This window comes from Pogona vitticeps, chromosome 6 (assembly GCF_051106095.1).
Source record: "Pogona vitticeps strain Pit_001003342236 chromosome 6, PviZW2.1, whole genome shotgun sequence".
NCBI lineage: Eukaryota > Metazoa > Chordata > Lepidosauria > Squamata > Agamidae > Pogona > Pogona vitticeps.
The window spans coordinates 82,364,453-82,481,934 of record NC_135788.1 but is presented as its reverse complement, the minus strand read 5'-3'; the positions used below and the strand labels follow the sequence as shown (position 1 = coordinate 82,481,934).

General features: G+C 40.3%; 2 protein-coding genes, 3 long non-coding RNA genes and 1 pseudogene across 16 annotated transcripts; 3 read left to right on the top strand and 3 right to left on the bottom strand.

Annotated features, from left to right (window-relative positions):
• The first annotated feature begins 1,471 nt into the window (after positions 1–1,471).
• On the top strand, positions 1,472–38,064 carry G3BP2 (G3BP stress granule assembly factor 2). 3 transcript variants are annotated; one of them, XM_020807181.3, is made up of 12 exons: positions 1,472–1,599; positions 6,249–6,366; positions 12,357–12,438; positions 15,742–15,915; positions 18,133–18,223; positions 23,466–23,568; positions 24,301–24,481; positions 27,120–27,218; positions 31,194–31,296; positions 33,030–33,158; positions 33,330–33,448; positions 35,256–38,064. In XM_020807181.3, exons 2-12 carry the CDS (start codon positions 6,272–6,274, stop codon positions 35,526–35,528), a joined length of 1,449 nt encoding a protein of 482 aa, XP_020662840.3. In that variant the 5' UTR covers positions 1,472–1,599; positions 6,249–6,271; the 3' UTR covers positions 35,529–38,064. The 3 variants fall into 3 exon arrangements, with proteins under 3 accessions (XP_020662840.3, XP_020662842.3, XP_020662841.3); XM_020807183.3 differs by lacking the exon at positions 15,742–15,915; XM_020807182.3 differs by lacking the exon at positions 27,120–27,218.
• A 1,565-nt stretch (positions 38,065–39,629) lies between these two features.
• LOC144583590 (uncharacterized) lies at positions 39,630–41,824 on the bottom strand. The gene is made up of 2 exons (XR_013537478.1): positions 41,163–41,824; positions 39,630–39,808 (listed from the first exon to the last, which is right to left on the bottom strand). It is a non-coding gene; the product is annotated as an uncharacterized LOC144583590 (long non-coding RNA).
• A 5,858-nt stretch (positions 41,825–47,682) lies between these two features.
• On the top strand, positions 47,683–76,492 carry CDKL2 (cyclin dependent kinase like 2). 10 transcript variants are annotated; one of them, XM_078377686.1, is made up of 14 exons: positions 47,683–47,823; positions 50,789–50,934; positions 54,690–54,884; positions 57,601–57,795; positions 59,236–59,414; positions 61,218–61,330; positions 63,143–63,282; positions 66,383–66,471; positions 67,132–67,255; positions 68,226–68,518; positions 71,385–71,478; positions 71,860–71,977; positions 73,339–73,445; positions 74,106–76,492. In XM_078377686.1, the coding sequence occupies exons 3-14, from the start codon at positions 54,717–54,719 to the stop codon at positions 74,163–74,165; spliced, it is 1,680 nt and encodes a 559-aa protein (XP_078233812.1). In that variant the 5' UTR covers positions 47,683–47,823; positions 50,789–50,934; positions 54,690–54,716; the 3' UTR covers positions 74,166–76,492. The 10 variants fall into 10 exon arrangements, with proteins under 10 accessions (XP_078233812.1, XP_078233808.1, XP_078233811.1 ...); XM_078377682.1 differs by having other exon boundaries at positions 71,860–72,019; XM_078377685.1 differs by having other exon boundaries at positions 71,857–71,977.
• Positions 76,493–82,488: 5,996 nt separating this feature from the next.
• On the top strand, positions 82,489–82,667 carry LOC140701548 (U2 spliceosomal RNA; annotated as a pseudogene).
• Positions 82,668–84,340: 1,673 nt separating this feature from the next.
• Positions 84,341–90,262, bottom strand: LOC140708390 (uncharacterized). Its single transcript, XR_012088548.2, has 2 exons — positions 90,144–90,262; positions 84,341–85,252 (listed from the first exon to the last, which is right to left on the bottom strand). It is a non-coding gene; the product is annotated as an uncharacterized LOC140708390 (long non-coding RNA).
• A 24,531-nt stretch (positions 90,263–114,793) lies between these two features.
• Positions 114,794–116,112, bottom strand: LOC140708389 (uncharacterized). The gene is made up of 2 exons (XR_012088547.2): positions 115,731–116,112; positions 114,794–115,685 (listed from the first exon to the last, which is right to left on the bottom strand). It is a non-coding gene; the product is annotated as an uncharacterized LOC140708389 (long non-coding RNA).
• Between the last annotated feature and the right edge of the window lie 1,370 nt (positions 116,113–117,482).

Sequence of the window (117,482 nt, the reverse complement as noted above, 5' to 3'; positions counted from 1 at the left end):
TTAAAATAAAAACAATCATAACACCACTGTTTCATTTTTAAGTAAAGTTGGTTCGGCTGCCGAACACAGTTCATATTTTTCATGTGCCCCCCCATAGAAATTAATTGCCCACCCCTGCATTATGTAATGTCAGGCAATAAACATTTTCTGTAAAACATTTGTTATGCTGCTATGTAGTGGAATATAAATGCTGTGAAGTTTTGTGGATTATATCATAATTCCAAACTTGTCTCTATGTGATTTCTAAATTTGGATAATTTAGTTTTGGAAGTTGATATTCTAGCCTATTTTTCTGTGATATCCTTTGCTGGGTTGGACCCTGACATATTCATGCTTAGGAGAAAATTTGTTGACATTGTAATTAGGAAGCTTTCAGTCCTGACTGGTTTTCCACATTTATCATTTATTGGTCATAAGTACTGCAATGTGAATAATTTTAAGACTTTGTTGGTAATTGCCTCATTCCCTTGCAGTCTTTTTGTGGTATGTGACTATGACTGCATGTGTTTGCTATATTCATTCTCAGATTTTTTTTTCTTGTTAAAATCTGCATTACCTTGAGCTGGCTTATTGTTAGGAAGGCATGGAATCAGTTTTCAAGTCATTCGTATACATATTTAGAACAACATTTTAAATGCAATATTTTGATCTATTTCATTCCAAAATGGCTTGTGAATGGCTTAATTAAAAGTATAATACTGTAAAGGTTCCAGTCCAAAAAGATGATTAAGTGACTTTTAAGAAATTCCTTTTCATATACTGGTGTTTCTTATAAAGGGCTTCTTTCAGCGCCTTTGTATTCAGTTTATCAGTTAACACTATTAGTTGCCTCTCATTTTCAGATTTTTTCACTAACTAAAGGGAACTGGAAGAGGGTCGTGACGAAGAAATGTTATGATGCAATCGTTTAATTATCATAACTCTGAAATGTTAATACTTAAAATTCCGGAGTTCGGTGCCCTTTCGCTTTTGTGGAATCTGTGGGAGCCTATGGAATAGGCTGTTAACGTTGGATTGACATTATATTTAAACGTTTACATTTATCCTGGTATGGAAATACTATCCTTGGAACTGGAAAGGAGGCCTGTACGGAACCGTCTCTCTACAGAAATGTCTCTCGGGGGGAAGACAATCGGAGAAGACGTTCGCAAAGGACGTCACAGTTCGAAGCCGCTCGTGATAGCCTGAGGCTGTGCTGCCGGGGGTTCTTGCCCGTGAAGCCCAAGGGGAGATTAAAAAAAGAGGGCGAGATCCCCAACCCGAATTTCCGGCAAAAAACCGAAAACTGCCATTGGTCCACAAACTTAAAAAAAGAAAAAAGCCTTCCCATTGCTCCTGCCATTCCCGTGGCCCGGGCGGTGATTCTGACTCCGCCCCCCCTGTCCCCCCGGCGGGTCTCCTATTGAGCCTGCGCGCGTCTGCGCGCGCTCTTTACTCTCCCTCTTCACCGAGCAAGAGGGAGGGAGCGCGCGCGCGCGCGGTGGAGATATCCGGTTCCGCCCCGCATCGGTCGGAGGGAGGGACGCGCCGCACCAGTCGCTCCTCCCCGTGCCTTCGGCCGGGAGCGAACCGGATCCAGAGAACGAGGAGAGCGTCTAGGTGGGTAACGGGACGGATTAGGATGGAGGGGCCGACGCGGGAGGTTGTGGGGGGGCCCCGCTCACCTGCCTACCATACTTTCCTGGTGTCCCGGAGGGGGGAGGAGGAGAGGGGAGAGGTCTCCTCCGAGTTCTCTGGAGGTTTTCTGCCGAGGCGCTTTTCCTCAGAGAAAGGGCTGTGAGGGGTGGTTGCTGTCAACAGCACCATAGGCCGACTCCATGAGCTATGCGTTTTAGAGAGGGGTCCTCCCTTCCTCTTTTATGGAAAGGGCAAGAAACAATACTCTTACTCAAAGGTGCCCCTGTAGGTTGCAGCCCACCTACAGCTTACCTGTGCGTGTGTGAGAAAGCAATAAGGGGTATTTTCACTAAAGTGCGTGCTCTCGTCCTAATACTAAATGATGTCTAACATTCCTACCCTACTTTGACTGCTGAAAGGGATTTCTCTATATTGTAATCCCTAAAACTACCCTGAGAGGGAGACCAGAATTAGATAGGGCTGAGAAAGAGTAGGCTACCGACGACGTTGAGGTTCAAAGCAGACCTTTCCTGTTTCAAAACTCTTAGCCTCTCTTCTATATTAGCTCTCATTTTACAGATGAAAATGGAGCAGTTGCTATTTATTTCTGTTCTGCTGACCACATCCCCTCTCATAAATAAGTATATACAGTATTGTTTTAAATTATCTTTCCATAAGTTAGCTACTGTATGCATTTAGTGAGCAACTGAACTTTAAGAAAACAGGTAGATCTGATTGGAAACATAATTGAGAAATTACAAGTTCTCTATTATATTTTTAAAGGGTTTAAAATGATACATTTCTTTTGTTCATCAAGGTGCATTCATGTGAGTGCACACTAGCTTTACAGGTGATATGTTTGCCTCCCATACTTTCAGTGTGTGTTGTAACAATTTTAATGTAACAGATGCAAAAGATCCTCTGTTAACCAGAATAAAGCTCCATCTCTTTCATTATCTTGTTCCAGATAGTGAGCAGCCAAATTTTTCTGGAAACTCCACAGCCAGAGTCCAATGTGCTGTGTGTTAACATTTATTCGGGCATAGAGGTTCAAGGCCTAAGGACTGTGCTGCAAGCCCTTTAATAAGGATACGTTACAAACAAAGCCACACTATTGCATTTGGTGAACCACCTATTAGCTCCTGAAATAGTTCAGTGACATGGAAACTAAATGCAGGAGGTGTAAACCCTACAAAGGGAATGGGCCAAACTTAGCTTTTGCATATCTTACAACTAGCAGTCATTTCTTAACATAAGAAGTGTGCAAGACTAGGCATTATTCTTCACAGAGGAGATATAGCTGTTCAGCAGCATTTGGTAGGAGTAGTATTTGTCACCTTCTAGGTACTAGGTCTCAGATCCACCTGGAACAAAAACAAGAGTTGCTTGAAGAGATTGTGTGACAACACAGGTTTGAACTGCAAGTGTCGTCTTGCACTAGAAAAGGCTGGAAGGAATCAAGAAAACCTCTCCAAAAGAAGCAGTACATTGGCCAGTTGCCCAGCTCCCATACAACACAGGTTGCCTTTTGAATCACTGAGTGAATGCCATGTAGTTTAGGCCTTTCTCATGACAGTTTTTTTAGTGCCTATGCTTGCCAAATGTTGCCCCAACAATCTACCCTTGTAACAGGTCATTCTTCAGTATGGCCACTAGTTTATTGTGTCAGTAATCAGGAGGCTTGCATCCTATTAGGGGCCTAATCATGCTGGTGGCAAAATGGCCTGCAGGTGATGAATGAATTGTAGGCAATGAAATGTACTGTGATCTCAAGAAACCACTGAATCCCTCCCAGTTCAGAAACTCATTCTGAGAACTGCTGTAATTTGTAAGAACCAGAAGGCAGAAAGGAGTTGTTAGCTGCCAAAAATGTCAACACAAAAGCAGCAGCAATAACTCACATCAGAGTAAGTTATTCTACAAACAGAACATCCTGTCAGTCATTTTGTCCAAGCAGGGGTCCTGTGCTTTGCTGTATGATAAATGTAGAAACAGGTACAGTATATTGTTTCTTAGCACTCCCTGTCCATGCTGCTGGGGCTTCACTAAAATATAAATCCAGACATGTTACAAATGTACAGGAGCTCAGGGAAATAATGTGAAGATTATCAGCCCCACATGGGGACAGCTAGAATAGCTCTGGTTACTGCCGCTCAACAAGCTCTAGGCTTCTTTTCTGGAGATACGGACCATTCTTAAGCTTGCATCTGTTAGCATGTTGCCTGTGGAGAGGCTAAAGAACCAGGAATAGTAATGAGCATTGATCAAGAGCTGCAAGAAGCATGGTCTGAATTTACTTAATTAATACTGTATGGAGTTTTAAACAAGAGAGAAATATTATTTAGGTGTTCTTCTAGTGCAGGGGTCTCCAAACTTTCCACACAGAGAGCCACATAACATATTTTCAAGGGCCGAAGGAACACGTATGTAGGCATGCACTGCCGCCCGCCTGCACTCCTGCCCACCCACCCTGTGGAGAGTTGCATTGGAAGGCTGTGTGTTGCCTCTTTTTTTGCAAGGCAAAGGAAATACAGGTTTGGGGCAGCTGTAAGCAGTGGCTGGAGTGGAGAAAAATCTGACATTTACCGACAGAGAGCTTACCTGCATTGCCTTCAGTGATGTAAGAGAAATTAATAGTAAATATTTAAGAAGTGGCATGGGCTAGCCAGTTGGGCTTAGCTGAGGTACATTTTTCTACCTTAAAAGAAGGATATGGAAGACCTCTGTGGTAATAAGGCTTTACCATACCATAGGCATCCTTCAGTCTCGAGAGACAGGTAATGTGCTCTGAATCGAGGAGTGTCCTCTCCAGAGCATGAAGCCTGGGTAAAGTAATATGGAGGATAGGCAATTACCCAAGCAGCAGATCCCCCCTCCACATTGCTGAAATGGTCCAATGGAAAGGCAAGAGCCAATACAACTGGTTCCACCAACATCGCAGGAGTTGGCAGAATGACACAAACTGCCTTCGGGATTCCAGCTCCAGATTTTGCCTCTAGGTTAACTCCTGAAGCCTTTTCCAGCAGTGGATATAGCCACAAGGCAGTGGAGGTTTGAAATCGGAGTTTTCCTTCTCCTAGATGGGCTGCCTTCCATGGCTGACAAGCCCCACCTACCCAGTCTGCTCTTTAATAGTGCGGAAGTATGATCCGACCCTTAAAACTTTCCTGCCTCCCAGGTGTATGCAAATCTAATTGGCTTTCCTATTTACCATATTAGGGCCAGAGATAGAATCAGAGAATTTCTATCCTGGGACACCCTCATTTAAAGCAGAAAGCCCCACCTCCTAGGCCATGCGGTGGGGAAGACAAAAAGAAAGCCCAGAAAAAAAAACTCAGCAAAATGTCCATGCAAACATACCTGGCCTTTAGCCTCAGCCCAGCTTCCTAGGGAAAAGCCTCAATAAGGCTTTAAAGGCACAATTTCTTCCCTCCTGCCTCATTTTGTTAACTATATAGGGTATTTAGTCTTTATGTCCTCTATTGAGTAGCCATTCCTTTTGGATATTTTGGCTGGAATTCTTGTAAAGGCACTGAATAGGCAAATATTATGAAGATGTTCTTCTCTAATTGTACTGAGCCTTGACATTTTTCTACAGCCAGTGGGATCTAGTCAGGAAACATTACAAATGTGAGGTTTCTCTGTGGTGGCTCCCATCATAATCTGCCTTGTGCTCATGACATGAGGCCCAGTCATATAGTTGTCCAGGAAAAAAAATTATTGGAAAATTCCCATTATAAATTAGTCAGGATGTTGTTTACCATCCTTTTTTGACAAATGTAATTTAAAAAACTGTTCTAAATTTACAGGGGATAATGTTTTTCAAATACAGTAGTACCTCGGTTTATGAATTTAATTCTACTGGATGTTACGTGATGTGAAAAATTACTAAACTGAAACGTGGATTGCCATAGGAATGTGGGTGGTGCTATAAACTTCCAGGCACAATGCATCCTGGGGAAACTTCCTTCATACTGCAGGAAAAAAAACATAAACTGAGGCATTATTTTCAATGGATTTCCATTCGTAAACTAAAAATTGCGTTAACCAAGGTGTTCGTAAACCGAGGTACTATTGTAATAAGAAGTACATGAATATAAGTTAATCATCCCACCTCAAGTGAACCGAGGCTGCAGTACTGTACCACTTATCTGGAAGTAAGCTGTATTCAAATCAGTGGAATATTCTTCTGTGTAGACATATACAGAATTTTAACTTCATACGCAATTTAAGAAAGGTTTTGTTTTAATTAACAATTCAGTTCTAAGCATGTTAACACTTTAAAGGGAATTCCATATGTTTAGTAGAACATACTCCCAATAAAGTCTTCATAACCCTTGGCGTTGCAAGGGTCTTCACAAACCTTGGAGTAAATTTCATGGGACTTGATAGAACTTAGTCTGGAGTATGTATTAATTCATTTGTCTTTTTAAGCGACTAGCCCATCTGCCTGCACCAAAAAGTAATGATCAACAGCCTGAAATTAAGTAATGAGGTCCAATATTCTGTCCATTTTTAAAAGGCAAACGGGGATGAAACTTCTTTTCACTTTTATAAAGTTCTGCTCCACTTAAAGCTTGACATTCTGAAGTGTTCCTTTCTTATGTTGCATTTGTTTTCTTATATTATAGCCTTGACTTTGCATACCAAAGAAATGGTGATGGAGAAGCCAAGTCCGCTGCTTGTAGGGCGGGAGTTCGTGAGGCAGTATTATACCCTGCTAAATAAAGCACCAGATTTCTTACACAGGTAATTTCTAAAGGCATTCATACCTTCTATGGTCTTATTCAAAGCAGTAGATTGAATAGATACTCCCATGTAATCTGGGCTCTCATTTTCCTTCTAACCTATTAAATTTGACCATATAGACTAATGTTGCATTGTTGATTGTGCTAGACTGCATCTGTGTGTGCTGTTCCAATGATTTACTGAAAGATGGCATAAAAGTCTTTTAAATATGTGTGTACTTTATATAATAAAGACTCTGTTACTGCTTCCTAATCTCTCAATAGTATCAGATAGCTTTAATTACAATGTCTTATATTTACTCTGTAAGTTCATCACATGGTTTCATGATTATTGTTTTCTGAGTCTAACCCACAGGGTGTCTTCAAGCCCAAGAAGTCATGCTTCTTGGTTGTGCATTATCCCGAGGAGTTGAACTGTGGAGTTTTACAAGGCACTGTTATATTTGCAGCATTTGTGAGTCTAACGGGAAAAGTCCATTGTGGACAGTTATTAGGAGATGGGGTAAAGTGTTATTAGTTTATTAATCCCAGGTTTGTTTCTTGAAACATGAATTTGAATCTGGAGAGGCAGGGCAAGCTTTCAAGTGGGATCTACAGCTATGGTCTAAACAGAGATGTTGTGGGTGGATGGTTCCTAGGTTTGGAATGTCAGTGATTTTCCTGTTCTTCATGGTGCTGGACTCCCTCTGAAAGAGCTAGTCTGGGATCATTTGGTCCTGGATCTATTCTTGTCATTGAAGTCCAGCTGAACTCAATGATTCTGGAACACCCATTAGCAACTTCAGTAGAGCCAGCTACAACTCCTCCCAGAAAGGGATAGCCTGGCTTCTGTGATTCAGTCACTGTTCATCTCACAACTAAATTGCTACTCTTCATGTTGTACAGTGGTGCCTCGCTTAACGATTGCCTTGCTTGACAAGGAAATTGCTTCATGATTAGGTTTTTGCGATTGCAAAAGCAATCGCAAAATGATGGTTTAAATGGGAAAAATCCGCTTCACGATGATCGGTTCCCTGCCTCGGGAACCGATTTTCGCATTATGACAATCTAAAAACAGCTGATCGTTGGGTTTCAAAATGGCCGCCAGGCGTACAAAATGGCCCCCCACTGTTTTCTAGGACGGATTCCTCACTTTACAGGCAGCGAAAATGGCCGCCCCTATGGAGGATCTTCGCTGGACAGTGAGTTTTCAGCCCATTGGAACACATTGAAGGGTTTTCATTGGGTTTCAATGGGCTTTTTTATTTCATTTAACGAGGATTTCGTTCTATAGCAATTTCGCTGGAATGGATTATCCTCGTTAGGTGAGGCACCACTGTACCTGGCTTGAAATTTCAGCTACTTCAAAACATTTGAGACTCAGGCTGTTGACGTAAACAGGGCAAATTGTTGTCCCCCATATCTGCCTGAGAGGCTCTTTGGGATATTAATTGTTGTGCAACCAACAGAATACAGTTATGTAACATCAGAGGTTAGGGCTTCTCAGAGGCGGCATGCACCATCTGGAATAAGCCTCAAAAGAGGCAGAAACAATATTAAGCTTTAAAAATCATTTAAACATGTTACTTATAATCATAGACTTTCCTTGGCTGGTAATAACTGGGAAAGTTTTGCTTTTGTATTGTTTTTAGGATGGTTTAATTATTTTTAAATTGGTTGCATATTTCTTAACATTATAGTACAGTGGTGCCTCGCATAGCGATCGCTCAATTTTACGGTGAAATCACTTAGCGACGCTGTTTTTGCGATCGCAAAAGCGACCGCTTTTTGATGGTCCCTATGGGTGAATTTCGCTTTGCAATGATCGCAGGGAAGTGATCATCGCAAAGCCCCCATTTTCAGCCAGCTGATTGGCGGTTTCAAAATGGCCACCAGGTAAACGAAATGGCTGCCTGGTGTTTTCAGGCATGGATTCCTCTCTTTAGAGGCACCGAAAATGGCAGCGCTATGGAGGACCTTCGCTTAAAGGTGAGTTTTAAGCCCATAGGAACGCATTAATTACATTTTAATGTGTTGTTATGGGCTTTTTATTTTCGCTTAGCGATGTTACCGCTTAGCAGCGAATTTTTTCGGAACAATTAATATCGCTAAGTGAGGCACCACTGTATGTGCGTATTTGAACTTAAACCTCGTGCACCTTATTATATCCACTGGCATGCAGGTATCATTCTGTTACTGACAGTGACCAGTTACTGATCCAAGAAGCCTCTTCTGTTGCAGAGATAGGCTAGCTGTTTGCCTCCAGATTGGACTACAACCCTGATCATAATTCATTGCTAGCTGTGCTTGCAAAGAGGGGTAATGGAGTTGTAGTCCTACAGCATGGGAAGAACCACAGTTTGTCCATCTCTTTCTGTGTCTTTCTTCACTTGTTTCTGTATTAACTTGTCACAATTATACCTCCCTTTCTTCCAGTGAGTACAGAGTAGCATATGTGCTGCTTTCCTCCCATACGCTTTTTAGGTAAAAGTGGCTTGCTCATGGCCAGCTAGTGAATTTCATGGCTCAGTGGAATTTGATTCTGGACCTCCTACATCTCTAGTCCAACATTCTAATCATGACACCACATGGATTTTACAATTCCTTCATTTTCCCAGACTTGATACAAGTGTTCCCCACTTTCTACTCTACATCACTCCATCCTTCTTTCTAATTTGTAGAAATGGAAGTGGAGAAAGAATGGTAATTGATGCACAAACCTGTAACTGAAATTGGCAGGTCAGTTTTTGGTTGCTTAAAAGGCCTGCTGTGTCTAGCCAATTTTTTGTGGCCAATTTTTTGTCTAGCCAATTGATTGTGCTTCCACTTCTGTGACAGTTATGAGAAGAATTAAGCTCCAGTCTAAAGACTTCTACTTTGCTCACCTGAGAGGAGTCATCAGAGCTATCACAAAAGTCAGGAGGAGAGTGAGAACCCAACAGAGTAGGTACAGATTGCTCAGCAGTGGCTGAGGTACTAAACAATGATGTCATAATCATGTTAGCCAATTGGAGGTGTCTGTTATGTTTCTCCAAGGTTTCCATTTTCAACTAACTTTAAAGCACACTAATGAAAACTCTAATAGAGCAATTCCTCTTCTTTCTATAGCTGTTAACTGAGAACCCACTGAACTATTTGAGAACTTCACAGTATACTTTATTCAGATGTAAACCAAATGCTGTTTGTGTGTTGTAAAAACAAAATGAGTGTAGCTTGCAAATACTTTGTAGCCTGATTTTTGTTTTCATGACCGCAAAAACTGTGTGCCTTTTTAAAAAGATTTACTTGTGGTTAAAGTATACAGTAGCCCAGTGTCTTTAGAAGAGGCGGCTAGAAATTAAAGATAAATTACAAGTTGGGCAGCATCTTAGAAGTGCTCTGGAGTAGGGTGAAGTATGTTGGAACTCCTGAGAATTTCCTTTAAAAAAGAGAAAGTGACCATGGGTGAGGAGTATACTTGCAACTCAACTGACATGAGAAATTAAGTGAGTAAAATTGTTACGCTGGAAGAAGAAGAAAGGACTTTCTGTGAGATTCAAAGATGTTTCTGCTACGGCTGGACAAGTATCATCCTGGAGCCCAGACCACTTCATCTGGACTTTTAGCATTTTTTTAAATCCCAAGCATCTAGCTGCATGGTGCACCTTAACTATTTAATAAAGTACTACAGTACTTTCTCTCCCACAAACTAATACACAAAGAGAGGGAAGCTCCAGTGCTTCTTCCACAATTGCCCACACAGTTCTGATGGAGGCTGTCATGCAAACATGAGAGATAGGCAAGTGGAAGTGAATATACTGTACAGTATAAGGGGAGGACTTGGACAGAGCCTTTTGGACTTCGCTCTTGTCTGTATTTTATCTCACATAGAAATGAGTTGGTGAGCCAGCATTGGTTGAATATTGCTCTTGTTTAAAAATTTGTTTTAAGGATGGACACAGGGTATAGTGTTGAGGTGATAATAGCATGTGTCAGTGTTTGCCCTTATTATTTTGAAAGTGTCAGATATAAGTCATGGGTCATTTAAAAATGAATTTCTGTTGGAGGGTCACAGTGGGAGATCACCAAGTCATATGAAGGAATTGCCAGCCAGCAGTGACAGTATTGGATCAGATGTACCAAGGTTCTCACTCCATGTGTGGTGGAGTAAGGAGGAAGAAACTGCTATAGAGAATCCAGTGTCTTCCAAGGAAACAAAACTCAGCATTCCTTAAGGAGGAAGCAAAACTCAACATTCCTTAGAGATAAGCTGCTCTGCGCATGGGTAACTGCTTTGCTGAGATGCGAGAAATTGTAACCAATGCATATATTCCTCAAGGACCAACCAGCTGCTACATACTTTTGTTCTTTTCTTTTTAACTGTATAAAATCTTGAAACCTGTTGATCTTGGGGTCCCCACCCTGCTGGGCACCCAAGTGCGCACTTGTTTTACCTGAATAAATCTGTTGCCTTTTCCTCCAAGAAACTGTCCGGTTATCATTATTGTTTGAGACTTGGCTTCATAGAATTAGCCAAGACATTGAGCTCCGGGAGTAGCAGTAGCTTCCTCTGTTCTTGTCTGTTTTGAGTCTGTAGTTAATTTCATTGGATGATCGTGACTTTCATATGAGAATTGTCCTCTTTCTCCATATTGAGAAAAATGTCCACTATAGTTCCTTTGTTCTTCATCAGGTTTCCCAGTGGCAAGTTCTGTTTTACTACTGTATTTAGGTCCTTGGTAAAAGTGAAGCATTGAGTCATATTATGACAAATAACAACATTTGATGTCTGATACTAAACCGAAAAGGAGCAGCCGAGGTCTAGAAATCTACAGCTATGGATTTTTTTTTAAAAGGTTTGGAGATTGCTATGATAAAGCAATCAGTCTCTTTTTATTGAGGTTGGTGACTAGTAGTTAAACAAGTAAACCAAACATAAAATATATTGTCATAAGAAAAAATAAGAGGCAGCAAGAAATTTGCATTAATGTAAACACACTTGTAGCAATTTGTTGTGGTATATGTAATTGAGCTTATTAATATTTTATGATCCTTTACACATCGTGTTCTTCCTTCATCTAAGAGAACAGAAATGCTAAGGTGCTTATAATCCTAGTGTTGACTAGGTTTGTTGCTTGACTAAATACTGATGTTATGTTGGTTGCATCTGTTCATTAAGTTAGCCTGATATAGGCTATGTTCACATATAAACTAGAATTCTAGAGAATCTTGGCATATTGCTGACAAGCAGTGCAATGATGCATGCTGTATCATTGCTGCTATTTGGTTTCTCCTGCTAGTGGGAAACATCTGGTTACCTAAGGTAACCAAGAAACCAGAAGTGCACCTGGGACAAAAAGTTTAGTGTTGTGTCCAAAGTAAGACTCCTGGTTTATCACTCCCTTCAGCAGGCAACAATCTGAAGCCAGGGTTTTAAGGTCATTTCTGGATTATTTTGGACACATCAGCTAGGATGTAAAGCCAAGTTTTTACCTCTTAATTAATTTCTGATTTCCTTTGCCTTCTATGCTAGATAGAACAGCTAGATGAGAAAAGTTGGTCAATATATAGCTACTTGGGAACATTAAGCTGTGATTCTTCAAAATACTGACTGTTACAGAGAGCATGCAATCATGGTCATAGTGTTGAAGGAAAGATGTTTGTCAGATGGGGGTTTTGTTGTCATTGTTTAGTTTTGGTCCACACAATAAATTGTATTTTATAATCACGCTTTTCTTACAGGGGTTGAAAAATGTTATTGTTTTGGCATAAACTTGCCAACTGTAGAAACTAATCAATAATTGTTTTCTTGGGTTTCTTTTTTCCTATATTAAAATCTGTTGAATTTATTTTGCTTTGATAATATTATAGGACATTTCAGGTCTTGAAAACTCTTAAGAGGAGACTGAAACTTCTTGGATAAGTTGTTTCTGAAAGCTTGACAGTTTATTAGAAATCATTTTTAGAAAGGAAGTGTGCTTTAGAATGTTCTCTTATATAACTGTCATAAATCCACACTTCAATGTCTTTCAGGTTTTATGGCAGAAATTCTTCTTATGTCCATGGTGGGCTGGATGCCAGTGGCAAACCCCAGGAAGCAGTGTACGGCCAAGCTGTAGGTACCATAAATCAGCTATATATATATATATTTTAAAAATCATTCACTGTTTTTAAAAAAATGATTTTGTAGCAATCAATACCTACATGGGTCAATAAAAGTCTAATTTGTTTTTCTTCCAGTTCAGTCTAAGTGTGTCTTTATTAGTTGGCAACAGCAAAATGTTGAGAACAGACTCAAATCATCCTCTATACATTTAAGAGCCATGAAAGTCTGTCCTGTCAGGTTATATAATCAACAATCCTCTTCATTTCCTACAAACTCAGGGATGTGGCTTCCTTTATTGAGTCAGTCAATCTGTTATTTGATCTTTAAAATTTCCCATTGCCTTCAACTTTTCCCAGCTAAACTATGAAGGTATAGGATATGGCTATTATGTCCCAGCTCCTGCCAACCTAGCAGTTCGAAAGCGTGTAAAAATGCAAGTAGATAGATAGGTACCACCATGGTGGGAAGGTAATGGCGTTCTGTGTCTAGTCATGCTGGCCACGTGACCACGGAAACTCTCTATGGACAAACACTGGCTCTATGGCTTGGAAATGGGGATGAGCACCACCCCTAGAGTCGGACATGACTAGACAAATTGTCAAGGGGAACCTTTACCTTTTTATTATGCTGTCTAAAATCAGTTTTCAAGAAATAACTTTCCACTTCTGATAACTTGGGACTTTAGAAAAGAACCATAGAATTCCAGTTAATGCTATTTAATTTTATTGTTTGTTTTGTTCCTTTGAAGGGGGAGCACTATGGTTTTTGTTTGTTTGTTAAATTTATTTCTTAAGGTTAAGTTAGCTATGTCATGTATTGTTTTAGTTATATATTTTGTTGTGACATTTTTCTTTTTGTGTTAAATGTTTATTAAAAGTAATTAAAAATAATATTTGGGTTGCTGAATATTTTTCAATGTAGTGGAAATATATCTTGCAATGTTAAACAGAGTAAACAATTTGTTTTCAGTGATTTTAATTAAAAATGTTATAAAAACAAAATGACTTGGTTTGTATGAAAAGGTTTTTCATCCAGCTGACATGCTTTTACTGGGGTATCCTGTGTACTTAACTTTTTGTTGTTTACATTGGCACCTGATACGCTTCTCTTGCTTTCTTCCTGAGTTAGTAATTTTCTCTCTATCTGCAGGATAGCAGTGACTTTTTAAAAATAAATGATCTTAGAACTGCAGAATTGGAAGGGACCTTATGGATTGTTAAACCTAAGTGAGGAATCGAGGAACTTGTAAACTCTGGATCTGCAGTCAGATACCTAAACCATTGTTCTCTCTAGCAGTTCTCGGAAGAGATTCAGAAGTGTGCTGCTGTTTTAAAAGTATATAGAATTATCAAGGTGACTTTAAGCAAGACTGTTGTTTTCACGTAAGTTCATGTAGCTGAAGTATAGCCTAGCGAAAGTTGCTGTAATTGTAATATGAGATTCCAAGACTCTGCCTGGAAAAGGGAAAAGAGAAAGGAAGGTTCTCTGTAAAATACTGTCTTCTTGAGCATCCTGAAGCTGTAAGCAAGTCTTTATTCTCTGTATGATTCAGCTATATGTACTTGTTCTAGGACAAACAAATCTTCATCTTGCTTTTGAGACATACTCTGTATAATGTCTGTTTCCTGTAGCAAAGCTGGTATAGTGCTTTCGTGGTGACTCCTATTGCCTCAAAAATCTAATCAAATATTGCTTTAGTCATATATATGAATATATCACACAGGCTGTATGTGTACCCTAGGTTTTGGGGTGGCAGGTTTGTGATCTCTTGATACCCCTGCAGTGAGTTGAGTTCAGTAGTGAATGAACCACATTTTTGAGCTAAGGAAGATGGACTGAAAGCTTCCAGAAAAGCATATTGTCCTCTAGAAGAAGCCACATAGGTATCTGATCAGAAATATAGTTTCTCGATAAACTTACATTAGAAAGAACACTTCTGACTCTTTTCATGCTGCCAGAATGGAGATGGGTTACAATCAGTGTCTTGTTGCTACAAGTCAAGGGAATATGGCAGAAATTGAATCCACTGTGTTGTATTCCACCAGCAATGTAGCAGAAAGGCTGAAAAAGATGGTTTTGCTCACTATGTGCTTATTATGTTCCCAAGGGTTACAAGCTACTTGCATTAACAGAAACGGGTCAACTGGCTTGTATAGATAGGAGCAAGGAATACTGCATTTTTCCGTGTATAAGACTAAACTTTTGTCTAAAATTTTTAGATTAAAAATTGAGGGTTGTTGTGGCAATCTCTGAAGCCCCTATTCCCCAGGCCTTCACGAGGTTCTCGCTGTTCTTCTTTCTACACTGCTACCAAGTATTACTACTTTAATACAGTTTAATCATGGAGACATGTGTGCTTTTTAAACTTACGTCATTAATATTCAATAGGTAAATCACACTAGTATTTGAATCACTAGTATTTGAATCAAAACTGCTATAACTTTAAACCTCTTTTAACTCTCTATTCCATTCATTGTTCTCACAGATCTCTAACTCACTCTTAGTTCACTTTTAAGTTTCACACTGTCTCTCACTACCAGAATCTCCCTCATACTCCCTCCACCAATCTTTATATCCAACCCCCTCCCCCCTTAGCTCCGCCTTACGTCCACTCATAGACTCCTTCTTCACTGTTCAGCTGTGACGGACAGGTGAGGGTGGGGCTGATAGCTGCAGTCATCTTATATATGGAAGTAAGCTGAGGAGAGTACAAAAACAAGTGGAGGGAAAAGCAGGGATAGAATTGTTCCTGCAGGGCTTTAATCCCTGCTTTCCCCTCCACTTGCTAATCCTTAGCAAAAGGAAAGCAGGGATCAAAATGCTGCAGGATCGCTTTGATCCCTGCTTTCCCCTCTGCTTGCTAAGTCCCATGGGGCTTAACAAAAGGAGGGGGGAAGAATCAAAGCAATCCCATGGCTGTATAAGAGGGAAAGGGATCAAAATGATCGTGCAGTTGTGGGATTGCTTTGATCCCTTTCCCCCTACACTTGCTAAGCTCCATTTAGATTTCTTAATTGGGTTAGAAGAGTGGGGGTGTCTTATACATGGGGGCATCTTATACATGGAAAAATATGGTAGATTCCCTGTGCCCTCCCATATTGATCTTATAGCTAACAACTGGAGGCCTCACAAAGCTGGTATCTCAAGTTGGCTAATATATCTGTTTCTCTGAAATCAAAAGGTCTTGAGAAGAGAGAACTCACCACAATTCTGAGAGTTCTGTTTTCAATATTTTGTTATTTTTCTACATAAATGTGTATGTAAAACCACATTTCTGTAAAATGCATGTTTGTTCAATATTTTTGTGCTTAGGACATACACAAGAAGGTAATGTCACTGCAGTTCAGTGAATGCCGCACTAAGATTCGCCATGTGGATGCCCATGCAACTCTGAACGATGGAGTGGTTGTGCAAGTCATGGGGGAGTTGACAAATAATGGGCAGCCAATGAGGAAGTTCATGCAAACCTTTGTGCTGGCTCCAGAAGTAAGCAATCACCTTTCATAGCTGATTTCAAGCAGCAGAACTACATGGGCCCTTAAACATGAGTTAACCGCAGATTATTGCCTTTACTTTGATAGTTTTCTTAGAATGAACATTTCTGACGGTCTGCGATTGAGATATTCATTCCTAAGTTAAGCACAATGCATACTTCTGTAAGACTTTCAACAGCAAAACTATAGTAGGTATAAATGGTCTGATGCTTGACAGAGGTATTGTGTAAAAGCTGATGCTACTTATCTTAATCAGTGCTTGTAGTTATTGAAGATTACAACACATAGGTGCAACATAGTAGAAGGAGGTATAGCCCAAGGGTAGGGAATGTTCCTTGTTTGAAGAAGGTTTCAGGTTCTATTTTTGACATCTTCAGGTAACAGAGACTAGACTTGTAGAACACTGCTTTTCATCGGAGATGACATGCTTTTGGACTAGATGGCCTTACAAAACTATCTGTATAGTGAATCTGGCCATATCACCCCCACTTAAAATATACAGTTAAAATTGTCAAGTGCCTAGCATAGCAGATGAGTGGGAAAAGCAAGGGTAATTGTAGCAGTTAAAGAAAATAAAATGAATTAAATGATGTAATATACTGTAACTCTTATAATTAAAGAGTTGGCGTATTTTTCAGAGGTTTGGGAGAACCATCTTATGTTACATCTGTGGAAAAATATTGTCTCTTCATGATCAGAACATGGCAAACTGAGCTAAGGACAAGGAAGGCAAGGCTGGAAAAAGCCACTTCCCATAAAGCAGGAGCTGCTCAATGTAAAGCATTGTCTGCCTGCCTGAGGTGGAGGTTTTATTCTTCACTGTTCCAGCTGGAAAAAAAAAGAGGGATAAGTAGTAAATTAAATAAGCTGCAACTAGTTCTTGCATGAGTCAGGCATGTGAAACTGCGCCATAAACATGAATGACCATAGCCTAGGTTCCTGTCACTCCTGCATTCCTTTGCTGCATTTTTCCCTACACTATTCATTGTGAAATAGATCTTGGAGAGCTGTGCCTTTGAGTTAACCATGATATAGAAAAGTTTTCTGGTAACTATAAAAGAAATGTACTTTTATATACAGTGGTGCCTCGCATAACGATGTTAATTGGTTCCATTAAAAACATCGTTATGTGAAAACATTGTTAAGCGAAACACCATTTCCCATAGGAATGCATTGAAAACTGGTTAATCCGTTCCAATAGGAGCCTATTCAATACATTTCAATGGTGACAAATTCAGGCTACTTCTCGAAGCTTTGGTACTTAGTCAGCTTCCGGTTTTATCATATGGTCTTATCTCCACACTGGGTGAGATTCAGAGACAGAAGAAAGAAAGTTGGAAAAAAGTCTCCGTCTTGTGGACTCACCTGGACTTTGAGTGTGTCTGGGTTCTTTTTCCTAATGCCACAGGAAAGGCTCTGAAGGCTCAGATAGGAAGCTCAAAGAGTATTCTAAACCCACTCTTGTTTTTGACTATTCAGATCCATTTTCTAGCAGAACCTCCTGGATTCCTGCTTTTTTAAAAAATGTAAAAGTCAACAGCAGTGTACCTACATTTTGTAGGCTAAAACCAGTCATTAGCCCTAACTAGAGAAGATCTCTTTAGTGATGTTACATCAACATTTATGAAGTCTCATTGACTCAATGAATTGTAATTTGAACTTACAATTCGATTTAGGACTGTTTATATTAGTGTTATACATAGTAGGCATTTCTTTTTTAGTCCCTACAGTATCTTAGAAGAGTTACAACAGAGTCAAACAGGGTCATCCATTCTCCCTTCTTACATAATAATATGGGGTCTCAAATTAGTGAGTGCTTCTGGTTATTTTGTGTTGCGTCTGCATTTGCACATCACAGTACATATTCTTTAACATTGAGGACAAAAGAGAGGCTTTGATCATCTTAGACCTGAAGAAAGTAAATTATTTCCTCATCCCCTTGGAGTTAGATGCTCCAGTCTGCCTTATAATTTCTCTAGGAGTTGTTCTTTTTTTCCTGTAGAAACTTGATTGCCATTTATCCTGCCTGTTTGGTGTGGTGAATATTATACATGCTTCCTTTTGACTTTTGTATATCAACGGATAATCTTTTGTTGATGACTGCAACAGGGAAGGGATAGCTGAATTTTGGGGATAACAAGCAGCATTACAAAGGGAGCAAGCTGGTTTGCTGAGCCACCTTCTACCTATGGTGTGTTTGTATTTACAGGGATCTGTTCCAAATAAGTTCTATGTCCACAATGACATATTCCGTTATGAAGATGAAGTATTTGGTGAATCTGAAGCTGAACTAGATGAAGGTGAGGACAATTAGATACAGTTGAAAATATAATTTCATGTTTGCAGAAATTCATGAGAAAAGCCTGACCTCAACTGAATTTAGAAATTGTATGAAAGCAACCTAAGTTGGGCATGGACTGTTGGTTTGTGTCAGTGTGTCCTTTGGATAAACAAGCGTTTGGCGGTTCCCAATTTGGCCTCCTCTGATGGGCTCCTGCTGGAGGAGGCAGGGTTGGGAAGTGCCAAACACTTGTTCATCTGAAGAAACTGGCAGTTTGTGCCCTTCTCTAAACCTAAGCCTAGCAAAAAAAAAACTCTTCCTTGAATTTGTTGGGTTGTTCATTGAAGTATTAAGCTAATACAGTGGTGCCTCGCAAGACGATTGCCTTGCGGGACGATTAATCCGCAAGATGATTGTTTTTTGCGATCACTGTGGTGCTTCGCAAGACAATGTTTTCTATGGACTATTTTCGCAAGACGACGATTTTCCCCATTGGAACACATTAAATAGATTTCAATGCATTCCAATGGGGAACCGTATTTCGCAAGATGATGTTTTCTATGGATGATTTTCGCAAGACGATTTTTTCCCATTGGAATGCATTGATTAGATTTCAATGCATTCCAATGGGGAACCTCGTTTCTCAAGATGATGTTTTCACAAGACGCCATTTTTTGTGGAACGAATTAACATTGTCTTGCGAGGCACCACTGTATCTTATTCTGTGTGTAAAAGCATGCTTATTACCAGGCTTAGTTTGAGAATTGCTCAAATTGGTGTCTACACATAGAGTGATCTGAAACCACAATAAAGACTCCATGGGCGCTTCAATTTTTCATTTGGTGGAAACCTGACAATTTACGCAAGATCATAATTACATAGGTAGTTCTCTGCCATATGTTTGCAAAACTGAGTATTGGTTTCTCACATATTTTATAGCTTAATTTTTAAAAAAAACAGAAAAAGAGAAATTAATTATGGTTAAAATTCTTTATGAAGTGTACAGTACAGCTTAGCAAGAGCTTTGTCTAAGAAGCATGCCCCACTGTTTTGGGGTAGCTGGTGATCCTATGGAATCTTGGTATCATTTGTCTGTGTTACACCTTCTGTTTTTTTATTGGAGGTTCATTTGAAATTTTAAAAGCACTTGATATGTATGTTCTTTCTTTGACTTAGAATGTGATAAATTTTGCAGCAGTGATCACGTTTGTGTGAATAATGGTTAGTGCTCTTAGCCTTTGACATAAGGAGTGTTGTAGCCAAAATGGACACAGTTTGTAGAGTACAAAATGTGACAGTCCTGGTTTGCTTGAGTACAGTTGATGCCTAAGGAGTTTGACTAGAAGATATGATACTTTGAAGAAAAAATAAAGGCAGAGACTTAAATTTTCAGAGCTATCGGAAAGTATTTTGTTTCAGATTGTTGAGTTTAATAGTATCTTAGCTTTTGTACAGCTCAGTTAAGTGACCATTCTCTTCGGACAGTTTTATAAATCTCAGCATGGCAGGCATTGTTTATTCCCACAGGACAAAGCAAGATACTGTATATGATTCTCATAAAGATATTATTGGACGAAGAGGTCTGTCAGATTGTAAAATACCTTGTATATCAACCTACTGTTGTGTGCAGTCAGGGAAAAGTTTCAACTGCATGTTTTTAGGGATGTTGCTATGTGAGAGGAATGCCCGTGTGGCCTCAGTTACTAAGAGTGCCTTTTATCAGCTTTGACTGATATGCCAGCTTTTTATGTATCTGAAAGAGGCAGGCCTTGGCATAACCTTTCATACTCAATTAGAGTCCTATTCATCTGCTACTAAGTACCCTATCCAAGTGTTTGGCCTGAAAGTGATTAGGGCTCGAAGGGTGATAGAAATGAGGAGGTGGACACGCACATAAATGTCCACCACCTGGAAGCCTTGCAGATCTTCCTAGTCTTATGGCACCTATGCAGGCCTCTGTGATGCACACTCAGAGGTCTTCAAGGCTTCCAATTGGGGATGTAGGTGGGGCTTACTTGTACCCCATGTCATCATCCTTGGGTTATCACATGCTTTCAGACTGAATACCTGAATAGAATTGTTATATTGTAATCTTAATATTGCAGCGCTTATTCTAAGAATGCTTATTTAAAGAGCTTTCTGGGATAAGCTAAGATGATTTGAAGCTGAAGCTGTTATTGCCTGCTGAGATGGTCAGGATAGTTAAATCTTGAGGGTCACATTAGTCCCCTCCACAGAAGAGTATGGGTGCCCCTCTCCTTCTGCCGGCAGACAAATACCTTTCTCTTTAGTCAAATGTTTGGTCACTGAACAGGTTGCAGAGGGACTTTGCAGAGAGACTTTTCCAATAGAGAACACTCAGCTTCTCTTGCCTTTGGACTCTTTTTGGTGTCCATGTTTTTGTGGTTAAACTCCTGAATTGTGGCCACATTATTGCTCTATGACCAGATTATTTGAAAGACTACCTAAACCTAGTAAAAATGCTAAAAATTTATATATTATATGCATACAATTATGCTTTTATTTTTTTAATCGTATTGAGACAGTTTTCATCTTTTCAGCATAATTTTTTTATCATTTCATTGGAAGAGTGAGCAAATATTCCCAGGAAGGAGTGGATTTTTATATTCTCAAGAAGGATGAGTTAGAGAAGGAAGGAGTGGAGCCAAAGGGGCCAGCTTGTCTGGTTAACCCCAGTTATACTGATTTGACCATTTTTTAGATTGTTTCATAATTTTCTGTTCACATGACAAACAGCCAACATTGATTCATTTGCCCTGGCAAGTGGTTTGTTTTCCCCTCGCCAGGAGGGTTGTTTTAACTTGTACAAATTATTAATTGCTTCATTCCTTGTTGTTTTAGCATGTGTGAATGTTACGGTCAATTTATTTCCTTTTGCAAAGGGGTCTGGTTTCTGGGCACTGTGGCCACTTCATGACCACTGAGCTTGTACCCTTAAAAAAATTAAAAAAGATCTATCAGTAAACCGCTTGTTTTCACTAGTAGCACCTGCTACTAGCAAAAACATGAATACATTGCTCAGAAGGAAACAGCTAAAAGGAGACATCCTCCCCCTCCCTTTTAGGTGAAAAGGGCTAGAAAGAGAGATATTTCCTGCTTTGAATTTTAAAGGGGTGTGGCGTTAAAGTCTACTCTCTCTTTTTTAACCCTGCTCTTCACGGTATGCTTCCTCTTTCCAACGTTGTGCAAAAACGAAAAGAAAAATGAAAGCCAAGAACTGAGAGGGAGAGATAAGCAGGGAAATAAAGGAATGGGGAATAGTGAGTAAAGGAGGGAAGAGAAATGGAGAGGAGAAAAGCACATACTGCTCTATTAAACAGCAATGTAGCCTGTTACAATGGTTCAAAAAGAAAGAAATGAATCAATACAGTTAAAAACAATGTGGAGGTTCCTGCCAATATATACACCATGTGACTGCTGAAAAAATGTACAGTGGTGCCTTGACTTATGAAATTAATCCGACTGGAACGGTGGCCATAAGTCAAAATATTTGTAAGTCAAAGCACCATTTCCAATAGGAATGCATTGAAAATTGATTAATTCGTTTTGGCTGTTTTTTGTCCTTATGTCAAGGCATGGTTCGTACGTCAAAGCATTAGTTCCCATAGGAACTAATACAAAGCCAGTTAATCTCTACTCTACCACTAGGGGGAGATTTTTTTTCTTCTTTGACCTAAGATGAACTTAGGTAAAAAAAAGGGCAGGGACATGTGTTTTTTTCATTCCTAAGTCAATGTATATTGTAGCTGTGTTGATTCTGTTTATTCTTATGCGGTTGTTCTGTGTTATTCACATCTGATCTGTTGATTGTATAAATAATTATTATTAACTGTTCATTATATTAATATCAGAGAGAGGAATTCCAGTAAAATCAAAACCCTTCCCTGGCCACTGTAAGATCCTTTGTAACTCAAAGCAATATTTAGCGTCCTGAGCTGTTCGTAAGTCAAATTGTTCGTAGGCCAGAGCATTCATAAGTCAAGGCACCACTGTATTGGTACAACAGAGGTATGAAAAGAGTTGGTGGAACTAGGGTTCTTTTCTTATATGTGATTGAGTCCTGAGGCATAGAAAATAACATGGTGTCAGCCATTTTTAAATGGGAAGGATTTTTACAGTAGAATGCACTGGCTGCATTCCACTTTTAAGCAATAATCTGTCCCAAAAAGTCATCATATCACTTAGTAGCATTCATGTACACACAGTCTGCTTGCTTCCATTTCAGCTGTACATTGTGAGATAACCTGACCAAGAAAGGGAGCTTTTTATGACCTTTGTTGGTTCACAAACCCCGGCTTATTTGGAACTACAAACCAGGATCCCAAGTCAGATGCCATGCAAAGGTTTTCCTTTCCTGGTTAATGGGGTGATTACAGATTACCTGGAAGATCAGCACATATCTTACTCACATTTTGATTTATTAAGCTATAGTTTATTAATTAAAACAGCACATGAATGCATCCATAGTGTGCTACAAAGGATCTTACAGTGGCCAGGGAAGGGTTTTGATTTTACTGGAATTCCTCTCTCTGATATTAATATAATGAACAGTTAATAATAATAATTTATTTATACAATCAACAGATCAGATGTGAATAACACAGAACAACCGCATAAGAATAAACAGAATCAACACAGCTACAATATACATTATGTGTGACAGACTCCCAGGGAAACAAATTCCATAATGAACAGTTTGTTTTGAACTGTAAACCTATCTTCTGCTTTCTGTATATCATCATTGATACTGTTTTCCTTTATCTGAAGCAAATGATGGAACCTGATTTTTCACTGGTGGCCTTAGTACCTGTAACATAAACCCATCATGAACCATGATGCATACACATTCACAAACCATAGCAAAAACCTGTGGTCACAGATCTGAGATTAGGTGAAGGCTTGTTCCTAGCATCTTGCTGTGCTTTAGAAGTGTTCTACACACAATACCCAAGGTTAGGGATTATCTATTTTCACACCAGGAGGTAGTAGGGAATCATCCCAGTTATGCTGACTTGGAGAGCTCCTGAAGTCTGTAAGGAAAATTATGACTGCAAAGCCAACATTTTGTCCTTTTCTGCTTCATTAATTTGGGAAATTTTTCAGTTGGTCATAGGATTTGTAATCTGTTAATCTAATCACTAAACATTGTATTTGTAGTTCAGTCTACAGCATTTTAAGCTAAAGTGTTATTTAATACTTAACAAGTAACATTTAGAAGTACTTTTCTTCCAATGTCTTAGAGTCAGAAGATGAAGTAGAAGAAGAACATGAAGAAAGGCAACCATCTCCTGAGCCTGCTCAAGAGAACACAAGCAGTACTTATTATGATAATCACGCTGTAACGTAAGACATACATGCTTATGATTTACTCAGCCTGCATTAAGTAATATTTTAAAAGATGGAAATCTACTATGATAACTCAGAGAAATTACATAACATATTTATTCTTAGCTTGCAGTTAAATACAATATGGCAGACTTCTAATCAAAAGAAAATGAAAATTCAGATTCTTCTTGTCTGGACTTGCTCACATGTGGGCAGCTGTATAATTGAACAAAGTGAACTGCCACTAGAAGAGTTTTGTGAGGCTTAATTGCCTTTTTTCAGTGATCTTTTTGGCAAAATTTTGGCATCAATATGAGACATGTATCTTCATTTTGTTGTTCATTTCTATGTAACTAGACATTGTTACTGGCTTGTCTATAAAATCAGCAAGTGCCATGGATGTAAGTGGATGAGGTCATTGAGAAAGGAAGCATATAGTTGGTTGGAATTCTCAGGCAGCCAGCTTAGAAGAAAATTGGTCTGTTCAGATGCGTTTATTGGCAGATACACCAACTACATAATGGACAGTGCAGTTAAGTTTTATAGCAGGATAGAAGTAATGGATTTGTCCATTCCTTGGCAGCCAAAGAGGCAGTTGAAGGAAATCAGCACAGACTTAGCTTGTATGATTGACAAAATAACTAGATGGTAACAAATATAGACTTGGTATCTATATTAGCATATCTGCTTCTACTACATTTTGACATTAATAAAAAGCATGACACTTGATGATCCAACCAATTCTTCTAGCAATGGAATAGAAGAAACCTTGGAAGAATCTTCTCATGAACCCGAAACAGAGTTGGAATCTGAATCAAAAACTGAAGAACTGAAGCCTGAAGCAGAAGAAAAGAATATTGAGGAGCTAGAAGAGAAGTCTCCATCCCCACCACCAGTAGAAACAGTTGCTCTACCACAGGAACCACCAAAGGTTCGTTTAGTCAAGATACTTTCTGTGATTAAACTGAAACCGGTTAGTATAATCTGGCTATGAAGATATTTCAAATAGAACTGTTGGGGATATTGTTTCCATTGAATGTTCAGTATCCTGAGTCAGTGAGGTATAGTGGATGGAGTGTTGCATCAGGACACCAGAAGACCTGAGTTCAAATCCTTGTTTGGCCATAAAAACTCAGCAATGGTCTTGGCAATGGTAAACTGCTCCTTGAACATTTCACATCCATAAAAAGTCCTATTAGGGTCACCAAGCTGGAAGCTATAGTCCTAAGCAAAAGATAAATATTCTTAATTGGTACTGAGGCTATTAAATGCATGTAATAACATTTAACTAAAGTACTAGTGTTGGTTTGGAAAGGTAGTCTTTACATAATTGATCCATATTCTACTCACTATTCCGAGTTTGGTATAGAAGATAAAGTGATGGATTAGGACTCTGGAGAACAGGGTTCGAATACCCGCTTAGCCATGGAAACTCACTGGGGGAGTGGAACTGGTAAAACCACTCTTTAAATATCTCACTTACCTTGAAAGCCCTATTAGGGTTTCAATGTCAGTTCCGCCTTGGCAACGCAGATTGCACACAAACAATTCAACTTGAAAAATATATCCAGTCTTGAGATTAGTTCTTAGTATAAGCTACCTGGATAACCTCTGTGAGTTGTGCGTCGGGCAGTGGAGCCAGAGGTTGGGAGTTAAGTTTCCTACTCTGCATCCCAGAAGAGCCGGCCTCTATGGCTTTGAACAAGCTGCATAGTTCCTGGATGACCCCAGAAGTGAATGATAAAATAATTCTGTTTACATAGAGAACCCTGAAAAGAGTCACCACTAGTCAGAATTGACTTGATGGCACAAAGTTATATGAGAAGCAGTATCACTAGCTTTGTGTACTATTCTCTAAAAAATTAAAAGGCTGCTTAATTTGGGCACTGTGGAGGGAAGAGCAAAACAACAACACACCTTTTCCACAGCTTTAAGCTACACACTACTGGAATCTGCTTTTTCTATTTAGCTGTTATTAATTTTATCTTTACTACCTTTTTAATTATCTAGGGGCTGGGACAGACAATATTCTTGACTTCTTAGAGCTAAGAGATCAGATTGGACTGTGGGATCACATATGCTCTTCTCTTTCCGGACAACTTTAGTTGCGAATTTAACTGGCATTGATGTTAACTGGATCTGACATTAAAAACAAATCATGTTAACCCATGCCCCCCCAAATTGAATTTCAGATCAGGACTTGAAGCTAGCTAACAGTCCTAGTTTTTTGTTTGATTTATTTTGAAATACCTTAATCTCACTTTACAATTTAAGAAAAAAAATCAAAGTAGCACAATGTATTGGCTGAAGTCCTGTTGCTTAGTGTAGTGAGTCACACTAGAACAGACCTATTGAATCGGTTCAGATGGGTTTACTCCAGTGTGACTTAGTAAACTGCAACTAGAATAGGCCCATTTGAATCACTTATCAAATTCCTACAGAGCCAACAGGTCTCTAGTGCAACTTATTATGCTAAGCAATAGGATATTAGCCACTGATTTAAAAGAAATAAACAATCTAAACCCTTGAACAATAATGAATAACCATATTTTATTATCCCTGTAAGAGGAGAACAAAAATAAGCACCTGTGACTGAATGCCCCACTGTCAGGGGCTTTTAAAAGTGATACATTTTAAAGGTCTTTGCCTGGTACTTAAATATTACCACATTTGGTTCTTCCAGACAAGCCCCTCTGGTGTTAGCATGTTACAAATAAAGACAAAAGCCAAAGTCCCATTTTTTTGAGAAAGGCTTGGATGATTGTTATCCGGCTGAAATGAAACAGCTGGTTTTTCAGATATTTTTGTTTAATGTAGTGTTAAAACTTAAAACTGGCACTTTGACTTGTGCTTGGAAACCTACAAGGTATCAGCATAGTTGTTTCAAAAGTGGCAAGATATATTCAATGTAACTGGTCTCAGTCTGTATTGTAGATACTGTATTTTCAGTCAACCAATGTTCTTAGGTAGTTTTCAAAGATAACACACATGTAACACATTACAGAAGTCTACCTGGATCCCAGGTGGACTGGGATGGGTAGAAATCACTCTTGGCTTATCAGCCCCATCTGGAAAACATTACCTGACACAGATGTCACTTTAGTGTTGAAAGGCAGAGCTGAACCTAATAGTACTTCCAAAGTGTAAATTTGGCCCATTGTGGGAGTGATTCTAGTTAGACATGATGTTAAATACAGCCACAGCCAGAAGGTCTGAGTGGAGTTAAATCCCGAAAGGGTAAGGCAGATGTCCTCCCCTGCGGCCTCTTTCCTAACTAAGGAAATGCCTGTAGTATTTTCTCCAAAGAGTTTCTTGTCTAATTGCTGTCTTCTGAAAAGTACAGCTTGTTTGTTGTCACACAAATGAACAATGCCTTGGCTCCCGAAATGAATAGACGACTGGAACTCAAACATTCATAATCTGTTGTGCTAGTACTGTGTTATGGTCATATGAATCTTGATACTATTTTGGAGTAAAACAGGAATGTTTTTATTGATGTAGTACTCCCTCAAGTAATGTCAGCAATGGTTGCCATGATCAGTAGACGAGGTTTGTTGCATTTCCTGCAGGCTTTCTCCTGGGCTTCAGTGACCAGTAAAAACCTGCCTCCTAGTGGTACTGTTTCTTCCTCTGGAATTCCAACCCATGTTAAAGCACCCGTCTCACAGGTAACCAGTCTGTGAACACCTTAGATTGTCTCCTCATGTACATCTACAAGCTGCTTCATTTAACAAAACAAGTAATTAATTTGCATCAGTTTGCTGCTTGATGTGTAACCCAGTACCCTGTACCAAGTGACAATTGTTTGTGGGCTGATGATTTGTATCTTTCTGGTAGAGTGGTAACCCCTATTTCAAGAATATTTGTGGTAGAATGATACAAGATCCTGAAAAATTGGGACAAGTAGTATTCACCTAGTTAAGCTGTTTCAGGAGCAATTTTCTTATGAGAATTTCTCCTTTCTTTATATTTATATGAATTCCCATTTTGTTTAGAGTACAGTGCACATGGTTGCCAGCAGGTTACTTGTCATGGCTTCTTAAAAACAAAGAAACCTGAACATACCCCAGTGTTTGCCTAAATGTTTATTTGCAGAAGATTTTTCTTAGAATTTGAAGGACATGTGCCCTCAGGAAGAGGTGGGGTGGGGAACGCGCACTGCCCATGAAACACCTGTGGACCCAAAGCACCAAGCCACAGTTAATGCCTATTTCTATTTGTGATCAGTGATGAGGAAAAAAACCTCAGAATTGTTTTCTATTCTTAGGTAATGCAAGTTCACTTGTTAGCATCTCGTTTACAGCATACAACTTCCATAGCTCTTAAAAGCTGCAGCCTATACGGGGTTAATAAGCCTCAGCTTGACAGAACTGCTAAACTTCATAAGAATTGTTAGGCCACCTATGAAGCTATATACGTAGTGTCTTTTCTCAGCATACATATTCACAAACGTATGTGATACTATAAAAGTATCAAAGCATAGAATGGAGAAGCAATATCATCTCTTTAGAAAAACTGTCTCTTTAGTTTATTGACTTCTAATTCTCAGTTAACCCACATTAAGCTGCTTTTAATGTTTGCTTCCTTCTGAAGTTCAAACATGGCATCTCAGAACTGGCAGTTCTAAATTTTGGTTCTTTTACACTCAGAGAGAAATACCTTGTTTTTTATAACTCATAGTCAAAGCTTTTGAGGCTGGTAATCTAAAGAAATGAAATGTTTCTAGTGCAATGCTGTGTACTTGGGAAAGTAAGTACGACTACATTTTGTGGTATATTCCCAAGTACATAGGGACAAGATTTAGTCTGAGTTGCTGCTGTCTAATATAAAGTGTGAAACCATTGTTGTGCTGTATTAAAAAGAAAAACACAACCACAAATTATTTGCATGTTAGACAGTTTGGAAGTAAATCCAGTCTGTTTTCAAGTAGAACTCCAAAGTTTTGCTTAATTCCTGTTTTTGTGTGTTTTGTGTCAGCTTGTCCTAGTCTTCCCGAACTACCAGATTTTGGAGTAGACTTTGGGTTTCTGAGTAGTGGATCTGACCCTTGAGGCACAATCCATAGTTGTAGACTTCTTTGTAATAGATAGAAGTCCCATTTGTTGGTGTGAGGTGTCCATAGGATATCTGGGCAGTAGATTGCACCCAGCTGGGTGAGAAATGACTTGGTTTTCCACCTTGGATATCCTTATTTTGGCAATTCATCCCTGAGAATAAGAATCAGAAGTTTTGTGGTCCTTGTTTGGAGAGAAGAGATTATCAGTTAGAATGTGGGGAGGGGCTGCCATTGGTCTGTGTAGTTTTTCATAGAATTTCCTGATCCCACTGTACAGAGTTGATAGGTATTTCAACCATTAATTGTCAGGCTGCTACTGATACTGCCTCTCCTGTCAGTGACTCAAAATTATCATTACATATTCTAGGTAACAGATAGATGTTTATCATCATCCCTTCCTCTAATAATGTACTTATACAATAAGTGCCAATAGGTTTCTTGTGAAAACCAGGCCATGGAAAAGCATGATGGAGCATTCAGTATGCTCAGAGGAACCCTGAGATCTGTAGAAGTCCAATTTTAAAAAATTTAAAGTGAAGGTGTAACCTTGCCCGCCCACCCCACCCCTGAGAACAGTACAGTGAAAGTTGTTGGCCACAGAAGGTCAGATCATTTGGAAAATGAAAATGAGGGTGGGTTAACTTTTTTATTTCATTGGCCAACACATTCACCAAAGGACAATTTTGTCCTCAAACTTGATCATTAGCACCAAAGCCAAGGCGTAATTGCACAAACAGAAAGCCAGTTAGCTTGTTTCTAAAAATGCAACCAACAGCATGGTCCTCTCTCTTCCAAGAGACTTGAAGTTATTGAATTCCTTACAGTTTAGCTCTTAAAAGGTTTAAACAGTTTAGCGTTTGTAGAGGAAAGTCTGGCTGGCAGGCATGAACCTTGAGCAGGGCCATTCTTTCTAAGAGATGAGGATACATTGCAACACTGTGCTTCACGTTCCACCGAGGGCATCTCTGAAATAAGAGTTCTTCAGGGGACTCCTGAAGTATGTACAAAATATATCTTAGCAAATTAAAATAAAAGTGTTTTAATCTCCAGATGGCCCAATAAGATTCCAGGGCTGCAAGCATAAGGATGGCAATTCCCTGTATAGAGAAGGACCCAAATAACCAGAAATTGGGCAGAATGTGCAGGTTGTCAGTTAAAGATGGAACTAGTGACACTGAATGGAGATTAGTTTGAAATTAATTTGTTCATACCCCTAACAGCTTAATGTAGTTGTCTTTGAAAAGGAATGAAAATTAGAATAAGGAAGAATATGTGCCATGAAGCTAAAAAATATAAGTGCTACATAGGTACAGAAAAGAAAAGAAAAGGGAATCCTTACCCCTTTTCTGCTTTGCATAGCTGTGTAGCTGTAACATTCTTAGGGTTGGGGAGAGGAGTGTCCCAGTTCTATGAAACTACCACTGCCCCACAATGTCTGAAGACAATGCCTACAAGACTGCTGTTCCAAGCTGGCTAAATTGGTGAACAGGTGAAGTGCAGTTAAGAGGATGTGAGGATACATCATAATATATTACTGCATCTAGAATTGAATATAGTGTATATATCTAGTTTAGTATATACTCATCTGGTACATTTTCTCATAGCCAGTACAGCTGCACATAATGGCTAATTGTGGTTTTATGGAATACTTGATTTGCTAATTGCTTTGTATATCTCTCTTTTTAAAAGGAACTGAGTTTTGATCATTTGCTAGGCCTAATATTGCTAGTGAGAAAGCTAGTCTATTATTTAGATTTTAAATGTTGTCATCCACATTTGTCCACAATCAATCAAAATTATCAAAAGAATCAATATTGTCTTTCTCCTTTGTGACAGCATAGCTATCTCAGAATAATTTTGGGGGAGAAGGACCACAAGCCCATGTGTGTATACCTTTAACTTGATGCAAAATCAAATTGCCTAGCTCAGGGTTAGGAACCTGTGCCCTTCAACTGTTCCTGAACTTCAGTGCTCAGCATCTCAGACCATTGGCTCTTCTGGCCAGGAGTTTTGGGAGTTGGGAGTTCACCAACATCTGAAGGGCCACTGATTGTACATTCCTGGTTTAGCAAGTTCTGCTTTTCTGTTTTTTGTTGTTTTTAAAAAATCAGCTGTATTTCCACCTGATCTGTATCTGTGAATGAGCAGATAGTATGCATGTGAGTATGTCTGTGAGAAAGGGAGATAGTGTCTTCTGGTAGCAGCCCCTCATAGCTTGCTGTTCAGGAGTGCCCCAACCTTGGGAGCCTTTTTTGCATATTCCAAGACGTTTACAGTAGAAGAAAAAATCATCATATGAAATTATTTCAGTGCCAGCCAATATAAGTATGATGTAGTTCAAAAATGGGTTTGTTTTTGTTTGTTCTCTCTTTCTCTCTCTCTCTCTCTCTCTCTCTCTCTCTCTCCCTCTCCTGTTTGCGAGCCATACTGTCCTGGATTGGTACAGAGGAATTTAAAAGTGAATATATATATTTTTGCTTTATGTATATCCTGCTTTTGTGAATTGTACTACATTGGCTTTTAAACTGTTTGGTTTAAACTGTTTGGCTTCTGGAACATTTGGTAACAGTCTACTCCGTTGTTCCAGCAAAGAGTAGAAACAAAACCTGAAACCCAGTCCCAGCCTCCTCGTGTCCGCGAACAGCGCCCAAGGGAACGGCCAGGCTTTCCATCAAGAGGACCAAGACCAGGTAAACTTTTTTTTCAAGCATCGTCACTGCTGTTTTGGTTTGCAGTGGGGGATTTTTGGCATTTAAAAAAAAGGCTGGGTTATTCATCGTGGTTTGATCTACTGCAGCCATCCAGATTTAAAACATGAGTGTAAAAGAAACTCATGGTCTGAAGGCACATTACCCAGGCAGTTGGTTGAGGTGAAGCAGATATTAGAATCTGTTCAGTTCTTGTACGGAGGACTACTTGGGAATCCTGTGTGTGAAGATGTGATATAAATACGCACATTCCAGCTAAATAAAATATAGTTCAAACTGGAACTGCCTCCTTAATGTCCTGTTCTACCACTTAACTGTGCTGTGGAAGTGACCCTAGCTTCCCAAAATCTGGGTCAGCAGGGAACAAGCTCCAGCAGATTCTAGCAAGATGGCAAGATTGAATGAACAAATGTGCATAGGTATGAAGAGGTCCATCATCAGGCCAGCCGCAAGCCAAGGAATTGGCTACAACTACTATGAATAAAATGACAAGGCAGAATAATTGCAGTCTTCATTGATGGAAGGACTACCCATGAAATCGTGGATTAGTAAAGTCATTGTATGCTAGCATCAAAGTCATTAATTTTTGCAGTGTGGCCTTCCATGCACCATGTTCTTTCTCTGAATAAACATAACCCCTACCTATGCAAAAGTTCTCTATATAAAATTATATACTAGAACATGCTCCTGGTTTTGAGGTTTTCCTGCCTTATTTTAGGTTAAATAATTGATATTGCCTCTCAGGCTTTTTTTTCATGTAACACTTGGCAAGCAAGTATGATGCAGTATTAATGTCTGGTTTTACTGTTCCTTTCTGGTTTTGTTTATTGCTTTTCATACAACCTAGATCTTCCTGTTGCCTGCCTTAATAAATTGGTGAGAATCACATTGTTCTGCAGAGACTCATTTTTAGAGGCAAAAGTCTTTTCATGTGTTTCTGAATGTATAGCATTGTGTTGTCAATAGGGAAAAATCAGTAAGGGCATAAATGTTGCCATATTGTAAGAGAATTGTCTTCCTACGTTATAGCTTCAGTAGGTCAGACCTTGATGAATAACCCAGCCTTGTTTAAAAGAACTCCATAAATTCTAGTGATTCAAATGGACTTATGTATTCTGATTTTGACTTACTTTAGATAGTAAATCTCAGTTAAAGTAGGACCATTTGAATCTTCACATAGTTGTCAGATTATCTACAAATCTAATGTAACTATAATACAGTGGTGAAAAGAGCAGACTCATGTTGGAAGATAAAATCACAATTTTATATGCCTAACATAAATGTAGAAGATCTTGTACTGTTTCTGAAAGCTTATCCTAATTATATACATGGGTGAAATTGCTTCTGATTTTTTTTTTTGTGCAGGATTCTTAAAACAAAGACTATGTCACAACTTCATGGTAATTAAATTTGAAAAGATATCCTTGGATAATATCAGAAAACTGGTGTATATTTTGTAAAGTTTGAAAACCAAATATCATGTAATTTAGATATAGAAGCCTACTGTTTTTACTTACTAAATAAAGCATACACTGTCAACTCTGTGGGTCCTGATGGCAATTTTTAGAGTATATATTTTAATTGTATTTTAATTGTTTTATCTTTTTTATTGTATTTTAATTGTTGTAAGCTGCCCAGAGATCTTTGGATAGTGTGGGTGGCATATGTTAAACAAACAAACAAACAAACAAACTTGCTGTTCTTTATAATTGCAGGCCGAGGCGACATGGATCAGAATGAATCAGACAATCGCCGTATAATTCGCTATCCAGATAGTCACCAGCTATTTGTTGGGAACTTACCACATGACATTGATGAGAATGAACTGAAAGAATTCTTCATGAGTAAGTCCACTTTTGGGAGTGGGAAAAGAACCCTGGATGTTTAAATGCTATAACTCTGTGTATTAAGCTATCTCCCCCAAAACATGGTAAAAATCTGCCTTCTATATCTTTTAATTTGTTTTTTAATAAATTCGGTATAATTATTTCCACTTGTGCTGTGTGCTTTCACAGGCTTTGGAAATGTTGTGGAACTTCGCATCAATACGAAAGGAGTTGGAGGAAAGCTCCCAAATTTTGGCTTTGTTGTGTTTGATGATTCTGAGCCAGTTCAGAAAATTTTATTGGCAAAAGTAAGTAATATGACTATAGTCGGTGTGTATCAAAGACAAAAGGTTCCATTAGCATTTCGGCTTATAAATGTTCTGAATTTCTGTCTTCTGAGAGTTTGACATACACTCCTTCATATTTATAGATCAGTGAATTTCTGTAGGCCAGTATTACTGTGAAACCTCTGTTCTTAAAACCATTTCCCTTGAGAGGATAGGGTTTGGGGGAGATGATGTATTATGGAGAAAGCATTCAAAAGCAATATTGCCTAGGTGCATCCCCAAGTAGGTAGGTGTATACTCCGCTCTGTCTCATTCTGCTATATAAGCAGATGTTACCTACTTCAGTTAGGTCTTCTAATTTGCTTTCTCATTTATACCATCCTAGTTGTACACGAAATATGCTTTCTTATTGAAGTGGTACCGCACATTAAGTCAAAGACTAGATATTTGCACTTATTTTCCTCACCCACCTGTCCTCATTACACAGGTACATTTCAGTAGCTGGACTAGGAGAGGCATGCGAAGGGGTGTGTGAGATCTCTCTGACTGACCACAATTAAGACCTTTAGAAAAGGGTTCAGTAATATCACGGTTGGGTGGCTACTTTCTCTGAGAAGAAACAGCACAAAGGTGCAAACTGCCTGCTAATAGATGACACAAGTAGCCAACCATCAAACAAAGCTCTGTAAACTCAAAACTCCTGTAGCAAGCACAAGCAGGATATATGGACATGCTGTGTGTTCATGACAGGCCAGATTTTGCTTAGTTCTTGGCTTGTCATGTATCAGTTATGTCCAATAAACTCAGATTGTTTATTGGCACTTGTACAGTACAGTACCAAAGTCACTTTGAATATGGCTTCAGTATGCCAGTTATGACTTGGGGTGGGGGGAATGCCAGCTAGCATTTTGAGACTGTTTTTTTGAGAAATGACATATTCAGCCATGGTCTAATTAGGTTGCTGTGCATAGCACATGTAAAGATATCATATAATGGTATTCCCAGTATGAAGTAACAGAGGTACACATGAAAGAGTGCATGAGTTCTTATAAAATAGCTCCTAGGGCTGAATATTAGGAGCTTCTGTTTCAGAAGTTCTGAATGTTGAAGCATTTAATGTATACACTCTGCACCATGCAATGAATGTCAGTATGTATGCATATTCATTGGACTCTGAAATTTATATAGAGTATGTATAATTATTTTCGAAAGTTCATCCGTTCTGAAATATATGCTACCGGTTAGTAGAATGGTCTAGTAGTAACTCATGCTGTGTATTGCTTGAAGCAAAGCATGAAATTAGGCACTGCCTGGATGGGAGATTACTGAGGGTAAGCTTTTGAAGCTAAAAAGACACAATGCAGAAAAGAAGAAGAAAGCCAGCAAATGCATGCACCAGTTATTAAAGTTTCATAGCTTTTACAGTAACCAGCAGAAAATGAGCCTTACTGTCCCATCTCTCCCAATGCTCCAGCAAGATGGAGTTGCTGAAAATTGATTTTTTGGGGGAAGTGGGGATGCCAGCTGGTGTTCCTAAATGGTTTGTAAACATGTAGTTGCAAACCTGTCTTATATTAGTGGGATGCTTTGCTCAGTGGTCCATCTGGTTTAGTATCATCATCTCTAATTAGTGGTTATTCAGAGTCTGAAGCTGAGGGATATAGACTTGTGCTGCCCTGCAGTCTGAGAACCTTTACATAAAAATTGCTGTGGGATGTTCTGCATGCAAAGCATGAGTTCTGCTCCTAATGTGTGCCCTTTGGGGGGGGTGGGTTTGCTGAACTCACTAAGTTCTTGATTTCAATACTTTTTCCTCACTCCCCCCCAGCCCATTATGTTCCGTGGTGAGGTGCGTTTGAATGTAGAAGAGAAAAAGACCAGAGCTGCACGTGAAAGGGAGACCCGAGGTGGTGGTGATGACCGCAGGGATATTCGCCGCAACGACAGAGGTCCTGGGGGGCCACGTGGCATAGTGGGTGGTGGAATGATGCGAGATCGTGATGGAAGAGGGCCCCCTCTAAGGGGTGGCATGGCCCAGAAACTTGGCTCTGGAAGAGGAACTGGGCAAATGGAGGGCCGGTTCACAGGTCAACGTCGCTGAAGACACCAGTGTTGGCAGGCAATCTTGGCAGTGATACATTATTCGTCGTGTTTGCATTCTTGTTAATTTTCTGGCTTTGGAATGTAACACAGCCTTTTTGATCATTTCTTTGATGTGAGAAACATCTTTTGGTTACCAGTTAAATTGAGGTGGACGTTCTTTCTCTAGTTTTACAAAGAAGTCCCACTGTTAACTTATAAATTAGACCTGGAGATTAAGGACTAAGAAATGACCATCTAAACTTTCTGCAGCAACAACAACGAAAAGGACAAAGGGCGTGCCTAATTGAGTTAATGTCCTTCCAGTGTAAAATAATAATAATGATGATAATAATCCTTTGCTGCACACTTTGTGTAGGTGTTACTGTTTATGCCTATTGCTGTTGGAAATGCAAATAGTCCAATCTTTGCAATTGGAGAAGCTTGCCATTTTTTTTCCTTTTTAGAACACTTGGCTCCAAACAACTCGTGTTTTTATGAACTTAAACGTGCTAATGGGTACTTGACTCATTTTACGTTGACATCTGCTGAAAGCAGCAAGAAAAAAATAGCTTGTGAAACGATGCGGGCATCTGCTCTGCTTGCTGTGACCAATATACGTACACACATAGACCTTAACAAGACTACAAGTATGTTCCAGAAAAAAAATTAACTATATTAAACAGAAGTGTAAAAGTTCAAAAAAAAATCATAGTTCAAAAAAACAAAACAAGGGTTTTTTTAGGAGAAAAAAAAGAATCTTACGAGCTTCCTGCCTCTCCGAAACAGGGATGGCTGACTGCTCAACACACTCCTCCTCCCTTTTCCCCTTTCTGTAAGCAGTGTACAGTGAAAAATTGTCTTTACTGTATTGAGGTCTCTGGTAATGTAATAAGCATGATGGTGCCTTCTATTAAATACATCATTCCAGTCTTGCTGGTGATTTTGTACAGTATAGTGTATGAATGGCTGTGCTGCAAAACTTTAACAGCTGTAAAAAATGTTTATAAAATCATTGTATAAAAATTGCAATATCTTTAAATCAGTAAAGGTTACTGGAATATTATTTGCCTAGTTCTACAGCTAACAAGCTGCTGAAGCCTTTGAGGAAGGGAGGTATGAAGTAGGAGCTGCATTTTTAACAAGTGGAGTTATGGAAGTGAGTGTGCATTCTTGCATAAAGTCTAAAGTTAATCAAGTGTGTACCTTCATTTTAAGTATACTCCAGACAACATATTTAGCATAAAACGTGTTACACTCAAGGATACTGCAATTTTCACAGGGCAGGATAATAGCTGAATTTGCTATTTCCAATTTTTGAACTTTCACCCATTTTGCACAAACCTTGAAAAAACTTTGCCAATGTGGCTCAGATTTTGTACATGGAGGGAAAACCTCCCCTTGTGTATTTGGACTTTGTAGAGCTTCTTGCATTTTAGTGAGAGGTTTGCTGTTTCCAGGTTCCTGTTTGCATAGAGAGCACATTCCAGAAAATGACAGATGTAGCAAACAATACTCCCCGGCTTCACACTGGACAGCTCAGCAAACCTCAAGCTTACTCTTGAGGACGAGGGGAGGCTAAAAAGTATGTGACCACTCAGAGCTGCTCTAAGCATGGAAGACCTCATGAGTTCCAATGTAACAAAAATGCCTAATGCAAAGAGCACTTGGTTAAAAATATAACCATTTGCTATTTCTTAAGAATGTGTAAAAACTTGCTTATGTTAAGAGGGGGTGAGTTTGTGTCATTCTTTTCTATACATGCCCCCAAACTGAGGTCTTCCATGTTTGATGGTAAGTCTTGCACTATTTTCATACACTTTCTGGGACACATTTCTTTTTCCCCATGTTTATGTTTGGGTGTATTTTGTGTTGAACTGTTTCATTTTCAGATGATACCTGAAAATGTAGTACTTGAATGCCTCACCAGAAACCACAAACTTGACTTAAGTTGGAAGCCTTTGTTTTAACTGCTGTTTTCAGCAAGCAGTTTCCTTACCAGTGTTTTGTGTTCCTTGACTTTTTTAGTACTATGGTATTGCCCTGCCATCTTTATAAAAACTGTTAAGGCAAATGGCACTGCAAGAATAATCCGAAAAAAAAACATAACTAATAATTAGAGGAGCTACTGAGCCATTCAGCTTTCCGGCTTGCTTCTTTAAATGCGATAAAATAACAATATTGGAAGCATACTCAGAAGTTTACATGGTGACTGTTCACCTACCGTACTGTGGACTCATAGTGTACTTGTCCCTCTTCAGTAAATGTACCTCTAGAAGAAAACGTGACAGATCTTTGACCTGTTGAACTGCTGATTTGTTGATACGGGCAGTTTGCGACCATCACAGTCCCAATTCAACAAACTTGCTTTAACCATCTTTTCGCTTTAGTAGGTATGCAAGACAGTGGACTACCATCTTTATTGCTGTAATGTGTTAAGCATTATACGCTAGTAGAATCTAGTTTAATTGTTGCAGGTGGAAAGTATTTACTTTTAAGTTTCCATTTTTGAATGTGTTTTGACTAAACATACCAATAAACTACTGATGTCTGCAGCATTCATCAATGGTCATGAATTCTCTCTCAGTGGGATTAGTGTTCCAGAGTGGCAGTTTTCTACAATTAAAGGTAATCCTGCTGGAGGGGGATTGATCCCATCATTGCTCTTCATTATTACACTATCCATAAGCTTTCGTGGTCTGGATTCTCTTCACTGCAACAACTGCATTATTGTCAATCCACATGTCAATGTTTCTTGACCATTTAAGGCACCCTACAATTGCTGTAGGCTTGTTTGTCAAAAATATTGAAATGTTGTTTTAAAAACTTAATAACCTTTTCAGCCAACATACAAGTAGAATCTTCATTGTAGAAGTAAAGCAGAGGTCACTTGTGCTTCCATGTCTAATTCCCTGTCCACCACCTGTGCTATTGACCCCATGGACCCCATCTGTCCTTGCTTAACAGTGCCCACTTCCTAACTATTGTTTCATCAGTGAACTGGCTTGTGAGCTTTTCCTGTATAGATAGTATCAGTTCTATTGCTATGCATTTGTAGATCTCCAGTGTAAAGTCTGGTTCACACAAACAATGGAAGAGATGGTAAGACTGTTCTGTTTTGTTTTTCCCTTAAGTTACAGTGATTTCAGTGGGGTTATGATGCACATTTGGAGAACTCTAAAGTTTTGACTTTCATATGCTGTTCAAAATGGCACAAAATATTGTTTCTCCCACAACACGTCTGCCTTAGAAATGGATGAAATGTTGCACTTGATTGCCAAAGTAGTCAATAATACACAGGGCTATAATGCAGTTGCACATGCTTATTGCAGATTTTAAAAAGTTGATTCATTTGCATTTTTCACCTGCAGGACAAGCCAAGACTGTGTGTCCTTCAAATCTGCTTGGAATTTTTGTTTCTGAAAACTATTATACAGTATAATGTTTCTTCAGTAGGGCATTTGTGGTGAGTTCTGAGTAAAAATAAAATGTCAAGGTAAATAATGCAAAGCTCTAATAGCAAGTAGAAAGCTTCGTATAAAAAGGCTGTGTAATAGTCCCAAGGCATACATGCTACCAGCAGAGGATAATCTTCCTTCCAATATCTGAGATGCATGCATGGGTGTTACATGAATGGTTACAGATTGTACATTCTTGACTTGTACAAATACCCTGAATCACCAGTTGGTATAAATACATCTTTAGCCAACATACCTTTATAGATAGAGCCATATGTTGGATTCAGGAATTCTATTGTGGATGATGATTTGGAAGGACTATCGTATGCCCTAATGCAAGCAAAGATATTCAGTTTGCAGTGAATGGACTATACACTGTCCAATTAAAGCATAGCCCGATTTTCAATCTATCCCTTTGGCCACTGACAGTGGAATCTGAGGTAACAAAATGCTTGGTAGTCAGATCACATATAATAGGCTTTGTTGATTTGTGGTACAGTATATATAGCAATGAATTGTACAGTATGTGTTTTACTACCATGTTTGAACAGTCTCGTGGATCTTCCTGTCTCAGGATCTACCTACAGCTATCCTATCTATAGCACACAAATCAGCTGGCCAAACCACACAAGAATCTCTTCCACTTCACGGGCCCTAATCAAGAATTTTCTCATAAGGAGAGCAAGTGTCTTCAGAGCTGATGTGTGAGAAACAACATTACATATGAAAATTAATCTGAACAGGCCTCAACTACCAATCTGGGATAGGCTAAAAGTTGTTACCTGAAGACATAAGTCGTGTCAGCAGCTTTCTTGTTTCCTCTTTTCCAAGCCCACACTGAATTCTGCAATCAAATATCAAATAGCATATGCTTAAATAAACACATTCAAAAGAAACATAATCTTAGTAAGGTGATACAAAAGGCAAGGCATTGGTATGGAAACTGGAAATACATACAAGTGATGAGAGAAGAGCTAGTTTTTGAAACTGTCTAATATTCTACCAAGATGAATATTCACTACATTTGCGGCAAATTGCAAGAATCCATACATGTCACAGCAAACACTTCAAGGTTTTTCCAAGATCAGGTCAGTGTAGAGCACAAACTACCTTTGGAAAATTCTTTGGGAGACAAATTGGTTTCTGCTGGTAAGGGAAAGCTGTATAGTGGTAAGTTGCCATAATTTATATTGCTAATATGCAACACATTGCATCTGTGTACATTAAAATAAGTTTAGGGTTGGGATCCACTATCCCAGAAAAAGTAGATTGGCTCCTTAAAAGCCTAACAGACAGTTTATCTTTTGAATGTTATATAGCCTTCAAATGTAACTTCTCAAATAACTCAAAAAGATTAATTCAACACTGTAGTAAGGTACAGTTCCTGAGGAATAAACTGTTACAAACGTGACAGTACAAAGGTTATTACATGTAAACTTAAAACCAGGCACTAATGCAGCCCATGTTTTTACCTTCTGGGAGCAGCTGCCCCAACAAGAAGGGTCGTGTATACTGAAAGATAATCCCTGTTCTTTTTGTGCCTAGGAGAATGATCTAAGCAAGACTTGACAAGGGTGACTGGCAATCTGTCTGCCATCTTGTCAGTTAAACTGAACACAAGAAACCCAATACAGTATAAGGGTCCTTTGTCGAGGCATCATGCCTGCAAAGCTTTATTTGCTACATTTGGAATAAGGTCAATTTTTAAAATAAGAGATGTTGATAAACACCCAGCTTATCCCCCACAGTCTATATAGCAGTGGTTCCTGACCTTGACTACCCAGATGTTCTTGGACTACAACTCCCAGAAATCCTGGCCAGCACAGCTAGTGGTGAGGGCTTCTGGGAATTTTAATCCAAGAACATGGGGGGACCCAAGTTTGGGAACTACTGTTCAAAAGGTACTGAGGCCTGACGTAAAAAATATCAGTAGTCCTTCACTTCATAGGTGATCTCCTTAAAGCCATTGTACTTCACCTCTCTGAGCAAATCTTGAGCAGTCATATGCAAAGGTGAAACTATGGAGGTGAAACTATGGAAGCCTCCAAACTGCAATAAACTAGGGTCATGCATAATTATTAATTAACATCAGGTATAGAATCTTGCCCAAGAAAGATTTAAACGTCAGTATTTATCAGTGTATAATGCTGAGCCAAACTTCTCCACATATCCTAATTTATTTCTTTTTGCTCACTGACCTATTCTCATAAATCCATCTAAATCCATGTGAAATATATTTCCTGAAGAATTCAATCAGATTTTTGTCTTTCATTAGTGGTGGAAGACCGGGGGGGGGGGAGCTGTCAGCTGAGCAATTCCTTTATTAGGAGCAACACAAAGGTCAGAAAAGTGTGCAAGTTGTTGAATTTTCAGAACCTAGGTGACAGTGGTGGTGGAAAATAGGGATGGGGAGGAAAGAGAAAAATACAAAAATTAGGGCAGATGTTGTGATTGGCTTCATAACATTCTAAAGGTAGCCAGTTTTCTAACCCATAATTCATAATAGTTTAGTTTACATTAATTTAGTGATAAATGTTGTAACAGAAGTATAGTTGTGGTTCTCAGGCCTCCATCTAGTGAGTATTGAAATGTGGCTTCATATATTTTTGCCTTTTTTTAAAAAAATTGGTTATGAAGGTCATGAAACATGAATGTTAATTTTTCAACAGGTGGTCTGGAATAGATAGTGAATAGTGACTGGGACATCTAATTAAAATCCAAAATGAAAAAAGAGATAATGCTGGAAGATTAAACTTCCAGGTCAGAAAGCACTGAATCAGCTACGAGGAAGAGCAAAGGAAAAGTACAAATATTTATGTTGCTAATGACGCAAATAGATTAAAGCTGAAAAGATGTCTTGAGGCTCATGTGTAGAGCAGCAAAATTAAAGTTTGATACTGCACAACACATAGTATTGGAACATGAGAAGTATGAATCTAGGTAAACTGGTAACTATAAAGCAAGAAATGAAATGTATAAATATTGCAGTGCTTGGTGTCATTGAACTAAAGTGGACTGAAATTTTCAGTCAGACACCTACAAAGAGTTTTAGTCTGGAAATGACAAATCCAGAAGAAATGGAGCAGCTGTAATACTAAGCCACTCCAATATTGCAGTTAGAGGCTATAATGCAAGGTCTGACCAAATAATATCAATCACACTCTGGAAAACCTAGCAATATAATCATCATTCAGGTCTATGCTCCAACTACCAATGCTGAAAAAGGAGAAATTGAAACAAGACCAGGAGAGGATTGTGGTACTGATCATGAATGGTTAATATCCAACATTAGAGTGAATGTTGAAAAAAAAATTGAAAACTGTAGTGCTAATGAATTTAAAGTCTAAGGAACAGACTTGTGTTACCAAACTCAATTGACCAGGAACCAAAAGAACTAGTATGGATTGAGACTAGATATTTTTCTAAAGGAGAATGCAAAAAGACAATACATGTAGTAAAAAAGAAAAGACAAACCTAGATTGATTATGAAAGCCACATTTAAAATTGTAAATGACATATGAGAAGCAAAAGTAAAAGGGGATAGAAATAGGGTCAGAAGTTGAACCCTGAATGCAATTTTTCGGTGACTGTGACATAGCGACAAAGAGAACTATGACAATAACCAGTTCAAAGAAATAGAGAACAACTAAAGGGGAAAGAACAAGAGATCTCTTCCAGAAGATCCAAGAAATCAAAGGGAAATTTAAGCCTAGATTAAGAATGCTGAATAACCAACAGGGCAGCACACTATCTGGCCAGAAGAAAATAAAGAAAAGGTGGGAACAATATACTAATGGCTTATACAGAAGAAATAAAAGAATGACAAACTAATTTGAAGAGGAATTGTATGATGAAGAACCTGCAGTTCTAGAAAGTGAAGTGAAAGCTGCTCTGAAAGCACTAGGAAAAAATAAAGCACCGTGTGTAGATGGAATATCAATAGAACTATTTCAAGCCACAGAGATTGAATTTGTCAAAAGCCTAACAAGTATATGCCAACGAATATAGAATAGAAAACAATGGCCCACCGATTGGCAATGCTCAATATACATTTCAGTCCCCAGGAAAGGAGATGCCATGGAGTACAGTAACTATAGGATGATTGCTTTAATTTCCCATGCAAGAAAAGTAATCCTCAAGGTTCCACAACAAAAGCTTTTTTTACCTTATATGGAGCAAGAATTGCCTCATGTTCAAGCTGGATTTCGAAAAGGAAGAGGCATTTGAGCTCATACTGCAAATACCGGAGTGCATCAAAGAATTTCAGAAGATCCATCTGTGCTTTGTAGATTACAACAAAGCCTTTAACTGTGTAGATTAAAAGAAACTATGGGCTGTTCTGAAAGTGGGTGTGCCTCAGCACTTGATCATCCTAATGTGTAAATTGTATTTTGGACAAGAAGCTACCAATAGGGCGGAAAATGGAGAAACAGAATGATTCCTATAGGCAAAGTTGTCAGACAAGGTTACATTTCATCCCCTTATCTGTTCAATCTGCACACAGAACATATCATACAGAAAGTCAGATTCAGATGAAGGCCAAACATCAATAATTTAAGATATGCAGATGGTACCATTTTACTGGCAGAAATCAGCAATGACTTGAAACAACTTTTAGTGAAAGAAGAAAGTACCGAAGCAGGACTATAACGGAACATTGGAAAGACAAAAATTGTGACTATGGAATAACTACACAACTTTAATGTTCACAATGAAGAAATTGAAATAGAGATTTTGTATACTTGATTCAACCATCAATTAAAATGGAGAGTGCAGACAAGAAATCAGAAGACTGAGTCTTGGAAGAGCAGTGATGAAGGAATTAGAAAAGATCATCAGTTGTATGGATGTTTCAGTGGGGAGACCAAGACCAAGACCATCCACAGTCTTCTATTCCTGAGTACTGTGTGTGTGTAAAAGCTGCACTAAATAAATTTGACAGGAACAAAATTGATTCATTTGAAATGTGGTACTGGAGTAGAGCTTTGCAGATATCCTGAACTGCCATAAAGACAAACAGGTGACTCCTAGAGTAAATTAAGCCAGGGCTGTTTCTGGGGCCAAAAATGATGAAAGTGGGGGTTTCCTACTTTGGGTACATCATGAGAAGGCAAGATTCTCAGGAAAAGACAATAATGTTGGGAAAGTTGGAAGACAACAAGAAAAGAAGATGACTAAATGTGAGATGGATTGCCTCTCTAAAGGAAGCCACAAGGTTCTGTTTACAAGACTCGAACAGGGTTTTAGAGGACCAGGACATTTTGGAGATCTCTCATTCATAGAGATGCCATAAGCTGGAAACAACTTGATGGCAAGTAACAACAACAAACTGCTGTATCATCAGCAAGTAGATTGGTGATGCACTGATTGCCATTAATTGTAGTACCGTTTTGCCTGGGATCATTCCTAGCTGCCATAACCAAAGGCTCAGTGCTGCAGGTGAATAAAATCAGGGAAATTAGTATCCTTACTTACTTCTCCTATAAATCTAGAAGGAGGTTGTGATCATATTGTTTGCTCAATACTACTGCCTTATGGTTGCTGTAAAAGGCATCTAATACAGCTAGTCTAATGGGGAAAATTAATGAACTGGAACTTCCACATAAATCAGCTTCGAATACAACCACACTATATTCTTTATGATGAGACAGGTGGAGTTTATGGCTATTGAAATTACCAGTATTGGAGAGGATATGCAGTATACTAATAAAAATGCTATGAATGTATAAACTTTGAGAAAATTATATGAAGGGAAAAAGAAAAGCCAAATTAATTTACCTGGAGATGAAAAAGAAGGCAAGCATGATTTAAGATTTAAAATTAGTGAACTAAAAATAAATAAAGACATTTTAAATTCTTACTAGAGATGGGCATGAATTTAAAAAATGAATTACCAAATTCATTCAAAGTCACTAATTTGTCAATTTGTACAAATCGATGCCCCTGACAAATACGAATCAACAAATTTTAGTCATTTTTATTTCTTTTCATGGGGCTATAAAACAGCCTCCCAGGCACCTAGAGACACCAAAATTGCAGTGACATTTCTTCAGACTCTCTTCTACAACCCCTCCATGTTTGGTGAAGGATTTCAGATGTCTGAGTTATCCACCCACAAAGATCCCCCAAAAAAGGTTCCCCCCAAGCACCTAGATACACCAAAATTACAGAGAACCTTCTACCGACTGTCCTCTATAATCCCAAGTTTGGTGAAGATTGGGTTCCCCCAAGCCAACTGCTAAAGGACACATTCCTGGGGGGACCTATTTTGTGGGTGTATAACTCAGATGTTGGAAACTCAATCTTCACCAACTTGGAGGGATTGTAAAGGAGAGTCAGTAGAAGCCTTTTTGTGAATTCAGTGTCTCTAAAATCCCTGGGGGGGACTTTCCTGGGAGTGCCTACTTGTGGGTGTATAACGTAGACATCCCAAACCCAAACTTCACCAAAGGGTTTGTAGAGGAGAGTTGGGGATGTTTCCTTGAGAATGAAACATTATTTCCTTCTAGGTGGTAGTGGTGGCATTTTATAGAGTTTAAAGTAAAAATGAATTGACAAAATGATTCAATTGTGAGAAAATATTCTTAAATTTGTAATTTGTGATTCATCACCCATGATGAACCACAAATCAAAATTACCATTTTTCTGATTTGTGCCCATCTTTACTTCTTACTCCCCAAATGAAGTAGCAATTTATCAATTTTTAAATAAGTTCTATTTCAATAAATTGTCTAATGATCAAAGATCCCTATTAACTAATTCTATATATTCCCCTAGTGGATTGCACACAGAGATCCAAATATTTTTAAAAAATAAAAACCCAAAGTTTCATGTCCATAATGGGAGTTTCTACAAAACACTGAATAGCCAATTGGCATTGTTTCTGATTCTTCTAATTCATTACTAAAGTTACAGGAATTTGCAGACAATTTATTGATCAATAAATCTGGCAATGAGTCTAGAAGTAGGTTCATATAATCTTACAACCCTTTTGAACCAGGATGCCAAATTGCTTACCAGTACACTCTCTAAGAAATTAGGTCCTATTGCTCTAAATTATATTCCCCCCCCCCCCCGGTAACCTCGATTTAATCCAAAAAAAGGACAGGTATCACACCAAATCTGCAAATTATTAACCAAAGTTCATTAATGAACCTGAAATGAAAGAAATTCCTTTTCAGTTGCCTCTATTGATGTATTTAAGGTATTTGATAAATTGAAATGGGTGTACACATTGAAAACGTGCAAATATAGATATTAATTTATTTTATTATTTATTTAAAATATTTTATCCTGCCTTTCTCTTTTAAAAGGACTCAAGGTTGTTTACATTATTAAAAGACAGTATTCAAAGCTAACAACAGAGAGAATACAAATACTAATGAGGATCAAATTAATACTATACTAAAAAATATATGCAACACCAAAACTCATTAAAAGCAGTAAAGTACAAAGGTCCATTTAAAAACCTTACTAAGACAGCCAATCAACCAGGGAAAGCTTGCCTGAAGAGAATGGTCTTTGCCCGCTTGCAGAAGAACAGCAGAAATGGTGCCAGCCTGGCAGAAACAGCAGGGGCTGTTCAACAATGGAATGGTTACCTTGGAAAGTGGTGCAGTTTTCTACCCTGGAGGTTTTTAAACATTGGTTGGTGATAATCTGATGTGAATACTTTAGCTGTGGTTTTGTTCATGGGCAGCAGGTTGGGCTAGATGACCCTTGGTATCCCTTCAAGTTTACAATTCTGTGACTTGTAACGTGAGCCCAGGAGAGACATGCTAGATAGGAAATAATTGTGCCTCTGAGAGGCTAGCTGTGAGCAAATCATTGTGAATCCTTGTGGATGAAATCCACTTTCTCAAGCTCTAAGCACACCTTCTTCGTGGATGGTGCAGAATTGGGATGTGCTTAGAGCCTGAAGAAGCAGCTTTCATTCACGATGGCTTATTATTTGTTTTATTTTTTAGTGGTCCAATAATAGGTATCACCTACACTTGTGCTTAACTAAAAGGTGGAGAAGAAATATCACATTAGCTCAAGCGGCAGCTAATAGTGTGTTTTGGCTAATGATGCAGTGAGCGGCTGGCAAGACTGCTGTGGCTTGCAGTGCTCAAATACAGTACATTACATTCAAAAGTAACGACTTAGTTACTTTTTAAAATTGCAAGCCGTACTAAAATTATACAGTAACTGCAACTAATGAGGATCGGGCGGACTTGGAACTCTGGGTTGTTCCAGGGAAATGATTCTTAGTGCAGTCTCAACACTTGATTTCGTTTTATTTGACATGGTGCAGCTATTCTATTATTATTATTTTTCCTCCTTAGCGGCCTTTCTCTAGCAGGGAAGACTAAAAAAGGGGGGGGGGGAGGTGGAACATGGGAGGTCTCTATATTGAAGCCTGGCCTTCCTGTAAAGTTCCATAAGTAAATCCTCATCTGGAAGCACCTATAACGGTAACTAACCACAGTACTTTTAGAATGCAACGTTCCCAACTCCGGAACCGTCCTTTCTCATTCCCAGAACGCTAACGACTGCCCGGGGAGGGAGCGAGTAAAAAAAGCCTCGGCTCGGTTCCCCACCTGGCAAAGGCAGCAGCCCCCCCCCCACCTCGCGAGCGCGCAGGTCTCCTCCCTCGACGGCGCGTGCGGAGCTCGGCTCTCGCGCTCTGTTTTGGCGGCCAGCAGGCGGGCCGTTGCCCCTGGTTACCGCCCGGGCCTCCGCGTTCCTTTCGGGCCGGCGCTCGTGCGCTGCGCGGAGAGTCCCTTGGCCTTCTTTGCGAAAAAGGCCTCGCGACCGAGGAGCCCTGGGCGTGGCGTGGCGTGGCGTGCGCCCGCCGCGGCTCTAGGAAGAGGGCAGGTGAGTGGCGCGTCCCAGGGCCGGTGGTACGCCTGCTTGCCCAGGTGCGGCCAAGCCCGGGACCAGGGAGGGTAGCAAGTAACTGGGTTGCGCTTCGGCTTGAAGGATTGGAACCGGGGGTGGCGGAGGTAGCAGACGGGAACTGGCCGTGACCATCTCTTCAGGAGAGCTGTCGTCAAGGCGGGTAACAAGCTTTAAAGGCCACTCGACGACAATCCCTTCGTGCTCTTCACGTCACGCATCCTAGCGCCGCCCCCGCCCCCCCCCCCAGAGAAAGGGCCCTGCGGTGGAGGTGGTGCCTGCTTTCCATGCATGCAGCCGCTCTTGCGCTTTGCGGTTCGGAGGATCCTCCGCTCTGCAGTGGCGCCAACTGGAAGGCGCCTCTGTTGCCACGCTTGCATTTGGGATTATTTTGAACACGGAGGCCCCGATCCTCTGAAAAGGAGTGAGCCGAGGGAAGGAAGGGAAGAAGCCGGGACAAGGATCAGATCCTCGTCCTCCTTGCTGTCCAGAGGGTGGTGGTGGTGGCGGGTAAGTGGCTGAGGTGCCTCGCTCAGCTCGCTTGGGTCTTGACTTTGCAGTGGTTTTATTTTGTGCTAGCCTTTCAGTTGCAGCAAACCTTGTGGGAGACCTCTTTGTAGGAGCGATCTCAAGATGGTTCTGTAGAGGTCCATCTTTCCACCCATTAACATCTATCTGGATGGTGGTCTTTCAGGGCTGGGAGCACAGTGCGGTCACTGTGGGCTTATGTTTCCATTTTGCTTTCCCTTAGTGTCAAGTATGGCATAGTCCTCTGTGAATGTCTGTCAGTAACTCTGTACAAGCCGGGTGCTGCTGATGACATTAGGTGAATCCACCTGCTGATCTGGGTCCTACTGTGTGAAATGTAACTTTTTGTTTTAAGGTGCAGGTTTGTGGCATTGGAAGTGCTTCTGCACATTGCATTATCTCTGGGTCATAACTGAGCCTGGGAATGGGTTTTTCCTTCTATGGATGGAAAAATCAGCTTGAGTTCCTGCTCTGAGCACTTCTTGACTTGACTGCTATACTGTATATAAGACTCCTCTCTAAGGCTACAAACAGACCTCAGAGATACTTTTAGTCCATGACTGGAAGAACGAGATTCTTAACTGAGAGTGCAATCTGATGGGGATTTGTCCTGTGGCTTGGTCCAGTTTGGGGATGGACTGGTTTGTTCCTTTTTGTGGCAATCACATCAGTAATTGTGAAGCAGCCAGGCTGTTACCTGTGGTAACCCACACTTTTGGGGGGTCCCTGTTAGCTGCTGCTATTTTTTTTAGTACAGATAGGATTTCTCCATTTTAGTTCAGTTTGTGGCATGTGTGATAGCTGGTATTGAGCCAAAGTGGCATGCCAATGAAGTGATATATCACTTACCAATAAATGGAGGAGGGGAATCCAGTTTTCTCCTTCTTCCTGCTTAGGGGGTGACAGAAGAATATGTAGAGGGATGTTTTTTTCCTTTAGAATCCAGCTCTGTTTTACTTTGATGGCAAACTCATGCAGTGATATGTCATTTACCAAAAGCAAGCAAGCAAACAAACAAATAAAATCCATCTTTCCCCCACTCTCTGCAGAGAAGAAGGCAGAAGAGGAGGAGGATGGGAGGCGGAAGAGGAAGCAAAAGGGATCTCTTTTTTCCTCTTTTTGCTGTACAGTCCAGTGCAGTTTAACTCGAGTGGCAAGCCAGTGCAGTGATATATCACTTACCAGTAAATGGGGGAGGGGGAACCCAACTTTCCCCAGTCCCCGTGGAGGGAGAGACAGGTGAGGATGGTTGTATATGGCTCCCATGGATGAACCGGCTACATAGGGTAGCTATGAGGTTCCTGTACTGAAACCACCCAGGGGGATACAAGGACCGTTTTAAATCTCAGAACGCATTTTCAAATGACCCTGTTTAGCCCAATCAAGCCCAGGATAATTTCACTGTCTAGTCACGTCCAGAGTGCCATAGATGCCAGTGCAGTGGAGTGGATACTGTGTCAAACTTAGACTCAAGAGAACTTGATGCAAAACCACATTCCTGAAACTCTGTTGGGGTTTATATCAATCAGAAGAGACTTGAACTCACATAAAAGAAACTGGCTGTTATAGCAGGAGCTTCTGTCACCTCCTGGATTATATGGATAAGCTTGGGGTTTTTTTTTGTTTTTGTTTTTATGGTTGGTCTTAAGTACTTAGTCCCAAGATTCCTTTGAAGTTTGTTAAACGCAAGATTCCTTTGAAGTCTTATTCCACAAAAACTTCACCTCAGTCACTTCTCTCCATAACATCAACTGTACTATCGAATGAAAGGTTATGTCAAAGTCTATTTCTGGCCTCAGACAGTTCAGATCTTTCAGTTTTTCCAGGATACGACAATACTGCTTTTATTTGGAGCCTGCCTCAAAGGATGGCCATTTTTTAATAGTTTCATTGGTTGCCAGTTGTTCTATGCTAAAATCAAGCTGCCGAATTTGATTTAAAACCCTTAGATGGGCTGACACAGAGATGCTTTAGGGGAGCACTCTTTCCCATGTATACCTCTTAAGAATAAGCACAACAGGAAATGTATTAGTCAAAATCCTGTTGCTTGGTGTAGTATATTGTACTAGAGCAGACTCGTTGAATCAGTAGGGCTTTAGTGAGTCATCCCCTCCATAAGTTTCATTGATTTAAATGGACTTATTCTAACTGCAACTTTAACATAGTAAGTAGCAGTTCAAATAGGTCCATTTGAATCAATAGAATGTATGAAGAAGTTGACTCACCAGTGGGTCTACTCTAGCACAGTTTACTATGCTAAGCAGCCAGATTTTGGCCATTGTATTTAATTGTTTTTATCACACTGTTTTATATTTTTACTTATGTTATTTTAAGCTATCTTAAGGGCACCTTGCAGGTTGAAAAGGAACCTGTTAAATGATAATAAACATAATTTTTGGATTGTTTTTAAATTTAGGATTTCTAACACAGCTCCTGCAAAGGGAGTATAATTGCATTCTCTCATGGAATACTTAGCAGTAACAAAAGAGATCTGAGATGCACCCATGTTCCTGTTTAGTTACGTTTTCTCCCATATTTGCCTGCTGCTTTGCTGTTTTCTTCGTAAGTATAAAGCATGCATTTCTAATTTGCTCTTTGTTGATACTGTTTCAATGTTGTTTATTTTATGTTTTACAGTTTCAGTTCTTTGTGGCATATGCTTATATTTAAGCTGACTTGAATATGATTTGTCATAAAAGGTTGGATGCAAATGTCAACACAAATATACAGAAATAAAATGCCTGCTGATGTAGGAACTGAAATAATATAGGCTTCAAGATTATCAATAAGCCCATCTTTTCTAAATGTGAATGGCATGGGGTTGGATCCACAGTCAGTTATATCTAAGAGTATATGCACTAAAATGATGAATCTAAAGGTGCAGCTACACTGGAAAACTGAATTGGATTGATTTGGCTTTGCTGTGATTTGATTTGCAGCCTTTATTACATTTGAAATTGCAATCTGTGCTCCCATAGGGGCTGCAGATTGACTTGGGAGTCCAACCTTCGTTCTGGATGTGACATGAGTAGCGTTCCAGCCAACAGCCTCCCTTCTATCCTTTCTTCCTCTGGTTCCACCTCTGCTGATCCTTTTATGATTTGCTGTAAAGCCACTTTCTCACTTAAAGCTTCAAACTGCTACATTTCTGAAAAACTTTTCTATAGGAAAAATATGGAAAGGTACTTAACAGAGCCATCAAAAGTTTGAATAGTAATTTTGCAAAAAAACATCATAATTCACACATCAGAATGATTCCATAACAGGGATTGCCACTTTCTCATCTGTTACGTTCCCCCCTTGCCTTCAAGTAACACATGCAAGAATTACTTCATCTCTGACCACATATGGTTTTAAACTGTTGGCATGACAAACTTTTAAAGTCCATTTTCAGGCTTGTCAATTAACTAATTAACACGACTAAGCTTTTGATTCACAACAGAAGGGCCTTCTCACCTGATCTGAAGTTTACTGTGCTTGACAGGATTCAGGACTAGCACCCAGTTTCTCATTAAAATTACAGTGCTTTGTTTTTCCATGCCCCCCCCCGCCCCAGTGCTGGCCTGAACATCACGCCCCAACTGCCTGTGTCACCAAAATACCAGCTACAGACATGACCCTATCTTTAAAAGAATGTATCACAACTAACCACATGGGGAAAAGCCGATTTGAATCATTCTGGCTTGAAAAAGTAGGAAACCCCCCCCCCCCAGTAGCAGAGAAACAAAGCTGCTTTGGGAGCAAAAAGGGCTGGACCAATTCAACCTTTAGATCATGCAATCAATAAAAAATAGTTGAAATTCACCCATTTTATAAGTGGATCAAATCCCACAGTATTTGATTGTGTTGTTGCACTCTGTCACATTGATTCCAGTGCATTTGCTTTAAGCATAACTGAATCAAAAGAAAAGTGTAGGAAACACTTGGTCTATAGGCTCTTCAAGATATGATTTCTTTTCCTGTGTGGTTCCAGTAAAAAGAAAGAAGCCATAGCTGAAATACAAATGATTGATTGATTGATTGATTGATTGATTGATTGATTGATTGATTGATTGATTGATTTGATTTGATTTGATTTGATTTGATTTGATTTGATTTGATTTCTACTCCGCCCCTCTAGACAATGTCTACTCGGGGTGGCTAACAAATAAAACACAACAATATAAACCAATATAAAATGTTCAAGTTATTTACGATTATAATTACAATATTAACACTTGATTAGAAAGCAAGACATTGCCAAGATGGCATACCAAATAGAAAAAGAAAAGGACTAGGGATGGAAATCACTTAATTGACTGGCTGTTTTCGAGAAATAATATAAATAATGGAATTAGATGTCTGTTATGATGTCTTAAGAACATTCCCACAGATGGTCAGGAATTAGTTTTAATTATTCAAATGGAAGCAGCTGCTGGAAAACAAGCAACACAATTTTGAGCTTTTGGTATACGTATGCTTGTTACTCTATCTTGTGAACAACCAAAAGAGTCTCAAGCTCTGCTTGTTGACCTATCTGACATTTCATTGCTCTCCACTGTACTGAAAACCATAAGATGGTAATCAGATAAAGTACCATAATCACTGAATCATTGGAAAGTGATAGTGGACAGGAGCGAACTCAGCTGAAATGTCAATGAAATTATTTAAAATCAGTATATCTTAGGCGTCAAAAATGATGTGAAATCTAGAGGATAATTCCATGCTTTAGTACAGAATAGCTAACTTGATCTGGTCTTGGTTTGGGTAACTGCTTCCATAATAGATCATCAGTGTGGTGTAATTGATAGAATGATGGACTAGGGTTTAGGACGCATAGGTTCAAATCCCCGCTTAGCCAACTCATTTCCCATGTGGAAATGGTAAATCCACTCCTTAAATATATCACTTATCTTGAAAACCCTATTAAAATCACTGTAAGTCAGTTCTGACTAAACAGCATATAACAACAACTTCCATAATATATTTTGATTGCATATTTTTGTGAAAGGAAATAGAAATCTGGAAAAAGCTTTCATATTTTTAAAAGTCCTGCACTTGTTTTCTCCTTAAATAAATCTCATATCCAGAATTATGCCTCAAACAAAATATTAATATACAGAAATGGAGTTGAGATGGTTAAAGCCTATTGCAACATTTCATCCACAGAAATTTCCCTACAAAACATATATATATATATATATATACTTCTGTCCTGGAGGGAGTTATTCCAAACTCATTTGTACATGTTTCCATTCTGTCAAGAAAAGCTAAATGTGATGCTCACTGATTGAATGGTGCCTTGTGATTTCACCAATGTACTTCTCTGTGCTCATAATAATAATTGCCATCAAGTCAATTCTGATTTATGTCAACCCTTTCCAGGGTTTTCTAGGTAGAGAATATATGCAAGTGGTTTGTCCCTCCCTTCTTTTGGGAGTGCCCTGGGAAATGCGTAGCTTGTGCATGGCCACAAAGGCAGGGGCTTCTCCAAGGAGGCACAGTGGGAATTTAACTCCCAATCTCTGGTTCCACAGCCAGATACCTAAACCGCTGACCTATCCAGCCAGCTGTCCTCATAATTCCTTGAGCATTTTAATTATTATTTTTTCCTCACAAGGTAGAGAAGGATAAACTCTTGTGTATGTCACTCCCATGTACAGCTCTTTTAAAAATGGACAGACAGCTTGCCTGCTGCACCATTTGGTTTGCCTAATAGTTTACAAGTGAATTTGGTCTCAGTAACCAAGTGATGTTTCCAGGAGCCAGCAGCACTTAGTTTTTACAGGAGCAAAGTAACTATTCCTTTGATACCTGTGGCTGGGTCAGTTTTTCTGTTTAAAATAAAGAAGAAAGGAAAGTAGAACATCTGTGTTCTTGTTGCAGTTCCTTCTTCCTCAGCCCAGCTTGGTGTCAGTTTGGAAGAGTTAGGTCTGTGCCTTTTTCTGTTTTTTTAAAACTGTTTTCCAGCAGTAGAGTATAAGATTTTTCTCTGTGGATCCCCAAAATAATATGTTTTGTCATTCTGAGCAATATGGACAGCTATGTGAGATGCATTGTAAAATGAGGATCACGTTCCTGATAGAAAACTGACGATTTGCTTTTTGGAACATTACATCTGTCTTTGTCCTCAGTGACAAACTGAAACAGCTCAACAGTTTTGCAGAGTGTGGGCAGCATACAAGTCGAATGAATGAATGAATGAATGAATGAATGAATGAATGAATGAATGAATAGAGCAAACCAAGGAGTGCTTAAAATAATACATTACTTACAGGAGAACAAATGGTTTCTTTGTGCAAACAATTTCATTGTGCTTCCTGCTTTGTGCCTTACAGCCGAGTGGCCCATTTGTTTGAATCCAGATGGAAAAGTATGAAATCCTTGGGCTTGTGGGAGAAGGAAGCTATGGAATGGTGATGAAGTGCAGGAACAAGGAAACTGGTCGGGTGGTTGCCATCAAGAAATTTTTGGAAAGTGAAGATGATAAGATGGTTAAAAAAATTGCCATGAGGGAGATCAAACTTCTCAAGGTGAGCCTGCAGCTGGTCATTTTCGATTTGTGTAGTTCCAGGTTTTTCCCCCCATTTAATTCTTTTTAGAAATTTAGGTTAGGTGTAAGAGTGAGGTCAGGCTTGTTGTAAGAAATCACCTTTATAAGATCAACTTCTGAATTTGTCTCCTTTTTTGCTTCCCCACATTGATTGAAAAGTGGTGAAATGTTTTTGTTATTATCATTTTCTTCAAATGTGATTCAAGCTGGAGATGGGCAGGAACAGAGGAACATCTGTTTGTCACCACTAATTATGTGTCTTAAGGGAGTACATATGCAGAAATGAATGAAATAAATTGAATTTCACATGCATGCTTATTTAAATGACCCTCTAGCAGAACAATATTTTAAGTGATTTTCCAACCATAAAACATGCTTCTCTGGCAAAGTAATCAGGGCTTGCATTTAAGTCACGGAGACACCTTATTTTAAACTTTTTTAAAAAGCAGAATACAGTACAACAGAGTTATTGTCTGTGGGATCAAGCCTTCAGTCCAAATTAGTACTCAGTAGCTGCTTGCTTCTTAAATGCTGTTTGTTTATATAATTTGGGCAATAATAGCCACATTCATGATGATGATGTTCTCCATGGGCACAGGCCTTGTGGAAGTGGAGGAACTTGCGCACTTCACTGATGTTGAGAGCTATGCTGAAGGGTCTCCCAAACCACACAGGTCTCAGCAGAGAAGCCAGACCAACCATCAATTATGATTTGAGGAAATAAACAGAAATCCATATGGGATTGGTTGTTGCCCGGGTCAACAAGGACCACGTCAGATGCTATAGCCCCTGGACATGTGGTGACAAAAGGGCTACAGGGCTCAGCAGATCCTGTTGAGGAACCAGGACAGGCTGCTGCAAAACTATTGTTGTTGTTTAGTCGTTAAGTCGTGTCCGACTCTTCGTGACCCCATGGACCAGAGCATGCCAGGCCCTCCTGTCTTCCACTGCCTCCTGGAGTTGGGTCAAATTCATGTTGGTAGCTTCAATGACACTGTCCAACCATCTCATCCTCTGTCGTCCCCTTCTCCTTTTGCATTCACACTTTCTCAACATCAGGGTCTTTTGCAGGAAGTCTTCTCTTCTCCATTAAAAAATGGCAATATTTCATCACTCTCAAATGATGAAGCTTATAAATACCTTGGAATACCAGAAGCAGATAATATTGTGCACTCAAAAGCTAAAGAACTGACAGAAAGGTGAATGTATCAAAAGGCTGCAGAAAATCTTAAAATCAAAATTAAATGGTGAAACACAATCAAAGCCATAAACAGACGGGCAGTTCTGGTAATTAGCTACCCAGCTGGAATAATAGATGGGACTAAAATGATTGAAAAACACAGAAAGTAATGAGCATGCATCAGGCGCTACACCTAAAAAGTGCCCTTTCTAGGGGTGTTTAGTCTGCAGTTAGATAACCTAAGTCAGATACTATCTAGCCACCATGTTCTTAGGTATCTGCATACGAGTCATACTACAGATTGGCACTTAGGTTCCTACAGTGGCATAGTGGCTAAAGTGTGATGGACTAGGCCTTAGGAGACCTGGGTTTGAATCTGTGATTGGCCATGGAAAGTCACGGGTGGTGGTGTTAGCAGATGGTACTGGTAAAAGCACTCTTTAAATGCTGAACATGAATATGACTTGTCTGGTTAGTCTGTGGCTTGCTTTGCAACTCTAGTGCTGTGGGTTATCAATGCTGGAAGGATGGTAAGTAGGGATTGTCATTTTTGTACATAAGCAACAAGCACAGGCCTCAGAAGGCCATCCAGGCTCTGCAGTAGACGCTGGTCCAAGTGAGTGAAATGTAGGTGTCTGTAGCTGTGGGCTGGAACTCCCAGAATTTTGCCTTGGGAATTCTTGGAGAATTCTGGGAGTTACAGTACAACAAGGAGAGAGAGAAAAAAGAATGGCACATCCTTAGTGGTCAGGGTTACTGAAGTAAAATCTGTGAAGTACATTGAGAACTTAATGCTGACTGGAGATTTCCAGGAGTTCTACTCCAAAAAGTTTCCAGGCGATGAGGAAAACACTGTGCAATGATTGTTAATTATCATTAATATCACAATTAATGAGTACGGTGATTTTGGCAATGATTAAGTAACAATTGAAGTGCACAGTGGTTAGTAGACATGCGCCCTGGCTGACTGGTACGGCTTGAAGGGAAGCTAAAGAGCAATTGAACTACCAGAGCGGCTGCTGGAATTTCTTCTGTGAAGAACCCAGTTTTGTTAATTTGTACACAAGACATTCAGCTCGTGTGGCATTCTTAGAGTGGAGAGGGATGGGTCAGGAAACCAAGTCCTCTAAAATGGTGACTTTCAATTGTTTGTTTGTTTCTTACTCCTTCCAGAACCTATGTTCCTTATGGGTTGTGCCTAAAATTTTAGAGTGTAAGGTGAGGGCAGAGACTTTCATACAGTAAATGGCCCATTTGGTGAGTAATCCCGTGAACCTTTTCAGCTGAAGGGTGAGGTATAAATGCATTCAATAACAGGTAAATGCCAAGGCTGCATTCCTGCTTGTATTTACTTGAGAGTAAGCCCAGCTGAATGCAGTGAGACTTGGTTCCTAATCAACATGTGTCAGTTTGTAAGGCTGCAACTATCAAGGGGCAATTATGGTGAATGTTTTGAGATTCTATGTACAGTTGAATACTGATGTGGTTTTATGACGCATTTTCTGTCTCCTGATAGCAATTAAGGCATGAAAATCTGGTGAACCTTCTGGAAGTCTGTAAAAAGAAAAAACGCTGGTATCTGGTGTTTGAATTTGTAGATCACACAGTCCTTGATGATCTTGAGATGTTTCCAAATGGCCTGGATTATAACAAAGTTAGAAAATACTTGTATCAGATTATAAAAGGGATAGGCTTTTGTCATAGTCACAATGTAAGTACCCTGCTTTTTCTGTCTAGTTACTTCCATCAAGTAGGGTTTTTTGTTGTTGACACTGCATTTATACATTGTGTTTACTGACACTGTCAGATGAGCTATATATTGGAATAGATGAAAGATAAAGGCGCTTTGTGACTGCTGTGGGGTGTGGGTTCCACCCTCAGAAATATTGGGGTCAGTGAGCTGTCCCTTTATAGAGAAATGAACGAATCAGTAGCTGACATTATCATTGTATGAAAGCCTGCTTTTAATCAAGTAGAATGCTTGAAGAAATGTGTCAAATAGCATATACTGTGAAATACATTTCCTTTTATATTTCAGAGGATTTAGGATACAGGGTTTTCAGTGTAACTATGATAGTTAGGAACAGAGACTGGTGATCCTAATGTAGAAGAAACAATAAGATTGTTGAGTTTGTAACCACCTTTGTCTCAAAGGAATGTTTCCACTCATAGTTTAAGCTGTGATAGGACTTGGAAAGATCTGCTCCAGTCTTGGCTCCTTTCTGTTCCTTTTTCAAAGACAGACATCACTTATGTATGTATGAGTATTTCTGTCTGTAGCTTCTATATAATAAAATAGTTGTATGAGGTGCAAGGATATTCAAAACTGAGTTCAAATCTGTCTCTGAAACTGGGAAAGCAGTTTTATAGTAAACGTTACTTTTTATAATCTTGAACTTTTGAGAAACAGTAGTTCTCAGTTGTGTAGAGAGAGCTGTCTATATATGCAGCTGTACATGCGTGTGGGGTGAGGGTAGTCAATGAAGTTCCACTCATTTATTTTTTATTCTGTTTTATTTAAACTATTTGTATGCCTCCTTTCTCCTAATGGATACAAAGTGGCTTGCAGTATTAAAAGAAACAAAGTAAAAAGATAAAATAATAAATTATTACAGTGTTTAAAAAGTAGTAAACAGATATATTTAAACTCATAAATAAGAATTATATTAAAAGTTCAAGTGAAAAAACAGAATAAAACAATCCTTTTTAAAAATCACCTTGGTCAACCAGTCATTTAAAGCAAGTCTGTGTAAAGAGAAAAGCATTTGTGAAAGGATAGCAAAGATGGGGCAAAGCTATCCAGGCAAGTTCAGAAAAGATCTGAAATCATCTGTTGCTAATGTGTGGGTTTTCTATAACATTTTGGTCTTGTTGCTGGTTGTTTAACCATTTCATTACCATATTATTTTAATATATCCCATAATAAGTATTAATACTTTAAAGGCACTGTGTGGAAGGTAATCTAATGCCATTGATTTTTGAAAAAAAAATCTCTGATGGTCCCTTTGCATATGCAAGTCATGAAATGACAAGCTTGTTGTCCTTACGTCTTCCGTCATAAGAACATAAACCTACTTTATGGTTCACTGTTCACAATACATTGATGGGATTACAGAGCCTTTGCTCATTTGAATACACATTTCTGTTTTAGATTATACACAGAGATATTAAACCAGAGAATATATTGGTGTCCTGTTCCGGAATCATCAAACTCTGTGACTTCGGGTTTGCTCGAACGCTGGCTGCTCCAGGGGAAGCTTACACAGATTATGTGGCAACACGGTGGTATCGAGCGCCTGAGCTGTTGGTTGGAGATATCAAATATGGCAAGTAAGGAACTGGAGGAGTTGGCATGAACTTGTTCTTTTATTGGCCAGTTCATTTTAACAACTGAACAAGACTGACAAAATGAGTATTACTAAATTATACCCAACTAGGGATTTGCCGCTGTAGGCAGGTTGTTCTTGCAATAACCTTCTGATGGCTGTAACTTGTGCTCCCACTTTGCGGGTGCTCAAACACAATCAGTTTGTGTTGCTGTTATTATGAAAGTAGGTGGCAGCCATAATTGCTGTTGTGCAAAATATATTCTTGGGATCCAGTCTTTCAGTTTTGTTTGAATACATGTTCCATGTTTAATCCAGCAACATATGTGGCAGGAGTTTTCTTGAGTTCCACTAATCAAATGCTTTCCAAAATATATATATATTTATGGACATAGAAAGGAAAGGTGTTAACCTTTTGCCCAGCACAGTAGTTTTCTGTAAGCAGGGATAGTTTTTCTGTAGAAAAAGTCAAAGGTAAAGCCATCACTACAGTATGAAAGTACATCTTCACACAATGCATCATTAATTGATTATCTGGTAACAACTAATTCAGATTATTTTAAGAACTGATTAGACAAATTGAAGAGAGGAGAATAGATCTAGTGATGCTATTTAGCTGTAACAGCTAAATTAAACCTCCATGTTCACATGCAATCTATCACTGAATAGCCATTGCCGAGGAGCAAACAACAAAAGAGAGAATGGTTGTTGTGGGTTTCTCGGGCTCTTTGGCCATGTTCTGGAGGTTGTTCTTTCTAACTTTTCGCCAGTTTCTGTGTCCGGCATCTTCAGAGGACAGCAACCTGCGCTCTGAGAGAAGTTAAACCAGGGCAAAACACTGTGAGAACTAAAGTAATTATAAATTTATTCCAGTTCATATGCTGTTGACCTGTAATTGTCAAAGTAAACACTGGAAAGTGTGGCAAGGAGTAAAGTACCAACACACACAAAAAAATTCAGATTAGGTTTTTAGTAGTATCAACTATTTTTCCACTAATTAACAGGGCCAGTAAGGTTTGGGGGAAAGGGGGAGTCTTGAAGCTGGTTGCTCAGTTGATACATTTTAAAAAGTCAGTGGTTTTGCTTGTCTATTTTACAGTTCATACAAACTTCATGGCTGAGTTTTGTATTTAACCCGAAAACCTAAGCCTCATTCAGATTTAACTCATAGTTAATAACAATTTGCATCCAAACAAAAGAATGAGAGCTCTTAAAAAAGTCAAAGCCATTGTTGTTGAAAAAACACACACCACTTTTCTAGCTTCTCAGTGCTGTTATCAACATCAGTTTTAATTTTTGTTTTTTAGGTACAGGCATTACTAGGCACACAGTGATATAGGTTCCTCATCTATTTTAGCTCAACCCTTGTCTCATAGCTTGCCTGTTTGCTTTCTCCCTTCCAGCTCCTGTACGGGTTGCATTCTAGCACACATTTAGCTCTCGCTCACTCGCTGGTCTGTTTTAATTCTGTAAATAATTTCTTGTCCTGGCATCAGACAGCTGACAACAATGAATTCAGGGGTATTCATTTATATGCAAAAGATGAGTACTACTCTTAGGAGAGCAGGAATGGGACAGGAGGGCATGATATTGCTCAGGTTCCTGTGTGCTGCACGCCCTGCTATCCTGTATCAAAGATACAGTATATTGTCCTGTATTGAAGATACAGCATACTTGGGGCAAAACTTGGAAAAATTGTTTTTTAAAAAAGATGCCAGAATCCTCCAGCCAGCATGTCCAGATTATTTGTAGAAGATCCATTTTGCCAAAGCTTTCTCTCTATTAACTATTTCTGTTTGCTTCCCAGAGCTGTTGACGTGTGGGCCATTGGGTGCCTGGTAACAGAAATGCTCACGGGAGAGCCCCTTTTCCCTGGAGACTCTGATATTGACCAGTTGTACCATATTATGAAAAGTTTGGGTAAGGTAAACATTTCCTTGTTTTACACCCTGTAGCTAGTACAGCTGTTGCATATTCCAATCAAAGATCAAGAGTGAAGGAAGGGATCTTATACATAACCATATTGGATGAGATACTAATGGTGAACCTCGCTGCCATTACTACCTCTTGGACCAGGATGCCATCCGGAACTCCTACCGTGAAGTAAACTGAGATGGCTGCCTGCCTGATTTCGACAAGAGATCTTGGATGACCTTAAGGGTAGCAGAACTGATTAGTAGGTCACAGTGTGTCCTATGCATGTCTACTCAGACATAATTGGTGTTATCTTAAGAACTAGGTGAGTGGGGCATGCCATCGCCCAAATGGTCCAGAAGCTATTCAGTCCCCAAATTGCACCTGGAAATAATCTTGATTGAATTCGGTTGAACTTCTCGGTTAGTGTGTATGGGATTGCAGTTTAGATGTGTAGTTGTTTTTTACCATCTTTTCCAGTTCATGTGGAAAGACATGCAGAGTTGATAACAACATTAAAAAATGAAACATAGCTGCAAAGCTACTGGCAGTCTGGTAGAATCAAATCCAAAACACCAGATTAAAAATCAGGTACCAGCAATAGATTTGAAAAGCAAAGGCATACTGAAGGCTAATGCATACGAAAGTGTCTATACATTAAAAGAGAAGGGCCCTGTCACATTTTCATGGGAAATGTATTTGACAGTCCCTGTGCCACTGCTGAAAACAGCCGGCCAAAGGTTACAGTCCCATCTGCTCTCACATAGCAGTTGGTCCCTAAGAGAACTACTGGTGATGATCCTAAGTGGCAAACAGAGAATTTCAGGAAGTCAGATCAAGGTTGAGTCAACCTTCCATCCTTCTGAGGTTGGTAAATTGAATGCCAAGATCATGGGGAGTGGGGGTGGGCACAGTGTGTAGCCAGCATAATTAACTTGTAAACCACCCAGAGAGTGCTTTAAGCATTATGCAGCGATATATAAGTAGCACACTTCACTTTCTCTGAGTTTCAGATAATGATCTGACCATCTCATTTCAAACTGTTCGAAGTTTCTGGGTTATACTTAAATATAGCTCCATAGAGAAAGCATTGTAGTCACTAATCCTAACTCATTGGAAAACTCTCCTGGTGAGCCCCACTAATGTTTGTAAGAGGAGCATTGGTAACTGCAGCCCACCCTACGATACCTTTTTCTTGACCCATCATCAACTCACTGTGGAAACACAGCGCTAGATTTAGAGAAACCTTTGGTCTGATCAAACCTTTGGTCTGATCATCTGGTTTTGGTAGTGGTGGTCTTCTTCCTCTTCCTTGTCAGCCCTGTCAGAAGGATCTTCCAGGACTATCTGCTCCTGATGCAGGGGAACAGGTGTTTCTTGGGTGACCCTGTCCATGGTGATGGTGGTAGCATTCTGCAAAAATGCCTCTTGAAATGCAGCCACATGTCATAATGTGGAGGGGTTTCTCCACCTTTTCCTTTTCCATAGGTAGGGGAAATGAACCATTTTGCATAACAAGGCACACAGCACAAGGGAGGTGAGATACTTCAGGCAGGCTTCAGTTTGATTATCTAGGCTCTTGTCAAGACTGGACATTAGATGTTCCTTTTATTTTTCACCTATCATGATGCTTATTTTTATCATAGAGAGACAAGATATAAATGTTAATGTGCTGCCAGGTTGGAACCGACTCACAGTGAGTCTAATTAGAGCTTTTGAAGTAAGTGAGATATTTAAGGAGTGGCTGTATTACCACTTCTAAGTATTCTGTACCTGGAAGACCCAGAAGAGACTAACATGGCGTTTTGTAAATTCCAGGAAACTTAATTCCGAGGCACCAAGAATTGTTCTATAAAAATCCTCTCTTTGCTGGAGTGAGGTTGCCTGAAGTCAAGGAACTCGACCCTCTTGAAAAACGATATTCTAAGCTCTCTGTCACAATCATAGAATTTGCTAAGGTAAATAACCCACCTTATTTTTCCAGTTTACTCCTGTTTGCAGAGCCATTTCTTTATTTTTGGGGGTGCTTATTAATAAATTGGGAAATGTCAGGGAGTGTGGAGATCTAGAGCTTGAGCTGGGAGGAACAGAGACTGGAGCGTCATTTATTCTGTTACATTTATGCCCTGTCTCTCTGTTAGTGAGCTCTAAATGGCATCTGTGGCTCCCCCCCTCCACTTTCATCCTTATTGCAAATTTGTGAAATGCTGTAGGAGTGGCTGAGAGAAGGTACCAGTCAGAGGTTACCTATGGAGTTTCATGACCAAAGGGAATTTGAGTGCTCCCCTCTTGAGTCTTAATCCAGCACTCTAACTATTGCCTAGTGAGCTACCTTATATTTTGTGTGCCTGAATCTCAGAGGCCTCTTCAGGCACAGAGGGGAATAGGAAGGGCATCTGTCAGCTTGGCACACAGTGTAAAACCTCAAAGATAGTTAAGTGCAGCTTAACAAAGATAGTTAAGATAGAAAACAAAAAACAGATGCCTGATATCTCTCTGGGACTGCCCACACTCGCCATTTTGGATATGGGGTAAACTGGGCTAAAAAGGTAAAGGTTCCCCTTGACATTTTCAGTCCAGTTGTGTCCGACTTTAGGGGGCGGTGCTCATCCCGTTTTCAAGCCGTAGAGCCAGCGCTTGTCCGAAGACAGTTTCCATGGTCACATGGCCAGCGTGACCAGGGAACGCCATTTTACCTTCCCACTGAGGGCTACAAAGAGTCTATTCAAATGTGGTGAGGGGAGCAATGTGCCGTTTAGTATATTGCTCTCATCTGAACAGTAAGTTACCCCTTGTAGCCCAATCACTTAAATGCTTCCCCCGATTGAGTGCCATTCCGTTTTCTCCTTTCCCCGCCCCACTTTCCTTCCCTTGTTCTCCCCCCTCTTTCTCTCTCAAACTCTCAGAATCTATGGCTGCTGGAGGCACCTATCCCACAGCTAAACAGTGCGTGTGCCAAAAAGAATGCATGCCCTATTACTGGACCAGAAAATTGCATGACAGCTCTTAATAGGGGAGGATAGATAATTCTAAGTAGAAACACTTGTGAACAAGGGTCTTTTTTTTAGCATTCAAATCATGCCATCTGCAATCCATATACCACATCTATATGGCAGTGTGGACAGGGCCACATTCTGGTGCTCTCCATTCCCTGGTTTATATAGTGGTAGGCACACACAGTGTACTGTATATCATATATGCAAGGATGTACTAGGCGAGGCTCCGCCCCTTGCATGTACAACTCCACTCCCCCAGCATTCAACTTAGCCCCCACAACTAGAACCATAGGGGCTGGAAATTATCACTGTGGATGTGTGGCGGATGAGGAACCTTGCATGGAGGGGGTGGAGTCACACACTGATGCAGCTGCACACCTTAGAGGGAATTTTAGTACCATATTTTTCCATGTATGAGATGCTACTTTTTCCTAAAATCATTACACTAAAAATTGAGGGGTGTCTTTTACACGGAAGTAAAAGTGTTTTAAAAAGAGGCCTGACTAACTCAGCAATAGAAATCAGTTCTTTTTATTAAGAAAGTACATACTTATGTCATGCCATTCATATTCATGAGCTGATTTGCATGAACCTATGAGAGGACTGGAGAGGCAGAGTCAGCAGCTACATGAGGTTTGGCGGGAGAAGGAGGAGTCAGATAGGACTGGTTTGTCAGAGAGAGGGAACATACTGAGAGAGAGCTGGTTAGGAAAATAGGTAGAGAAGGTAGTAATGATATAGCAAGAGAAAAGAAGTATGTACTGAGAGAACTGTTGATGATTTGCTTATGTATAATGTGTTTCTGAAGAACTTCTGTTATTATTCAATCTGCTTCACTTCAATGAATAAGTTCTGTTTCTGTTCACAAGTCAAGTGTTCAGACAAACGTCATTTATATTGTGGATCAAGGTAATTCACTGGTAGCAGCGAGAGGAAAACGTGACGTGAGCTTTTTTGAGGGAAGGACAATCAGGGGCCACAAGGGCGAACACCACAGAGCCACTGGAAGAGTGGCGGGAGCTGCGTAGGAAGGAGGATTGTTTCTATTTTCGTGGAGATCTGGTGGCTTAAAGGGTGGCAAAATCTGAGGGGCTGTTGGAAAGTTAGCTAAGGGCTGGGCTAACAAAGGCTTCGCGATCTTTGAAATTGCATCTCGGCAAATATGCCATGTATGGAGGACTTTAACTGGAGCAACAGGGTCTTTGTGCAATTTATTCCCAATTTTACCCCAATCTGAAAGCTTAAGGCTGCCCTCTTCTTGATACCAAGGACACTGAGTACCTATTTCTGTCAATAAATCCTCTACTGAGGCAGATACACCATGGTGGCCTCCTTTATGGAGCAATTAAATCAGATCCTTTTTATGCTGAATCTGAAGCGCTGTGAGAATGTTTCCCATCTTGTACTATTACTCACTGGGATCCAAAAGGATGCTAGGATGCGTCTGGAGCCCTTGCCGGGGCGAGGTGAGCTGCTTTGATTGCCTCAGGCGATGTCCCTGTTCGGGCACCAAATGTGGTGATCACGGAAGAAAGGAAAGGCTAATTGCCTTGGTGAGAGAGAACAAAGGAGTCAACAGCAGATGTCCAAACCAGCAGAGCCTACTGACAACACCCTGAGGGCTCTTTTTATTGACTTAGCATGATTACACAGTATGTTATGAGAGAAACAGATAGGATAGTGGTTACCTAATTCTTAACTAGGATTGGCTAAAATAACCCTTTTGTCTTATTCTCTACCTCTAAGCGAAAGGGCAGAAGAAGGGTCTACCCCGGCTGCTGGCAGCTGCTGCTTCCTGCCAGGAGTGTGTGCACGGCACTGAAACAGAATGCAGCTACAGCCTTTAGCCAGGAGTTTCCCACAGTGCCCCCATCCACTTCCAGCTCCAGTTTGGTTTGTTTAAAATGTTGTTTGTTTACTCTTTGCAAAACACAGGCAGGCTTTGACTATATACAGAACTAGCAGATATGTTATTTGGATCTCATGCAATACCTGGATTCAGCTCCAGCGACCTTACTTTTAATTCTATTATATATTAAAGCGGGGTGAAATCTTATTTCAGCGATGTCTGCAGACTGATCCGGATAAAAGACCATCTTGTTCTGAGCTCCTGCAAAGTGACCTGTTTAATAAAGATTGTTTTGCTGAAAGGTGAGTTGATTTTTCATGTTCAGTTCAGCTGTGCCTTGAAAAAAAAGATGCCAAGATTTCCTAAATGCATAAGAAATGTCTACTTCATTCTTCTCAAATGCATGGAAGACAAACCTCATTTTTGAGAGGAACTATACATTGATGGATGTGTAAGGTTCTGAAACTGTGAAGTCTGAGGACGAGACTGTTACAGAGTAGACGAAGTGAGTAGAAAGGATTTTGCTTAATTCCTCCCCTGTATGCTGATTTTCCTTTGCAGCTCCAACCTGCAGCTGCTTAGTAGGAAACCTGGCCTCAGAGAGCCTGCATCTTTTTTCAGGTACATATGCTGAGGAAAGGTTAAGTGTTGCTTGTGATGGCCACCCCACCAGTTCTTCCCCATCACTTGGTTTCTCTGTCAGAAGTGCACAATAGTTTTGGAGTTCCATGATGGCCCTTAAATGTCTACTTTGAATGCTCTACAACTACTAGGAACAAACAAAATAAAACATTTGTTGGATTATTAATATTGGGTAATGCACATTGTCCCAAAAGAAAAGAGACTCAGGTGTCTGATGTTCTCTTAATCTGATACATGTTTTTGTTGGTTGATTAATTAATTAATTAATAAAAGTTCTGTATTGATTGTGTCTTCTTTGCCTTTTAAAAATGAAAAATAAGATTTGCTCAGGAACTTAAAGCAAAGATTCAGAAGGAAAGAGATCATCCTTTGTCCAAGAAATCAAAAATAAGCAGAAAAGATAAAGATGATTCTGGTGATGAAAGAAAAATGCTTGTAATCCAGGTTAGTGGAGCTCTTGTTTCATTTGCTTGTTTGTTTACTTGCTTAAAAATATTAAACAAGTAAGTCCAGATATACTTACTTGTTGTCTATTGAGTGAGAGGGTGGAATCCTTATGGTTACCTCAGTGCTTTGGGCAAAATAGAGGACGTAGCATTAGAAATTAAAGTGTCCAGCTGTGTCCTGTTATGAGAACTGACATATGACAGTAATTTAAAGATGCAGCTTGTGCAGATGATGGTACATTAATAGTGCACCTAAGATTAATAGTTCACCTAAGTTTCGTCTACCACAGCAGATTTAATCGGTGGCTTTCAACTAGATTTATGGAGAATGGAGGAGAATAAGAAAGACCAAGGACAATTTTTGATCTTGCTATTAGATGTGTGTCAGGAATGTATAGAGAGAGTTCTAGTATGAAGATGGGCAAAGGACCTGTGGCTAAAGCTAGTTTTTACTCCCAGCTAATGTAATTAATGGTACTTGTTAAAGTCAACATGCTTCTAAGTCAGAGTGATTCAATAGGTCTAATTCAGTTGGGACAGACAATTGAAATCAGCCCTTGGAAGATCTTACCCACTTCTCTGTTTGGCTCTTATAACTGGAGATAAGCTCCAGTTTGCTACTTGTCATAAATTTCTGCTATACTCCTATCAGATATAAGTCTCACTTTTCTTTAGTATAAGTTAGAACAAACAAATCAAATACCCCCACATTTATGTTAAATGTTTGCTATAGTGTGTAACAGCATAATGTGTTTATCTGTAGTTGTAGAATGAAGGAACTGAATTGTAATTTCTTTTATGCCTAGAAAGAACTGTATTTTTCTCCACATCATTCCCCTGGTTGTGCCAGCTGATGTTGATTTTATAAAAAATATTTGCCTTCTATAACCTTCATTTAATGTCTGTAAAATATTGTTACTTGTACTCTAATTCATTGTTAGCACTGCAACGTTTGTGGTTTGAAACAGGAGTTCAACATGGATTCAAAGATCAGAGACTCCAAGCTGTTCAGAACAAAATTGTCCAAGGCTGAGTTAGAGAAACCAGACAGATGTTCAAACACAAGTTTTCTATATGAGAACGGAACTGGACAAGTCAAAGCAATTCCTCAAGCAACCTTGAAAGATTCAAGTAGCAGCCTGGATTACGTAAAGAATTCTAGCATGGTGATTCCTCCCATTGCACAAAATTCTTCCATCATGCCAACAGGCATCAGTGGAACCCCTGGCGTAGGGGTAAAATTGGGCACTCATAATTACAGGTACAACACCAGAGTAAAGCTAGAAAATATATGTCTATGTTACCCGTTAGCTTTCTCCTCTCTACTATAGTTATGGCCCAGTCTGTTTAGAATGCATCTAATTCCAACTGTGGGCTGCTTAACTTAGAACGTTACTTTTCTATAAGATGTTTTAAACAGGCACCTGAAAATGTAAAGTGTAATAAGGCAAACAGTCTTAACTCTACCAGATGCAGTAATTTATTAGCAATGAGCTGGAGCTCCCTGCAGAACATATAGTTAGAGACACAGAACTAATGTATTCTCGAAGGCTTTCTCAGCCGGGATCTGATAGTTGTTGTGGGTTTTTCGGGATATTTGGCCGTGTTCTGAAGGTTGTTCTTCCTGACGTTTCGCCAGTCTCTGTGGCCGGCATCTTCAGAGGACTGGAGTAGGAACTCTGTCCATGCTCTGTTGCTGTTTGTTGGACAGCTGAGTATTTATAACCTTGGGAACAGCTTTTGTCCTTTTCAGGAGACAGGGTGATCAGCGTGTTTTTGCTATGATAATGGAGGGGGAGATTATCTGTCACTGTAATTGATGGGTATCGTTATCTGGTCTTTTTTGTGCAATGATCCCTGGTCCTTGTGGCTGGGTAGAGTTTGTTGACCTTTTGCAGGCTGTATTATTCAGTATTGGAAGCCAGGCCTTGTTTAGTTTGAGACCTTCTTCTGTTTTGTTGAAGTTCTGTTGATGTTTATGGATTTCAATGGCTTCCCTGTGCAGTCTAACATGATTGCTGGTGTTGTCCAGTACTTCAATATTGGACATGAAGTTCTATTTCAAAATACTGATATTCTCAGATATATATAGCAATACTTTTGGCTGATATTCGGCGGTTCTCCATGATCATGTCATGGACGGCTTTTACATTTGCAGGCACAGAGATAGAAACAGGCCTTCCACTGGGTTTCTTACTTTCAACACCGAAATGGCCAGTTTGATAACTCAAAGTTTAACTGTTGCATATGAAGGGCCACTGTCACCCATAGTTTGTGACATTTCATCATGGATCTGCTTTGCACCTTTCCCTCAGAGAAACAGGAACTTGGTTATGGTCCTTGATTGTGCTCTTCCACATTGAACTTTTCTAGAGGTGCTGCCATGTTCACTTTGGACCTGAACATGAAATATAACTTAAAATCATAGATAGTTGATTTTTGCACCATTGAATACAGACAAATTGGCGAATACACCCTGCAATTTATAGCTTCCTAGCTCAATTTTTTTCTGGGAAAGGCTCAATACTTATCAGCACCCCCTTGCACATGTCTGGACAAATGGAAGTTGTAAATTGTGAGATGATCAGTGATAACTGAAATTGAGAAAATACAGGCATTGATAATGACCTGAACAGTGGTCCTTAATAAAACATTAGGAGGGAGCCAGAATACCTACATCCTTCCACTGACAAGCTGGTTAACATCTCTTAATCTGGGTCTGCGACAGTCTGGGTTCTTTGTCTTTATCATTGTGGTGAAATCTCTTTCCTGGTGAGTAATTTTTTAAAAAATTAGACAGCTATCTGTAAGTGCATGCCTAACACGGAAAGCTTATGAGAGATCTGTCATTGTCTAGGTTGTAGATCATTAGTATAACATTACAGTGCTTTTAGCTGGCATTAGGTGACAAGTGGTGCTTTGTTTTTATTGTTTTTTCTGTGGTACATGAATCTCAAGTCTGGCCTTGTTAGTCTAGTTTTTCTTTTTCTTACCTGAATACTATAGTATGAGAAATGCCTGATTTAAATCCTTGAGTTGTGTGTAAGTCACTTCTGGATGTGCCTGAATCAGTACAATTGTATCATGAGGATTATTGTAGACAGTGGTTTTTGTGGTACATTATGGATCAAAGCTGGAAGCATGTAAAATGGGTAGCTTTGTGATGGTTTCCAATTTAAGGTAGTATTTATATCTTCATTATGTAGTTGCCCCACAGAAAGTGAGCCTCCCATGTATGCTGGTCTAGGCTTGGATTGATGATAGGCTGGACATTAATAAATCTTTGAGGAAATTTGTCAGGGCTTCCTTTGTGTGAGTCCGAATAATGTCAATAGAATACAGTATATCATATGGAGAAGAGGCATTTCGGAATAGGAGCTGAGAAAGCACTGTGCTAAGATAGCTATGCAAGTGCTCACATATTGTGGTGTTGCTGAAGTAGGTTCTCCCACATAATTCTTTTTTACTTTGCTAGAATACAAAGTGAAGCACTTGGCGGTCAGTGTTAAGCATGTTAAGCCTCATAGAACATTTCCATTGGTCAATGAACTATTCATGTGCGCACCTGTGGAAAACAGGATGCTAGGCATTAGGTTTGACTTTATATTCAAAGAATCACATAGTTCAGGATTGATAAACAACTGGACTCAAAATAGGTCTCATTTTTTTTTGTTCTCTGGAAGATACAGACAAGTAGATCAGTGTATTAGATAAACTGTCAGTTGTTCCTTTGTGAGTTGAATAACCATGTGGTCTCCAGATAAGTGAGTTGTAACCTACAAAGATTAAACCATAACAAATTTGCTATCATAAAACTCTTTGCCACTGAGAACTAAGCCAGCCCATAATTTGAATAACACTTCCCTGGGCTTCCTTGTCTTGCTTAATTTCCTGCTTGACACTTAAGGTAGCATACATGGGGCTCTTAGCAGTCTCTCCTTTCAATTCTGACCCAGACAGAGACCTAACTAGCCTCAATGTTGCTGTATCATGTACCTTTCATGGGCTAAGATAGATTTGTTTCCAAGTCCTATTCACAGAATGTGAAAAGTAGCTTTTAAAACTTTTTTAAATACTAGCTTTTAAAATAACATTTGTCACAACAGGATAATTGTGTGTATTTCTAGGATTGATGAAAAGACAAAAATATACTTCAGTCCTTTCATAAAGCAAGGCAGAAAATCTCCAGCAGGACATTATAGTGTGAACTTGGCAGCATCGGTAAGATCCTTGAAATATTATTTAGTAAAAATAACACTCAGACAATGAATATGCTATGTTTTAATTGGGTTGCTTTGGAGGTTTCTTATGAATGTTTCTGAGCAGGTTTTGGTACTTTGCGATTGTATTACAAACCTGTTGGTACTTCTCTTTAGTGTTTGGATGCTGCCCTTGTGGCTGCATAAGTATCAACTGCAGAAGAATGAATTCACTGTTACTGTGGCTTGATATTTGGAGAATGACTTCACTCTTATTGTGGCCTACTATAATCCCGGTATATTATGGAAAATACTCTGTAAAACATCTAAATATATATCACTGGTTTATTTTAGCAGTATTAGGTTCAAAGTTCATTTGTGTCCAATAACTATTTGGTAGCAGGTCTCAAATGAAAACAGTGTCCTTCAGATGAATAAGAAAAGATGGGAGTTTTCCAAAACAGATGTGCGTTTGCCAGAGCTGAACTATAGCCATCTCCCTGAACTGAAAGGCTTGGATGGTAAGAACTTCCCATACATCCAAAGGTGTATTGTCTGGAGAGGTAAAAAAAAAAAAGATTTATGTTCAAAAATAAAAAGGGGGGAAAATGGTGGTCCATTTTCTGTCAAACATTTATGAAATTAATTTGTTTAAATCAAGGCAGTGTGATGCACATAAGTCAGAGTCAGGAAGTATGAGGCCCTTCAGATGTTAAAGAATAATAATAATTGTGTGCCAACAAGTTGATTCCAACTTACGGCAACTCTTTCCAGGGTTTCCAAGGTAGTGGGTATGCAGAAGTGGTTTTTCATTCTCTTCTTCCAGTTGTGGCCGGGGGCTGTGCAGCTTGCTGTGCAGATTGGCACTTCTTCCAGGAGGCATTGTGGCAAATCAAACTCCTAACATCTGGATACCTAAATCGCTAAGCTATCCAACCAGCTTCAGATGTGAATGTACTATAAATATAAATAATTGTGTGCTGTCACTGACTTATGTTAGTCCTTTTCAAGGTTTTCTAGGTAAACAATACGCTGAAGTAATTTACCATTCCCTTCTTCTGGGGGTGCCCTGGGACTATGCAGTTTTCCCATGGCTACAGAGCTGGCTTTTCTTCCAGGAGATAGAGTGGGAAATCGAACTCCCAGCCTCTGGGAGTTAAGCATCTAGTATCTGTTACGTTAAGTATCCAGCCAGATACTTAAACCACTATCTGCTACTACTTTAAATGGGACTAGTGGATATTGTAGTTCAGCTGTGCTTGGAAAGCCACACTCCTGTTACTCACTCCTGACAAAAGTGAATGAAGTTCAGTCTACCCTATTAAAACTGGACACACCCAGATTTTAAAACCAGCAGTTCAAAATGTTTTTAGAAACTCGTTTTGTTGTTTTTTATTTCTAGAAAAATCTTTTATGTGAAACCCCTTATGCGACTATAAATGCATAGACAGTCTGTTTCATCAGTTCAGTGTCATGTTTTTGTCTGTGTAAATTGATCTCCCATCTACTAGATCTGCAGCAGATAAGAGCAGTCATGGTGCCCATTTGCTGAGCTGGGCAGAGTGATTTTAGCTCAGGTTTTCCCACTCCACATCCTTACTTCTTGTACTCTTTCTTCTGAAAAAAAAAAGTCGTCTACACAGATACAAAAGCAAATAACAAGTCACACAAAATGAACCACATTAATTTAAAATTATGCCAAGAAGAAATGACTGGCAAATAACTTAAGTGTTTAAATAAGTCAAATAAAACCTATGGCTGCCGTTGTTGCGCCATGATTTAAGCCACGAGAAGAACACCACTTTTGCAAAATGATGATGATGATGTTCATAATTAATGTTAAAAAATGAAGTTTTTTTGGCTGTGTTTCCTCCATGTGTAGCTCGGAGTTCCAGGTTCCTGAAGAAAGAAAACAAAATTGTTTTGGAGTCTCGTATGCCATCTCTTGCCGCAATAGATATACAAAACCCAAGTCTAGCACTGCACCAGGTACTCATTGCTCTAAGTTGGAGAGGGGAATGGGTGCACGTCCAGTTTGTTGTGTCCCATTAATGATGCTATCTTGTTAAAACACACACACACACACCCTGTGTGGATGTCTTGAAAGTGGAGCTAGCAGGTCGTTCCTGTAAGCTGTGTATCTGTAACATGCAGGGTTGGCTTCCTTGACAGAAAACAGGATGTTCCTTAGGGAAATGTGCTTCCCTTTGGTTAAAAAAAAAAAAGAACAAATAAATTTTTAAAAAGCAGTCTCTTTGCTGGTTTTTTCTGAAAATAAAAAAAAACCAAGATCATAGTGTCATTTTATAAATTTTATGTAGTCAAATTTAGAATATAGTTTACCGTTTTGATTATCACATATAGAAAAGGGTGAAGCCAGAGAGTGTTCAGAAAAAAGATAAGTAATATTATTGTGGGGTTGGACCTTTTTCTGTATCAGTAAGAGCTAAAGATTTGAGACTTTTTAACATAAAAAAATTACTGATGGGCACATAATAGAGGTTTATAAAATATTGTGAATCAGGTGTTGAAGAGAGTGGATAGGCATTGTAGACTGTTTGCCTGTCCTTATTTCTTAAGTGTGGTGTTGTGCTAAAACTAGTTGCAAACATTTGTTTTAAATTTAGTTACATTTTATTTGATTTACAGGTATCTGGAACCTCCTTGCAAGATACATCAGAAGCCACTTTCCCCAGAGTAGAACATTAGCTACATGTAGGACTAAAAATTCATGTCACCTAGTTCTGTAGCATTTCTGCACCCTGTTACCCTTTGAAAGTTTGGGGACTGTTTTTGTGACTGTACTCAGTGGCCGGGTGGGGGCAGATGTTTTCGCTGTGTTCTGGTGGTAATGACAGTAAAAAGGAAAAATGTGTTTTCCAGTTATTTTGTGGATGCTAAGGTGCTACGGTTGCAGCTCCCTTTGTAGCATCATGCATACCTATATAATACCATCTCAGATTAGTTCAGTTTGCCTAGGGGATTTAGATTCATGAAATGCATTAGCAAGGTGGTGGGAAGGAAAGAATTTCCTACAAGTGAAGATACCAGTTGTTCATTAGTTTACCAGTGCTAGCTGACATCTGCGATGGTCATGACAGATTTCCTCTACACAGTTGTCCTTGGGCCTCATGTGAAGCCAAAATAAGATGTGAATACAGCAATGCTGCTAGATTGTGAGACTGTACTTGCAATCTTTTGTAGCTATGTGTACATCTTTTTGGCATTTGAGTCTATGCTGCTGAATTTTAGCTGTGCAATCACAGGTGTCCATCCAGAGAAGACCGCACAGATAAAATTCAGCAGCACCAACAGATGCATAGACTGGCCTTTGCAGTCCATTCTTCCTCCTCTCATACATAGTCCATAGTTTTAATATAATCAAAATTTCATGGTGCTGATTTTTAACATTGTGACAGCTTTTTGTAAATAGAAATAAATCCCATATAGCTGTCCTCCTCGCACCTTATCCAAAAATCTAAATTTATTGTTGTATTTTCTAAAGAATCTTTTTTATAACAAACCCCATGGAAGCTATTAGAAGAGTCTGTCTGTAAATACCTGTGTTGTGAGCTTTTCACCTTAGTAATGCAATATTTTCAGCACATTTTAAAGTGTTTTGAACATTCAGTTTTGTGACATTATAAGGCATCATGTACACTGATTACATTTTAGTATAACTACTACAGTAATGGTAGTTAACCAGTAGCTTTTCACATCATAGTGTATTATAGCTGTACTACACCATAGATGTAAATCAGTTCAATAATGATTGGTTCTTCTCAAGGAATCTGGGGCACTGTGCAGTGTTTCCAATGTGCATTAGAAGCGACATTCCCTGGATTCTTTGTTGGAAGCCATGAGAATTAAACTATAAGACAAACACATGTTTGTAGCCTATATCATTTGTTCCCAAACTGGGGGATATTCCCTCTCCCGGGTATGAAGAAATTCCAGGGAGAGGGGAATACTTTTTTTTATCATCTTATACAAATTTTTGTGGTAAATATTATTCTTATTCTAGAATGCAGGATTTCTCAAGAAAAATGTTTGTGTTCGTTTTTAATTTAGAATATTTTACATTTACATGTTTATTTTTAATTTAAAATTATGATTTGAATTTTTATTAAATGGGGGTTGAATAATGGTAAAAGGCGGATGGAGAGGTGATTTAATTATATCCTTTGTGTTCCTGGCTGTAATTGGTCCTACTTTTTTAAAGAAACAAGTGTCTGATTCTGATTTCTGTGCTGAACTGTACAGTAATAAGGCAGTTTTCACCTTTTGAACCTAAATCTTCTTAACTGGTAAAGTAAGTGTGAGTTTTACTTTGAGGGCATAACTGACATTCGTATGATGCTTCATAGATTTGTATTTTTCACACCACTCCTAAAGGTGATACATTGGAATAGGAAACTTATACTGTACTTTGTCCTCAGTATTACAATGATGAGAGTGTTCCCTTTGTAGCCTGAGTGCTCTTCAAAGTGATTGTTATAGCAAGGATATTCTGAAGGAATATAGGTCAGTATTACACATCTAGGTATGGTGGCATAATTGCTATGAATAATTGCCCCATCCCTTAATTGGCATTTGCAGGTGCAGTTGAAACATATGTGAATGAGACTTGGGTTAAATGACTGAAAAACTCACATTTTCACATATATCCCTTTGTTCACATTCCTGCCACATTATTTGCCTTTTCAGCATCAGAGTCTTTGTTGACTATTGCACTTTTCCCCTTGAATACTATATGACTGTGTCAATAGCATTTTGTTTTATGAGGTAAATTAACACCCCCACCCCTTCTGCAGGACATTTTGCATCTTGAAGGCCTTCTTGTCTTCTTCAAAGCAGCATATAATTTTTGATTGCTATGTTGAATGTGACAGCCAGTCTTTAATAAAGTATGTTAAGGTTTATTTATGATTATGTATTGTAAGGATGGAACCCAAGTTGTTAATTTAGTTGGAGTCCATGCTTGTTGACCAGAATTACTCTACCAAAATAAAGGAATATTTAGCTGTTTATCAATACACGACTTGTTTTTACTACAGAATTTCACCAGTTCTCCTACCAATATGATGTCATTTATGTATTAAATTTATCCACAGATGTTTTTTCTCTCCACCAGCACTTTTATTATAGAGATGTACAATTTTAATGCAACAGTGCAATAGAGATGACAAATCTTCACTGCCTAGCTCATTGAAACTTACTGGTTGAAATCCTGTTGCACAGTTTGGGTACTCACAACAGAGAGCATGTCAGCAACAGCAGCAGCAAATTGTTGATGAGTAAACAAATTGCTACTGACCAAGGGAGATTTAGGTGTGCATGGGAATCATCCATAGTGCAAGAAAGTCACATGTACCCCAAAATTTCCATAGGAAGCCTTTCAATCAATGCAAGCCTGCCGTCACTCATGATGTCGCTCCTGTAATGTACAGAGAGCTGCACAAAGGGATTCCAGCCTTTGAGAAACTCAGTCTTTTACAGGACTTGTTAAGAGAACATCGAAGATAAATAGAGAGATGCCAGCAACCGTATTTGGAGCCCCTTCCTTCATATCAGTGACAGGGAAATGATGTCAAAATGATTGCTTCCATTTGGGGAGAAGTTGAGGGATCTAGACAGGATTATAGGGTGTCAAAGACGCTGGCTTTAATTTTAGGGGGAGTTTTATTAATTTCAGATAGCTATAAGCCATGTGGTGGCAGGAACAACTGCTTAGAACCACAAAACATCCTATTACCTGATCCTTAGTGTTCTTTGTTTTAGAAACAAGCAAGCACATCTTTTATCTCCACCTGCTGCAACCCTTTCCATAGTGGTCTCCTGCGTTGTCTGACACTCATTTTTCCTTCTCTCCACATTACCCTAATAGCAGTTCTTTCAGTAACAGAAAAAAGGGACCACATGCTTTTTACTTGAAAGTTTCTGTCTTTGAGCAGCCTCTTAAAGTAGGGGGGCAGATTTGCTATCAGAGATGTTAGACAGTATCAAGATTGATGGACCATACACATCCATCCTGTTCCCTCTCTTAATTTCTCCTCTCCCCCCCCTTTTTTTTTCTTTTTTTCTCCCCTTCTGCTTCCCTTTTTCTGTCCTACCCACCTGCATTGCAATTTGAAAATTTAAATTGATTCTCTTATAGGCAATAGAAGTATCTTAAATGGGGGGGCATTACTTGCATTGGGGTGATGGTGGGAATTTTTAGTGCACAGGGAGAAGATGATTCCGTTACATCAGTTGTAACTCCTCTGCACCTCCACCCCCACCCCATTCCCACTGCAAAAACTTTCTATTAGCATCAATGTAAGCTCTTCAAAAGCCTCACTACTGGGCTGGGGTGAAGAAGAGACAATGTAGACCAAATCTGGACAAAAAGACAAAGGCTCCCTCCTGCCACCATAGCATGTTAGATAGATATTTGTTGCTTCAATGGTATTGTGGGGAATAGAAATCTGGTGCATGTGAGGGACTGACCTAGGTAACGGAGTGTGTACCTGGCTCAGATGTCCTTCTGCCAAGAACTCAGTCAACAAACAAGACACCTGGGCAGTACAGGAATAGTAACACCAATTTTCAAGGTTCTTTTAAGAATAATTGCATTTAATGCTTGTGAAGCAATTTGAGCATCTAGAAGCACTTTGGAAATGCTCAACAGTCATGTTTATATTCATTTGAAAAGCCTTTTTTTACTGGAATTCTGTTTTATTGTCTCAAAAATGTGTCCAATGCTATCTTTAAAGGTATATTGAAACTAATCTGTGATCACACTGGGAATTTGAATTGATTTCTGTTCAAATCAGGTTCAAGTCACGTATTTAAACTGTTGGCTGTGTTTGCATGCAACTGGATGGAAGTTGATTTATTTCTGGTGATTTAAGCTAGTTTTGGCATCTGCACTACTGAAATTGGCACATTTCCACAAAACTGTATTGAATCAAATAGATCTTAGAAGTGGAAATATTTTAAAAAGCCCAGGCTGGCCAGTTGAAAAGAATGTGCTTTAGAGCCCGTAAAAATCAATTTCATCCTTGTGCTGTGTGATGGATAAAATCTAAATTGATTTTAAATAGCAAATGTGTTTCTTTTTGCCGGTGTGACTGCAGCTTAACACTAGGTTAGATCAGGAGTAGCTCAGTTTCCCACTCCTTAAGGTGAGAAGCAAAGAACTGCCTCCACATTAACACAGTTACAACCCCTCCACAACACTGCTGGCAGTGTGTGACATAGCAGCCCGTAGACCCCTCCTACCATGCCACAACAAAGAGAAAAGGGAAAAAGTGTGCGCTTGTGTGCACGCACGTACACATGCACGCACACACACACACACACTAAGGCTGCAGCACCTCTGAACACTTTTGAAGACACTAGTGCTGCTGGAGAAATGAATAAGATAAGCAGCACAGCTGATTTCAAGCCCTGCTTATTTCAACCATTTTTATTATGTGGTTTAGTCTGGATCCATCCCAATATTCATGAGGCTAGAGCAGAATATCTATCTATCTATCTATCTATCTATCTATCTATCTATCTATCTATCTATCTATCTATCTATCTATCTATCTATCTATCTATCTATCTATCTATCTATCTATCTATCTATCTATCTATCTATCTATCTATCTTTCTATCTATCTACCTATCTACCTACCTACCTACCTACCTACCTACCTACCTACCTACCTACCTACCTTCCTTCCTTCCTTCCTTCCTTCCTTCCTTCCTTCCTTCCTTCCTTCCTTCCTTCCTTCCTTCCTTCCTTCCGGTCTCTAAGGGATCCCTTTTGAGCCAAGGCATAAAAGAAAGGTGAAGGTAGTCATGAGGAATATTCAGAACCAAGAATTGGGGGGGGGGGAGGAATGCCATCTGTTTGTTTGACAGCAGCAGTAGCCACATGTTGTAAGGCATTTGGAGGTGCTGCTTTCACTGGAGTGCTCTGCCACCTCAGTTTATATGATGGCAGGACGGATGCTGAGTGGGACTGGGACTTAAATCAGATTTGGGTTAGACCCACTTAGGTTAGTTGTATTTAACTTAAGCCCTACTGATTTCATCCATTTTTGTTCTCAACTGTGGTTAATTCTGGATCCATTCTAATATTTATGGGGCTAGGGCAGAAGATATTTTCCAGCATCACCATTCCTTTCTCTTTTAGCTGTCTACACTTCTTTGAGAAGTCAGACTCTGTGGATCAACTTGAAAATGAATAAATAGTGTGAATGGAGCAAATCGGAGATCATAAAATTGGTGTTTAAGAACTAGATGCAGCCCAACTGTTCAAATGAATCTTTTATACTGGATTGATATTTTGACACTGATGTCACATGATTTTTATGTGTGAATTTTCCATACTTTGCTGCTGTGCTTACTTCTGATAAACTTAGTACAGATTGTAGCAGATGTGAAATGCTTTTCTTGATAAAAGCAAAAACAAAAACTGCCTTCCCATCAATTTGGATTTGTAAAAAAATCTTCAATAGATAAAGAAACTGTGAATTGTATGGTACAGATTTTTTAAACAACCAAGATCTATCCAGAGTAATATGAAATACCGTCTCTTTATGCAAATATATACCACTCCTTCAGTGTTACCACTAAATACCACTCTGATTTCAACACGCAATAACCTGTAATTTCTGAACCCTTTGGCTTTACAATGTTCAAACATGTACATATTCTTGTAAATAAAACCCTAAATCTAAATTTCCATCTGGTTTCTTTATTCGTATTTTCATCCTATTTGAAGAAATCAGTGTTTGTAAAACAGCAGAATTAAGTGATTTGATTAGTTAGTATTTTACAATAAGGGAAATGTAGCTTCATATGATGTGTTTAGTGGCCACTCATAGAAAGAGTTAACATGCAAGACCAAGTGGTTGTTGATTTTTAAACCACTAATATTTTTAAACACAGTTTCCACGTACACCTATCATCTAGGGGTTCTGCTATGTTTTAACAAGCCCCTGGTATTTTCTTGTTCTAAAATGTCTCGGGGTGTTTTTGTTTCAGATTTTTATTTTGGTTTTGCCCTTTTAAAATTTAAATCCAGAAATGTACTTTTACAACCTTAAGTTTTGATCTGAACAATGGGCAGTCCTTCTCCATGGCAAGTATTTGGGACAGCTTTCCTGTTACAGCCCACCTGAATAACTTACTTGCATCTGATAAGGAAGCTTCCTGTCACCCAGAGAAGATGGTGTCCTAGCTTTTATTGCAATAGTCATTTTATATTTTTGACTAGTCTTTTGTATTCTCTTCCAGGAGGTCCACTTAGTGCTCCATTGTGTAGCTTAACCGTGGCATAACCATCCTTTGTCCTCCATGAACCAAAATTTTGGGTTGCATGTGAATCATATTCCCACCCACCCCCTTTGTTGAGGGAGGAATTTGCAGGCTGACATACCACCGCCAGGAGCCCTGCTGCACATCAAATCTGGAGACGAGACCACCACTCTCTTGAAATGGCGAGAACCCCCACCACCACCATCCTGAGAATTTTGGGGAGGCATACTGGAAGGGCAGGCTTGGCTTACACCAGTGGTTCTTAACCTTGGGTTACTCAGGCGTTTTTGAACTGCAACTCCCAGAAACTCTAGCCAGCACAGCTGGTGGTGAAGGCTTCTGGGAGTTGCAGTCCAAGAACACCTGAATAACCCAAGGTTAAGAACCACTGGCTTACACCACTCTAAGTGAACTCTTGTGAGGGTGCCAGACCTCAGGAGACACATAAAGGCCTGTTAAAAGGGAGCAATCCACTCCTCCTTTTGTTTGGTGTTCTACAGGAATTTGCTGGTTGCCTTGCAGTGGACCAGAACTCTTTATATCATTGGGTGTGCTGTTTGATAGCTGTGGGAGAGTTGTTTGCATAGGGTCTGATTTCTCTTTTTTTAAATGCATGTTTCATTGCTTGTTGTATTACTTACGGTAATCTTACTTGGCAGGGTGCTGGGATATGTCTTGGATGTGTCCCTGGTCACGTAACTAATTGCAGAGCCTGGTGTCTCAACAATTCGTCGCAATTAGCCATGGCAAACCTTACGCAAACCTTATGTGAAGACCAGCAAGATGCCACCCAAGACCTTCATCTGATTTAGTAGATTGCAGTCTTTCTCAATTGTATCTGTGCAACATGCATACATAGCAAGTTTTTAATATATGTACCTTTTCACTAAAGGCAAAAGTATAAAAATAACTGTGCATAATAATTGCCAAATAACCCGATTTGAACCCTACTTACTGTTTGTAGAAAGAGCAAGTAACTGTGATGTGCCCACTCTTTAAATGAAAACAAAAGAAAACAGCTTAACATACAGTTTACCCATGTTAGCAATTAAATTGACTGGTGTGTAAATTGAGAATAAGTTTTCCATTTTCTTCTTTATAGGAAAGTGTAAAAAATGTAAAATCTTTAAGCCAAGTTCCTGTTGGGTTTTACTGTGCATGCAAAGGCAATTGAATGTATGAATGCTATAATATAAACTTGAGGTTACATAGGTCTGAGGTTGATTCCTGCCCCCCCCCCCATTACTGTTGCCTGCTTCTGAAGTAGATGGAGCCTTCTTTTCTTTGCCTGCCCTTTTCAGAATACTTTTGAAAGGCTCTTTAGGGCTTTCCAAGTGTCAGGAAACACAAATGAGGAAACCTGAACCACATGATCCAAAAGAGACTTTCCCTTTCATGTGAAACAGAAGGACTGATGCATATACACAAAAAGCACACCTCTAAGAACCCCAAACAAAACAAATACAGTACAAGAAATGTTGCCATGTACATCTCTAATGGGAGCTGCTGTCCAAAATTACAGAGGATTCAGGGCAATAAATGCCTGCCACTGTTTTACGCTATATTTGTTGATACCAAGGGATCATGTGATGATACTAGATGTTATTTTTTTTAAAAGTTCCCATTCTATATTTGGCATATTAGTAATGAAATCACTACTGTCTTCACTGAGTTGGCTGGATAGTCACTGAGTTAGGCATCTGGCTACGGAGCTAGAGTTGGGGAATTTGATCCCCCAATTGCTTCTCGGCCTTTTGGCTAAGACCAAGTGTAGTACATCTGTTCTTATCAGTTTAACACATCTTCACTTTACAGTCATCATTAACCAGGTTTCAGAATGTCATGGAGTGTTTAAACGGGATGAAATATTCCCTGTATAATCTTATATTTTCTTCTTATGGCACAGGAACACTTATTAGCTGACGTGGTGGCGCTGCGGGCTAAACCACAGAAGTCTTTGTGTGCTGCAGGGTCAGAAGACCAGCAGTCGTAAGATCGAATCCACGCGATGGAGTGAGCTCCCGTTGCTTTGTCCCAGCTCCTCGCCAACATAGCAGTTCGAAAGCATGTAAATGCGAGTAGATAAATAGGGACCATCTTGGTGGGAAGGTAAAATGGTGCTCCCTAGTCACGCTGGCCCTGTGACAATGGAAACTGTCTTCGGACAAGCGCTGGCTCTACGGCTTGAAAAACGGGATGAGCACTGCCCCTTAGAGTCGGACACAACTGGACTAAAAATGTCAAGGGGAACCTTTAGCTTTTATTCAGCTATGAAATATAAGCCATTTAAATTTTTCTTGCAGCTTTTAAAAACTCCCTTTCCTTCCTTGATTAAACTGTGCATCTTTTCTGCTATTTGCATGTTGAAATTTAGACTTCATTGACCAAGGTATGTTTTAACATAATCAAGTTTATTGAAACATTGCTAGCTGAATAAGAGAAGAAACTGCAAGGTTCACAGGGGAATCTCACAAACATTGGAAGTTGTACATCAAAATATTGTTTTAATACCCTCTGCAACATATTATGCTGTTTTAAGACCTCTGGAATCGACAATCCATTTTAAAAACTTCAAACCTTTTACAAAACCACATCAGACGAATGAAGGAATTTTAAAAGCTAGACGTGCATCAGCAGCACTGGTGAATTAAGGCTCTAGTCCAGAACCCACTATCCTTCCCCAGCCTGGTACCTTTCCAGGTATATTGGACCACAATTGGCTGGAGATAATGGGGACTGTAATCTTAAACACACGGAGAACGTGAGGGGAAATATATATGTTCCTGCATGCCCCTTTGAACACAATGGAACTGACTTTTCAGTAGGCATGTAAAGGATGGCAATGTCTCTTCCACTTGGTGAGCAGGGTTGCTTTTGGACCGAGTTTAGAAACTGTAGTAACTTCTCAGATAACAGCAGCAAGGCTGTTGACTGTCACTAGTCAGTGGAAGCATTTCTCACCGCTACTGAAATAATTTAATTGGTGTTTGGTCATTTTCCAAACACATGTCAAAGTGGTGATGTATGCTTTTAACATTCTGTGCTGCTGCCACACCAACATGCCTGTGCACTGAGGTGATCTGTGGATATTCCCTCCAGGAGAGGCTTGCCTGGCACTAACAAATATGCCAAATTAAGACCAACTAACAAGTTACTTTCAGGTTTATAAAGTGAGCAAGCTTGCCTGCAGGTTTGCAGCTGTCCAATTACTTTCTAAAGGCAAAGGTTTGGGCTTTGTATTTCTTGTGTTCAAGTTTCATATGAGAAGACTTCACATCTTTGAGATCTATTCCATTTTCTATTAGAATTTCATCATCCACCAAAGGGATCGAGTTGCAAGAGATTGCACTTAACATGAAAGAAGTCTGATTCCAACCCAGAACTGAACAGAGGTCACAGTCCACACCAAAACCATGCTTAGTCACCCCCAAGACTTCATAATTTCAGTGGCATAATACAGGCTAGAGTGGGAAATCATTTTTGTTGTTGCTGCTGCTATAACATAATTGGGAGTGCTAAACCATAGGTCTATTGAAAATGACTCAGAGATCTACCAGTAGCTCCAGATCTGTTTTCTGCTCTCCTTGGATCATGGGGGAAAGAGGCATGGCAGGTGCTTTTAGATGCAGTATTTGTTCCCCTTTTCTTTGCTGCTTTTTAGCCACTTGGTTGTGGGAGATACTGTAGCAGGATTTACAAGGGCTCATGTATAACTGTTAACTATATTAACATTAAAGTGCTACAGCAGTATTACTAACATGGCTGCTATGGGTGTAGAGTTCTCTGCAGACTGCGCCTCCATCCAGAACTTTATGAAGCAGCAGTATGGCTCGCGTTTCCCAGTGCCCAGCAGACTTCTTCCATGTGCTTTCTTGATTAGCCGGTTCTCGTAGTGCATCGGTGATAAAGTATCTGGGAAGCAATGTAGCTCTGGAGTCTACCCACCACCTCTGCAGTACAAGGCAGCATGAAAGAAAAATATGCCAGGGGTTGGGAATTATAGAAAAAAAGGGAAGAGGAACATCATTTGATTGCTATGCAAATTTCTGGTAAGATCAGTGCAGAAACCAGCAGATAAAGTGAAACAAATGTATTTGGAAGATCTCTAAGATAGTTAGGTCAGTCCTCCATGGATGTCTTCGTCCTTCTCTGGACTATTGAAAGTCGGTGTCTTTTCCCTCTCTTTTCTTCAGAGGATTCATCACTCTGGGATTTGTCATTACAAATGGTGTTGTGACCAAAGGCACCTCTGTTACAAGGCAATAGAGCATTAAAGAAGGTCAGTGGTGGTTTGCACCGGTAATAAGGCACAAACCATGGTCTACATCTCGGCACTGCTGGTCTAATGTGATGAGTTTGCTTCCTGGGATTTTGGGTTGTGATTCGTGGTTTAGTTGTCAGTGGTGGTGAAGTTGTTACTGGGAAAATCTGACAGTCAGTTTCTCGATTCACCAGGCCTCTGGACCGCAATATGCCAAATGAACTGGATCTCTTGGTCAATTCTGTAACAAATACAACTCATTTTATTTAGATGGATGTATTTAATGCATTGCAACAACATCTGAAATGCTTTAACTTTTCTAGAATCATTCTGCATAGTTAGTAGGGAGAGTACAGGTGAGTGAAGTTTGGTGTAAGTTAGTACTTATTTGTCAAACATGGTACGTATATTTTAATAACAATAACAATAACAATAACAATAACAACAACAACAACAACAACTATTATTATTATTATTATTATTATTATTATTATTATTATTATTATTATTATTATTATTATTATTATTATTATTATTATTATTATTATTATTATTCATTGATTACATTTGTATCCTGCACATCTAGTGCCCAAGCACTTTTCTGGACAACAAACAGCAATTAAAAACACAACTACCCACCCCAGCCTGCAAAGATATAAATAATGAGATCCAGATCAAAACACTAAAAACCAAAAATATAAATAAACCCAGAGGCAATGGCTAATCAAGATTTAGTATTTGTTTGTCACTTAAGAGTCTTCCAAGTATTCCATAAGCACTTTTTCAGTGAACCGGCCTACAGCAACCTACTTCTTTCTTTGTCTCAGAAGCACACAATACAATTAATAGGCTACAACATAACATTATGGAATAGCCTGTATATAGAAACAAATAAAATTACAAAGTGGTTTACACAAATAAAATTATAAAGTTTAGATATGTCAGATAATGTTTGCCCAATTAATTGGCAACATCAAGGGTATCTGGGGCAGCTAACATAAAATATTTTACATTACATGTTGGGGAAGATAAAGTACATTGACAAAGATGTGACACTGCCTGGTCTTCTTTGCACTCACAGAAAACTGTGAGAAAATTCCATTTTCTTGGATTCACTTGGGCTCTGCAAACTCCATACCTGATTCAGAAAGGGTGCAACTCGATGGCCCAAAGTGAAGTGGGCTGGAGTGGGCTAAATAGGAGTCACATAACGTTGCACAGAGTTACTGTATGCCATTTGGTGTAATCCTTGAATTCACATGCAAGGATAAGTAAATTTTGGGTTAGGAAATCCTGTAGGAAATCTCAAGCAGCCCTACTTGGCCCTTCCTCCCTTTAAAGGAAGGAAGGAAGACTCAAAGGAGCAACAAAAAAGTCCCCGCACTGTCTCCTCTTTCTTCCAGGAAGTAGCTCTGAAATTCAATTTTTTTCCTAAAAGGCATAATACATCACTGCTGCCTTACAAAGCTTTCTTTAAAAAACAACCTTTACTTCTTCTCTCTCCCCCTTCCATGGAAGAGTGAGAGGAGATTTTCAGTTTCCAAATGTCATTAAGTGACCTAAGCAGACAGCTTAAGTTGTCTGCTTTGGTTCGGTCTCAGCGATTGTATGTGTTGGAACCAAACTAAAATAGAGTGATGAGAGAGAGAGAGAGAGAGAAGTTCCGCCCAAAAAAGTGCAGGTAGGCTTGCATCACAGACAGGCCACTGTGGAAAGGACTGAAGCCACCCATCTTCAGGATGGACCAAAAAGCAGGACAATTTTCTTTCTAGTCACTCTCTCAATTCCAGATAACCCAGTTCTCTGTGTGGCCAAGGGCTAGACCTTCCTGGGGTTGCATTTATTTTAATAGATGGGTAGTTCTTACTTTACACATTATGGTTCTGGCCTTCTCTGCTGTTCCTTAAACATTCACAGATGTTATGAAAATACTTTTTCTGGATTTTAATCCAGGAGGAGCAGGGTGAATAGTCCAAGAGTGGATGCACATTTGAAATAGATGCTTTGAGTCTTTCACTATTAGCTGCTCCTCTTCTCTGCATGTCATTAAGTGCAATGTCTGTTAAATGACCAATTTTATCAACAGGGGTACATGGAAGGAGCTTCCCTGAAGATTGTGAATACATTTGCGTGTTCCCTAGGCAACAACTCTTATCGGCTAATCTTTCCATTCCAGAAGCACCAATGTAACACAACTCTATACAAACACTCTCTCTCTCTCTCTCTCTCTCTCTCTCTCTCTCTCTCTCTGTGTGTGTGTGTGTGTGTGTGTGTGTGTGTGTGTGTGTGTGTGTGTGTGTGTGTGTGTGTGTGTGTGTGTGTGTGTGTGTGTGTGTGTGTTATCTGTAAGTTGAGTCATGGCAACTGGACTTCTTTCTTGTTTAGGTTCAGTCTTCAGACTGAAGAAGCTACTTGGATGAGTAACAAAACAACCTAACAAGAAAGAAGTCCGATTGCCATGACTCAACTTACAGATAACCACACCTGGATGACTGAGAATCTTCAGAGATATACACTACTCTGTGTGTGTTACAAAAAGACTATAGAGAGTTGAGTAGTCAGGCTGCAAGCTGAAGTTTTAGGGAACTGTTGTGCTTCTGTGATCTGCAGATGGTGAGACACATCTCAGGGTGAAACGAGCTGGAGGACAATATGTTATGAGTATCCCTTTGTGTGGCTTTAAACGTGGTCATCATTGTTACTGATTCGAGCTGAGTTCACTGACTCAGAGCAAAGATGCTTGTATGTATGTGTTTGCTCAAATCCAGACAAAAAAGCAAGAAGCCATATATTTCTGGTTTCTCCTTGTGCCCATTTCCATGATCAGCTACATCTCCCTCTCAATCCTTGCCTATCCTATGACCACAAGGGGCCATGCACTGGTCTCAGGTTTTGGTACTGAATATCAGGGAAGGTGATGGTAGTGCCAACATGGCAACCTGGAATGAGGATACAGAGACATGGATGCTTACATAACACTCCTAAGTGAATCTAAGACTCAGAACTGGGAACATCCTAGTATATATATCTGTGCTATATAGTTATAGCAATTTGATTCCACTTCAACTGTCACAGTGCCATCCTATGGAATTTGTAGTTTGGTAAGATACTTTGGTAGGATATTCTTCTGGAGAACTCTAGTGTAGTCTACGAATGAATGAAATCCCTCACCAAACTACAAACCCTAGCATAGCCCCGGATAGAGCCACTGTTGTTAGAGTTCTAACAAAATGGTACAACTGTGTAGTGGAGACACACTCGCATCAGTCTCTTTATTATGAATAGTGTCAAGGTTTTGCCTCCATTGCAAGGATATAATATTCCAAATGCCCAAAAAAAAAAACCCAACCCAAAAAAACCCATTTGTTTTGCACTTGGAATAGTGATATATTTTCTAGAGGCATTCTGAAACTTCACTGGTAATGGATAAGCAGTGTGCCTCTGTGGTATACTGGCTAAAAATGTCTTGTCTCCACATTCTCTTGGTGAAATATGGGTGTGTGCAGACATGAAAAATGGATTATTCACATCTTCATGCTCTGCAGATGTACTGGACTCCAGCTACCACCATCCTCCCTAGCAAAGCCTCTCCTGACCATTAATGTATAGAGATGGGATATTTGTATTTATATCCCTGGGGATATGAATACGAATATCGGCACCACAGGTGTCTGGAAAGTCCATTCATTTCCCCCCCCAAGACCGAGAGGTCCAATTACCGATCGCCGTGTGGCACACATGGCCAGCATGATTCCCTTCATATCAATTGCAGAAGCAGCCTTGCTAGAACTTTCCTGCGCAGTCAGCTGTTCAACAGCTGAGCAGGGAGACTTTTCATCCTGCCTCCTTGCCGGAGTGGTTGGCTGTGTAGGGACGCGGAGAAGCACCTGCCAGGCTACTTCTGCAATTGGCATGATGGGAATAATGCTGGCACCACACAGCGACCAGTAATTGAACCTGTCAGTCTGAGGGGGAAGGATTGGACCTTCCAGGCACCTGGAGTGCCAGTGTTGTTCCCCATCATGCCATCTCTCTCACCCCCCCTCCTTGTTCTGTTTCCTTCCTTCCCACCTCCCTGCTTCTCTTCCCTCATTCTCCCCCAACTTTCCCTCTCCTCTCTCAGATGGCAGAGGCTGCTGGAGGCTGCCAGCTCCAACAAACATGCCAAACAACAAACATGCCAAAAAGAATGCATGCCCTACCATTAGGCCAGAAAGGTGTGCCACAGCTCTTAATGGGGGAGGATGGATTTTTCTAATTAGAAACACTTGCAGATAAGGTCTCCCCCCCCAATCCAAACCATGCCATCAATGATTTACACTCAACAATGCTTGTTTTTGCTTCTTGTTGTTTCTGCATCCAAACATATTTCTCAACTTTTCCTCCTGACCCCCCCCTCCCTCTGCCATCTGGCACCACCCGCTCCTTTGCCTTCTCTTTCTGTCACCTCCCCATTTCTACATGGCATGCAATCTTGAAGCTGTTTTCCCTCCACAAGTGCTGGTTCAGTACTAATCTGGATTCTTTATCCATTTAATTTGTGAAAAAGGAAATCTTGCTTTCTTTTGGCAATTCTTGTGTAAGAAAGTACAGTAAATCAAAATCATAAATTACATTAGTCCTTTAAGAAAAGATAATCTGATTTCATTAACCAGAATCTGAAAGCTTCTAACTGGGACACTCTTGCTGTGGACTTTACTGCATACAGTAAGTACCGTAGTGCTAAACTATTCAGTACAAGGCAAAAACGGTAAAGCAAACAAAAAAACCCTAACCCTCACACAAAAAGCCAAGGAGGTACCAAATGGTTCAGGAACTCGTAAAAAAATTACCTAGTACAAAGTGAAATAAGAAGAATCGCAGGTAAATGTTGGAGAAATTTCCAATAAGATCAGCACAACCTGGTCTTAAGTGTGGAACAAAAACTGCATCTGGAGGACTTTCATGATGATTTATCATCTAGACTTCCTTAATTTTGCCCTGCATGTTGAACTCCTTGCAGTTAATCCTCCTCTCCAGTTGCTAATATATCTTGTAATGAGAAAAACCACCACCCCTCCTCATTCCTGGGGTTTTGACTTACTGGTAGGACACCCTCATGGCTGCTTGTTTAATTGTTATACAGTACTTACTTCTGGAGTTGCATTCACTAGGAAACTTGATATTGTCAGTTAATCCATCCTCTGCCTTGGTAACCTTGACACTGACGTCTCCGTTTCCTTCACGAGCAGAAAGATGTGAATCTTTCCCTGGAAAGGTTAATGCCAGAAGTAGTTAATATTTCTAGCAACATCCGTCCCCTCATGAATCTTCAGTTGTGCATTGATTTACATTCTTGCATTTTCCATCAGTTGAAACAGAGAGGAAGGTTTTGCCTTCCTCATAGATAAAGAAGTGCATCTTTCAGATTAGGAACTGAACTGAAACCATGCCAGAAAAACTTCGGTATCCAGCTTCCGTTGATTTGCACTGGATGTGCCAGTCAGAGCCTTAGCAATCTTGCTTTGAAACCAGAAAGTTATGTCTCTTCAGTTTTCAGAGCAAACATGTATCCTGCTAATGTTAAATTGATCAGTCTTAATCTCAACTGTAAATCGCTGCAAGTTAAGAAGTCAATGTAGGCATCTGTAGTCACAGACCAGTTGCACAACTCAGGATGTGACAGCAAACAAGATCATAGAATGATTGAGTTGGAAGGGAGCTATAAGGCCAACCCCCTTCCTGCTCAATGAAGGAATCCAAATCAAAGCAGATCTGATAAATGGTTGCCCAGTTTCCTCCTGAAGGCCTCCAACATTGGCGCACTCGCCACTTCCCTAGGCAATTGGTTCCATTGTTGTACTGTTCTAACAGCTAAGAATTTTTTTCCTGATATTCAGTAGTGTAGCCTGCTATAACGGTTAAAATAGAAAGAAATGAACTGATACAGTTGAAAATAATGTGACTGCTCCTGCCTGTATATATACCAAGTGACTGCTGAAAAACAAATGTATCAGTAGAACAGAGGTATGAAAAGAATCAGTATAACTTTTTTCTCAGGTGTGATTGAGCCCTTAGAGTGTAGTATTCTGTCAGGTATGTAACCTCAGTTAGTCAGTAATGAAGCTACTTAACTAGTTAAGCTCAGTGATGTGATTAGTTAACACTTTTACACAATATGTTTGTTTTTTAATCTATGAAGAACTGTAAATAAACAGAAATGTTTTATTCTTTCTAATTATCATAGTGAGTGAATGATTGAGACAGTAAGGGGTGATCTACTGAGGGAGACTTGTAGCTCAGTCTGCTCTGTGGGCTCCTGCCTGAACCAATTATCTGCTACATAATTAGAGGAAGTTTTATTTATTTTTAATTAAGCCACATTCAGTTTCTTCTCACATACTCTGCCCCGCCCCCCAAATACATCCAGGGTGAAATGGTGAACATGAATATGGATTGGGTGCATGAATCTCCCTGTTGATATTAATTTAAGCACATTTGTCTTCTCTCTCCTAGACTCCCTCACAGATTTTTTGAGGTGACAAAATGGGATAACATTCTAGACACACTTTCCATCTTTCTTGGAAGACAACAGATATAGCAGCTTCCGAGAGAGGTGGGCCCTCAACATAAACAAAGAAGGATTTCCATGTGCCCTCTGCCCCTTTTCTTAAACAATAGAATCCACTGCAAAACCTCTGAGTACGATTTTTCCTCATAAGTGCCACTACAAAGGTTATTGGGATTGCCCCTCAAGTGAGAGCTGAATAAACCAGGCCAGCTGTCAAGATTTCCCTCATGAGATCCTGAAAGGCCTTCAAAGGTTAACACTACAAAATGCCCCTCTCTTTCTCATCCCCAGAGCTCTGGAGAGTTAGCTTGTGGCTGCAGCTCCTAGAATTCTTCAACCGGATTCCACACTGGAGGGGATGGGATTCATAGAATCGTGCCTTAACACTCAACATTCCTATTCCAAGTTCTGCCCATTTCCCCCTCTGTAAATTAAATATCTAACATTTACAGCACAGCTATAGTTGTTTCATCATATACATATATACTTTGATTTTGAATCAACAAGAAAAAGGCTAAAAAAAATAAAAACCCCACAAAAGTCTTACCTTGCACAGTGCTTAGAACCAGCCAGAAAGTCAGCCACCTGCCGCTGTAAAAGCAGCCAGCAGTTTTTTGCTTGGGAGACATTTCCTATCCTCTGAGCATCTGAGGAAGCCCTGCCTTTAAAAAGAGCTGATGGATGAGTCACAACCTGCCCAAGCTTTGAGATGATTTCCCCCCCACCTCTTCTGAAGATTATGGTTTCAAATCAGACTGCATGGTAAAAACTGGATTGCTTGATGATGTCTTTGTGACTGTTAAAAAACAACCCCATCAAACTGCCTGGGGGCGGGTGGGCAAGAAGAGAGAGTTACATTCAGGGGAGAATCTTAAAAATGATCTGATACTTTTCTTTTCTTTCATAGGAGTGTTTCCACACTCCACAGTTGTATTAGTTTGATACTAGTTTAACAGCTAAAGCTTTAGCCTAAGGAATTCTGGAATTTGTAGTTTGATGAGCTACTCAGAATTCTCTGCTAGAGAGCTTTCCTGTACTGTCCTGAGCTCCAGGTGATTCTCCGTTGCTGCTCCCAGACTCTGGAACTCCCTCCCACCAGAGGCCAGCCTGGCCCCATCTTTGCTGTCCTTCCACAAGCAGGCGAAGACCTTTCTCTTCAGGCAGGCTTTTCCTTAGTGGCTGACAGTCTAGGTGACAATATAGAGGATGGTTTATATTTTGTTGCTTCTAAATCTCTTTTTGTAATGCTTTTATCTAACATTTTTAATATAATGTTATTAATTCTTCTTTTGACTAGTTTATCTTTTTTTAATGTTGTGGGGTTTTAGTAATGTAAACCGTTTTGGTTCCTTTTTTAGGACAAAGGTGGGGTAAAAACATTTTAAATAAATAAATAAATAAATAAATAAATAAATAAATAAATAAATAAATAAATAAATAAATAAATAAATAAATAAATAAATAAATAAATAAATAAATAAATAAATAAATAAATAAAGACATTTTAACTTCCTCAGCAAAGAACCAATGCCAGAATGCCACAGGATGCAGCCATGGTAATTCAAATAGTATCAAATGCTGTAATGGTTGTGGGATAGCTGGGCACCCCACAATGAGGATAGGGTGCTTGATGTGAGGTAGTACTACTACTATGAGAATTCGTACTTGCAGTTTAAGACGGGGTGGACTCTTCATAAACATGAATAATAGGGACCAGACTAGACGAGAGGCCTTGTTGCTTAGGGGTGCGGTTCTGAGGGAATCCCACTGCTAGGGAGGAGACATGCTGTCAGCTTCCCAATGCAGTGACATATCTCACCTAGTTTGACCCACCATCTTCTCCTTGTTCAGATCTATGAGCAAGCCAGAGCTTGCATGCCAAGTCTGTGTGGCTATGTCTGCCTTTTCTTGACTCACCCGGCCTTGTCATGGTTTAGGTGACCACAGTGGAATTGCACAGAGGTGTAGTGGTAAATTTCAATGGGTAGGAGCTCATTATCACAGCTTCTGAAGCCAAGCCTGCAAAGGAGTGCCTTTAACTAAGTCCACGGGTGTCTGCAAAATAGGGAAGGGAGGGACATATACATTAGGAAGCTTTTATATGGCTTATATAGCTCTAGTGCAAAACTCAGTACTGTGTCTGCATTTTAAAAATAAAGAATTTCCCCCTTTTTTTTCCTCCAGGTTAATATATTCTCAGGGCCTGAACTATGTCAAGTTGAAGAGGCTTCATCAATACAAGATGGGGTGAGGAGGTCAACGAATTCCCTCTCCATCACACTTTTCCTTTGAGATGTGTTGTTCACATAGACACAGGGTCACTTTCACAGGTCATTGTTTTTCTGAGTTCATCGTCAATCATGTCTTGATCCACTACCATCCCTTAATTATGAGTCCAACTTTGCCCTTTCGGAAATACACTTGAACCTTTTAATGGGATTTGCCTTTCACAGCATTTACTAGTAATGGATTTGTTTGGTTCCCATTCATTCACTCACCCGTTTGTTCACTTGTTGGTCATATTTTTATTAATTTGTTATGCGGTATATCCTGCCTTTCCTACAATGTGCTCAAGGCATAGCTCTCCTCCCAACTTCATCTTCACAACATCCTTGTGAGGTGGATCAGGCTGGTAGATTGCGACTGCCTCAAGCTCATCCACCAAGCCCCATGGCCCAAAGAGGGTTTGATTCCATTTCCCCTGCATGGTGGTTCAACATTCATGCCACTACGTCACACTGACTGACAGGAATGGGGGCTTGTAAGTCATGACTTGCTCTTGAGTCTAGCAACGTGGCTCAGACTTGACTCAGGGGTTTCTGGGGGGACTTGGGACTCGACTCACAACAACTTGGACCCATCCGTCCGAGTCGCTTTGTCAGATCCCTGTGGACCCACCCCCACTTGTACTCATACTTGGGTCTCAAGTCTCAAAGACTTACCAACATCCCTGCTGACTGAACATCCATGTGAAAACAGATTCATTCTTAAGCTAACTGCTCCAATGGGTGCTTTGGATTAGTCTGCTTCTTTTTAACAGCAGAAGTGGCCTTTCGGGTCACATGGCAAACTCTTCCCAAAGTTTAAGTTACCAGATCCAAGATCTAGCACACCAAAGAGTCAGCCCAATGGCCACCTATTTGCAGAGGTTTGCTCGGTCCCTACCACAAGAATCGGGCTGAATTCTAACACAGCTCCATACCATCACATCTGCTGTCACAAACTGGATACGTTACAATTCTTGCCCAACTGAAAGGCAGTTACCAGTCAGACTGAGGCTGAGCATCGTCAAGGTGGATCTTTGGGACAGGTAATGGAAAAGTTTATCTGGAAACAATATTAATTATTACCATAGAGACAACCTTTAAAATGAGTTTGCAGAGGAGCTAGAATTGGCTTGCTTTTGGGTTTTTAAGCTAAGGCCTTAAGGTAAATACACTCTGTACCTTAACCTTACATTGAAGTCCACAAGACCGAAGTTTTGTGACTAATGGATTTGATCGTTGGTAGACACACCCGAACCCTCCCTAAGCCCTCATACGCCCCCAAGACTCAGTCCCATCTCTCCCACCCGTAAACTTCCAGGCACCCTTACTTGACAGCTGCAGCTCCTGGGCTCCAGCAAAAGTGAGGCTTCAATGAGAGTGGTGTTTGCAGAGGTGGAGAAGGAGAGAGGGTTGGTTTCCATCCCCTTTCCTCGCCCTCCACTACTTCTTCTTCTTTTTTAAATGTCTCCTCCTTCTCTCTGCAATGGAAATGTGGAAAGTAATTTTAAGATTGAGGAGCTTAGACAGTGTACACTCCTGTCTTTAGAGTCGAAGGGCTCATTCGCCAGAGGCATGTGGCTCAGATTGATGTAGGTTGGAGCCATGGTCCTCTTTCCCAATAGCTCTGAAATCACTCACTCCAAGTTTCCATGCCTATCAGTCAGTTTTCCTTCAGCGTAATCTGGATCAAATGTCAATTTCCACATCATCTTCCTCCTCTCACCTCTCTCCCTCCTTCGCTAGGTGTTATTAGGCACATGGTGTGTAAGTCCAAGGAACATCCTTGGCATGTGAACCTCAGTGTCAGTTGATGCTGGGGGACCTGCTACAGGCTGACGAGTTCCAAGGGCTCTGTCTGCTGTCATTATTTTAGGGGCTCCCAACAGCACAAGAATGTGAGCATTGCATCTTTTACTGTAGCTAAAATATTTTGCCTTCACCCTATCAATGTGCTGATTGCCTCCAAATCCTCTCTGAAAAGACCTTTGCCTGTTGGGTTTTCCAGTTTGTATACTTGACTAATTTGGGATTTTGTAGCTCCAACACTACCCTTTCTCCAGAGAGTTACCAAGATCTACTTAGAACAACAGGTTACCCACCTGTAATTGTGGTTCTTCGAGTGGACCTCTGTGATTCACACCCTGGGTGATTTGTGCTCGTGTGGAGCCTCATCGGACGATTCTAGAGCTTCTGCGGCAGCAATGAACACATTAGAATATGCCCCTCCCCACCCATATAAGTACCTTGGTTCCAAGCGTCCCCTTTCAGTTGTGTCAACCACCGCTTAATAGTAAGCAAACAATGGCGTGACAGAGGGAAAGATGGCCAGGATGTGTGAATCACAGAGGTCCACTCGAAGAACTATAATTACAGGTGAGTGGCTTGTCATTCTTCTTTGTGGCCTCTGTGAATCACACCCCGGGGTGACTAACAAGCTGTCTTACCCAGAGGCAGGGTGTCATGCCAAGGTAGAGGCTAGAACAGCACATCCAAAGGCCACATCAGACTTCTGCCAGAGGTCGAGTCTATAATGACGGATAAACATGGATGGCTGTGCCCAAGTGGCAGAGGCGCAGATGTCCGGAAGTGGTATGCCGTGGAGAAAGGCTGTAGAGGCTGCCACTGCCCCGGTGGAGTGAGGCAAACCACTCTAGGGGCTGGTTGTCGAGCAAGTTGATAAGCCAAATGAATGGTAGAGGTAACCCATCTGGAGATAGATTGGGAAGGAAGCTAGTTTTGTCCAGGATCTCTGTACAATACTAAGGAGAGATGGTAACATCGATATGTGCACCAGAATGGTTGTATTTTTAGAGATTGGATCAGTGGATGTCGATGGTCGGGGGACTTGCAGATCAAGGGATTTAGTCATGCGAATCATAAATTGGACATAGGTCTGGAAATCCTCTGCCTGTGACGGCGGGTCAGCATCGACAATGTCCGACTCTGGAGAGGTAAGTAACACCGATGGAGTCTGCAGCTGAGATCCATGGTCAGAGCCATTGAAGTCACGTCTGGAGTCGATCGACTGTCAATCAACTTCAGTGTTGAGAGGCTGAATCTAGTTGTATTGTCGGTTATGAGTCAGAAAAGATGGAGGCGGCATGTCCATGGACATCTATCGATGTCGAGGACTGTCGACATCGAAAGATTGGTGGTTGAGCATTGATGGACTTTGATTGGTAGGGATGGACCTCAGTGTCGAGCTCGGTGTCGTAATGGTGCCAGAGTCTATGACTTGGATTTACTGGAGGATGGAACTGTGTTGATGTAACAGAATGGAGTGAGTGTCCACGGACCAGGATGAATATCGAGGATCGTCGATATCAGAGCCTGTGTCTCTGTGATGTCGAAACGGAGGTTGCTGATGTGATGGCATAGAAGTAGAATAAATTGACACTGGTGATGCCGAGTGTGAAGAGTGATTTCTGTCATCTATTGTAGTAGGAAAGTATTGGGAGGCTGGGGCTGCAAATCTGCTTGACCATCTGAGGTTTTTTTTGATACCAAGTGGGGAGCAGATTGAGGTATAGTCATCTCTTGGTGATGTGGCCACTTTGACACTTATGGTTGTTGAGAGGTAGGCTGACTATTAGATGGTATTATCAAACCGGGCAAAACACCTGGTCAACTAATTGGTGAAGTTTATCGAGCAGGGCACTGGTCAGGGCAAATGGCAACCTGATGCACATGCTGAGCGTGGGTTTGAACCACATGCGATGAAACAAGCTAACGAAATTGTTGATGTCAACGGTCCTGATTAGGGATCGGTGGTTGATCCGAGAGCATCAAATATGGAACGGTGTCGAGCTGTTCGGGATGGGAATGCTCAGGCGATGGTATAACCGAAGGATTGCTGGAAGGAATGGAAGGTTGTGGACTGGGAGGAGAGGATGTTAGTTGGTTGACTCTATCATCCCATTCTGAAGACTGAGAACAAGGTTGATGAGATGTAAGTCTGTCATCATCTGAGGGAGATCTGACCAAAATTGATTCAGAGAGTTGTGGTTGTGGTGGGATGTCTGTAGGCTTAGACTATTTAGCTTGTTTAGGATGAACAGGCTCTGGCGCTGGAGCAGCTTCAGTAGGTCTCTGATGTTTAGAAGTTGTTTTCGAAGTTGATGACTTCGGTATGGAGGGTTTTGATTTGTGTGTCTTCGGGGTCTTGGACGATGCAGAAGGAGAATCGGAATGAGCTGGTGTAGCCGATGGATGTTGTTTCGATGATTCAGTAATGGCTTTTTCCATTGCTTTGGTTTGGGAAGTGGCCCTACAGGGAGGTTGGGCCATTTGAACTGGTTGTAAGGATTGTTCCCAAAGTTGGAGTTTTAGCCTCGAGAGGCAAGATTGAAGAACTCCGCACTTAAATTTTTTGCAATGGGTACAGGAGGAAGTTTGATGTTGTTCTCCCCAACAGAAAAGGCACTTAGCGTGTCCATCAGAAAGTGGGATCTTATTATCACAGACAACACAGTGCTTAAACGGACCCAAAGGGGCCATGAATAGGAGAAAATAATTGAGAAGAAAAATCGTCATTAGGGTGTGTGTGCTGCAGCCGGAGGACGAGTGAGGGGAAAGGAAAAATCTCTGATGATAAAGAGTTTGATCAAATAGTTTAAAAGAAAAAGATTAATAACAGGAAGGAATCAAGAATAAGCTCTCTTTCTCTTTTACTCACAGAAACAAAAATAAGAGGCTCTCAATGTGGTGGTTGAAAGAAACTGAAAGGGGACGCTTGACGCCAAGGTACTTATATGGGTGTGGAGGGGTATATTCTAATGTGTCTGTTGCTACCGCAGAAGGTCTAGAATCTTCCGATGAGGCTCCTCGCAGGCGCGAATCACCCAGGGTGTGATTCACAGAGGCCACAAGGAAGAACTGTCCCAGTCTAGACTGTTTAATGCATAGACTCCTGAAAGTTTTGTTCCACATCCAGGAATTGCTTCTACTGTTTTAATTTCTGCTTTTATTTTTCCAAGAGTACACAAAAGACTACTTTAAAATAGATTCCAAGCTGGTGTTTCAATTCTGTGTAATCTCCCTTGAATTCACACTGCACTGGACCACACATCCCAAAGGGGACAGGATAACAGCGGCCTGAACATTTGGCTCCTTTGCCATGGTTCAGACCACTTATTGCTGAGTTGCACCCCTTGTTTCAGGCAGTGGGGCGGGGAATCACACTACCATGATGCTTCCACCATTCCATTGATAGATTTGGACAATATTCTATGGCTGGGTCAAAAGCCCTGGAAGCCTAAAGCTGAGGGAGTATGTAGTGGGCCACTCATATACATGAACCAGGCTAGATGTTCCTACCCTATCTTGTTTTCAGGCAAGGCCTGCTCAGAGACTTGGTTTCCCAGGGATTTGGTTTCCCAGGGGCTTTAAAGCAATTGGTGAGAAGCTTGCTTAGAAAACAAGTAAGGATTGACCTTTGAGCTTATCCTGTAAGCATTGTTGATGGTGAAGAAAAACAACCTCCACCTTATCTCTTGGCAGTACTGTCCAGCAGACCTTTTCCAAATGTTTTGGGACATACTTGTTCCATAGAACAATGATAATGTACCTTTGAAGTCATGTTGTGTTTGTTCAAGATTTCATGGACAACGTCAAACAGTTAACCCAAGCTCAGAATTCAATTCCTCCCCCTCCAGCACCTCATGTTTCTGAAGTAGTATAAGACATTAGCAAGGGAGCCTTGCTCTCTCTTTTAAATCATCATACCTTGACCACCTATGCTTCATGTGTTGGAGACCAGCCACCTGCAGTGGAATGTCTACTATGCTTACGTAGTGTCACAGTTCCTGGGTCAGACTCCGTGATAACCACCCTTCTTTGTCCTGTGATGGGGACCTTTCCATGGATTTCACCAGATTCTCATGTGTCCATAGGCTCATTCATAGGTCCATTAATTATATTAATCTCATATTTCCACATTAATTAATTCCATATTTCATATTTTCCTCAAATCACCAATTTCTTTACATTAGGTTTTATTTTCATACAATTTAGGACCCTTGTCATGTTGATGCTTATGCTCACATTGGTCCATAGTTCATTTTGTTTAGCTTTCAATCATGCTAGAACATGATAGCCATATGGAATTTTAATCATGTGAGAATTATAACTAGTAGTCATAATTAAAATGAGTATTCAGAATCCTTCTTTGGATTTTCCTTTCAAATGGCATATAAGAAGGGCAAAATCCACATTGATTAAGACTAGTCAGAATTTCAAAAGAATATGCCAGCTTTTGAGCACCCCAGGAAAAAAAGAGGAGAGAAATAAGATTTTGGCGAGCTATTGTAGCTATTGCTGGGAATAGTGATTTCCTAATTCTTTCTTTTGCCGCTGAATTTTACCTCAACACTAATGATGGCTCAGTGTGATGGCTTAAGTGCTATGTAATTATCTAATTTCTCCAGCTATGTTGACTGATAAACTACTGAATTTGCATCTATTGGTCAGTTATGACTCAGCAGCAATCAGTACTTAAAAGCTGAAATGATGTGCGTGCATTTGTTCCCAAAATATAACTCCTGCTTAACGTATTCAAGATTGTGAAGGATGTTTGCAGAGAGTTGGATAGCAGTTATGAACTATTGGAAATGTACAAATAATATCACTAGTTTCCCTCTTAGCTTTCAGTTGGACCAATGTGTGTTTTCATTTTTTCCAAGCATAGAAAGTTCAAAAGCAGGCTTTCGATAAATTCTAAGAAATTTCTCCTGCTCTTGTAGACATTTTACTAGAACAGGGATTGCTCAGCCACCTTCAAGTTGCATTCAGTTGAAAATGATGCCAGCCCCTCCCCCATAGGCTGCACCAGGTATATACTAATCTGCATGAATAATTGCCCCCTTGAAAATTTACTTTATGGTGGCAAAAAGAGCAGCCACACAGATGAGAGAGGGGGGGAGAGAGAGAGAAAGCACTGACAAGGAGATGTCTGTCTCTTACTTGGCTCCCCTCCAAAGTGTCCAGACACTGGGGTATCTCCAGGGGAGAGGAGAGGGATCCTAAATATATACAGCATATGCACGTGGCAGACTGACTGGTAAGTGTCCCATGGAGTTTCCAGTGCCTAAAGGTCCTGCCAGTACAGTAATGCAGGATCACACGGCTTGTGCAAAAATTGCCTTTGTGCAAGCAGAGAACTCCAGGAAGAAGCTCAGCTCCCTCCTTGTGCAACAGCATCATCTGAGCAATACGATCCCATATAGTAATTGTATTTTTAATGATTATACAGTATATATTTTATATTGATTTTTATGTTGTAAGCCGCCCCAAGTAGACATGGTCTAGAGGGGTGGGGCATAAACAAACAAACAAACAAACAAACAAACAAACAAACAAATAAACAAACATTACCAGACTGCTAGGACCTCCTGTTCAGTGGAAGTTTAATAGGATGCTGACTATAATGTTGCAGAGGACCATATTATGAACATGAATAATGTCAACATCCTACTATGTATGTTGTTTTCTGACCAGAAAAGAATCTTGCAGATGCCCTTGTGTTGACATGTGCAAACTCTCATGTATGTATAAATGAAAAGATAAAACTCTTATTTCTGCTCTCCATCCGTTGCTACTACAACAAGATACTTACTTTAAAAAAATAACTTTTTTTGTTTTTCAACCCACATCACTAGTGTGGAATGAATAATATTATTACAGTGGGACTGGCAAGTCTCAGGCTGGCATCGTAGGGAATGGCGGCTTTTCTGGGCTTCCAGATGGGCAAACAAATTGCAGGGTGAGAAGCCTGTGAGGAAAGTTTGGTTTTGTGTGCGCACTTGAAGAGGAGGAGAAAGCGTGTGTGAGAGAGAAAGAGAGTGAAAGTGGTAGTGTGTGTCACTTTTAAAGTCTGGGCCCTCACATCCACCCTTTCTTTGCTCAGAGTCAACAAGATTTGGTGGCTCAGAGTGAAAAAGTTTGCAGGTGTGTTGCATTTGTGCAATGTCACCACCACCAAAAGTCAGAAGCAAAGGAAGAGGAGTAGGGGAATGTTGGTGGGTGCCAATTTATGAGATGAGATGGCTGGACAGTGTCTGCGAAGCAACCAACATGAATTTGACACAACTCCGGGAGGCAGTGGAAGATGGGGGGCCTGGCGTGCTCTGGTCCATGGGGTCACGAAGAGTCGGACACGACTGAACAACTAAACGACGCCGACGCCAATTTATTCTGCTACTTGAAGCCAGGCAGGAAGTCCATTTTCACAAACCTTCCCCCAACTTGCCTGCCACACTTCTGTGACACAATAAGACCCCTCCCCTGTGACAGCAGTAGGATCAAACCCCTGGTCTCGGGTTTGGTCCTGAAATCTATGTAAAGTGAAAGAAAAGCTATACTTTTCTAAGAGCAAGTAAGCAGGTAGGAGGCTTCCTCTTGATTGGGTGCACCACATATAAGCGGGGACAATTTAAACCTACTCCCGTATTCCTCTACATTTGTTCTCTCTCCCCCCTTAAAAACTGTAGCAAAAACTGTAATGCCGCCAATCACCATTTGGGGGTGCTCAAAGCTTGACACTAAAACTGCAAGATGGATGCCTTCCATTCAAGTGGCTCTGACCATTTCTGCCCGGCTTTAAGTTTTACAGATATGCCAGCAAGTGTTGGATATTTTGGGGAACTCATAATCTTACCTCACTAATCTAATTTTTTTGGTCATTGCTGCATTGTGATAGCAGTTTTAAAATTTTGTACCAAATCTCTGAAACTCCTGTGGTCAACATCCCCTTCAAATATCAAGAATGCTCCTAGACGAGGCTTGTTATATGTAGCTGCTCTGCCATATTCACAGAATTTTAGGAGAGGTCCAGCTATAGCCATCTTCCCCATGTTCAACCTTCTTATGTTTTGCCATCACTCTGTCTCTCCCTTTCTTACCAAACAGCATTCATTATGGAGGAAAGTGCAGGATAGTGCCACAGGGTGTCTTGACTGGTAAGGTTAGGAGCCTTTCAGCTGTTAGCACAATGACTAGAAAAACAGGAAGTGGGGATAAGGGAGAAATCACCTGAAATTGGAAATCTGAAATTAGAAAGGACTCATAGGAGGGGTTATACAAGACTAGCTGGATAGACAAAGGCCCATCCAGTTCAGTATTCCACTCTTGCAATGGTCAGACTGGAAAATCCACAAATGGAACATAAATACAGCAACAAGCTCATGCTATTTTTCTTCCAAAAATTAGACACCAGAGGCTTACTTCTTCTGATAATGAAGGTAATACACATCCATCCTCACTAGTACCACTGACAGCCTTGCCCTTGTTTAAATTGTCTTGACTCAACCATGAGCATAGCATGTTTATCCCCAATCCTATTTTGATTAGTCCTACCATTATTTAGCATTTACATATAGCATTGCAGTCTTACCCTATTTATTTATTTATTTATTTATTTATTTATTTATTTATTTATTTATTTATTTATTTATTTATTTATTTATTTATTTATTTATTTATTTATTTATTTAATATCCCGCCCATCTGGTCTGGTCGACCACTCTGGGCGGCTTACAATAAAATATACAATAAACCATAGAATATACAAAAAAATTACAATAAACCATAAAGATTTAACAGATATAAGTGCTTACCATGGTTAAATAAGCACAAAAGACAAATAAAAACAAAGCAAAGCAACAACAATAATAGAGCTATGAGATGACCAATAAAAGCAGAGTCTTCAGTGTTATTCACCTAAATTTCTAATGTTTACCCCTGTGCAGCCAGTGCTTGCCTATCATAGGATAGGAAGCACCTTCTGATAACAAGAGCTATTAACCTGTTAGCTGAGCTTGTAATGCCAATATGTACCATCTTTCTTGGGAGCCATATTCAGACATTATAGTGAGGAAAGGTACCACCCATGTTAGGAGCTGGGCAACTTGCTAAAGAGGATGATCTACCCTCTATGCATGAAGGCTCACCATGCATGTAAAGAGGAAGCTCATGGTTTACTCATGGTTAAGAAGGCAGTAACAGAGGATATTGGTAGCAGTACTGACATGAGGGGAAAATGGGCTGAAGATTAGAGATATGGAAGAGAGCGTCCCCCCCTTTTCCTGCCTCTCTGGGGCTCTAGTGTTGACTATAATGGTTGTTCACAAAGTGATTGGTGGTATTGTACATATCCTGGCATTTATAAGGTCACAAACGCATACCATGTGATTCTAAGAGAAACTTTATCTTATTTCAAGCTGCAGAAAATAGAATGGAGCCTCATGATGAACTATCACCAGTGATCTGGCTAACAGGAAGGTCACCCACAGCCTTCTAAATAGTTTGATCATTTCTCTTTCCTTCTAACAAGCTGCTGTGTCTGTTCCTACTCACCCCCTTTTGCTCCTCAAGTTCCAGGGCCAGGTTTCATTTCTGCAACTGTTCAGGGCTTTAATAGGCTTCACCTGCCACAGATACATTCATTCTCCCCAAAACATGAGGCCATTCAGAATCTTTTCCAGCAGAGCTCCCAGTATTTAATAGTTTCCTTTTACAGAATTCAACTGAAGAGCTGCAGACTGACATGGAAACAGCTGAGGAGCCTTGTTCAGTATGCTATTTTTTAATGGCAGCTGTCGATTCGTTTTGGTCTGTCTATGTAACTCTATTCCAATGATACTGCAGCCTCTGGCAGATAACATTAGACCCAGATTGACCACTGCTATTGGAAATGAATGCTCCAAATTATAAGCAAATACTCGTACCTGCTATGTCCAGTGAGCAAGCAAGCAAAACTAGTTTCACAATACTTTTGAGATCTTAACCACAATTAGTTTAAAAGTTAAGCATGGTTAATGTATTGCTGCCCTTTCATGGCTTGCTGCCTTGTCGTGGCGAAGGGGCTTGAGTAACTCACAGAAGCTATGGGCTATGCCGTGCAGGGCCACCCAAGATGGACAGGTCATAGTGGAGAGTTCCGACTAAACGCAATCCACCTGGAGTAGGAACTGGCAATGCCACTCCAGTATCTTTGCCAAGAACACCCCATGATCAGAAACAAAAGGCTAAAAGATATGACGCTGGAAGATGGGCCCCTCAGGTCGAAAGGCGTCCAACATGCTACTGAGGAAGAGCGGAGAACAAGTGCAAGTAGCTCCAGAGCTAATGAAGTGGTTGGGCCAAAGCCGAAAGGACGCTCAGCTGTGGACGTGCCTGGAAGTGAAAGGAAAGTCCGATGCTGCAAAGAAAAATACTGCATAGGAACCTGGAATGTAAGATCTATGAACCTTGGGAAGCTGGAGGTGGTCAAACAGGAGATGGCAAGAATAAACATTGACATCCTGGGCATCGGTGAACTAAAATGGACAGGAATGGGCGAATTCAACACAGATGATTATCATATCTACTACTGTGGGCAAGAATCCCGTAGAAGCTCTGCCTGAGTAAGGTCAATTATAGACCATCCTGGAAACTGAATGTTGTTTTAATTATGACATGTAAATATAGAGACAACATATACATGTCTGATAGTTGGCATTCTTTGTATTTTCAATGCCTTTGTATTACAATAGCTGGGTCTTACAGAAATTTAGGTTTTCAAATATTTGATGCTACATGACTATGATCATATAAGGTCTCAAAAACGGCTAGGGTAGGGAGAGGAAGGGGGCAGGGGATAGGCTGTGGGGGTGGGTGGCTGCCTATCAGCTCGCCGATCAACTGATTGGCGGGCTGGTAGGCAGATTGGGAAAGCCATAGGAAGAGAGGGAAAGCTAGCTTCATATGGGGGATGAATAAAAATGGGGAAATATTCATCCCTTCATATTTGTGGGGGTCTCTGGAACCCAAAAATATAAAGTGACAAATATTTAACAAATCAGCAATTTCTGACAAATATTGCAATCCTTTTTTTATTCATCTCCATGTCTAGTTGAAATCATGTCTAGCTGAAATCAACAATGGCACATAAGAGCGATGGTGATACCTTAATCCATAAAAACGTGTTGTGGTTCAGCCAAACTAAAATTTAACACCCTGATAAAGGGACATCGTGGCGCTGCAGGTTAACCACAGAAGCCTCTGTGCTGCAAGGTCGAAGGACCAGCAGTGGTAAGATCAAATCCACACGACGGAGTGAGCGCCTGTCTCTTGTCCCAGCTCCTGCCAACCTAGCAGATCAAAAGCATGCAACTACGAGTAGATAAATAGGTACCACCACAGTGGGAAGGTAACGGCATTCCATGTCTAGTCGCGCTGGCCACGTGACCATGGACAAACGCTTTATGGCTTGGAACCAGGGATGAGCACTGCCCCCTAGAGTCGGACGCGACTGGACTAAAGGTCAAGGGGAACCTTTACCTTTACCTTTACCTTAAAGGTAATTAGTGCTGAAGACCTCCCCTCCCCAAATATATTTATCCCTTTATTCAAGCTCACTCTAGAAGCTCTATTATTGTTGGCTGCAAAACATAATCCACATTAGTCTTTCAACTCCTCACTCTCATTTGTGATGCCAGGGGACTAGATGGGCTTGCCCTTAAAAGGTTCTATGTTAACACGATATTTTTCGATGGTGAATTATCTTTCAGATGGAAGTTGCCAGATATGGGAAAGCTATGACGTGATCCAGCCAGGAGTCTAAATCCACCATCACCTCTGTCCCCATGGTTACAGTTTCCTCTCATTGACTGGGATCAAATATTAAAAAAACCCATCACAACTTAATCTTGGTCAAAGCAAGAAGTGTCTTGCTCACAGTATAGTAAGTGGGGAGGGGAGGAAATCAGTGGTTATCAGAAGGGTTCTATATGTGTGGAAAGGGAAAATTCTTAGCTGTGCAAAATAAAATAGAAGAAAAATCATGAAGTGCTGCTTTACCCATTTGTACAAATTAATCATAAACCATGGACTCACATGGGTGGCCTCTATTGTTTTTTTAATGGTGGAAGCATAGGTTTTCATTTATTTCTACTTTTCTGCCACGGTACAGAAATGGCATTGGTCACCCTGTTTAATACCTTCCGAGGGAGGCTGACAGGGGCAAAATGTCTTCGTTGGTCCTCCTCGATATCTCAGCCACCTTCGATACCGTTGACCATGGTATCCTCCTGGGGAGACTCTCCGAGCTGGGAATTGGTGGTCTGGCGCTTGCCTGGCTCCGATCCTTCTTGGAGGACTGTTCTCAGAGAGTACAGCTTGGGCAGAGTTTTTCGGCCCCATGGAACCTCAATTGTGGAGTTCCGCAGGGCTTGATTATCTCCCCAATGCTGTTTAATATCTATATGAGGCCACTGGGTGGGATCATCAGGGGGTGTGGGGCTCCATGCCATCAGTACGCTGATGACACCCAGCTCTACATTTCCTTTTCTCCAACCACAGTGGATGCCGTTCCGACCCTTCAGTGCTGCCTGGAGGCTGTACTGCAATGGATGCAGGAGAATGGACCGAGGCTGAACCCGGACAAGATGGAGGTCATGAGGGTGGGTGGCCCCTCCATTGGTGGTTTGGAAGACTCCCTCTCTTTTGGGGGAGTGACTCTCACCGCAAAGAGTGATGTTAGAGTTTGGGGGTCCATCTGGATCCGGCGCTTGCCATGGAAACCCAGGTGGCGTCAGTGGTCCGCTCCGCCTATTTCCATCTGTGGTGGATTGCCCAGCTGCATCCCTATCTTGACGTTGGCGCTCTCACCACTTTGGTACATGTGCTTATAATCTCGAGATTAGACTACTGCAATGCATTCTATGTGGGGCTACCTTTGAGATTGATGTGGAAGCTTCAAATGGTGCAGAATGCAGCGGCCAGACTTCTCAGTGGGATGAGAAAATATCAGCATATTTCCCCCACTCTGGCTGCCTTGCATTGGCTGCCGGTTCATTTCTGCATTGATTTCAAAGTGTTAATGATGACATATAAAGCCCTAAATGGTTTAGGACCTCGCTATCTAGTGGAATGGCTCTCCCCCCAGATCTACCCGTATCACTCGTTCTAGCCAGGAAGGGCGGCTGAGCGGCCTAACGCCAAGGGAGGCCCGGAGAGAAAGAACAAGAAACCGGGCCTTCACGGCAGTGGCCCTTTGACTTTGAAACAGTCGCCCCTCAGAGATCTGTCTGGCTCCCTCACTGGGTGTTTTTAAGAGCCAGCTTAAGACCTGGCTCTTTAGGCAGGCTTTCCCTCCTGTCATCACTTGATTATTATTCTCCCCCCCCCCATCTTGAACTATATTATTACTGTTGCTTTTTATTTTTATTAAATAAATAAATAAATAACTTGTTTTGCTCTATCCAGTTTGAGTTTGTCATTCAAATCATGAGTTATTGCCAGTGGTGGTTGTCATTAGCCAAGCATTGTCCCACCTTAGCCTATCCCCAAGTAACCCCACTCCCACTTGTCTCTTTAGTGAAAGGTTGGGGGAGGGTCCACCTCCAGGGTGCATGCATGAAGCTTGCTTGCCTGCTTATGCATGTGAATGTGTGTGCATGTACATGCATACAGATGTGTTGATACCCCCCCATTGCCCCTAGCTGTCTGTCACTGCTGGTTTCTGTGCTATGTCACCTGCCCACCAACCACACTGAACTCCAGCTGCCAGAAGTTTTTGAGAAAGAATCCTCCATGATCCTTTCATATCTGGAAATGGTAAATACTGTACTCTTAACTATTCTTTTCCTATTCTTTTCAACACCATTCCTGCTTCCATGGAGTCTTCTCTTCTCTTGATATGTCCAAAGTACAGTGTACTTTGTGTTCAGTGTAAGAACAGCAAAAGCCTCTGGTCCTGGTACACAATTTGAAAACAAGGGTAGGCAATGCCTTTATAGGACTACTACAATCTCACAAACAAGTTCCAGCTTCCAAATCCATCACACTTGGCAGAGCAAGAGGATGGAACTCATATCAATCGATCAATTGATCGATCGATCCAAATCCTCAAACTCTAATATATATCACCAGGGATCAAACCTGAAACCTGTCACCCTGTATTGATTCTGCAATGATGCAGCTTCCATTTTGGAACTTTGTTCCCATAAACAAGCTGGGCTGCTACATTAAGCCATGCTTTCCTATCCTCACAGCTCGTAATGCTCAGCTTTGTGAGCTAACAGGACTTGGAAGCTAAGACACATTTATGAGATTTTAGTGTTCTCATAAAAATATCACTCCTCACTTTACAATTGGCCTCAAGTTAATTACAGTATTTTCTTTCTAGAGAGAATTTCTAGTGAAAATTTAGGCTAATCTAGAACCTACTACTTTTGCCTTTCTAGTTGTCTACTATTTGGCTTGAATTGCTTCTGTGCCTCCCAGGTCTGCTTTCTTTCTTGCCCAACTTTTCACATCTGTTTGTGGTAATCAAAAATACCACAGTATGGATGATCTTGTTCTTGGTCTCTCACAACACATCTGTACATTTAAGAATCTTTACTTTACTTGTTCTTGCATCACTGCCCTTCCAAGTTTCATTTTAGGCCGTCTCTACTATATTGTTTTTCTGTGAAAGAGACACCTCCCCCACTTCCCAACAACCACCATTCTGTCCTTTTCCATTATTTTGGTATAATGCTTGTTAAAATGTGTCATATTTAATGTGCTAGCTTTTCAAGTTGGGAAAAGCTAGCTTTCCTCAGCACTTGTTGCCATGCTACCAGGGAAGATAACTGTTTGCATCTGGATTTAAAATATTTGCATGGCCTGCTTGGTTTCCGAAATAAGATCATGTGACTCCAATTATTCCCAAGTCCATTTCTTCCTGACCTAGTTTTGGTAGTTCCTGCCACTGGAATCTGAACTTTGACTTCAGTCAGCTGACAGAGGCATGCCACTAAGGGCCTGAGCTGCCTGTCTCATTTTGCAACCGTCATAAAACAGACCTCTTTCCACACTTAACTGGCGGAAAGTGGTAAATTACTTATGTTAAATCCGGACATTGACACTTCGGGTGAACCAGTCAGGTGATAATGACACTTCTCCAGGCATATTTTGTTTAACTGGGCTGTAACATTATCTGCCCTAACAGAGCTGGAGGTACCTGTGTATCTAAACATAGTCTACCTTCTATATGGTGAGTGGAAAAACTGATGACAGTATTCCATATAGTGTTCTCCAGACAACATTGTGAGAAAGCAAGTGCCCCTATTTGGCAGCCTATCCATGACAGAGAGCCCCATGGAAACTGATGGACTAACCAGGATCGACCAGTCAATGCTACAAAGTCTGTGTGGAGATAGTGCAGCCATGTGGTCAAGTGCGAGGGGGCTGCGCTCAACAATCTGGCTTCACAGACTATATTTTAAAGGGAAATGTGACATTTCTATAATTAACACATGTCCTTTCCCACAAAGGGACATTCTCAGAGATACATGTCTCACAATCAGAGATGGAAATTAAAATGACATTTTCTTTCCAATGACCAATCACAAAACAAAGCATGCTAAATGGAAGATCGGTACGTGGCGGAAATCGCATGCTATGGCAAACAAGATTGCTATTTTTACACCGCAACAAATATTCCCATGATGGTCCCACTGTCTAGTTAGATCCCATCAGCTGGTAAAAATAGGCTCTTAGGCCTAAACATATCTCTGTCCATATTTTGCTTTAATATTTTCTATGCCATTGTGGTCCCGACTTGGAAGACGCTGCATGTCAGTGTATTATCAGTTTAATTTATAGTAGTTGAAATTTTGTGTAGCTGCACTACCAAAGTCTGTATGGTAATATCATTTTAAAAACAGTACCACTCCAACAGGGCCTCCTTTAATTACCATGGCACCACAGTACTGATCACTCATTGAGCAGCCATGACAACTCCTATGTACTGTATTAAGACAGCTCTTTCCACATGGGGTTTCATGCTCATTGTGATTGCTCATAGATGCTTTGCCTTATGGCACATTATTCAACTGTTGAAAACTTTGTAGGATAGTTGTGTATATTATGAAGTGTTCCAGCTTTGTTGCTCTTTCACTGTTCCTAAACCCGCCTGACTACTTATTTCTATTGCTGCCCAGACATAAAGATTTTACCTGCCCATAATGGGTTTGTACTCCCTCATATTTGGGCTATAGGCTTAGCTAAACAAACCATTCCTCTCCCACTCTCTTTTATGGTCTGCATAAGTGTGACCAAAGGAGCACAGATAATCCATTTAATCTGAATAAACACCAATGCTTTAAACAGTCTCTTAACCCTCAGATTACCATCTGTTCTGTTTCATATATAATTACGTAAAATACTTCATTATGGCTGAGGAAAGGTGCCTTTACATTATTACACATCCAGATTTAGTGTCATATTATACCCTTGTATACAATTTCCCTTTTTCTCAAAATTCAAAATAAAAGATTGTGGGTGATCATGGAACAAAGGAAGCTAATTGCCTTAGAACAAAGGAGTCGGCAGCAGGGATGTCCAGCGGAGCCTACTGGCAACGCCCTGAGACTTCTTTTATTTACTTTACATTGTTACATTATCATGTGAAAACTTTAGAAAGCATTTGATTTCTTCTTTATGTAGTAGAACAATGTGGTCCTTACCTGGGATAAGGAAAGGAGCAGGGAGATCATAGCCTGAAACTTTATGTGACAAAAATGACTAGGCTGTTTCTAATAATTGCTACTTATTGTTAGTGTACTGGATTCTCAGCATGGTGGATAGTGATGGACTAAGACTCTGGAGAACAGACTTCTAATCTCCACTCGGCCATGGGAACTCACTGTGGAAGTGAAACTGGTAAAACCACTCTTTAAATAGCTCAATTACCTTAAAAGCCCTACGACTGCTATATATTGGTTCTGACTTGACAGCACATAACACACACATTGTTAGTACTAATATTTTAGTACTACTGGTGGTAGTATTTAGAAGGTATAAAACAATCGAAATGGCAAAAGCACAGCCATTCCAATTCTGTTTCCTTTAATCTGCCCAGCAGCCACTTCTGCTGCTGTTTGGAGAAGTGCAAATAGTGCCCCCTCCCCCTTTTAGGCAGTGCTAGGATTTAACAGGATTTTTAAAAACCTTCAAACTGACTAGGAGAGCCAAAGAGCAAAACAAGACAGCCTAGCTTGTGCTATCCATCACGTTATAACGACAAGCCCCTTTCCCCACCCCTTGGTGCCTTTCTTTTACCACCTCTTCTGTAACATTCTGAAACTCTTTCTTCTCCACTCCCACATTGTTTTGCTCCTTTTTACATTATCATTTCATCTTCACCCCATTACGCTTTGCCAGATGCAGAAATATTTAATAAGCAAGGTCTTTTCTGCTGGGTGTTTTGGGTTTTTTTGACTGGTAGTTTAGCATTAATTAAGAACTTCCTGGGAAATGTTTATTGCCTTGGTACAAAGTGAAAAACACAAAGGCGCCCCCCCCCCCCAAAACTGGCTTTTTAAAAGAGTGTAAAGCCATAGGAAAAACTACTGAACATATCAGATCAAGCTTTGTGTTATCTGTGTTGGGACTGGGGGGGGGGGGACACACAACAAAATCAACAGTGCAGAAGCTGGCACTTTTTTGGGGAACCTTTGCCCCACCTGAAAAGCCCAAAGTCAACAAATCTGGTTTTTGTGCTCTTCCTCCTAAGACAGGTATGTGGGACCTTTGGCTCTCCAGATTGCTTCCAGTGTGTGTATTCAGATCACACAGCTACACGCTTAATCCTGTACACAAACAAAGGGGAAAAGATTTCCAAGAAAGTAGCCTTACGAGTCTGTTTCAGCATGTTGGCAAAATAAAAGGGGAATAAGGAAAAAGAGGACAGGGAGGCCAAGGAAAAAAGCACAAAATACGGTGGCATTTTATAGACTAACAGGCATATTTCAGTGGGAGGTTTTCTGGATCAATATCCACTTCTTCAGACACAGGGAGTGCAGATTATTGTCCTCTGAATTTTATACATTTCTCCATGACCAAGCAAAGGTATAGATGATAGACCAAGTGACAATGGTGTGTTCACACCAGAAGGTTGCTTACCTGTAACAGTAGTTCTTTAAGTGGTCATCTGTGAATTCACACAAATGGGTTCTTTCTGTGCCTGCGCTGACATCTTCTGAGCCTTCTACAGCTTAAAACAGACCAGTTAATCCATCCCTCCCCCAATGCTCTGCCAACACCCTCTAATTCTCAGTTCTCCAGTCCACTGCTGAAAGAGAACAAACTGAAGGGAGGATAGGTGAGTTGTGTGAATTCACAGGTGACTACTTGAAGAATTAGTTACAGCTAAGCAACTTGCCCTTCTTTTTTGTGGTCTCTGTGATTCACACCAGTGGGTGACTGGCATGCTTGGGATGTCATGGCAACACATGGGAGACCATTGCCCTGCCAAATGAGGAATCAACATTTGCCCTGATATCCAGTCTGTAATATCTGACAAATGTCGATGGCTGAGACCATGTTGTCACTTTACAAATGTCGGCCAATTTGGAGTCCTTTAAGAAGGCAGTGGATGCAGTGACATCCCTTGTGCAGTGACCATTTAAAAATGTGGGAAATGGCTTTCTGGCCGATTGGTAAGATAGGGTTTCCAGGGTGTGTGTTCAGAGGAGGAAGATGTCATGTCCCTGGAGTCTGACTTCGGTGTTATAGCAGGAACTGATGCAGATTTTTCAGATAAGTTGTTTTGAAAGGTTAGAAGGATTTATCTTTCACAGGTTCGTGCTCCTTCTCTGCATGGCTGTGCAGTCTCTTCTTCCCTCTTGTTATCAGTAGAGGCAGAAGCCCACTTAGTTGGTTCAGTATAGGTGCAAACCTGCTTCTTTTGGACTTCCAAAAGAAGTCTCTTGATTTAATGCCTGAACCGGATCTGTTTCTGGAATTAAAAACAGAGGGTTCATTTCCTGCTTCCAGATGCTGGAAAGGCTTTGATGTGAGAGAGTGGGACACCTAGGATTAGTTTGCTGCCTTTCAATACTGAGAAGGTTTTGGTGTCAGACAGCGGGAAACCAACTGATTCGAAGGACACCAAGATCAATCTAGGTGTTTGAGCCCCTCTTCAAAGCTCTTGGTATCAAAGACCTGGTAGGATGGAATCAAGAGAAACAGAGCTCAGATTTCTTACAGGTATTGCTTGTTGAACTGGGAACCTCAAAACTGTGGTGCATTTACTGTGATCAGAATGCTGTCTTGTAGATCAAGGCCTGTCCATGAGCATATTGGGCTACCATCAGGGAGAACCTTGATGACCCATGGAGAGATTCTGCATGCATTCCTCTCTGCACCTTCTAGTACTCAAGACAGAGTGGTGGGTAATACCATTCTGGGTCTGGATAGAATTGAGGCATCTGTCAAAAAACAAAACAAAGTGGATACATTGATTCCAGCATCAGGTAAGTATGTGAGGGCTGGTGAGAAGACTGTAGTATTTTCTGGTGTGGTCCTTTATCCTTAACCATCAATGCTGAATCAGACGAGGAATGATCAGCTCACTTTTGGAATCAAGGTGAGTCTCCGTGTATAACTTTCTTCAGGCTCTGTTGGAGCATAGTTCATTCAGGGTCCACTGGGTCATCTGTCTCCACTCCAGTGAGTGGCTGAAAACAAGAGACAGGGTGTTGTCTGTGAGAGATCTCCTCTTCAGAGACTGGCCCCTGAGCTTGATGTTAAAAGGTTTTGGCTGAAAGGAAGGGAATGTTGATCATGCAAACCCACAAAAGAATCCTCATAATATATGTACGCTTCAGTAATAGGCTCCCAAGAAAGTCGGCATGGTATTCTGCATAGGATGTTTTTCCTAAATTTTGCTTAAATCATACCTTCCTTGTGAACACAGGGGCTGAAACATGACAACTCAAGTGTATGTTTAAAACTTATCAAACGGTACTATACAAAGTACAAGTGTCAACTGTAAAACTTCTACAAAAGGTTGCTTTTTAATATCTCACCTTGTTTAGGTCCCCCTCCCCCATGAAGCTATGAAAATGAAGTAAACTGTACAATTTTCACATTTGTGTTTCTCTCTGGAAATTCTTTGGATATGTACATACATAAATGTATCTGGAACAAAGAAAAAGAGTTTTATTTTCCAGTGGTCCAACAAAACATACTTTATTCAAGGCCACAGCATTAAATTCTCTGTGTTCAACAGGCAACAGTCACTTCAGTCCACAAAGATTAATCAGAGCTAGGTGTTTTAAATGCAAGAACTCACACATAATATCACACTTTCTCACAAGTGGCTCTTGGAGGCTCTAGTACAGCAAGACTTTGTCAGTCTGTGTCCCTGTCTTAACAGTTCTAGGGCAGAAATGCATGTTGCAAAAAAGAAGCAAAAAACACCAAGGTACCATAAAACCAACACTAGGTTGACTTTCCCAAACCTTCGGCATGTTTCTTTTTGGACTGCAACTCCCAGAATCCTTCAGCCAGATTGTGGGAGTTGTAACACAAAAACTGAATTTCCCATGCTCAAGATATGACGTTCTCCTCCTCAGCAATGTCTACCTCAACTTAGGTGTTCTGATATCATTATAGTAAACACTCCTCTGGTGCTCTTCCATATTGTTTTCTACAATTCACTGGAGAGCTCTTGAACTAAGGATAGCAAGCCACATGGCAGGCTGAGGTAGACATTACAGAAGAGGAAGAGGGGGACCTTGTGAGGCCAGCATTTATCGCAACAGCTCTGCTTCCTTTAAACTTTAATCTTTTTGTATTAAAGTAGGTGCTTAATCAAACACATAACAAGAACTTCAGTGCAGTATCAGGTTGTTCCAACCTTAGGTTGGACTTTAATTATAACACTCTCTGAAGGAGACAATCTGTTAAAGGCAAATAAAGCAAGAGCCAAGATCTGGTATTAATCTTCTGAGATTCCCCCCAAGCAACCTCTACCACAAACATTTGCTAATTGACAAGTAAAGAAAGCCACATACCATTCTTTCTTCATGGCAGACTGCCCATTAAACCTTCATTTGTCATACACAAGTTGCTGAGAACTCAGCCCATTAAACCTTCATTTGTCATACACAAGTTGCTGAGAAATCAGTGGCCACAGCACTTCTGCCATGAAAACTTCCATGTTTTTCCCCTCCTTTTGTAGAAGCCCTAATAATTTTGCATTAAAAACACATTCTCAAGTGAATATGCCTATATGAGCAAATATTCCTGGGGCAACGAATTCCAGCTGCTTTGTTACTACAAAGCTTCACTTTGGTCCTTTCTAATGTAGATTTTGGCCATTGCTGAAATTTGAAATGGTTGATCAGAAGAAACAGCAGGAGGAGCAAAAACTTGGGAGTTGCAGGTAAGAAGGAGAACAGACCATGGCGCTTTTAGTGAAACAAAGTGGTTCATAAAAGCAAGCACAATTTTTGGCTTAAAGTTCTTTGATTAGGAGTCATCATACAGAGGGTTGTTGTAGTTTCCCCAGGATCCATAGTCATGATCATCAAAGAGTCTTCCATATGAGGAATGCCTGCAGAGGAAAAAAGGGACAGCGACTTACTCTGGTTATCTCATGCTTATTGCTGGACCTACTTCACAGGCCCTGCTATTTACAGGACACAGAAAGAGAGGGAGTCTTGGATCATGACCAGCACACCACCAGGAAATAAAGCCCTCTGGTATCCCCCCTTTACTCTTTTGGCAACTGGCTTTTATTACTGAAACCAGTAGGCTGATTAAACCTCTCTAACAGATGCTAGTTGCCTTGATTAATGGGCATCACCCACATCACAATTCTTTCTCATTTCCACCCTGCTAGCAGTTTCAGAAATGATACTGAAGACTGACACAAACACAATGCAGCTCACTCTGGCCCACTATCAGGATGAAAAGCTGCCAGGAAATCACTCCCCTTCCCGCAAAAGCACTTTGTGCCAAGAGATGACACTTTAAAAGTGAACAGCAGTCGCAAGGCGGTAGAGACCCAGCAGCTCCCCGCCAGCTGTAATTTGCTTCAGGAAAGAGGCTCCTGATGTAACAAATAAGCCTGAGTGGATATAGAAAGCTACTGGCCACTCTAGGTGCACTATGCTGGGAGCTGAAGTCTTAAAAAAGGAACCTCTCTCACCTCTGATAGAAACAGGTTACAAAGGAAGAAAGACAAGTAAGAGATTTGTGTTAATACAGAGAACATTGTGTGGGTTATGTGTTGCCCAGACAGAAAAGAATACTATGGGTGCATTGCAGAGAGATTTTTTTCAAAAAGCAAATATTAGGTACATAGTTTTCTGGAATGAACCAGCCCTAAAAGGAAGTAAAGATCAAATTATATAAGATACCAAGCTCCACATTTAAAAAGAGTGTGCCTTTAAGTGGTGAAAGACTTCTTGGTTGTCTTTGCACAAGATTTTCTCACTTCTGCATCTTACATACTTTTTTGTTTTGTTTTGTGATTGGTCATTGGGAAATAAACATGGACTGCACTCCCAAATCCAACTGCTCAGGCACACAGCTCTGAAGGAATTCTGGCACTATAGGGAAAACATGCTATTAGCTTCTAATTACAAGCTGAGCATCTTGTGTGCTTTAATCCAGAGAGAGCTGGAGATGAAGGCTGGTGATGATGCAGAGAGAGGGCATAGCTAAAGTCAGACAGAAAAAAAGAGATAGCCTTAACAACACTTAGTGCTGCAGAAAAAGAGGCGTGCACATGCTATGTGGGATTGCAGACTTAATAGTGGTTCCAACAGAGAATGGATTTTAAAGCAAAAAAAAAAAAAAAAAAAAAGCTAATATTTGACAGAGTTAATTAAAATGGA

Coding starts and splice junctions, on each gene's coding strand:
- G3BP2 (XM_020807181.3), top strand. CDS start 6,272: ATGGTGATGGAGAAGCCAAGTCCGCTGCTTGTAGGGCGGGAGTTCGTG. Junction 18,224..23,465: donor TGAAGCTGAACTAGATGAAG/GTGAGGACAATT, acceptor CCAATGTCTTAG/AGTCAGAAGATGAAGTAGAA. Junction 24,482..27,119: donor TACCACAGGAACCACCAAAG/GTTCGTTTAGTC, acceptor CATTTCCTGCAG/GCTTTCTCCTGGGCTTCAGT.
- CDKL2 (XM_078377679.1), top strand. CDS start 54,717: ATGGAAAAGTATGAAATCCTTGGGCTTGTGGGAGAAGGAAGCTATGGA. Junction 59,415..61,217: donor GGAGATATCAAATATGGCAA/GTAAGGAACTGG, acceptor TTTGCTTCCCAG/AGCTGTTGACGTGTGGGCCA. Junction 67,256..68,198: donor GAAAAATGCTTGTAATCCAG/GTTAGTGGAGCT, acceptor ATTCATTGTTAG/CACTGCAACGTTTGTGGTTT.